This window comes from Narcine bancroftii, chromosome 8, assembly GCF_036971445.1.
Source record: "Narcine bancroftii isolate sNarBan1 chromosome 8, sNarBan1.hap1, whole genome shotgun sequence".
Taxonomy (NCBI): Eukaryota; Metazoa; Chordata; class Chondrichthyes; order Torpediniformes; family Narcinidae; genus Narcine; species Narcine bancroftii.
This window is the reverse complement of record NC_091476.1, coordinates 18,452,907-18,597,085: the sequence shown is the minus strand read 5'-3', so window position 1 is coordinate 18,597,085 and position 144,179 is coordinate 18,452,907. Positions and strand designations below refer to the sequence as shown.

Genomic DNA, 144,179 nt, shown 5'->3' with positions numbered 1-144,179 from the left:
ACAGTTTGGCGGGCAGCAACCTCCTTTGAAGAAGACCGCAGAGCCCACCTCACTGACAAAAGGCAAAGGAGGAAAAACCCAACACCCAACCCCAACCAACCAATTTTCCCTTGCAACCGCTGCAATCGTGTCTGCCTGTCCCGCATCGGACTTGTCAGCCACAAACGAGCCTGCAGCTAACGTGGACTTTTTACCCCCTCCATAAATCTTCGTCCGCGAAGCCAAGCCAAAGAAAAAGAAGCGAAGAATCAAATCTAGGACCCGTAGGCTATTATCCTGGGCAGAAATTTGTTATGTATCAAAATAACTAATATAGATATTTAATCACAACTGCCTGTAGAAGGAAATGAAGATTTGTGTTTGAGTGTGGAATAAGAAATGAAAGGGATAGCAGTGCAAAACCAAGCGAAGGAGATGATAGGACGTGAAGAAATGTGAAGCATGAAAATGAAATGAACCATCATCTGAAATCATTAACCTTGCTGTTGTGCATGAATGGTGGTGATCTGCTTAGTTAAATGGTGAGCTCCTTTTCCTCAAGTTTATCAGGAGCTTTGTTTGAAAATTGAGGATGAATGGACAAAGTTTGGATATAAGACTCAGTATTTGGTCACATAGTTCACTGGTTTGTAAGTGGACACAGCAAATTTTGTCCCATTCGTATTACGACAGTGGTCATTTTTTGAGTCAAGGATATGGATACATGTCATTTCATGAGCTGAGCAAATTAGGTAGTTGAAACTTTCAGTAGAGTGATGCAGTGTTAAAAGTACTACCCTTTGATCAAAATATGAGAAAATATCATTTGCTTGCTGAAATACATGTAAAGAATTCCATGAAAATTCTTCTCTACTCTAGCCAAGGTTGTCCCTAATATAATGGAGAGAAAAATTCTGTAATAAATCAAGGCTGTTGATGAAAGGTGACAAGATATTTTGATGGAAGTGTGTGTTGGATGTTTTAAATGGTTTCTTCTATTATTACCTGGTTCTGCTGCACTGGAATTTGGAACTGAACTACATGGCCTTTATAAATGTTAATGTTTGTCTACAATAATTCACATAATTAATGCAAACTGGCTGTTTTTATTGATACAGAACAGGGAAAGATAATCTGTTTAGTGAAATGAATTAAACAAAATGTTAATTGATGCTTAACATCCTTTTGAATTATACTTCAGAGATTATATATTTTCAAAATGTTCCAGTTCTGATGAAGGGTCATTGACCCCGAAATGTTGACTAATTTTCCCTCTCCCTACCTGGTGAGTTTTTTGATATTGTCTGTTTTATATACTTTATAGATCCTGAAAATCATTATTTTAAAGCAAAATACTGTACACTATCCTTTATCTGGACATCTAAAATCCAGAAAGCTCCAAAATCCAGCAAGTGGGGAGAGAGACAGCAGCGCGAGTCAGGGGGGGGGGGGGCGAGGGGGAGAGACCGGCAGTGCGAGTTGGGGAGAGAGACCGGCAGCGTGACTCGGGTGGGCGGTCGAGAGACCGGCAGCGCGAGTCGGGCGGGCGAGGGGGCGGGGAGACGATAGCGTGACTGGAATTGGGTGGGGTGGATACAGCAGCACAATTCGGGTGGGTTTAAATCTGGCTTTCCGAAATCCAGAAAAATCCAAAATTCAGAGCACACTGTCCCCCAAGGGTTCCGGATAAAGGATTGTGTACCTGTAGTACATATTACTGAAAATCTACAATAAAAAAAAGATAATACAGGAAAAACTCATCAGGTCCTGAAGCATCCACAGAGAGAGAAGCTGAGCTCACATTTTAGGCTAATGGGATTTTTGGAAAAAAAATGGGGAAAAAGTTAGATGTTAATATGTTTTTAAGTGAAGAGATATAGATGAAGGAAGTTGAGCATGGGGTGTGAGGATTGTATATGTAGAGATTGATGAAAGGGATAGTGTTGTAAAAAGGATGACAGAAGATAAAAAGCAAGGTCTAGAGAAGTTATAAATGGGAGCAGTTAAGTCATTCTCTGAAAGTTTTGAACTCAGGTGCAGGGTCTGAAATAGATTGGGGTAGGTTCCTGCTGCTGAATTCTGCCTTTTTACTGTACAAGGAATGCATGGCTCTGGATTAATTGTTTAATTAAATAAGGAGCCAGCATACTGTTAGTGACATCGCGATTCTGTCGATTTCCAGTGTGTGTAACTGACGTAGAAGTCATTGTATGGCTCAAAGTCCTACACTGCCTGAGTCATGCAGAAAGTGAGCAGGCATGATATGGGCAACCAAGTAGAAGCAAATTTTCATCCACTTTGTAGTGCTGACAATAAACAGAGCAGCATAACCATATTTCATTCTCATTAGAATCTTAGCTAAAAGATTAGATAGCAAAGCATTTGTAGCTGGAGAATACAAAAATAGATTTCAAAGGTCAAGTTTAACCACCCTTTTAAAATTCTTTGCAAAAGTAGTCAAAATCAACAATAAAAGGCAGAGTTTTACATGTGCTGTTTGTATATGTTATGACTCTTTTCAGTGAAATGCTACAGAGGGGACTAATAACAAAGGTCAGATTCCTCCATGGATTAAATAAAGATAGAAATCTGAAAATCAAGAAGGGAAGTTGCTGAGACTGACAATCTGTAGAGAGTGGTGTTCTGGTCTTTAGGAGGTGCAAGATGGGACAACGGTTAATTGTCTTATGCATGAAATATTTGGACTCAGGAATGGAAATATATATCAAAGTAAGCAAAAATATCAAATTGAGGTAAAATAAGTGATGCAAATTCTTCCAGGTATGTAAAAAAAACATAAACAGGGCTGTACAAGAGCTGGATGAATGCACTTAACATTCAACAAAGAGATGATTGATTTTGGTAGAAAAAAACGAGGTAGACTTTTTTTTCCCCAGATGGAACATATGAAACTAAATGGGGCAGGGGTGCATAAAGTCAAACAGCACAGAAACAGGTCCTTCTGTCCACCATATTCTTCCTTGCCTGCCACCAAATACCTTAGCTATACTATAGCCCCATTTCCCAATTCTCATCCCCTAACCTTCTGAGCACTTCCGATAGCTGTAGGTGAGGTCCAATCGCTAATTTAAAATCTTGATCAATTCTCTGGTCTACAAAGAGAGATTAAAGCCCTCTGAAATTATGTAAATGGCCCAATTAAATTAATTCCACAGAACTTTGAAAATGAATTGGAGCTCTGATCTCCATATTATTAAATAGAATCTTGAAATTGTGACAAAAGTATGGATAACATTCACAACTATGCCATGCCGTAAGGATTGAGGAGATGCAAAAATCAGGAAAGATTGAAGAGGGTAGGTTTTTCTTTACTCTGAAAGGTTTGTTGAGCAATTTAAGATTAAATATTCAGTGTTGTGTATGTGGTAAAGCAAATTTCATTTCTGTGTGAGTGAGAACACTGAAATTTTTTTTAAAAGACCTGAAATTTTGCATAAATAACTTAGAAGAAATATCCTTTTGAACCTCTACCTCGTCAAAGATTGTGAAACAATATTGGGAAACATAATTTTAAAATGTAATATCATTTGTATAATTATGAATAATTATAATGCTTGAGTATGTTTAAAACATCACTGGAACAAATTAATACAACAGCCTTTGTGGTGTTTCTTTTCAGAGCCAGGCATAAATGTTCTTTTTAGGCTCAATATCCATCGATCATGATTAAAGTGGATGTAAGTAACTGATAGCTTAACAGGGATTGTAAGTGGAGAGGGATCTGGTAAAGTGTATGACCAAAAATTATACAGATCCTGAAACTCATCTGGAGCCAGAGATTGGGTTCCAGTCTTGTGTCGCTCTCCATGATAACTGCTGCTTTATATCAGACATTCACCTTCAGTAAAGCACAGTTTTCGCCAGCCAGACATTTACTGGTTCTTAGTCATCTGGTGACTTTACACTAAAGAAAACAAATCAGCAGCTGAAGCCCTAATAATATAATATTCTGACTGAGAATTTATAATAAGGTAAGATGTGCAGGGAGTGTCACTTATGAGACTTATAATGAGCTTGGTTGTGTAACATTCAGAATCCTTCAATGAAGCTTTATAATGAAGATACCATATGTTACAAAGAGTACTTTAATAGCATCATGTAATAAAGAAAGGATGTAAGAGCGAGATGAAAACCTTGTGGTGAATTGGGGCTGCAGAACTGAGAGCTTTTTTAAGGTGTATGTACAAACATCAAATATTGATTTCTGGGTGAGTATCATGGGTGTGGGGAGAATGAGATCAATATATGATATTGTTGTTCATTATCCAGGCCAAACTAGCATTTGTGGGATGGCTTGACTTCAGAATTTTACTCACTGATTATAACCATATATCAATTACAACACAGAAACAGGCCAGTTGGGCCATTTTAGTCCATGCCAATACTTTTTCCTATCTAGTCTCATTGACCCTCACCCAGCCCATAACCCTTCACATCTCTCTCGTCCATATACCTATCTAACTTTTCCTTAAATATTAAAATTGAACCCGCATCTATCACTTTGGCTGGAGGCTCATCCCACACTCCTACCACCCTCTGATGAAGAAATCCCCCTCATGTTTCCCCTAAACTTTTCCCCCTTCAATCTCAATCCATGTCCTCTTGTTTGAATCTCCCCTACTCTCAAAGGAAAAACCTTATCCACATTTACTCTATCTGTCTCCCTTCTAATTTTAATACCACTATCCAATTATCCCTCAATTTTGTATGCTCCAGGGAATAAAGTCCCAGCCTGTTCAATTTTTCCCTGTAACTCTAAAGCCCAGGCAACATTCTTTTAAATTTGGTGACCCAAACTGCACACAATATTCAAATTTGACCTCACCAATGCCTTTTACCACTTTAACATGACATCCCAACTCCTGTATTCAATACTCTGATTTATGAAGGTCAAAATACCAAATGCTTTCTTCACCACATGTGACTCAACTTTCAGGGAATTATATACCATGACTCCTAAATCCCTTTGTTCTACTCCACTCCTCAATTGTCTACCATTTAACATGTATGACCTTTATTGATTAGTCCTACCAAAATGTAGTACCTCACATTTATCGGTATTAAACTCCATCTGCCATCTTATATCCCACTATATGCTTTGATAACCTTCTTCACTGTCCACAACACCACTAATCTTAGTATCATCTGAATATTTACTAATCCAATTTACCACCCTATCATCTAGATCATTAATATATATGACAAACAACAGTGGACTCAGTACCGATCCCTGAGGCATTGCACTAATCACCGGGCTCCAATTTTACAAACAATTTTCCATCACTTCTCTGTGGCATCTCCCATCCAACCATTGTTGAATCCATTTCACTACTTCAACATTAATACATAATGATTGAACCTTCCTAAATAACCTCTTATGCGAAACCTTGCCAAAAGCTTTACTAAAGTCCGCATAAACAACATCCACAACATTCCCCTCGTCAACCTTCTTAGTAACCTCCTCAGAAAACTCTATAAGATTTGTTAAACATGATCTACCACGTACAAAACCATGCTGACTACTTCAAATCAATCCCTGTCTTTCCCAGTAATTGAATATACCATCTCCAAGTACACTTTCCATTAATTTACCCACCACCAACATCAGACACACAGGCCTAGAACCAGCAGAGCAACCTGAGCTACCCTCCAATCCTCTAGCATGTCCCTCGAGGCCAGTGACATTTTAAATATTTCTGTCAGAGCCCCAACTAACCTCCCTGAGGGTCCTAGGGAATAGCTTGTCAGGACCCAGAGATTTATCCACCTTGATTCTCTTTAAAATAGCCAATACTACTTTCTCATTAATCTGTATATTATTCATGACCACACTACCAGACTTCCTTACTTCACCTGGCTCAAAAATCATTTAAAATTTCCTCCATCTCTTTTGACTTCACACATGGCCCTAAACCTCTGATCTTCAAGGGGCCCAATTTTCTCACTCACTATTTTACTTTTCATGTACCTATAGATTTATTGGATTCATTTTTACCTTGTCTTCCAAAGCAGCCTCCATGCCTTTTTAAGATGCTGGATGATGAATCCTTTGAGAAGTTAGAGGAAGATTTTTAGGCTGCTCCTGTGAGTTGTTTTTGAAATAAAGCTAGTGAAAACCCCTGCTGCCATCAATAACAATGTGACTATCAAAAATGTGGTGCACCAGGCATGGGATGGAGTCACCTGTTACCAGGCATGGAGAACTGATGTTGGCCACCAAGCTTGAAGAGGTATCACTGGGTATCAGGCTTGGAGCTGGTATTTCATAGATGGTGAGGCCCAGGATTTGATTCTCCAGACCTGGACAGTGCAGGAGGCAATTCCAGTGGGAAGACGGTAGGGAAAGTGATGAAGGATATTGATGGATGAAGAACACAATAAGCGACTGTCAGACACAGTAGATAGTTTGCTGACAAGGTCTAATGAGTAACTTCAGCTGCATCTAAATAAATGAATGGTTTCAATAGAGGATAAGAATATATCGATACAAGAATCTGAACACTTAAGAAAATAATGAAGAGTCTCTTCATGATAAGGAATTAGAAAATGCAAACCACCTTCTTTCAACGACAAAGCTTAAAGGAGCCACTGCACCATCAGAAGAGGAACTGGCAGCTACATTGCCCACTGAAGCAGCTGTGGCCAAGATTGTGAGGTCTGGAATGAAGCTTACAGAGGTGTATAATGGATATGTTGAAGCCCAAGATTAATTGCTATTGGCAAAAAAGGAAAATAAGCGAGTGAATAAATATTTGAATGAAATTGTAGAATGGAGATGCAAGCTCTGCTTCTGAAGCGTCAGCATGAAGAATACGAACGTGTGAAAGAATCTGTGGCAAATCTCTCCGCTAAATTAGAAGATGCGCAAGGAAATCATATTTTACATGAAGATGGTTAGTTCTGCTGACATAAGCAGTTCCTCTGAAGTGATTTCTCAGCATCTGTTAACCTATTGTAATGTTGAGGAACTGCAACAGCAAAATCAACAGCTACTGGTGACTGTTCATGAACTTGCTGATAAACAGGAACCTCTTCACAGATTTCTGAACCTCAGCTGAATCTTGCGGATGCCCTGAATGAACTTGAATGACTTCGTGAAGCCAGAAGTCATCAAATGCAACTGGTGGAAAGAGACTGATCACAGAATGTCGATACTTTTGCAATATAGACATAGTATTGTGTTTTTTTTAAATTTTTTTAAAGGGGAAAGATGTGTTATTATGCGTGCAGATAAGAACTACATCGCCCAGCATGCAATGCGTGCATTTATGTAGAAATCGGATGGGGGTCGTCGCTGGAAGTTGGTTGATGTAACTAAAAGAAAATAAAGTCAGTTCAGGGTTAAACACACATGAAGTTGTTCTTCATGAAAGAACAAGCATAACAGTTTCAAGAGAGCTTTTTTCACATTATTCTCTCTGGAGGAATATAACCTTTTGTGACATGTAGTGTCATTCTAGAGTATAGCAATACATTTGCTAATTGATGTCCCATTGTGAAATTTGAATACCCTCAATATACTCGTTTCTTTGTGATTCTTAGTATTTGACAATGGAGGATAGGAGGAAATAAGAAAATTAATGTGTTCAAATTACAATTTTGTTTCATGAAAGTGCCCAAACTGAAATGAATGAGACTTATCTTTTGCTGGCCGTCATATGAGAAAATGGATCTCAGTTCTTCAATGGTGCACTCTTTTGTACTACAGGATCTGGAATGTTTCACCTTGATCTATATTGAGTGATTATTTATGAATGCTAAGAAGTTATCAAACCCTTCTCAAAATAACCAGTGTGTTTACTCTGGAAAGTTCTCTGCTTGGCTGGCTTCATTATCTTGAAAGATAATATACAGATGACCCTTACATTATGGATGATTGGGTTTCAGAAATTAATCCAAATGTTATTAAATAATCTCCACTCAAAAGGGTGAGTAACAGAATAAAACTTAATCATATGGAATATATATGAGAAAAATGAAATACAAAAGAACAAACAAATTTTGTCTATTTTCATTCTTTCCTAGTTTCACTTCTTGTTGGAAATGCAAATAAATGTGTCTTGCTGTGAGTCATGTCATTAAACAATTTTACCAATATTTGATATACCTATCATCATCGTCTTCAGTTTGTTTTGTTTTTGGTCCAGATTACAGCATCTGCCGTTATTTGTGTTGCCAAGCACTTCTGGCCACTTAAAAAATTTGCTTTGGAATCTGATAAGGCAATCTTTTAAGTGCACTCTTGCCACGAACAAGCACTGCAATACTGTCATTGCTATTGAGAGGTAGAACTTCATGCTACTTATAACAAGGCATTCAATGGGAAATAGTTCCTTGTGTTTTTGAAATTTGCAATAGGGACAATTTTCTAGGAATGCCATCAGTCTGTATTGTGGGGGTTACCTGTACTTCTCCAAAAGTTCTATGAGATCGTTATGTACAGGTATGCACCACTTAACGTCTGTTCAGGTAATGACCTACTGCATATACATCTGTGGTCCCATAATTATTCAGTGACCACGAGCAAGTCCACAGCAATTTAGAAAAAGTGATCGCTAGCTATAGGAAATTGTTAACTGATCTGACTGACCAGCTCTCTCTCCCCACAGCCCTGTATCAGTCCCAACTAATCCCACTGCCCTGCGCTCTCCCCACAAACCTGTATCAGTCCCCACAACGGTCCCACTCTCTCCCCACAGCCCTGCATCATTCCCCACACTGATTCCATTGCCCCGCTTTCTGCCCACAGCCCCATGTCGGTCCCCACCCTGATCCCTACTTACAAATAAAAAGTTTACAGGTACACTACAGTATCCCATATAGCTTTGCTAAGTATATAATATGGTGTTCACCAATGTCCACGTTGCTTAACACCCAATTTCACAAAACATATTATGGATGTTAAGCAGCATGTAATCTTAACAAATCCACCAAATTCCTGGCTCTTGTCTTCATGCTTACAACCACAGAATATTTAGTTCTGAACTTCTTCGAAAAATTCTCTTCAAAAGATACTTGATATGACAACTCTGCATTCCATTTTCCACGACTTTGTTCAATCAATAGTTAATAACTTTGATCACAATCTGGATTTATCTCTTCACTTGGATACTTAACCGATTCATTGCATTCAGAATTTCTTTCATATGTTTGGTTTAGAATAATAATATTCTATGCCTTCTTGGCCATCTCCATTGTTGGAATCATATGCAGTAAAACCCCTGTTATCTGGAATACAAGCACCTGCAGCCTCAGGCAACTGGCAAAATAATTGTGGAAAATAAATAAGTAAAAAAAAAATGGAAGTTTAAAATTGGCATGCCTTGCCATTAGTTTGCCAATCATACAACATGCAAATTCAAGCAACCAGAAAAGTCATTTATCAGGCATCTACCAATTACCATTGGTGCCGCATACTAGTGGTTTTATTGTATCTGAATTCTTCTTTCTTTCTTCTTTGGCTTGGCTTCGCGGATGAAGATTTATGGAGGGGTAATGTCCACGTCAGCTGCAGGCTCGTTTGTGGCTGACAAGTCTGATGCGGGACAGGCAGGCACGGTTGAGGCGGTTGCAAGGGAAAATTGGTGGGTTGGGGTTGGGTGTTGGGTTTTTCCTCCTTTGTCTTTTGTCAGTGAGGTGGGCTCTGCGGTCTTCTTCAAAGGAGGTTGCTGCCCACCAAACTGTGAGGCGCCAAGATGCACGGTTTGAGGCGATATCAGCCCACTGGCGACGGTCAATGGGGCAGGCACCAAGAGCTTTCTTTAGGCAGTCCTTGTAATTCTTCTATGGTAACATTAACACCATATCTTCAACAGCATTTTTGTGTTTTTTTACTTATCTATTTAACCATGAAATCATATTGAGATTTTAAAAAATGAATTATCTTAGCATTGGATTTTTGGTATGCTAATTGCTGTGGTTGATTTCAGACCGACAATTGCTAATAAAAGTAAGAGGTCTGTAATCAATGTGAAAGGGTATCCCAGAAGGAAATGTTTAATTGTCTTTTACTCAAAGACAATTCCCAATGCCTCTTGATAAATTTGTGAGTACTTTTATAAACTTTTTGTCAATGTTCATGTTGTGAATTCTGTTTTATATTCCTTGATCATTATTCATTACATGATTTTCGCTACAATTTCCAAACCAGAAGCATCACTCACATGTTGTAACATTTCTGTTATATTGTTGGAAACTAACAAAATGTACAAAAGTCTCATTTCCCAATCTCATCTTATATAAGTCGTATGCCATTTTCTGTTCTTTGCTCCAATTTGAGTTTTCATTTCTCTTCAGTAACTGATGTAATGGTATCAGTATTGTAAAAGCTGTCAGAAATCTATCAAACAATGCATAGGCCTGATCTATGTACTGCAATGTTTTCATGTTTCTTTCACTTCACATTTGTTTCTACTTTTTTTTGACTGATTATAATCAATTTGCATCTATTTTCACTCTAAGATAAACATCTTGTTACTTTACAAATGCATATTTGTATCTTTCGAGCATTATCATCAATGTTCATGCAGCAGTCTGAATGCATTCAAGATTTGAAGTTCTTTTCCATAATATTGTGAATATTACTCATGTGGAAAACATGGGCAATAATGTGTACCTTGTTAAGTTTTGCCCATTTTAACTTTGAAAGACTTTCAATAATGATGTCACATCATAAAGAAGTTTTGTTTCAGAGTAAAACTTGCATTCAAACAAGGGATCCAGTTTAGTAAAAAATTTGGCTCCTGCCAATGTGGCATCTGAAACTGATTGGTTTAAATCAGCTTGAAATTATTACCAATTTCAACAATCTTTTCTGATTTTTATATGACTAGAATTGGTGTTGCCCAATCACCACTTTGTCTTGATCAGAACTCCACTTTATTCAAATTGATCAATTTTTGTTTTCTTTTGTTTTGTCTCTCTATATATGAGATGTACCTGGCTTGGAATATTTTTGTTAAACAAGGAAATCTGCCGACACTGTGATTGTCATTTACATAAAGTTGCTGCAGAGACTCCAGCAAGATGTGTAGTGTTCTTTGTGAAGCAAAGATAAACATGTACAGGTATAATCTATGTTTTGGACCTGAGCCTTTATGAAGGTATGAGCAAAAAGCAGGCAGGTAGCTGAATAAAATGGTGGAGGGTGGGTTCTATCACCTCAATTTTTATTCTATGGTGCCCTCCCACCCATATCCACCTCTTGCCTATGGGCTGGGTTCCTCACCCTGACCCTCCCTCACCATTTTATTCAGGTGCCAGTCTGTTTTTTGCTCATATAGCGATGAAGGAATCAGGCCTGAATCATTGGTTATGTATCTTTATGTTTGTTACGTTGATATGGGTTAGTATGGTTATGGATAAATACATCTTTAAAAGAGATAGATTGTCGGGGTTTAGTATAGGTCACTTCACAGACATCTTATTTAAAATGCAAGAGCTTTCCTGAAGCTAGACATTGAGGCTCCGGTTGAATTTTGCAGTGACAATGGAACTGCCTTGGAAAGATCTTCATAAGGAGGTGCAAATGGAACAAAGTCCAGGCTCAAGTACTAATAAGATCTTCCAAAGATTGGGTTTGGAGCCTTGGGAGAAATCATTTGGTTTTTACAAGCAGAGAGAGGAAAAAAACAAACAGGATTCTTCTCTCAGAGAAAGAGAGAGCGAGAGAGAGGGAGAGAAAGAAGTCAGTTCTACAGTAGCAGTTGAGGCTGCAAATTGGTAAGCTGGCAGGCTTGTTGAAAGACCCCATTTGAAGATGGGTTGTGAGTTTTGAGTTCATCCTGTTCAAAACCCTTGTTGTCCTTACAAGAGGAAATGGCTGACTAGAGTGTTTTTTTCTTGAAATAAGGGAAACGAGAGGAACTCTGTGGTGACCAAGAAAAATAAGTTATTTGGAAAACCCATGATGGGTCAAATTTCTTCGGCATAACACTGAAGTGACTGATCGGAGGAAATCAGTTTGTGTGTGTCCAACAAGCAAGAAATATCTCTCTGAAACCAACAAGAACCTTCCTGAGCGGTAACCATTTAACTTTAAGCACCAGAGCCTGGTGAAGATTCCGAAATGTTGAATTCTGTGCACAGTATAAGAATTACCTGATACTGGTGAACTTGGTGAAGGGAGAGTGAATGGTCAGACTGTGAAACAAAGAACTTTCCTGAACATATGCACATTACATACACAAGCACTTAGAATTAGAAGGGGGTTAAGTTAGATTAAGTTAAGTTGATAGTAATAAGTTAAAATTTGATTCTTTTTTTTAATGTTTAAAGAAAATTAAATGCGACTTTTGTTTACATAACCATTGTCTTAGTGAATTCTATTGGTGCTGGGTTTTGGGGTCCTCTGGGCTCGTAACAACTTAAAGAACTTTGTGTGACTTGCTGAGTTTAGAAACTTGGAATATTTCTGCATGATTTCGAAATGAATCTCCAAACTTAATCTTGAAACATGCATGCAGAATGTTCTTTCTAGTCTAGCTTTATTTTTTAAAAGTAATAATTGCCCATCAATATTGGTAGATTAGCAAAATTAAATATAAGAAGTGTACTTATATTTGTGGCTATTGTAATTTGTTGAGCATTTCATCTAGCCTAATAGCTTCAATACTTTGTCTGACTCTATTTTCATCTGTGCTGTATTTTTTTTAGGTTTACTTAGCAGAACAGGCTTAAATTCATGCCATTACCAATCTGTGATTGAATAATATGCTGCTGTATCAATAAACTTAACTTTTAACCATATAGTTCTCTGTATGGTTAAATAAGTTATTTCACTTTCTGAAATTTTTTTGGTGGTAACATAAATATTATATAAGCCTAATCAATTTTTTTAAATCACTGGTTTCTATATAATGTAGAATTTCTCCTTTATTTTTTACTGTAACATCTTCATATTACCGAGGTTGCTTTTTGAATTTACTTGGCTTTAACTGTTGAAACACTGTGCTGTTTATAATTGACATTAAGTGCCGCGGTTTGCTTCCATTACATTAACAACAACGTTTGCACCAGGTTCACACACATGCTTCAGAAACTGCTTTGGCATTCTAGCTCTCATTATTCCTTCATACTGTAGTTACTTGTCACCTTTGTTGACCTCACCAAAGCCTTCGACACCGTGAGCAGGAAAGGGCTTTGGCAAATACTAGAGTGCATCGGATGTCCCCCAAAGTTCCTCAACATGATTATCCAACTGTACGAAAACCAACAAGGTCGGGTCAGATACAGCAATGAGCTCTCTGAACCCTTCTCCATTAACAATGGCGTGAAGCAAGGCTGTGTTCTCGCACCAACCCTCTTTCCAATCTTCTTCAGCATGATGCTGAACAAAGCCATGAAAGACCCCAACAATGAAGACGCTGTTTACATCCGGTACCGCACGGATGGCAGTCTCTTCAATCTGAGGCGCCTGCAAGCTCACACCAAGACACAAGAGAAACTTGTCCGTGAACTACTCTTTGCAGACGATGCTGCTTTAGTTGCCCATTCAGAGCCAGCTCTTCAGCGCTTGACGTCCTGCTTTGCGGAAACTGCCAAAATGTTTGGCCTGGAAGTCAGCCTGAAGAAAACTGAGGTCCTCCATCAGCCAGCTCCCCACCATGACTACCAGCCCCCCCACATCTCCATCGGGCACTCAAAACTCAAAACGGTCAACCAGTTTACCTATCTCTGCTGCACCATTTCATCAGATGCAAGGATCGACAATGAGATAGACAACAGACTCGCCAAGGCAAATAGTGCCTTTGGAAGACTACACAAAAGAGTCTGGAAAAACAACCAACTGAAAAACCTCACAAAGATAAGCGTATACAGAGCCGTTGTCATACCCACACTCCTGTTCGGCTCCGAATCATGGGTCTTCTACCGGCATCACCTGCGGCTCCTAGAACGCTTCCACCAGCGTTGTCTCCGCTCCATCCTCAACATCCATTGGAGCGCTTTCAACCCTAACGTCGAAGTACTCGAGATGGCAGAGGTCGACAGCATCGAGTCCACGCTGCTGAAGATCCAGCTGCGCTGGGTGGGTCACGTCTCCAGAATGGAGGACCATCGCCTTCCCAAGATCGTGTTATATGGTGAGCTCTCCACTGGCCACCGTGACAGAGGTGCACCAAAGAAAAGGTACAAGGACTGCCTAAAGAAATCTCTTGGTGCCTGCCACATTGACCACCGCCAGTGGGCTGATATCGCCTCAAACCGTGCATCTTGGCACCTCACAGTTTGGCGGGCAGCAACCTCCTTTGAAGAAGAGCGCAGAGCCCACCTCAGTGACAAAAGGCAAAGGAGGAAAAACCCAACACCCAGCCCCAACCAACCAATTTTCCCCTGCAGCCGCTGCAACCGTGTCTGCCTGTCCCGCATCGGACTTGTCAGCCACAAACGAGCCTGCAGCTGACGTGGACTTTTACCCCCTCCATAAATCTTCATCCGCGAAGCGAAGCCAAAGAAGACCAGGAAATGTTTATCAGATTTTGATAATATCATTTCCACAGAAGACACCATTTCATGTACAATTTTGACTGAATTCAGTGAACCAACATGTCACAGACGAACTTGTCACATGAGTCATGCTCTAAGTACGTGCCAAAGTTACAGTGTTGAGAAAGGACCTTGAGTGAAACAAATTACTTGGTGGCCCAAATGTCATGACTTCTAATTTCTTGTGCCAGATTTGTAGCTCTCCATAATTTCTGATGGCTTAGAATTGAAATGATTATGCAATATTTGAATAATTCCCTTCTTTCTTTGAAATACTTTCTTTCAAAATCCATTTCATTCAGATACTTATTTATGTTCATGTTTCAAAATCCATTTCATTTAGAAGAATTAATATTCTCCTACTTAAAATAATTTTCCGCAAGCAAATTCACCAGCTTTTTCCACAAAGTTTGTGGTTCTGAAAAAAATTCCACGTGTTCAACACGTAAACTCAAATGCAATTGCACGAATTTGAAGAAATTAGGGCTTCCAGTTTAAATAACTTAGTCTGAACAGCCATTTTATTCTCTTCATTTGATGTAATCCCCCCCCCCCCCAATATCGTCACACATGAATATGGAGTTTTCCTATCTTTTTGTGCCTGTACAATTCACTGGCCACCACCTTGTGACATAAACTACATTCAATTCTCTCAGCAAAGAATATCTCTATAAATTTTGTGCTCCTGAAACCATCACGAGTTTTCTTATCCCAATTACTAATTTTGGTGGTCAAAATTTACCTTTCCTCTTTTCTGTGAAAGTATCTCATCCAAAATATTCACAAGAGCCATGCTCTTTGCATTTTTTTGTGGCGAGTTTTAGCTGGTATTCAGTTCTGTGCCTCATAGCCAGATTGCAGATGGATTTACCTGTTTGGCACAAAACCTGTTCTTATTATTGCTTTAAGGTAACTCCATTACCGTTTAAAGAATGTGTATGCACACTTAAATTGTGGGCGATTCAAGAAATGTTGAGGATCAGAATGAGACACGGAGAGTTACAAGAACATGAATGTTTTGTTCATTTGTTTATATATAGTGCAAATACCTTACACATTTTCATTTGAGGACAAAGGTCCTTGCAAGGACCAACATTAGCTCTCCCTCATGCCATTTATGGAAACAACTGTTTGCTTCTCACCTTAGTATGAAACATTAAGCGTCCTACCCAAGGATTTCTACACTGAATCTGAAAGTGTGCTAGAATTCACTTACACCTTATGTGGTGCTGTGTCACAGAGCAACTGAAGCTTGCGGTTTATCTTGCAGAGTGAGACTATTTCCAGGGGAGCTAGCCACACTTACACAACACACATTTGCATTTCTCCCTATCTTTGTGGACTGCCTGTTTTTATCTTCACTCATGGGTCCCTTTAGGCTTGTATTTCTGCATGTGCCACTGCATGCATCCACCTTAGATCTGTTTGGCTTGGGCTGATTTTCGTCTGTCTGTTTTATATATTTAATCCACTTTCATATAATCTACAATCTGAACAACAGGACAATTCTTCCAAAATTTCACACAAGGTTGTATTAGCACACAATGGAATTGGTCATACATTTCCACCTTAAAAGATAAATGGCGTATGTTCAAAGTTTTCCACTCACACTACTGAAATGAACATAGCAAAATAGTCATCATTTAGGTTCAGCTTCCATTCACATTATGCTGTGAAACACATGGTTTCCTTATGATAGCCTCTGTCTCTACCGGAATATCAGTTAATATTCTCCGTAGAATAAAGCATTTCTGTAATTCTCCTCAAGTGAAGCTCCAGGGACCAAGACACCCACACGTACTAAATGTTTATCATGAGGCAAAATGAAAAAAGAAACTAAAACTATCTTTTATTTTGAGGACAAAGCAAAAAAAAAGCAGCAATGAACTATTTAAGATAATTATTTCCTTTAGCCTCATGAAGATCACAGGTTGAATTATGTTAAAATCTTTCTAAAAACTTACTTAGTTGGTTTGCCTTGCGGTATTGATGAATATTGCTTATTCTTTCTTATGAAATGTTTACTTGATATCGATTTTGCAGATGGAGTTTTGCTGTCATCACTCTTTCTAATGACAGGAAAAGTGCCGTGGGAGCTTTATGATGTAATGGATAAAGTATTAACTTTTCATCTTAAAGACCTGGGCTTAAACCAGTTCAGGATTGATTTGATCACAGGAAGTAAAAACAGGAGGTGGGCATTTGGCCCCTGAAGCAAGCTGTCAATTAATTTAACTCTGGCTCATCCACAGTTGTGCCCATTTTCTGACCCAACATTCATACATTTTGATTCATTTAATTAAACAAATAGAGACACAGCACAGTTACAGGCCCTTCCAACCAATGAGGTTGGAAATACATTGGACCTTTTGGTATTTTATTGAGTGTTATTCAAGCCATTTTCAGTTCATTGGAATTTTGTTTTTCCTTCAATATGAATGTAAATAATGTATATATTTTACAAAATATTTTCAACCTATTATATCATGGTTGAGGTTCATATTCACCTTGGAGAAACAACTTAAATGTTAAAAAAAATAACATACATAGGCATACTGCAGCAAGTTTTCATATTGCGTTGGAAGAATTGTATTGAGAAAACAGAATCTGCAGCTTCTCACATTGTATTCCTTCATTTGGCATGGATGTTTTACAGATCTTCGGTACCTCATGATCACTCATTGCTGGACATTCAAGTACACAAAAAAAAAGTTTGAGAGGAAGTTTTGTTTTATATAAACACCTTTAATTCTTTTATCTTGCTGGACATTTTGCGGATGAGGAACATAAACTGAATGGGTTGGCAGTAAATGTAAGGAAAAACAAAATCAATTTCAATTTCTTCCTTTCCATTTACTCAGTCTTTCTGATTCATGCGTTTGTTTCATAGTTCTCTCAACTAATTTTATAGATAACCCCAAACCCCATTCCAACAAACTCCTCGATGGGGAGCGACCTAATAACTTGCAGCAATCAACGTAGAATAAGCTACACCTAGCCATGGACACAATATATCGAGTGTCTGTAAGTAAGGAGATTACTGGGACATTGCCAAAGATCATTGCATCATCACCAGTGATGGGAGAGGTCCTGGAGGACTGGAGAATTGTTCGTGTTGTATCTCTGTTCATAATGTATCATTAGCCATTTTAGAATGCACAAGATAGAACCAAGTCTCTGTCAATCCTGAGGGAAAGGAAAAGGAAGAAGGAAAAAAATCTAGCTACCTCGGTGCAGAGACTTGAGACGACTTGTCTGAATGATAAAGTCAAGGTAGTGACAAATATCAATCTAAGTTTGAAACAGTGGCTCTTCTTCCAAGCAAGGAAGTGGTTTACAATGACACCAAACGCCAATGGACAAAGGCACTGCAAACCTTAATTCCATGTTTGCTACCTGGTTGTTTCTTGGAGTTACAAGCGTCCAGTTTTATTTTTCTTCTTCTTTTATTTGTTTTAATGAACATACAACCAGAACAACTATACTTTGGGTCTGCAAATTTGTGTACATTTTTTAAACCTGAATTTTCCAGTAGGCTTTCCAGAATATTTCACCATGGTAACCATGGCAGTTCACACCCCAGATCCATCCATGTCTGTTTTCATTTACCAAGTTTAAATTCTTCAATGCAGTTCAGGGATTGAACCAAATCCTTTAGGTGTGACGTAGCCAGTAATAGCTGGCTACATTGTATACATTGAGATACATTTGTATCTCCATTTTATTAAATAACAAAGTAATTAATTACAATGTAAATTCACAATGCAGAGGAACTGAAAGAAACAAAAGATTATAATAACAATATTTATAATGATAAGACTTAACTATAATTTTAAGGAACACACACACATGGACATGCCTTTTTCAAAATAAAATTCTTTATTTTATGAAGGGGAGGGGCTCAAAGTCCCTTCGTGAATTGAATTGTGAATCCTTCTCAAGGAAATTCTGAGAAAACCCTGGGTGGCAAATTGGTAAACCTGCAGCAAACTGCTCAAAAGGAATAGAATATTTTGAAATGATTGGTTTCCATTCCTGGCATATCTAATTGGATGAGTAAAGAAGAGAAAGTTCTTCAGTGGGAATATTCCATACCTTAAAAGAATGATTTGGGAGACTGACCTCTGATTTGTTTTGGAATTCCTTTAGACCAGTGGTTTTCAAACTGCCCCCCTAAACGCACATTCCACCTTAAGCAATCCCTATGCTATAAGTGCTCTGTGATGAGTGAGGGAAGGTTGAGAATCACTGCTCTCGACCCAATTGTTACTGAAATATTTTGCTCGAGAAAAATTGTCATTGGGCCTATTTCCTTTAGAATTAAGAAACTGTGCATATAACAAGTCAATTGGTTACGATTAAAACAGAGGTTTTCAAACATTTTCTTTCCACCTACATACCGCCTTAAGCAATCCCTAATCACAGAGCACTTATGGCATAGGGATTGCACAAGGTGGAATGTGAGTTTAGGGGGCTGTTTGAAAGCCAGTGCTTTCGACTTTCTCGTTTGTCCTGGCATGAAAGGCTAATTTTGCTGGTTTAACACACTGGCTATCATTATTAAGGCCTGCACACTGGAAATTATTCTTGGTTTGATTTGTAGTTTATCATTACTTATGTGACATATTGGGTTTAATTACATTTGCCTGACAACCTTTCTTGCCCTGTTTGTTTTGAGTGGCCTCGCCTTGTCTTCTGTGTTTGATGCGCAGGTTGGGCTGGCTTGTGATCTTCCAGGAATTGGCTGACTGATCTCTTTGTTGGTCTGGCATGGCTTGCAAGAGTTTGGCCAAGCTGCTGTCTTTTCATTGGACTGGCTAGCCTGGCTGATGTTAATATTGGCAAATCCAACCTGCTGCTTTTGGTTGGATTTGTCCAGTCTAATCAGACGTGCTGTCACTTTCTTTAAAATGAATGCAGTAGTTATTTTGTTTAATGCTCCATTTTGGCATATCATTGGCTTTGGAACAATAAACATTGAAAAATTGATCAGTGTAATTATCATTAATAACCACTTAAAGAGCTGTCTATAGATTGTTTCACATGCTGGGTGTTTTTGAGGGGGAGGGAGAATGCAGGAGGAAGAGTGAACGAGTAGAGTGCACGGAAACATGTCGGATTAGAGACAAGCGTGCTCATTTTTTTCCCCACATTTATTTGTACTCCTTGTGCACACTCGTCGTGTCTCTCTGTTTTAGGCTTCACTTTATTCTCACAAATATTGCCAAACTGTTGAACTAATGAACATTACCTCCATATGAATCATATCGTTTATAAATCATCTCTTCAGGCTCTTACCCACTGCTCGCTCCATTTTTCACCTTTGCGTGTCTCATTCCCTCCTCACCCTTCCTCACTTTTTTTTTTCTCATTTGCTGTTACCAATAAGACTTTAACCTGATGCAAAATAAGATTTTGTCAATTTATAAAACAGGCCGAAGATGTACAAAGTTCAAAAATATTGCAAACCAAATTCTTCAAGCCCGTGTTCTGAAGGAGAGGAAATAATCAGAATGTAATGAAGTAATTATGAAAATCATGGCATTGCTCTGATAATTTCCCACAATGAGCTGCTTCATTAGTCTCCCGTGTCTGCAGCCATTTAGCATGAAGCAGTGGGGGAGCTGATTAATACGCCAAGCAATCTCTCCTCTCAAATGCAGTATTCAATGAAAAAAAAGTTTCTCTTTTTTATAAATAGAACAGTGACATTTGAAATAATCATATCAGTTACATACACCAGCAAAAATGAAAGTTTCTGTTCATTAAAATTAATCTCCCTGAAGTCCATTCAGAACTTATCTAAATACCCTACTTTTGTTCTTCAGAAAAAAAATTAACTCCTTCAATCTTCTCAAATTTAAGCAGATAATTATTTCAGTGTTTTGTATGAGATTCAAGTAGTGAGATTACAAAGGACAGAGGGAGAGATGAGAGTTTTTCTATAGCATTGTAATGGCAACCTTAGAAAATAATTTGCATTCAACAAAATCCCAGAAACAACAGTAAGATCAATAACCAAATATCTGTTGTTTTGTTGATCCTGTTAAGTGATAAATGTTGACAAGGACTCAAAATAATCCACTTACTCTTTTCTGAAGAATGCCTGAGGATATTTTGGAACCACTTGAGATCAGTTGTCATTGGGATAAAAACTTTGACCACCTCCACTATCCTGTTTGGACCACAAGGCCTCATGCTCAAAGACTCTGCAACCCCTACTATCCAACTGAAATAGTGAAGTTAAACACATGGAGTAGAATAATTTCATAAAATTACAACAGATTGTTTTTAGCAATTGGAAGGTGCCATTGACAGTTTGGATTGATTTTGTACCTTCTCTGTAATAATTTTTTTGGACTGGTTTGTTATTTTTACTTGGAGCAGCCTGGTCCAGTGTCTTACTTTTGTTGGCAAGGCGTGGCTTGTTTGAAGAAGATTTCAGATCCGTCAATTTTCTCAACTTTCACTTTGTCTCTTAACACTTTCAACTTCTAAATTGACAGATCAATGCCTAGTAGCATTATCCCTTCAGATTCAGAGATCATGGGATCAATCACAATGTCAGATTTAAAAGGGCTACCTTACCGATAGAGGTGCTATCTTTTGTACGAAATATTAAACTAAAATTATCTCAATTAATCAGGGCAACAAAGAACAGCCAACAGATATTGCATTGTGATTGGGTGCAGATGCTTCCACTCTGGAGAGTATTTACTCAATAGTGTGTGCAAAAACCCTTGGTAAGTTGATGTCAAACTTCACTGTAGTCCCTGACATCTAATGGCAAGTTTTCCAATTCACAAAACACTTGATTGTGCATACCAGGGGTAAAACGCAGAATTCTGTGGACAACGTGGTTGAAGTAAAAACACATAATGCTGGAGAGATTCAGCAGCTCAAACAGTGTCCTTTATTTAGCAGAGGTTTACCAATCACCTCCATTGTGATAGATCCCAAGATCTCTGAATCCGAAGGGAAAATGCTACTACTAAGACTTACATTTGTCTGTCATTTTAAGAGAACGATGAGAAAATGGATGGATCTTAAATCTTCTACAGAGGTTGTCTCATGAAAGTGCTCAACAAAGCCTTCTGCAGCAAAACTAGTGGGCCCATGTCCTCTTCTATGCTGGACCATTTGCTTCTTTTGCCACCTATCCTGACTGCAGACACCGTGATTGTAGTTTAATACACAAAAGTGCTAGAGAAACTCAGTAGGTCATACAGCATTCTTTATGGCAACAATATGTAACCAACATTTTGGGCCTGGGCCCTTTGTCAAAATATGAGCAAACTGCAGGCCGGCATCTGAAGTAAACAGTGGGGGTGGTGCAGGGGGAGGAGCACAGGTCCACAGGCAAGAGGCCAAGAGTGGATATGTGAGGGAGGACAGAAGAGAAAGAAAGCTGGGAAGTGATCGCTGGAGGTGAAAGGTCTCTCAATGAAAAGGGAAGGGGTGGGGAGCTGGAGGAAAAGAGAGAAAATGGGAGAGAGAGCGAGAGGTATCAGAAACTATTGATGTTAATGCCATTTGGTTGGAGAGTGTGAAGACATGTTCTTCCTACATTTTGTGGGTGGCCTTGATTTGGCCTTGATTTGGCAGTGCATGGGCCCATGAACAGATGTCAGTGTGGGAGTAGGTCACGGAATTAAAATGGTTGGTGTTGCTTCACTTGAAAGAATTGTTTGGGGCCATGAATTGTGGGTGAGGGAGGACATGTGAGCATATATAACATTTTCTGCAGTCACATGGGTACATACCAAGAGGGTGCAGTGGGAAGGGGTGAATTGATGAGGGGTCATGGAGGGAGTTGTCTCTGTGAAGGTCAGTGAGGGGAGGAGAGGGGAAGATGTGTCTGGTGGTGGGTGACATCAACTAGTAGGTAATGGAAATTGCAGAGGATAACATGTTTGATGCGTAAGCTGATGGGGTGGTAGGTGAGGACAAGGGGAATCCTGACCTTGGTCCTTTAACCATCTGTAGACTGAAAGTCAGAGGAGATTATGGAATGAAGGGGAAGGAAGATGAAAAGTGATTACAAAGAAAGGTAAGTACTATTGGAACACTTAAAAGACTTAGATTGATGAATGAATAGGAAAATAAAATAGAGGAATATGGGCCAAAAAGAGGACAAACTTGATAGGCATGGAGAAATTGAGCCAAGCGGCCTACTTCAGCAAAACTCTATAAATAAACCACCATCTTCGATTGGTTGAACCCTGCTGGTCTCTGTGGGTGCAGGAATCATTATTCCAATCTAGAGCTTTATGCAATGCAGGAGTACCTGTCATTTGCTTTCTCAATCATAATCTACCTTGTACTGCAGGAATGAGGTACATTAATGAGTATCTTGCCACATGTATGATGTAGTTAGCATGAAAGAATAATCTGTAAAAGCTGTCAGTTGTGTGTGTTAAGCTAGCAATCAAATACGCTCAGGGTGAGACTAGCAAACACCAGAGGATATCTGTACAAGGTGAGGGAGGAAAGTTTAGAGGAGGTATCTGGGGTGAGTTTTTTTTTTACACAGAAAGTAGTGGGTGCCTGGAATGCATTTTGGTGGACATTTAAAAGACTCTTAAGCACATGATCCAAGAAACATAGAGAGCTATGGGTTTAGTTTGTTGACTGGGTTTATTTAGGTCTTCACAACACCGTGGACCAAAGGGCCTATGCTGTGCTGTAAAGTTCTATGTTCTGTGGTTAAAATGAAACAAGAAAATCAATTGTTAATTTTGTCTCTGATATGAAGGATATTTCTATGTTTAAGGCAGCCATTCTCAACCTATTTTTGGCTATGGACCCCTTTGTCTTTTTCTTTTTAAAATATTTGTATTAATTTCAATAACAATAAATTTGTACAGTACAATTATGGAATGTGCCATGGAAAAAATAAGATAATTAAAAACCCTGCAAACACAATCAGACAAATGAATTCCAAAGCACAGCCATAATAAAGAAAGGACATAATAAATTTAAATTTAGCAAAACCCCTAAATTATAGTTATATTTAAAATATAGTAATCAATGAAAAAAGAAAAAAAGGGGAAGAAACCCTTGAACCAAAACCCGTTCCATTTGACAAGGTTAGAAAAAAAACCTCGCAAGTGGATATCAAGTGGTAACAACTCGGAAACTGACAACATAACATCGAGGTTTAGAACAGTCTTAAAACTTTAATATGTAATAGTCCATAAAAGGGACCCATGCCTTTGAAAAATTAATATTTGAATATTTAATGGCATATCTAATTTTTTCTAAGCTTGAACAAGACATAATATAATTTAACCATGGGAGGTGGAGTGCTGTCTTTCCATTTGATCAATATTGCACGTCTGGCTATCAACGAAGTCAAAGTTAAAATTTGGCTTTGAGCTGAAGTCAGTGAAACATCATCATCAGATATTCCAAACACGGGAATTAAAGGAGAAGGTTTCAATTTAACCTTAAGAATCACCAATAGTTTGTGAAAAATACCTTTCCAAAATTTTTATAGACGAGGGCAAAACCAAAACACGTGAACCAAGGAAGCTTCCACAATTTTACATTTGTCATATAGAGGATGTAGATCTGAATAAAAACAAGCTAATTTAGCTTGAGATAAAGGTACTCTATGGACCAGTTTAAATTGCAATAAACAATGTTGTGCACAAAGGGAAGTAGAATCAATCAAATTACAAATGATGTACCAAAACTCGTCAGAAAATGAAAGATTCCAATCCTGTTCCCAATTGCTCTGGTCTCTTGCGGGCTCTGCTAAAAATTATGGCTCTTCTCTGTGATTCAGTCAAGTTGAGTTCATTTCTTCCACTTCTATCAACTATGGGCAAACAGACAAATAGGAAATCATTCTTAATGAATATGTAGGAAAGTCAAAAATGAACATGCATATCTCAGAAAAAATTAAAATTATTGGAGTGCAATGGTTTGTACACACTATGAGCCATTAGGGAACTGTAAGCATAAACACGAGGATGTGAAAACTTAATAAATTTAATTCTTGTAAAATGAACATTTTACTTGAGATTGATATTCCTGTACAAGATTTTTGATGTCAGGCTCCAACTGGATTGTGATTGTTGAAGGTTACCTCTCATGATATCCAGTCTGTTCCTGCATTTGGTTCAGGAAGCTACGTTGATGAATTCACATTCAACTAAGTATGTTAAGGGAAAGGCAATGAAAGATATTTTGGCCTGTTCCCATAGTTTCCTATCTGTTTGGCAGATCACACTTAATCCAAAAATCTTTTTAAATTGACTGAACTTGCGGCATGCAATTATATCTCTGAGGATCAATGAAACTCTCTTGAATTTCTGCATTAACATTGTTCCTCAAATGGATCTAAAAGCCAATAGATATATTGAGGGTTAACAGGTCATTAAATCTCTCCTGCAGATCTGTGTGTAATTGCTATAGGTGTTTCACGTAAACAGTAATGTCATCATCCTTCAGTGCCTCTGTGTTCTTGTTCAGATTTGGAAATTGTAAAAATTCCCGATGTCTGATGTTGCTCCAATAGACTTGGAGCTCTTTAAGGAAATAAACAATGGCTTCCTAACTATCAATGAGGTTTATTGTGTTTACCATGAAAGGTCTTTTTCAATAAATTGAGTTTGTCAAAGATATTAGCCAGATAAAATATGTCTGCCTTTGTATCGATGAGTTTTTCTCCATGCTCATATTATAAGAAAGAAAGGAAACAATCATGTCCCAGAGTGCAACAAAACAATGAAGACAATTTCCTTTGAGAAGCCACCTCACCTCGGTTTGCAGCAGCAGTGTCTGGAAATGGTCATCATTTTCTTCACATGGCTGCCAGAATAGACAGTCTTGAAGGGGATTTTATAAAGTAAAGCATTTAAAAAGTCATCCTAAGTTTTTAGCCACTAACCTGCTCCCTAAAAATGATGCCCTGAACGTTAAGGACTGAAGGTGCATCGTTTTTCCGGCATGTGATTAAACCCTCACAGGCGACTATGTTCTCGAATAGAATACTGTTCTCGTTTAAATAATTCTTAACTTATTTGAAAATCAGTCCCTTAGTATCTATTTTAATCCTTTTGGAAAGCAACATAGCTTCTCTCAGCTCATTTCCATGCCTGAATCTGGCAAAAGCCCCGAGAAAACCACTGCTCTCTTGCACAGTGGATTTGTCTAATTGTAAAGAGAATTTCTTGGATTGTAATGAAATGACTCATTGTTTTTCACTGTCCCTTGCCATCTCATCAATTCTTCTAGAAGGAGCGGAATTACTCAAAGGAATTGCCTGAATAGTTTGATTGGCATTTAAGTTCATGATGTCAGATATTATTACAGACAATGGAAAAAAAATAAGTAACTCAGCGACATTATGAGCATTTCCACTTTTAACAATCAATTCACTTATTTTGTATGATGCAAAAGACCCTTTTAATTTCTGTGACATGCAGTGAAGGGGAGGGCATTGAGGAATGTAGAGGGACAGAGGGATCTTGGAGTAACGGATCATCGTTCTTTGAAGGTGGATTCTCATGTAGATAGCGCGGCTTTTGGTATGCTTGCCTTTATAAATCAAAGCATAGAATATAAGAGTTGGGAGGTGATGTTGCGACTGTTCAAGGCATTGGTGAGGCCAAGTTTGGAATATTGTGTGCAGATCTGGTCCCCAAATTATAGGAAGGATATCAATAAGGTAGAGAGGGTGCAGAGAAGATTTACTAAAATGTTACTACAATTATTACAGTATTTAGAATACAAAGAAAGATTGAGTAGGCTGGGTCTTTATTCATTGGAGTGTAGAAGGTTGAGGGGGGGATTTGATAGAGATATGTAAAATTATGAGGGGATGGATAGATAGAGTAGATATGGATAGGCTCTTCCCCTTGAGGGTAGGTGAGTTTGGAATGAGGGGTCTTAAGATAAGGGTTAGGGGAAAGAACTTTAGAAGTAACATAAGAGGAAGCTTCTTCACTCAGAGAGTGGTGGCTGAGTGGAATGACCTTCCGGAATAGGTGGTTGTAGCAGGGTAAATTTTGTCATTTAAGAGAGGGTTGGATGAGTACATGGATTTGAGGGGACTGGTGGGTTATGGAGAGTGACCTGGTAGGTGGGACTAGAGGAGTTCACTTAAATCGGTGTGGACTAGAGGGGCCATAATGGTCTGTTTCCATACTGTAATTGTTACATGGTTATATCGGTGTGATAGTACAGACCTATCACCAATGTATATAGTTACAGTATCTAGAGTGTAATGACTGTGCTTACAGCGATTGGCTGAGAGCTTAGCCATGCTTACTGCCTGGGCCTTAAAGGGTTGTGTCCCTAGCCAGGTCGGATCATTCTGGACTGGTCGACCACCTGTGAAGAGCTCCTGTCTTTTGCTAATAAAAGCCTTGGTTTGGATCAACAAGTCTTTGGTTCTTTCGACGAGCTCTACAATCAGTTTGAGCAATGGCCTTCACTCGAGTTTTGAAACAATCCAAGGGTTAATCTTTGTGAAAATCTGCAGATGCTGTGAAAACAGAAATACCGGAGGAAGTCAGCAGGTCATGCATCATCCAGAGGAGCTAAACCTACATAATTGACATTTCGGGCTTGAGCCCTTTTTCGTGATACCTTGAACAAGGGCCCAGGCTTGAAATGTTGGTTATATATCCTTATCTAATATGAATGACGCGAGACCTGCTGAGTTTCTCCAGCATTTCTGTGTTTTCACTACAATCAGAACCCTTGAAGATAATTCATGGAAAACCAATGCTTAAACAAAGGTTTATCTTTCTTCTCATTTTGTACAGTCTCTAAATGTTCTTTCAGCATTCTTAGAATCATGCTTTCATTTGAAAATATATTTGAAAAACACAGAGGCAAAGAAAGGTTTTGCAGAGATGTAATGAAGCCATATGATTAGTAACCCACCAAATATTGCTGACATTTTTGCTGACAAACTCATGGGTAAAATTATTTCTGAAAGTAACAAAAATGAACTACTACAAAGTGAAAGTACTTACAAGGGATAGATCAAAAGTTAGCTTAAATTTTATGGAAAATGATGAACAATATATTCCTTCTTCAATGAAAGTTAGCACAAGGAGACATACTTTCACCACCCATCACAAAAATTGAAGCAAGAGAAATATGGAGCAAAACTTTTTGACCTCCATGCTCATTTCTTGGAATTGAAGTAAATACAGGTACACAATCCTTTATCCAGAACCCTTGGGGGACAGTGTGTTCCGAATTTTGGATTTTTCTTATTTTGGAAAGCCAGATTTAAGCCCACCCGAATTGTGCTGCCTATCCACCCCCAGCCCCTTCCAATTACACTGCCGGTCTTCCCCCCTTGCCTGCTTGACTGTGTGGTCTCTCACTCTTGCCCACCCGACTCGTGCTGCCAACTCTCTCTCCACTTGCCGGATTTTGGAGCTTTCTGGATTTTAGATGTCCGGATAAAGGATTGTGTACCTGTAGAACAAAAGAGGAAAACTATGTGGGAGGCAATTCATAGCCAAAGCTGGTTCCATGTCAATCAAACATAATCATGTCAAAACAAGGAACTCCCTGAAAAGATTATTAATTTTCTGCATATATCTAGGCCATTCTAGGCTGTGTCCAAATGACTGCAACCTTGAAAAAAATCTCAAGTTGCTTGGCACATGTACAACAAAGTCTAGCAGCAAAGTCCTTTCCTTCCCCCAAAATTGTTTAATCTGTTTAGTTTCCATGCTCCCCTATACACCTTGGACCCCTTACTGAGAATTTCAGTCCATACTCCACCTTAAAAGTGCTGTGGCCTGAATAGCCCCATTGAGAATAGCTGATATAGAGGCACTTACTTTTTGCAATTATTTGCCTGTCCTCTTTGGAATGATTTGCTGGGAGTCCCTTGCATTTTAAGCAAAGAAAATTATTCTAATATCCTTCCTTGCTTCTTCCAATTATATTTTTATCCAGTTGCACTAGGGTCACATGGCACAATAAATTCAATATTTGAGTCAATTGTTATAGTGGAATTCACCTGAAGAAGATGTTGTCCAGAAAAAGGCCAGATTTGTGCATGGCTATGCATCTCAATAGTCTAGTAGTTTATTGTGTAGAAGGCCCAAAACACACAATCCACCCCCCACCACCACCACCCCCACCCCTCCCCATAAAAGCCTTTTGTCCTTCATTTCATGTCTTTACCTAGTGGATAATTAAGATCTTCCTGACAGCAGGATGGGTAAGAGTGCAGTTGACATTTCACTTATACTTTGAGACCAGTACTGTTCATGCCTTCACATGCAGCAAAATTTCATGCAAATGATGCCAATCCGATGATGACTAGGGTCAAACATATGGTGGGCCTGGATCAAATATCCAGGAGCATACTTCCATTGTGTTCAGCTCTCAGGCTTTTAATCAAATTTTCTCATTAAGGCAGAAAATGCCTGCATTTGATGGTGTTTGTAGCTGTTACTTCATAATACAAGAGAACATCAAGATCCATGATCAATTTGCAAATGGATCACTCACTTTTAACCATTTAGATGAATTCTAAAATAAAGACATGCGCGTGTGCTACATTGTGCCACACGGAAGACGTGATCCTTCTTACTTGACGTGTGACATAAATTTATAAGTGCTCACATGACTACCCAATATCATAAGCTATTTCCCTTTGCCTTATTATAATAAAAGTTAAATTTCTCATGAAGAAGCACTGTTCAATGGTGCCAGGGCATGGCCTCCAGTATTGTACACCTATCTCCAAACTGGAGTTCCATGTTACTGTGGATTAGTGGTTTTCAAACTTTTTCTTTCCATTCCCATACCACCTTAAGTGTTCCCTATGCAATAGGTGCTCTGTGATTAGTAAGGAATTACTTAAGGTGATATGGAGGGGAAAGAAAGAGTTTGAAAACCACTGTTTTAACCTAATTGACTCATTATGTGCACGGTTTCATAACTCCAAAGGAAATGGATCAATGACAATTTTTCTCAAGCAAAATGTTTCAGTAACAAATAGGTCTAGATCAGTGGTCATTGGTTCTCAACCATTTTTTTCCCCCGCTCACTTATCATTTTACTAACCACAGAGCACCTCTAGCATAGGGATTACTTAAAGGGGCATTGAGTAGTAAGAAAAAGTTTGAAACCACTGCCGTAGATCATTATATTAGCCATGAATGAAGGGCCAGAGGATTGGAGTGTAGCTCATGTTGTTCCTTTGTTTAAAAAAGGCTCCAAAGGTAAACCAGGAAATTGCAGGTCTGTAAGCCTGACGTCAGCAGCAGGTAAATTATTGGAGGGTGTTCTGAGAGATCAGATATACAAGTATTTGGACAGCCAAGGGCTGATTAAGAATAGCCAGGATGGATTTTGGAGACGATACCAAGCAAGTAGATGAAGGAAAGGCTGTAGATGTTGCCAACATGGACTTTAGTCATGCCTTTGACAAGGTCCCACATGGGAGGTTAGTTCAGAAGGTTCAGACACTAGGTATCCATGGAAAGGTTGTAAAATGGATTCAAAATTGGCTGAATGCAGGAAGACAGAGAGTGGAAGTGGATGATTGCTTCTCAGACTGGAGGTTTGTGATTAATGGTGTGCCTCAGGGACCATTGTTGTTTGTTTTCTATATCAATGATCTGGATGATAATGTGGTAAATTAGATCAGCAAGATTTGAAGCGTTGAGGACAGTGAGGAAGGCTTTCAAAGTTTGCAGAGGGATCTGGACCAGCTGTAAAAATGGGCCAGTGAATGGCAGATAGAATTTAATGCAAACAAGTGTGAGGTGATGCAAACCAAGGTAGGACACTGAGGAGTGTGGAGGAGCAAAGGGATGTGGGAATACAGATACATAATTCCCTGAAAGTGATGTCACAGGTAGACAGGGTTGTAAAGAAAGCTCTTGGCATCTTGGCCTGCATAAATCAAAGTAATGAAAATAGAAGTTGGGATGTTATGGTGAGGTTGTATAGGATATTGGTGAGGCAAAATTTGGAGTATTGTGTGCAGTTCTGGTCGCCTAACTACAGGAAGGATATTAGTGAGTTTGAAAGAGAAGATTTATTATGATATTTCTGGGTCTTCAGGAGTTGAGTTACAGGGAGAGTTTAAACAGGTTAGGACTTTATTCCTTGGAGCTTGGAGGAATGAGGGAAGATTTGATAGAGATTTACAAAATTATGAGGGGTATAGGCAGAATAAATGTGAGTAGGCTTTTTCCACTTAGATTGGAAGAGATAAATACAAGAGGACATGGCTTTTGGGTGAAAGGGAAAGGTTTAGGGGGAACATTGGGGAAACCTTTTCACTCAGAGAGTGGTGGGAGTGTGGAATGAACTGCTATCTGATGTGGTAAATGTGGGCCCAATCTTAAGAATAAATTGGATATTTACATGGATGGGAAAGGTCTGGAGGTTTATGGACTGGGTACAGACCAATAGAACTAGCAGAATAATGTTTTGGCATAGATTAGAGGGGCTGAATAGTCTGTTTTCTGTGTTCTTTGGTTCTATTTATCTAAAACTGGACATAAATTGGAACCTTAAGAAAACTGTATAGTATGAAATATGCAGTTCCAATTTCTGGGTAATTTTGTATGTCCAGAGGAACTGGCCACTAAAGATAGTGTAGATTGTGGCAACTAGGTGAAAATTAAGTGCAATTAAGTGCAAGAGAAGCAGACTAACTCTGTGCCCTTCTCTTGGTATTGCCTGTTGAGTCACATTTCTCTTATGGGTGGTCTTGACATCCACTTGTTGAACTCAAAGATAATCCCAAGATTAGCAAATGACTTTAATAGGTTTCATTCAATCATGAACTCGTGTCGCCCTCAGTTTAAATCAGCCTACAACAGTGTTGTCACATTTTCTTGTTGAACTGCAATTTGCTTTCAGCTCTGAGTGTAATATATATTGAATGTATAATGAACTTTTCACAGAGAAAGGGGAGGGGCATTATTTGCTGTTCCTTCTGCTGATATAGAACAGAACAGTCTGCAAACAAGTAAAATTGAGGAAATCATTCTGGAATGTCACCATTGCCTGCTGTCCGCCAATGACTGTGAGGCCCTTGGTCTCTGTGCTTTGAATAATCTTCAGCACATACCCAGACTAAGTCTGATTAGTAGTCATGCTTTGTGTTTGCATTGATAATTTCTGGGTGAAATTGAGAAATTATGATTCATAATGAATCATGACACAGGAGGGGTGGCATGGTTGGGGTAGCGATTAGCGCAATGCCTTTACGGAACTAGCAGTCGGGACCAGGGTTCGAATCCTGTGCTGTCTGTAAGGAGTCTGTACGTTTTCCCCGTGTCTGCATGGGTTTTCTCCAGGGGCTCTGGTTTCCTCCCACCTTTTGAAATGTACCAGGGGTGTAGGTTAATTGGGTGGTAAGAACTTGTGGGCTGAAATGGCCTGTTACTGTGCTGTATGTCTAAATTTATATTAAAAAAATAACCGTGACAGTGAAGTCCTGTCAATGTCCTACTACATGCATTTTCTCTCTCTCTCGTACACATTTCAACGTGTTACAAGTTAGATTGGAGCACAAAATCCCAGAAAATGAATGTCTTTTAACAAAAACACCATGCATCACGTTCACATTTTTAGGGTCACTGTATTAACAGTAAAATATTTCACAACCTTCTGCATATACTGCTCATACACCACCTAATGTCTTTAGAATATTTCCATATGAGGAAGGAGTTCTTGCTGCAGCACTTAATTGTTGAGCAAATCATTCAATGACTGCCTCAGTGCTGAGTGGCGCTTTTTGAATGGAAACTCGGGTAGGGTCAAGGATCTTGGTGCGAGAGACATGGAAATGCACTTAAGGGAAGACGCAATTCTCAAAAAGTTTTCAGAGACACAATTTTACCCAAAATCCTTTGAGGAGTGATGTCTGCACAGGTTCAGCTTCTCCAAACTCTCATTGCTGCCAGCTGACATTCTGCAGTTCAACCCCCACCCAACCATAATCTTGATCCTGGATGGCTCCACTTGCAGGGATCGAGCTCATGGTAACTTTCAACTTCCTAGCCTCAACTTCTCTCAAGGTGACTGCCGCAGACTTCTGGTATACATCAGTTTTCTGCTTACTGCTTTTCTCGAGACGTCTCCCAGGCCATTTACGTACGGAGGAATGACTTTGTGTAATCAGATTTCAGTGAGAAGCAGCTGGCATTGCATCCCCAGGAATTTGCTATCATTGCTGGCTTCACCAGTGTTCAGCTGCATTAGATACTAATAATGTGGCCTCCTTTGCATTGGGGAAAATCTAATGCAGACTGGGTAACTATATTGTGGAGTACTTGGTCTCAGTCCACGCGGACCTATTGTATGCAACTTTAATTCTCAAACCCTCTTCGATTCTGACCTGTGTGTCTGTGCCATCCTCCACCGCTCAACAAAAACTGCACAAATGTCCTGGCACTTTGCAATCTTCTGGAATGAACATTGCATTTTCTAACTTCAGGTAAACTGCTGAATTGTTATTTACCATTCTTTATGCTGAAATACTTTTCCCACCTTGTTTTAATAAAAGGTCTTCATAATGGTTTCACACCTCACTTCCTTCTCTCAGTTCTGTTTTGAAAACTAACCTCCCCTCTCTTCTCCAGTTCTGAGGAAGGGTTTCTGACCCAAAACATTCAGTGATTCCTCTGTCCAGGGATGCTAGTTAATTCATTTAATTTTTCCAGATTCCAGCATTTACAGTTTATTTTCAAAAAAAACTTTTTTTTTCTCTTGGGAACTCACATGATGGCTCCACTCTCAGGCAATCTGCTTTGCCAAACATGTTGAGCAGATGGCGCTGCTTCGAAAGCTGGATCTTAAGGGGAGCCCATTGCTTCCATTTCTGACACCTGAGCGCTCCCACTTCTGTAGATAAGGTATTGCTAGTCATTGTCGGATTAAGGTACTGCGGGGCCTATAGCATTTATTTTAAAGGGGCCCCCTAAATTGTGCCGGCTGGGGCATGCACAGTGAAGGGGCAGTGTGACCACAGAGCATGAAGTTCCAGCTGGCACATGCATAATGAGGGAGAAGTGACTGCGGTGCTACTCCACTCCCTGGTTTCTGGTGCTGACCCTACATGTCCGGTTTGGTGAGTTTGAAATGGTCTTAATTATTCTTAATAAAATGATGCTAGCTTTCTCAGATCACTATATATTCAGTGGTGTATCTAGGGAAGAGAGCGCCTATGGCAAACACTGAAATTGCTCCCCCTTCCCCCCGTAAACTTATTCACACATTTTCTTAAAACAAAACTTGCATATGGCAATGGCTGGCTCAACGCAGGATCGATGGCCATCTTCTTTATCCATAGTCCCCCACGCAGCTGGAACCGGTCTGTGTTTCCCTGGCGGTGACAAAGCAGTTCCAGCTGCAAGGGGGATTATGGGTAAAGAGACGACCATTGCTCCCGCATCGATCCGTCACCGCAAGCTACTGGGGTGGCCCCGAAGCGGCCCGATCAGTTGCCGGAGCGGTGCTCCAGTGAATTCCGGCAGCACTGCACCCCTGCTGCCACGTCGGGAGTTAAATGGTGGTGGGGTGACAGATGGCTGGGGCTAGGAGTGAGGCGGTTGGTGAGGCGAGGTCATTGGTGCCCCCTACCCCCTTTAAGGTTGGAAATTTTAACCTATTTTCACCTTTAATTGGGTTATTTATATAGACTATCGGTCTATATAACCACACCATAACCACACCATAGTACATAAACGCAGAAGCCCTTGTAAATCGGGGCCTGTAGCTGTAGAGCTCGTCGAAAGAACCAAAGACTTGTTGATCCAAACCAAGGCTTTTATTAGCAAAAGACCGGAGCTCTTCACAGGTGGCCGACCAGTCTGGAATGATCCGACCTGGCTAGGGACACAACCCTTTAAGGCCCAGTCAATAGGTGTGGCTTAGCTCTCAGCCAATCGCTGTAAGCACAGTCTAGATACAGTAACTATATACACTATGTACATTGGTGATAGATCTGTCCTATCACAGTAGCATATGCTTCTTTCACTACTATGTTAATCCGCTCCTATTGCTAGTGATATCCATGCTATGTCCAGGACAGATTGGGAATCCGGTCATCTTTCCAAACTTGTCTGTATTAGTCAATGGATGCATTGTAGAACGATTGTAGATATTTCATTGTGCTTTATTAAATGCCCCATAAGATGCTCAGAAGAAAAAAAAGCCCAATCCTGAGCAAGATTACCTAGGAGATACAAGATGATACTCAACAGGAGGATAATAAAGGCCTTGAGGGGAACATTGCACCACAATCATTTGATTTGATTAACCTCATTCAGTACAAGTGGGAACATCTGAGTATGGAGAGAGGAGTACACTGGTTGTGTGTGGTACATCTCACCCTCTCATGCAGGGAACTATTCTGCAAATCATCTGTCTTTATGCAGAAGAGCTTTATGCTCACGTGCAGGATCTCTTCATTTCTCATGTGCCTGTTTCTGTGTCGTAGTCTTCTACATCATTAGATTATCACCCTTATCGTCTCCCTCCAGTCTTCATTTTTTCCTGGCCTAGGTTGTCATATTGAATAAAGATAGGGTCAGGTGGAGGGGGAACATATGGGGTGCACCCAAGTCAACTTAGTGGAAATGCAGTAGCACACATAGTAATAGGAATATTAGGTGTTGATTAACAATGAATCGACTCTACTTCTCACAGATTTGATCCTTATGAAGGAATTGACATGAAACAACCTTTTGATTCTTGTTTGAAACTGCTTTATGGAAGTGAAAGTTTGGAGCATGGTTAAGGTGAATGGTGACAGTATTTTTCCCATGGTAGGGGAGTCACAAAGATAAGCGTATACAGAGCCGTTGTCATACCCACACTCCTGTTCGGCTCCGAATCATGGGTCTTCTACCGGCACCACCTACGGCTCCTAGAACGCTTCCACCAGCGTTGTCTCCGCTCCATCCTCAACATCCATTGGAGCGCTTTCATCCCTAACGTCGAAGTACTCGAGATGGCAGAGGTCGACAGCATCGAGTCCACGCTGCTGAAGATCCAGCTGCGCTGGATGGGTCACATCTCCAGAATGGAGGACCATCGCCTTCCCAAGATCGTGTTATATGGCAAGCTCTCCACTGGCCACCGTGACAGAGGTGCACCAAAGAAAAGGTACAAGGACTGCCTAAAGAAATCTCTTGGTGCCTGCCACATTGACCACCGCCAGTGGGCTGATAACGCCTCAAACCGTGCATCTTGGCACCTCACAGTTTGGCGGGCAGCAACCTCCTTTGAAGAAGACCGCAGAGCCCACCTCACTGACAAAAGGCAAAGGAGGAAAAACCCAACACCCAACCCCAACCAACCAATTTTCCCCTGCAACCGCTGCAACCGTGTCTGCCTGTCCCGCATCGGACTTGTCAGCCACAAACGAGCCTGCAGCTGACGTGGACTTTTACCCCCTCCATAAATCTTCGTCCGCGAAGCCAAGCCAAAGAAAGAAAAGGGGAGTCTACCATAAGAGGGCCTGGACTCTCTGAAAGGGGATCTTTTGTACACAGAAGGTGGTGTTTATATGAGTGAGGTGCGAGAGGAAGTGGTAAAGATGGCCTGAAGGGCCAGTTTTCATGCTTTATGGCTCTATAACTCTATAGGTCTTTTTATAGTGCAAGCTGCACTAAAGCTGACTCAATGGAAAAAAAGGTGTATTTATCTCTTTATGGAGAAGGCCTATAAGGCTGATCCAGCATTGCCTTCGTAGAGCAGTGTTCGGAACCATCTTTCAGAGCTGAGGGAGGCGGGGCGAGTGATGCAATAGCGCCACCCGTCGCCGTGACATCATCCATATGTGCTGGCAAGTGAAAAATTAATATTGGCATTCCTTCCCACCCAAACCTTACCTATCACTGATATGAACAGTGTAATGATGTGATGGATATAAGTATCTGTAAACACTGAGCGATCTAAAATTTGCACTCCTGGATCGCGGGCTGACGACGTCATTGTGACGTCATCTGCCCGCCCCTTTGCAGCGGATTTGCCGTCATGAAGGAAGTGGAGAGAGTCGCTCCACCTCTAGGCAGATCGAAGTTCACCTCTTGAATCTGCCCTTGGAGCTTCTATGAAGAGAATACCTGCCTTTACATTCACTTTACGGTTCTAAAATGGCCAAGGAAGAGTATGAAGTGAGCAAATACAAGATAAAATATGTGATCTGCCTAAGGAAGGAGATTAATTAGGGTGGGAATTGGAGAATTATACGTGGTTGAAAATCTATTCCAACAATATGATTGGTCTATGATGTCACTTAGTTAATAAGAATAAATCAAAGCTCATTGGAGTTATGGCATATAACAGACACTTTAATGATACTGATAAATGAATAGAGTTGAATGGCTCAGGGAGCCAGCTATTGCAGTTAAGGTAAGCACAGTGTTTAACAGGGTTACCTTGTGGTCAGTTTATTCTGCAGTGTGGTCACTCTTTCAACGTTACTCTTTCATATTGGTGATAGGAACAAATAAGTTTTCCAGAGCTAACTCTGTTACCCTGCTCATCCTCATAAACTACAGAGAACAGAGTGTATAAAATATTTCCTAGCTATTCTGTCGGAGTCTGATTATTTTAAAGATTTCCCAGCCTGGAAGTCCTGATTTTGATGCTTCTGTACCTTCTTCCCAATGGTACTGGGTCAGTGATGCTCCGTGCTGGATGAAAAAGATCATCGTGAGCTAGTGGAGTTGTTCTAGTGAACCGGTGCGGACTCGAAAGGCCGACATGGCCTGTTTCAACTCCGTAAATGGTTATATGGTTATTTACATTGCACGTGAAATGCAATGCTAATTGAAGGAAAGATACCATCTCTTTAAAAAAAAAGAACTATTGAGAGGTCAGTAATGTTAAGTAGTTTTTTAGTAAACTAGCTTCCTCTGGTCAAAAATTCCTCCATAAGGCGTTTTGGATTTGTTGATCCTGCAGAAAGAAAGAAACTGACGGGGGTGGGGGGTGGGGTGAAGGCGGAAATGGGTGGAGAAAAGACTATTAACTTTGGTGCAAGGCTACAGCTTGGAGTGATGGATTCGGCCAGCCAAGGCAAATAAATAAATCATATTTTAAACTAATTTACCCAGGGAAATATTCAGACAAAATGGGGGAAGAAAAGGGTTTGTGATGGATCCCTCTGAGCCTGGCTCAGTTTGTTAGTTCCATTTTGTATATAATTATTTCACATGGTGCTTTATCCTTGTGTATTAATTCATTTCTAGTTGGCCACAAGCCAAACTGAGCCTCAAGTCTGCATGGCAATGGATTCACACTGTGGATAGTCCATCTATTGAAGAGACTGTCTGAAAATTTCAGAAATAAAAGGGAGCAGTGTGTGTTTCTGAAAGAAGTCTGGTTATTAAGGCTTTCAATTAATTTTCATCAGTAACAGACCAAATTTCAGACCATATACCATGACCTGCTTCACAGTACCATATTCTGCTCAAATTCAGCTTGAGTTTGGTGTAGGTTCAGAGTGCCATGAAGTTCAGGGTGGCAGAATAGCATAGCAATTAGCGCAACATTGTTACAGCGCCAGCAGTCGGGACCGGGGTTCAAATCCCATGCTGTCTGTAGGAACTTTGAACATTCTTCCCGTGTTTGCGTGGGTTTTCCCCGGGGACTCCAGTTTCCTCCCTCCTTTCAAAAACGAATCGGTGGTTGTAAGTCAATTGGGTGTAATTTGGCGGCACGGGCTCATGGGCTGAAAGGGCTCGTTACTGTGCTGTATGTCTAAATTTTTTTAAAAAATGATGGACTGATTCCTCTCTGAAAATGAAGACTAAAATCAAATGCACCCTCTTGGTAGCAGATGGCAAAATCAGGCATTTACTTGCAGCAGAAATATGTTTAGAAATGTGTCACTTTTTGGTTAGGTAACAAAATTAATAGCACACAACTGGCATTCCTCTAATCTAATGAGGATGATTTATAAAGTCCAATAAATAAAAGGTAGGAAAGGAGAGAAATTGCCTGCTGTCCCTAAGAAAGTGTCTCGAGTGCTTTTTGAAAGAAGTGGACAGTTTATATATTGAAGGCTGCCAAAAAAAATAGCTACAGGCAGTTAAATATTTTGGTGACAAGTTAGGGGAAAAGGGAGAGAAAAAAAACTAGCACTGACTCTAGTGACTGGGTGAAATAATTAAAAGTGACAAATAGTAAGAACATAAAATGTGAGCAATCAAAAAAACTTGGAAGGAGATCAAAATAAACACAAGAGTGCTTAAAACATATTAGGAGAAAGATAGTAGCCAGGAACAAGATAGGTCTTAAAAAATTCTAATAATGATAATACAGAAAGTTTCTGATTATCCAAAATGCTTGGGACTGGACATTTTTCAGTTAACCAGATTTTTTGCATACCTGAGAACTTGCTTTAAGTAGCCCAGGAGCATCTGCAGAATACTTGTATCACCATGAAAAAGCAACAGAAGGTTTTTCAACCATGAAATAATGTTTAATTCTTACTTAAAAAAAAACATGATCTCTGCTTACAAAATAAGATTAAATGCATAAATTTAAAAGATTAACAAAAAAATTTTGGATAGCTGAGAAGTTTGGTTAAGTGTTTTTCGGATAATCGAAAATGTACTGTAATGCAAGTGAAAATATGGAAATGGCAAGCAGACTAAATTATGATTTCACTCCACTTTTACAGTGGAGGAAGAGGATGACGTCCCAAGAAAACAAAGGTTGAATTAGGCCTGGTGTCTCGCCAGATTAACATTAAATAAATAAAAGCAACAAAAAAAAAACAATGGGCTCGATGTTTCCAACAGAATTGACAACTATCAGCTGTTCACTTCTGAGGAAGTCTTGGAGCTTGCAGTCATACCAGATGTCTGAAAGAAGGGGAAAGCCAGTGGGATCACCCTCTGCATCTGGAATTATTTAAATACTGATGCCTGGAATCGAAGATGATAAGTCCAGGCCCTGGGCTTCGTTTACAATGATCTGACCCAATGGGATTAAAGAATGACAACTCTTCAGGTCCATATGGTGTTTACCTCAGAGGTTTCATGAAGGAATTGCAGATGTCCTAATTTTCCAAGCTTCTCTTGATTTAAGAATTGTTCATGCTCTTTAACCTGATTGGTTTTATCAAGTGATAAATTAGTGGATAGGGAAATGGTCAGATTTATACACACACACACACACACACACACACACACACACACACACACACACACACACACACACACACACACACACACACACACACACACACCTGATTATTTGAAATAGATTCTCAGAAATCCTCATTTATCTGAAAATTTTGCAGGAGCCTCCCAAAATATCAGATAAAGATGATTTTTGTAAGCAATCAAAAATCCTCATTGATCCACAGCTTGAAAAAAAAATTTACACACAGCATGCTCATGTGCATGTCTGAGTCACCATTTTGATTACAAAAGCACATTTGAGGGTTTTGTAATGGCAAAGAGGTCTGCAGATAGCACTGTGATTGTGGGTGATTTATCTTACAGTACTTAGTTTAGGTTGTTTTTTAGTGATAATTAAATGTTATTTCATGTTTAAAAAGCCTTTCCTTGGTGCTTGTTGTTGGTTAAACACTGTTACAAATGAGTTGCTGTTGCTACTAGGCTGTTTTTTAAAAATGGCCAGATATCTAACAAAACTGTTAGTCCAACATGGGCACGTTCTGACCTCTTCAAATAATCATGGTCTGACTTCAAGACTGGCACAATATCACCAGAACTGATCATTAATACTCTATAGGATATATAAAAATAAATGTATGTGTATATAAAATATTATATATGTAACTGTTGGCTCAATTTGAGGTTTGTGGAATTGATGGAAAATTATTCTCCTTACTGCTTGAGGCAGGGAGTAAAGAAAATGGAAAAATATATGGCAAAAGGATAGCAGTATTGGCAATAGTGAAGCCATTCACTTTGAGCTAAAAAAAACCAAGAAATAAATTGGCAACGTGGGCGTGGAAAAACTGAGGTTAATTTTAATTGATTGTTAAAAGTATTAAGAAAGATAAATCAAGGAGCCATCTAACACTTGGGCTACAGCAAGGCAAAGCTTTGATTGGACTATTCATTAAGTACTGGTTTCCACTGCTTCTTATGAAGAGAATATTTCATAAACTTCAGCTGTATTCCCTGTATTTGATTATTTTTTAAACTTACTGGTGTCTAGTTGGAGAGATAGGGAGAAGCTGGCATAGAAATGGGATTCTACTTATTTCTTATGTCTTGAACATCATTACATTTAGATTTAATGCTAGATTTGGACCCATTCAAAAGGAATTTGAAACTATCAGAAATACAATGTGAAAAAAATATCAGAATACTTTTCACCCAGGAACAAGCATTCAAGCAGAACTTCAGTGATTCCTGAACGGCCTTTGCCCTGGCCAGCATAACCCCCGGTGCTTTGCTGTGTAGCAATCAGCGTAGGAAGGATCGTACGCAGACATACATAGCCTGACTTCAAGACTGGCCCAATATCACCCAGAACCGATCAATTGCACCATCTCCTCCTGCTAAAGAAGAAAACGGAGCAGATGAACTAAAGCAATAATTGATTCAATTTCTAACTGCAAGTTTGATCAGCTCAGGGTCCAAGGAACATTGCTTAAAAATAAACAAAAGCATCAAAAAGATATTTGCAAAGGTGGTAGAAATTTGGAACTCTCTCCATTTGATATCAGTGTAAATGTTAAATTCAGAACTAAAATTGATAGGTATTTGTCATCTCAAGTTGTTGAGAGATAAAGTAGAGAGATGGGTATATTGAAATTAAATGTCAGATCTACCATAACTCCGCTGAATGTTAATACAGTCTCAAAGGGGTAAATTGTTGGTCTTCTTTCCATGTTACTGTGCTTTACTAATATGCAATAAATTAATGCAAACTTTGAAATATCTTTCTCATTAACTAGATTTTCACAGAATTATTTCTCCTCCTGCACTTGCTTTCTCTCAGTGACCTTTCTAATAGATCCATACTGCAGTGGGAGTCATAGCATGGTGATAAAGTAAACAGCAGGTCAGAAATGGTTCCTCTCAAATTTTGAATATTTAAAATATTGATGAGAATATTTCAGAGGGAGATATGCAGGAGCCCCTGAAATGACATTTTGTCTCATATTTTTTAATAGTATGAATAAAACAACATGAGAAACAGGTGCAAGGTTTGGGCAATTGGGCCACCAAGTCTGCTCCGTCATTCAATAATATCCCAACCTCAATACTACTTTACAGACTATTCATCATTGTCTGTTAAATTCCCCATTGAATATATGAAATTACCCCCTCCATAGTTTTCTGAGTAAAGAATTCCAAAGATTCACAACCCTCTCAGAGAAGATTTTGTTTTCTCAACTCTGGCTGAAATGAGTGAGGCTTGTTCTGAAACTATGCCACCTATTTCCAGATACACCCACTGGAAGAAGTATTCTCTTAACATCCTTTTAGTTATTCTCAGAATCCTACTATTTCAATGAGATCACCTCTCTTTCTTCTACATCTAATGAGCTAGGCCTAATCTCCTCATACAATCAACATCATCCCAAAAAAAAATCAACCCAATGAACCGTATCTGTATTGTCTCCTTTGCAGGTCCATCTTTAAAAATGATGATCCAAGTTATGTGCTAGGATCCAGATGCGGACTCTCCAGCAACCTGCGAAGTTGAATCAATACTTTCCTACTTTTACGTGGATTCCCCAGGTCTCTTTAAAATTTAATTTCATAGATATAATAATTTGCAATCTCTTGCTTGGAATCATGAATCAGAATTTCCCATTGACAAATGTTAGACGAACAGACCTGCTGTTTCTTGCTTTCTCCCTCCCTCTTTTCTTTAATAGTAGCATCATATTTGCAGTTTTCCTCTCCTCTGGAACCTCTCCAGAATGCAGCCGATAATGACAATGTGTTTATTGTTGTCTACATTTTATAATGTATGTCTTTTCTTTGGCTTGGCTTCGCGGACGAAGATTTATGGAGGGGGTATGCACTAAAGTAGTTATTACATGCACCTGAACAGGTACTTCATAAAGGAGAATAAAATAGTGTGCATTAAGTTAAATTAAAACATGATAATGAATACAAAAGATAGATAATTAAAATTCACAGTTAGAGTGAAAAGAAACTATAATTTTAATGAGGCAGACAGTCCTTTGGGTGTCAGAAGAGTCCATGATTAATGTTACAAGGGGAAGTTCAAGAACATGATAGCCATTGGAGAGAAACAATGCTTGAACAATGCTGGTCTTCAGGGTACTGTACTCTCTACCTGAAGCTAGGAGCAAGAAGAGGTTTTGTCCAAGATGATGTTGGCTGCCTTCTTGAACCAGCACCTCACGTAGATGTCTTCAGTTAATGGGAGGTTAAAGCATGATGAACATGTTTGGTAGATTACGACAAACACACCCACTTTCCCTGCAGCCACTTCCCTTAAGACTTTGAAATGCAGGCCATCGTACTGATCATCTTTTTATCTCATCCTAATGTTAGCTTTATGTCCCACTATTTGTCATCACAGTTAATGCTATATAATGGAAGATGTAACCCCAGGTTACCAATAACAAAGCAGCAAGTTAATGATATATTTGGGAACTCTTGTTGCCACCCTTTGACTGGTTCTTTGAATGCTGGGGTGCAAATTGTTCTGAATTAAATCGTGCCACATAAGATCAAAATATTATATTTGACTGCAGATCAAGTGGCATCATCCTGTTAAGCCCTTTACAAAATCTGAGTTCAATGGATGTTGTTGTTAATTTTACTTCAGTAACTAGTGGAGTGTCACTGCAATCAGAGCTGGAGCGATTACCTGGTCTATCCAAGAAGTGATCTCAGGTGTCATCAGGCACATGCTCCAGATTTAAATTGCTATGAGAAGAGATCTACTTCAGTCCCATAAGCATCATCCACTTGCAACACAAGAACAGCCAACCAGCTTCCATAACATCGTATATCAAAGACGCATTAGACTAGGAGAAAGAAAATTGCATTCATTCACATAGCGGAAATGCTTATTTTGTGGTTTGTTATTCATTGAGATTATAATTATATGGGGGAAAAAATGCATGCTTTTCCTTGATTATTCAGTAACATAATTAGGACTTGCATGTTCATGCTGAGTTAAAATATGATATGATTTTCTTGGATAGCTATTGGATTAAAGGACAGGACATTTTTAAGGAGCTAGGGCAAGGATGTAAGTATTAAACAGATGAAAACATTTTATAAATGTGTTCCCTGCTGCAGTCACTGAGGAGTTCTCTGATTCACAGTCCACTAGATGTTTTGCTCCATATTATTTGATTACACAACATGTAATCATAATAAATCAAGGATATTTGCGCAGTGGTAGAGCATAATTCAAAACTCCAAAAAGGGGCTAACTAAGAACTTGAAATTTGACAAATGTTACAAATATCCTGGTACTCTCTAATTGGTGAAAAACAATTTTGCTTTGATAGCACATCATAGTAATGTAAGTCACAAATAAGAAGTAGCAATAATGTGTTCCTTCCCATCTGCCCGAGACATTTTCATAGTGAGTTTTTTTTTGCAACATAATCATTTGTTCTAAACTGTGAAAAGCTAAGCTGATGAGATTAGAGTTCCAATCCTATACATTCTTTAGAAACTTAAGATTTGCATTAAAAAGATAACCTCTGTATGTTTTACAGAGTTTCCTTGAGGATGCAACAGAGCTGTTGAATGGAGGAAAGACCTGCACATAGAATCATGCAATCAGCATATTTTCAGTGCTTTGAGGAGCATCAAAGTGGGGCAACAGTATCATTTAGCCACAGCATCTATATTAATGTAGATGACACTTCTGGCCCCAGCAAGGCCACCTTCTCACATTGAACGATAGGTCCAATAATTAATTACACCGAACCACAAAGAGTTTGCTTTGCGGTAAATGTTTGAGTGCATTTTATAGATTTTAGGCTGCTGATCACAAAAATTATCTTAAAATATTAGTACCATTTTTTTCTTTAGATATAACCTATTTTGTGATTTTTTAAATGTCATATTTTAAGCTATTTTTGGTCAGTCCACACATACCTGGGGAGGCACTCAGTCCAGGTGCTCTGCAAATGTTGTCTTAGGCATGGACATACTTAGTCAGGATAGATGCACAGGCTATAAAAGAGGCTCACAGATATGGATGCTGTGCATTACATTGAAGATGCTCATGTTCTTCAGGCAATGGCAATAGTATTTATTTTCTTCAGTAAGATTTAATACAGCAGAAATGTCTCGTCAATTTTGCAACAGCTCCGCTACATTCTGTTACATTTTTGGAAGTATATGCTTAATGCTAAATTCAATAAAAGTTAATTTAATGTTTCTCCTTCTCCCTACGTAATGAAGCAAATCTGAAACTATCTTTGTTTTCAGCTTGAAGTAGTCTATCATAGTCCCCTGTCACCAATGGAGGAAGTTTCTGCCATTCTCATTGAAAATAAGCCACATTAGAATTTCAAACATTGAAGAATAAATATAGGTGACTTTAAAGTTTTGGAGGCACCCTTAAGATTACTAGCTTGTTCAGTTTGGTAACTGTGTGGTGGTCAATGGTTAAAAAAAAGTGTCAAAAATCATAGGAGCTGGCTGACATATAACCTTTATTAACACCTGCTCAACCCCTTAAATAGATCCTCTCTACGTACAGTATTATAATGAAACAATGGTGGATACTTGTTTGACATCTTCAGTAATAACATAAGGAACACACCCCAATGATATGAACAAAACTGAACAATGAAAAATTCTTCCAATAATTATGAGCAATTTTTGGAAAATCTATAATATTCAGGACAAAAAAAACATTAATAAATGAGGTTGTTTCTATTTCAAAAATCAGTTTGAGTTATTTGGTTGTTTTTCAATAACATTTGATTGGCTCTCTTTTAAAAAAAGGTATCAATTCAGGCTTTTAATTCACCACAACATCAGCTCTGATAAAGTTACATTGGATTTTATTCCATGAAAATTTTGAGACTACTTTTTTTTTATAATTCACCTACAACACTTGTTAACATATAACTTTTTTTGGCATGGAAACAGGCCATCTTGGTTCTTTTATTGTTTTATTTTGTATTTTCAAATTGAAATGAAAACATGAAATTCACATAAAAGAAACATAATCTTATCATTGGATGTTAATTTTGAGAAAGAAAAAATAAACCCTAACCCTTCCCTCTTCTGTCCACCCAGGGGGAAAAAAAAGGAGAGAAATAGACAATAGTATTGAAGTGAGTAAAGAAAAAGAGATGAAAAAAGAAAAGAAAAAGTTTCATTGGATTCATTAATCTCCTGCCAAAGGACAAATATCCTGACTTACCCAAAATCTCAGGTGGTTCCCAGATGCAGGGTACCGAGGGCGGAGGTGGCATCATTATGTATCTACACCAAGATTTTGAAGATATAGACTCCAAATATTTAGATAAACATTGTATATTTTTCCAAAGGTCATGTAATTTTCTCCAGGGGAATATGCTTGTATTTCCTGCCTTCCAATGAGTTATATCGAGATGGGAATCAGATTTCCAGGTCACTGCTGTACACTTCCTGGCCACCACCAATGCAATCTTTACAAATTTTAATTGGTGTTTCAATAGCCTCGTTTAAGGTTTTACATCTGTTATATTTCCCAAAATAAACAATTCCGGTATCTGTATAAATCAAATCTTAGTGATTTGTTCTCGAAGGTTTCCCAAATCTTCCCTAAAAGTCCTGCCTACTCCCCAGATATCTCACAGTAAATACAGCATTTAATCAGAGCACTTAGAAAGAGGAAGGAAGTGGGAAACAACACAAGAGAGTAAGGGAGAATGGGAAAACAAGAGTTGAGCTCTTGTTAAAATCTCATTCTTAAACTGCAGCGATGGGACAACTGCGAAATTAGAGAGTGCGTAAAACAGAACAAGCCAAAAAGATCCTGACTTGACACTTAATAGATAAACTCTGGAGTGCAAGTACAGTAGTCTTTCCAACTGATCTATGTGATATTTATGACCCACACATTCGTCTTTCCACTCTAATCACTTCTTCCCACCTAATCCCTGAATCCCTCAATTCTCTTGAAAAGCATCTTCAGTTTTGATTTAATTTTTGCCAGCATTTCTTTTTATTCTCCAGTCAACCATAACAGATATTGCCAATGCAACAAGCTTCACAAGCAGTAAAACGACACTGAGGGAACTGCACTCCCAGGCTAATGAAGTATGTCAGCTTCAGGCAGGCAGAACTATTTTATTTCTTTATTATTTAGCAGAATGAGTTCATTGTTTCCAGGCCATTGTGGCTGAGCTTTTCATTCCTCTGAGGAGAATTCTGATCATAGTCTGGGAACTTTCAATGTATTCTATCAATTAATGTCTATGCTACCTGTATGTATCTCTACATGAGTTGGTATGTGTGCATGTGAGTGGAGAGAGAATATAGAATTGGGGTTTTGTAGAGTTCCAACTTACCTTTGCCACACTAAAATTTTCCTCTGTGTTTAGAATAGTAACTTTCACAATGCAACTGGTTTGCCTATTACCATCCTGAACTTTACTCCCTCCTGCCAACTATCATTGTTACCTTCTGCTTTCAGAAATCTTAGGAAGCTTTGAACTCAAGAACAGCTGTACAATTCTAGGCCTTGATGGGGGAAGGGATGGTGAGCAATGCGGCCTTGGTGGCCTTTATTGGAGGAATGAAGATTGAGAAGCAATAATGAATTTTTTTTTAAATGAAAGGTGATTTAAATAAGCTAATCAACTGAACAATAAGCTCAGTGCAAGAAATACAAGTGCAATGTGCAAATGCTGCATTATTCCCTAAGGGCCACTTGACAGGTGCCTGTGGCTGGAGAGTGTGCGAGTGAGGAAATTGTAGAGAATTTAGGTAGTATATAGTGCAAAGGCAGCCTAATATTTTCATTCTTGTATTTAAACACAAGCCTCCAATCATCCCTCTTAAACTATCAGCATATTTTATCCAGATAATCTTCAACTTATGCCATAGGTGCTCTGAATTAGTAAAGGATTACTTAAGATGGTATGTGAGTGGAAAGAAAAAGTTTGAAACCGCTGTTTTAATCATAGCTAATTGACTCATTATGTGCATGGTTTCATAACTCCAAAGGAGATGAGCCAATGACAATTTTTGTCACGCAAAATGTTTCAGCAACAATTGGGTCTAGAGCAATGATTCTCAACCTTCCCTTCCCTCTCACATACCACCTTAATCAATCCCTTACTAATCAGAGCACTTATGGCATAGGGATTGCTTAAGGTGGAATGTAAGTTTAGGGGGGCTGTTTGAAAAGCATTGATTTAGAGCAATTATTTCCTCATGTTAGAAAAAGGCATGACAAACTCAGAGAGATGTTTAATGTGGTATTAATTTAGTTATTGATAAAATTAATATCAATTAAGGAAAAATGGCTTTTTTTCAGTGAATACTGGGAAGGAACGAAAGGCTTGGTTTCAATATCCAGACTGAGTCGTACAAACTGGGATTTGAGTGAACACGAAGCTGACTAACTGGGAATGAACTGGACGTTTAAGGACCCTTGATTCCTTTCACCAAGCTCCTGCCTAATGTTAAAATAGGGCCAAACATGGGCAGATGAAACTTGTGTGGGCGGAACATATTGGTCGGCACGGGAAAGTTGGGTGGAAGGGCCTGTTTCTATGCCCTCTTACTCTAAATCATTGAAGCTGCCTTTGTTTTATCTGCCTCTGAGTCCAATTTATGCAAAGTCCAGGGGAGTGCAATGTATGCAGAAGAAAGACCAGGAAATAGAAGTAATTGGTAAGTGGGACACAAAGTAAATTAGAAAGGATATAAAAACAATTAGAGAGCAGGTTGTAAAAAGAATTACAGAGTGAGGCATTGAAGGAATTAGAGAGGCACAGTTAGTTACAGAAAGGGACACATGTATTTTATTTCATTTGTGACACAGAGGAGATCAATTCACTAGATTTTTTGAAAATTACCTGACCAATAACAAATCTGTTGCTAAACAGCTGGAAAACATTTTTAAGATGAAACTTTATTGTAGACCTCTTTGGCTTTATTTCTGTTTCAACAGAAGTTCCCATCATAGCAATTTATCCTGATCCATGGAGATCACAGAAGAAATGAAATAATGTGTTTGACCCACATTTTGTTTATGTATTTAACCAAAAGAAAAAGAAAAGAGAGCATTTGATCTGATTCCTAGACATGCAATACACTGACATGACTGATGAGCTGGAGCCTGAGGTAGAGAAGGGAAGAAAGCATTAGATCCTGTTTAATTCTTTATGACACAGTTTCCAATGACATATCTTCAGAACAATGCAAATTTTCCTCCTTTACCTCTTGTTCCAAAATAAACAATTGGAAAGTTTCCTTCCACTTCTTCATTTTTCCCTCCCTTTTCTTAGAGTGTTGACTCAATAATGGAACATTATTCTGCAGGCATCACTCACCCACTGTTACTTTATTACAGTGGCCATTTTTCATGTACAAGCTTTGACAGTGAGTGCAAATTGACTATTCAGTCATGGAGAGCAGACCTGCAGTGTAACCCAATCTTGGGCTCACACACATTCTCCCAGCAAGGGTCCCAGGAAAATGAATTACTATGAATTTTCCTTTCAGTACATGCGCATAGTGCCTGAGCTTAATTGTGCCATGCCATCCACATGACTGAGAACAATATCACACAATGAGCTCGATTTTGGCTTTTGACTACTTCACTTACAATCTGGCAACAAAGAACCCTCCACCCCCCTTATTGATCACCCAGTCACTACCAGTGATTTTTCAGTATGGTCTCATATAACAGTAGTTCAGATACATAACTTGATGCATGTCACTGGCTTGGGACTTCATCATCAGGGCATCGCTGCCATGTTCACCATTTGTTCTCTGTTGTAAGTTAGTTATAAATCAGCCATTTCTTATATTAATGCTTTTCTTCAAGCACCAATATTCAAATCATTATAATTCAACTACCATAATTTTGAATAAAAAATGAAGTGCAAATGGGAGGAAGGTCATTGATAAAGCAGTTGAAGATGTCTGGATTTAGGATATTACCTTGAGGAACTCCTCCAACAATATCCTGAGTCTGGAATGAATGGCCTCCAACAACTAAAATAACCTTGATGGGAATCATTGGAAATATTCTCTCCTCTTTTTTACTAATTCGAATGGATTTCAATTTTATTATGGCTTTTTGATGCCACATATGTTGAAATTATACCCTGATGTCAAGCCTGTCAGTGTCCTTACCTTAGGTAACTTTGCTCTTTAGATAAAGATAACTGTGAGGTTTTATCATCTTCTTAACAGCCCTTGCTTTTCATTAGTTTTATTGGTTTCATCAAATAAATGTTACATAGGTACATGACAATAAAATAAAATATTAATAAATCTTATATAGTATGGTAGTTAAAAAAAGTTTAAAAAAATCTCTATACTAATTGTCTAATTATTCAATCCCCTCCCTTCAGAGGCTACTGGTTTAACACAAACAGTCCACTACTAATAACAGAAAAGAAGGTAAATAATGGGGTCAAAACCAGAAATGAATTAATCTTACAAGTTTTGAAAATAATTAAGAAAGGAACCCCATAAAGAAACAAAGTTAAGATTCATTTCAGTAGTGGAACATCTAATTTTTTCCAAAGTCAAACATGCCATCAAATCAGACAACCATTGAGTACGAGTGGGAGGGACAGTATCTTTCTATCATTAATATGGCCGTTCTAGTGATAAGGAAGGCAAGGGCAACCACATGGGATTGTTGGCCCACTTATTCCAAAGAGATCAAGAAAAGGATCTGGAGTCAAAGTAATATTAAGAACTAAAGACAAGGTACGAAATATCCCTTCCCAAAAATTGGATAGAGAAGGACATAACCAGAACATATGATACAGTGTTCCTTCTTAATTTACACATTTATCACATTTTGAAGAGAGATTAGAGTAAAATGTAGCCAATTGGACTTTGGAATAGTGGGCTGGGTGCACAACTTTAAACTGTAATAATGAATGTCTAGCACAAAGAGGATGAATGCACTTGCTTTAAGAAATTAGTTTCAGAAATTAACTTTAACATCTTGTTCCCATTGTTTTTTAATTCTGTCAAGGGAACTGACCCTAGAATTTGGAAGGAATTCATAAAGGCCAGATACCACCCTTCATGATTAGGTTTGAAATTATAAATCATCCCTATCATATGAGGTTTCAGGGAGCTTCAAAATTAAAGACTTCAAAAAGCTCCTAACCTGTAAATAATAACAAAAGTGACAACTAGGTATATAACATTTGATGAATAATTATTCAAGAGGCAAGATTTTGGTTAGTAAAAATATTTAAAAAGGATTGGATACCTAAATTTGACCAACGATGGTAAGCGATGGTAAAAAGAAGGAATTACCAAAAATAGGATTAATTAATAAGAATCTATGGTACCCAAAATGTTTCCTGAATTGAATTTAGATTCTTAATGTATGTCTAACAAAAAAATTATCAGTTAATTTGGAGGCCAAAAAAGGTAAAGGTGCTCTAAGTATCAAAAGAAGAGAATGCTTTTTGTTAATTTAATTTCTAAATTAATCCCATCTTGAAGCACCTACATTTTCCTTATGAAAAGTAATGTCAAGTATCTAATATTAGCTGCCAATAATAAAACCTAAACTTAGGTAATGCCAAGCCCCTGTTATTTTTAATATTTTGAAGGAAACTTTTTAAAGACAGGGGCACTTATTTTTCCATATAAAAGAATATATGATAGAATCCAATTAATCAAAAAAGGATTTGAGAACAAAAACAGGAACAACATGAAAGATATAAAAATTTAGAAAGGATATTCATCTTGATATTCATCTATATAAGATTTATTAATATTTTATTTTATTGTCATGTACCTATGTAACATTTATTTGATGAAACCAATAAAACTAATGAAAAGCAAGAGCTGTTAAATTAATGCTATCAAAAGAGGGGACCACTATGTGGATATGACCCATTAAAGTAAGAAAGTTTTCTTTAAACAAATTATTGAATTTCTTGGTAATAGTAATACCTAGATAGTTGAACTGATTTTTAGCTATTTTAGAAGGAATAGAGGAATCTAATGAGCAGCTCATTCCGCTGGGAAGCTGTTGAGATAAGGGACCATACCGGACTGCAAAGAGTTAATAGCTGCAGCAATCTTCAGCTCAGAGATGGGCTGCTCCAGCTTTAATTTATTGTAGGAATAGTCAAACTATCTAGGAATTGTTGTATAGAATTCCAGTCTTTGATCAAATCAGAGCTGTAAAACTGAGAGAAAATGTCATTTATTTCAACATTGACCACCGCCAGTGGGCTGATAACGCCTCAAACCGTGCATCTTGGCGCCTCACAGTTTGGCGGGCAGCAACCTCCTTTGAAGAAGACCGCAGAGCCCACCTCACTGACAAAAGGCAAAGGAGGAAAAACCCAACACCCAACCCCAACCCACCAATTTTCCCCTGCAACCGCTGCAATCGTGTCTGCCTGTCCCGCATCGGACTTGTCAGCCACAAACGAGCCTGCAGCTGACGTGGACTTTTTAACCCCCTCCATAAATCTTCGTCCGCGAAGCCAAGCCAAAGATTGTTAGTAATCTATGAATCTCACTAATAAGTTAATTAGCTGTATAATTTTTAATTTGGTGAGCTAAGAGTTTTCCTGCGTTTACTCCATGTGTGTAGAACTTAGATTTACCCTTTAAAGGTTGTGTCTGTGTAGGGTAAGTAAGAACCAAGTCATGTTTTGTTTTAAGTTTGACCCTTCTCTTAACAAACTCAAATTTCTGAGTTAATGCATATTATTGGTCAATACACTTCAGCTGATTGGCCAAATCATCTCTTTCAGAATTAGCCTTCTTTTTAACCTTGGCCATAAATGAAATTATTTGACCTGCAGTATAAGCTTTAAAAGCATCCAGAATTACTAAAACAGAAATATCCGAGAGGGTTTTTTACTAAAAAAAAAGGTGATTTGATAATACGTAATTTGTTGTTATTATTAGTACATTTTGATAATTTAGTTGATTACCCTTTCTGGGTGGAAACGGAACTGAATGTTTCTAAAAACTCATCTATGTTGGCTATTTTAGGTTCTTCTTTACCCTTTTCCTTTTTAAAATTAATGATAATCTGATAATGAGACATAGGTTGAGAATATAGGCACAATTTAGGACATTTTTTGGAAATCATAGTTTTTCTCTTGCCAGTCCTATTATACATAATCATCATTTTCAACCTTGTTAGACACAGGTTAGGTATAAAGTGGTACAGATTAGGTATAAAAAGTCTCAAGGATCTTTTTATTTGAGATCATTTTGGTTCTTTCAAACAATTGACAGCAAAATGTAAACTTCCTAGTAGACATCTTTTTAGACACTTAAAAATAAGACATTTTGTTCAGTCCAAACTTTCTGATTTTCCTTGAATTCCTGAAATAAAAGTTTAAGATTTATTTTTTGATTAGAAGTTTTCCCATGCTGGATTTATATCAATTATTTACAATAATTTGATGGACCTAAGAATAGTCTCAGTGACTAGGATCAAGAATGAATGGGAACAGGATTTGAATACTCTATTTCATTTTCAGATGAGGACTGGGACACCACTCTTAATTTGATTAATGAATCTTAATTTTGTCCACGACATTGTCTGTTACAATTTAAGGTGATGCATTGCATACACAAGTCTAAAATTAAATGATCTCATTTTTATTTAGATATTGATCCACTATGTGTTAAATGTAAATTATTTGAAGCTTCACTGATTATTATGTCTTTGGAGTGCCCCAAATTAAATAAATTTTGGGAACAAATTTTCCAACCATTATCATTGATTCTTGATATCAAATTAGAACCATGCCCCTTAATCAAGAAGAGGTTACATTCTTGACTTCAACCCAAAAAAAATTCTTGCTTTTACCTTGTTGATAGCCTGATGAGCAATTCTGATAAAATGGAAAGATATTTCTTCACCTACTCCTATGCAATGGATGCATGATACTATGTCTTACTTAAGTTCGGAGAAAATTAGATATAGCATTAAAGATGTCAAGGTTGAATTTGACAAGATGTGCGGCCCATTCATTGGTTCCTATCACAGCTTGAAGATTTAGTCGTGTGAATGCTCTGAGGATTCTCTGATGTCTGAGAGTCGAGATTCAATGAATATCTACTTATTATGTGCATGTTAACCTTGTTCAGTGGGAGGGGTAGGATTTGTGGGGGGGGGCATCTTTTTTCTTTTATTTAGTTCTAGAGAAAACCAGGCTATAGTAGACAATTAATAATGATCGTATTATAGAATAGGATGAAGATTTATAGTCCCTTATGGGATTCTTAATTCTATCTTATTATTTTCTGTTTAACATCATAACCCAAGGTTTGCCTGATAATTATGGTTTATATTTTCTATTGCAATTTATATATTTTATGTAAATACAGTGATTTGAATTGAATCATGTAATCAGTTAGAGATCATGCACAAAGGGTTTTTCTATTAAAATCAATTAAAAAAATTAAAAAGAAAAGATCCTTCATGAATTTCAAAAGATATGCATCTGATAATAAAAGGGTATTCAACTGCCACTGTTTAGTAATTCTAGGTAAATCCAGGTTGTTAATAGACAAAATCACTGGAGAGTGGTCAGAAATTAGTACTCTTTCGTAAGAACAGAAGTCAACAGAGGAAATGAATTGTTGGTCCATAAGAAAGTAATCAATACTTGAATATGTCTGGTGGACTTTAGGGAAAAAAATAATTCTTTATCAATAGAATGAAGAAATCTCCATACGTCAATAATCCCAGATTGTAACATAAAGTTATTTATATGTATAGTTGACTTATATAAATTAACAATTTTATGAGCTGGGCAGTCAAGTCCCAGGTCAAGCCAACAATTTAAGTTGCCATCTACTATCAAAGAGGACATATTGAAATCCAGTAAAAGAGAAAAGAGGCATTGAAAAAAATTGGTTCATCAATATTAGGGCCATATATGTTAACAAAGATGTAAATTTTATTATATGGTTTACCAGACAATATAAAATAAAATTATTAGTGTTGGCAATAACCTCATGTTTAATAAATGACACAGATTGAGCGATCAAGATTGAAATACTCCAAAAATGCTGGATGGTATTGCATTTCCTTTCAAAAGTTCAAAAATATCAAGGTATTGGGTAGACAAAAATGTGTTTCTTGTAAGAGAATAATCTCAGGTTGAAACTTTCTAGTATGAGAAATAAAAACCTTTTGCCATTTAACTGGAAGGTTCTACCCCACAATATTCCACAAGACCTCAATACCTTTGGCTATCAGAGAAATTTTTAAAAACAATGGCATGCCCAATAATACATAGCCTTTCAAAATATCCCATACTAAACTAACAACACCCCCTCCCCACTGTGAATCCCCACTGTGAATCCCCGCTGCTCATGGTAGCAGCTCACAGTCAAAACTATATCCCCCAAAACTTGCTGCTGGCAATGATCCCAGAATTATACATAAAAGATAAGAAAACTCGCATAGCTGAGAAACTGTTGTGTCTACTTAAAATAAAATATTAATATTCCCATGGATTCAGTAGTTAATTATTAACCAAAACATTAGTTACCACATCAGGGAAAAGTAGAACAAGAGGTAAACCTCTCTTTCTTTATAACAAGTATAAATAGTAATAAAAAGGGGAAGACTTAAAAGGACACATATACTTTCTACAAAATAAGACATTTCACAAAGGAATTGAAGGATAGAAAAAGAGTCAGTAAGTATACATTTTACTCATCCACTGAAACTGGAAGATTATGTTTCAGAAATTCAGCTGCAGCCTTAGGAGAAGGTGACCACTTAGTATTCTCTAATAAAGTGATTCTCAATCTAGTTGGGAAGAGCAACGATGGTTTTAAGCCAGCATTATAGAGCTGGAACGTGACTTCTTTTATATGTAGATCAATCTCTCATGACTTCAGGTGGATAGTTGTCCATGATCCTAAGGCTCTGTTTACGATATTTTAAAGTCCCTCTGCATCAAGGCTGTTCTTTGATCTGAAATAGTGTAGGCAGAGAATAATAAATTGAGCTTCATACCAGGAGCAGGTTTAAAGATGAACGATCGGTGCGCTCTGTCGACTTCAGGGAGAGTTGGTAACAGATCTTGTTCAAAAACCTTGCAGAGAAACTGAGTGAAGAATTTGTGAAGATTGTCCTGATTTGGTTCCATCTTCCAAGCCAATGATTCTCAAATTGTTTCTTCTGCTTCTTGCTTCCAAGTCCGTGACCTTCTTCAATAATAAATCATTAGACTTTTAAAAATTTTAGATTATCACATTGTACATCATCAGGCAGGGAATCATGAACTTCAACGGTTTTTTTCCAGTTCTTTGAGTCATGTTCCTTGAAGAAATCTCATAATTTGCCCAAATTTCCAGCAACCTGAGCAAGAGAGGCTTGCATATCTTTTGAGGCCTTTTTAAACTCTTTAACATCTTTACACAAGTCCTTAATGTATTTCATCATGGAGGCAAAATATTCTGAAGTAGAGGCTTCTTCTACCTTTCTACAAGCTTTAGTTCCATGAGTGGACGTTATATTGTAAAAATGTAAGATAAACTTGGAAAGGAGAAGAACTAAAACTAAGAAAGAACACCTTAAGGAAAGAGTAGATTAAGGAAGTAAGGCGTGGGAGCTGAAAAGGTTAGGACCATTATAAATGCGTGTCACCCTCTGCCTCCACCCCTCTGCTTCTCCCCTTCTGTTTCCACCCTTCTGGCTGCAGATTGTGGTAAAAGCATCAGCTTTGGCTTTTGTACTTTGCTGTTGAGATTTCTACCATCATTGACAGTATGGATGTTTATGGGGCTTTTGGTGTGTTTTGGTTGGTTAATTATACACCCCCATTAAGAAATGATCTGCTAGGAATGCACAGCTTTGATCTGACCCATTGGTAGTGGAAAGGAGACTCTTTCTTCTGGGTACCAGAAGTTTCACCGCTATTCAGGCAATCACATGGTGGTGGAAAGGGAGAATTATGGGACTCATGCAGTTAAACTAAATTCATCCAAATTTAATCATTCATAAAAGAGCAGCGAAGCTTTCTCTACATCTATTTGAATCCTGTTGATCAAGTAGGAAAGCTTTAAAATGTAACTATTTGAAACAATACGATGTAAGAATGTGATGTTGCATTAAAATGTCACATTTACATAGACTTTGTCTGACTAAGGCGCATAGCCATAACTCAAGCAGCAATACAGGCAAGGAAGGAAAATATGAAGCATAAATCTTTAGAAAGGGTGCTTGAAATCACATAAAAATCTGTTACACTTGTCAACCATTTGCTGATCCCCATCATTCACTTGTGCATGGCAGAAATAATAACATTGTAGAGAGGAAGATGTCAGTCAAAAGAACAGCTTTTGAAATGGCACTAGATATTAATGTTCGAGGTGCAGGGTGTTTCTGAAGTTGTTGATTGAAATAGAACTGGTGTGAGCAACCTCTCCTTCTTCATCTTCGTCACCATTGCCATGTCCCTTTGGAAAAGTGCTGCAGCAACAGGGACTTTGGGATTCTTATCTCCCTAAAGAAGTAAAACAAATCAGAGGGAAACTTTAAAGCATTTTTATGTTCATGGAAGATATTTGGGAAAACTATGTTTAAATGGAATCCATGAGCTTCATGAACCCTTTTCCTATTCTGCTATTATTCCAGTTAAAACCAGTGGAGGTGGGCAGATGTTTCATTCTACGCCAACTTGTTATATCCATGAAGATATATGTCACTAAGGACATCAGGACCAATCAAAAACCCCAGCATGTTCTAGAGTACCATTGGATGCTAAATGTCTGTAAAAGCCTCAGCTGAGATATTGCACATACAGATTTCCTATTCAACCATGGCAGTTGCACCATTCAAACCCACTGATCAACATCTCTAACTTATTTCCCTCTCTCTCTTGCAGGATAAAGTGGTGCAGGAATAGATCCAGCAGCAATAGTTTGTAGGGGTTTTGGTAAGAATTGTTATTTAGAGTAGTCAGCATCTGCCAAGCCATCCCTTGCAGTCTTCTCCAGACTGAAAAATCTTTGGAAAGTATCAACACTTGTGGTACTGTTGAGAACAACTGATAACGAACCAATTGGAGATATACGAGCACTCTAAATAACTTTGATCTGATTAATTCTCTCTGCACATTCTGCTAGGTGTGTTTCAGAATGAATGTTAGTTGGAGCCTGAGTTGCCAACTGTCCTGTATTGTACAGGACTTCCAATGACTGAATGGAAATCTATCTACACTCTACAATTAACCAATGACACGTTTACAATAGAGGCTGGGAATACCATGAAATGGTACAACTCAGTAACATGTGACATCAAAGTAAAATTTGCCCCGAAAACGTTGACAAGAATTTGATCAACCTTGTCCTCTACACTTTGCTGCTGAATACTCTATCATCAACAAGGATATGGACCTTCCTGGGGCTTTATTTTCCTATTAGTTGGTTAATTATCCCTCTCGACATGACAATAACTGGCAGGTCTGCAGAGTTTTAATTCGATCCATTGGTGGTGGACAGAAGGTATGCTTTTCTCTGAGAACCATGAGAATATATTCTCTTTCCATTTGGGGTTCAGTAAGTGTCCTGAAGCCAGAGCATGAATGGGTTTAATGTATTAACTCACAGATGGACAAAGGTGGACCTTTTTCGTGTGATCCTGGCGAACAGTCAGCTTGGTCCTTTTTAAAAAAAAAGCTGGCAGTATAAACAATTCTGACTAGCTTCTTAGGTTGGAAATTGAGGAGAGAATAGGTTTGGTTGAGAGGTGGCTGCTTGAACAACCCAACCCCAGTACTGCGAGAATAGCAGATTTTCACCTGTGGTAGTGAGGATGGGAACTGTTTCCTTCACTACAGCTGCCAGTGTTCAATTTCTGGTGCAACAACTGGATTATTGTAATGTTTGTATCATACTATTCTGGTTGGACAATAATAATGACAAGGAAGCTAAATTTGAAATACTTGTGCTTATAACCAAGTGGAAAATGCAACACAATTGGCACTAAAATAATGAATTAAAATGAAAATATAACTATTTCCTCTCCACTGCCTCAGCAGAATATCTGAATCATGGAATCATTTAGCATAGAAACCAACCTTTTGGCTCACTCTATCCAACTCCTAGCAAGTGCCTATCTCTACTAATCCTATTTCGTGTAACTTGGTCTGTAATTGACTATGTCTTGGTGGCTCACGTACATATCCAGTGACTTGTGAGATTACCTGCCTGTGATAGTACAGATTCTATCACCAATGTGTATTCTATCACCAGATAGAATTCTATCACCAGATTGTAGTGTAGGATGACTGTGATTGGCTGAGAGCGTAGCCACACCTACTGGCTGGTCTAAGGATTGCTCCAAGACAGACCAGGTCATTCTGGACTGGTCGACCTACTTGTGATACGCTCCAGTCTTTTAGTTAATAAAAGCCTTGGTTCGGATCAACAAGACTTTGGTTCTTTCGACGCGCTCTACACTGCCTTTATCACCTTCTAAGCCTTTCCGTGCCATTCTGTACAATTAATTGAGGAAGAGCTGAGTTACTATTGCCCTAACCTAATCAGCGATAGCAGGATAGCCTGAAATTTAGAAACTGGGCTTTGCTCATGAGATGTGTCCTTGGCAATAGAACTATGGAAGCAGCTGCCTTCTGTAGCTTCTAATTTCATTTTAGTTTTTCTCTGAAGTGTTGGTGAACATGGTCGCTTCAGCCAGTTGGGTTGTAGGGCTTTGGAATGTACAGCATGGTTTAACGATTGAAGCAGAGACCAGATGAAAAATTAATTATAGTTTAGATAGGTATTCAAAGGGAGCAAGAATAAAGGAGTGTGGGGCCGGGATTAAGCTCCACTGTTTACTTATGATAATGAATAATGATAAATACCAGCATGAACTTGTTGTCAACAATGCTCTGCTTTTGTGTATCAATTTACATAAAACTAAGCATAATCCTGACTTTACCCAACACCCATCCTCACATCCACAATGACATGCCAAAGTAGGGACCACCTCACCTGCACACACCAACAATGCAGGCCATTTTGAGATAAATGCAGTCATTCAATTGTCACTGAAAAATGGCAGCTCTGCCTTGCACGTTTGGATTCAACAGCTTACCACCCTTCCCTTTTATGTTTGTGTTTAAAGATCTACGTTAATTATTAATTGGGAACATATAGATAAGAGACAATAAAATGAACTGAATGGTGGCACTTACTGTTAAAAATAGTGCATATGACTTGTTTAATTATTGACTGCTAATTTTTTTTCAGGGAACTGAAAGATCCAACACAATTATTTGACTCAGTTTACTAAACTTTTTCAAAGAAAATCAAAAACTGTAGTGGAAACAACTCTTATCTTTAATTATCAAGCAAATATTTAGCAGGTTATCATTTTGAAAGGAAGTTAAGTTCTTTTCAGAAGTCTGGGAGATAAGGTAATATATTTTCCTTTGCAGCTTTGTCCCTTCCTCTCCTGACCAATGTTCAAGAGTAGCCCCTAAGTAACATAATCAAATAATTATTTATTTTAATTACAGGAACTTAAATAAAGAATATTGTTAAGTTTTTCAATCTTTGCACATCAACTTCCTTTCAAAAAGATGTATTTTGGAGAAAGATTATTGTGTGACTCCTGTGGTATTGTGGTATTTCACCAAATGTATGTCGGAGATCAGTGGTGGATTCTTTTCTTTTCTTTGGCTTGGCTTCGCGGACGAAGATTTATGGAGAGGTAAATGTCCACGTCAGCTGCAGGCTCGTTTGTGCCTGACAAGTCCGAAGCGGGACAGGCAGACACGGTTGCAGCGGTTGCAAGGGAAAATTGGTTGGTTGGGGTTGGGTGTTGGGTTTTTCCTCTTTTGTCTTTTGTCAGTGAGGTGGGCTCTGCGGTCTTCTTCAAAGGAGGTTGCTGCCCGCCGAACTATGAGGCGCCAAGATGCACGGTTTGAGGCGATATCAGCCCACTGGCGGTGGTCAATGGGGCAGGCACCAAGAGATTTCTTTAGGCAGTCCTTGTACCTCTTCTTTGGTGCACCTCTGTCACGGTGGCCAGTGGAGAGCTCACCATATAACACGATCTTGGGAAGACGATGGTCCTCCATTCTGGAGATGTGACCCACCCAGCGCAGTTGGATCTTCAGCAGCGTGGATTCGATGCTGTCGGCCTCTGCCATCTCGAGTACTTTGATGTTGGTGATGAAGTCGCTCCAATGAATGTTGAGGATAGAGCAGAGACAACGCTGATGGAAGCGTTCTAGGAGCCGTAGGTGATGCCGGTAGAGGACCCATGATTCGGAGCCGAACAGCAGTGTGGGTATGACAACGGCTCTGTATATGCTAATCTTTGTGAGGTTTTTCAGTTGATTGTTTTTCCAGACTCTTTTGTGTAGTCTTCCAAAGGCGCTGTTTGCCTTGGCGAGTCTGTTGTTTATCTCGTTGACGATCCTTGCATCCGATGAAATGGTGCAGCCGAGATAGGTAAACTGGTTGACCGTTTTGAGTTTTGTGTGCCCGATGGAGTGGCTGGTAGTCATGGTGGGGAGCTGGCTGATGGAGGACCTCAGTTTTCTTCAGGCTGACTTCCAGGCCAAACATTTTGGCAGTTTCTGCAAAACAGGATGTCAAGCGCTGAAGAGCTGGCTCTGAATGGAAACCCCTAGACTGATCTTTAGTAAGGCTCCCCCTGATCTTTATCCCCTGCCCCACCCTTCATTGAATAGAATAAAGTGACATCAAGTTTACAGTCAATCGTTTATATTTGTTATTATGCTGGGAGCTTGGTGATCCGCTCCTGCAGGGAGCACGATGTCCTCTCTCCTGCCAGGAGCCTGATATTCCCACTCCTGCCGGGCCCCCTCCCTTCCAGGCCCCTAATGGTTAATCTGCCTCTGGGGGAGACTCTCATATTCAGATTCAAACAGAAGTGGGAAATGGCAGGCATGAAGACACATTACAAGGTTGGTTTTTAGAGAGAAGGGACGTTTATTATTGCATAAAGGCTTGAGGGAAAAATTCCAGAGTAAAATGCCACGATGCCTCAAATGTCACAGACCCAAAATGGAAGACCTGGAAGCAGAAGCGACAGGGGAATGTGGTTCTGTTTTAGGGAAGGCCAAACTATATAGGATTTGTAAATAGACTGCATTCTAAAATTGTGCAGGCCAGCAATTTGGAGATAAAAGGAGAATGATACTTTGGGTCCTATGGGGCTGTTAATGAGGTCATTAGAGGATCAAACATGGACAATGGGGTGCAAGCACATGATATCACCATGATGTCTCTTGGTGTGGAGATTTTAATTTTGGCTCAGCTGGTGTTTAAACATAATACAAGAGCAAGTAAGCAATTGGAGCAAATCTAAGTAAACTGTTTGGAAAAGAAGCATGCAATTGCAAGGTTGGCTGATAGGAATTAAAAGGTCTTGGTGGAGAAGGAGTCAGATAATGGCATCCATGGTGCAAAATTTCTAGCTAGAACTGAGAAGAATGGCATTTATTTTGACAGATTATTGCTGAGGATTCAGGGTTGTCATGATGTTCTACTGTCAAGTAAAATGGTAACTCTTGTGTAATCAAGGATGACGATGAAGAGGTAAAGATAGGTTACCAACCATTTATAAGGCTTCAGTCATAGTATGAAAGAAATTATCAAAATTCACAGCACAGTGAGAGTGTACTTCATCTGCCACTCTTATTCTGGCCATTTGCAAGAGCAATCATATTTACCTTTCAGCTCAGTACATGATATTAATGTTTTCCCTGGAATTAAGTTGGGAATTAAGAGAATGCTGATGTGTTCATTGAGGAAACTAGTTTACAGTGCCAAGCTGTGCTCTGCAGAGGGCCATTGTCACATTTATATGAGGCTCCCTGGAAATAAAATTCTCATTTGATGAGACTCAAATGTAAGAATAATTGGCATGAGGAGTTAGGGCAGAAGCATGTACTTTACTTAGCAAACTACTTAAAAGATGACCTGTAACCAGAACAACACCATCAACCTTCAAAGAGTAAGTAAAGATTACTGCCTTGCCCATGGAGCAATCATATTGAAACAAACTATAACCTTTCAATTAAGACTCATGTGTATGACCCTTGCAGAACTTCATCCTGTTCTCTGTGCAAGCACTTTGCTTGAGTGATGCCAAAGTGTTTTGTTGCATACTGTTTCATACTGCAGTGTTGGTCCACTTGGCTTCTTGTGTGTGGCACGACCGAAGATTGAATTTAATTAATGGAACTGTGCAGCATTTCTGATCAAATTCTGCAGTTAAGTTTTAGATAAAATTCAACCACTTGATTTTAAGAGTATTGCTTTATCACAGAGATTTTCTTGACCACTCATCAGTAAAAAAAATAGTAACTAATTTTTTTTCCCTCCAAATACTAGTTCAACTTCAAGTTAAAGTTCAAATTTATTGTCAGAGTACATATGTACATAACATCACATGCAACCCTGAGATTCTTTTTCCAGGGGCTAGGCAGAATTTCTACTTATCGGTTGTGCAAAGTGTACTCAAGAAAGAGATACCTACAAAGTAGAGAGAAGTGTAAACCAAAAAATGTACAAACACTGACTACAATACAGAAAAAATAAATATTCAATAATAAATAATGTGCAAAGTACGAGTCCTTAAATGAGCCTCTGATTGAGTTTGTTTTTCAGGAGTCTGATGGTGGAGGGGTAGCAATGGTTCTTGAAACTGGAGGTATATGTCTTGTGGTACCTATACCTCTTTCTTGATGGCAGCAGTGAGAACAGAGCATGTCCTGGGAGGTGTGGATGCTCGATGATTGCTGCTGCTCTCCGACACCGCTGTTCCATGTAGATTTTCTCGATAGTGCAGAGAGTTTTCCCTGTGAGGTTCTGGGCTGTGTCCACTACCTTTTGCAGGGCTTTCCACTCAGAGGTATTGGGTCCTCCATACCAGGTCATGATCCAGGTGTTCAGCACACTTTCCATTACACATCTGTAGAAGTTTGACGTGTACCGATGTCATACCAAACCTCTACAAAGTTGTGAGGACGTGGTGGTGCTGACCTGCTTTCTTCACAATGAAATTAGTATTTTGGATCCAGGAAAGGTTCTCTGAGATAGTAGCTCTCAGGAATTTAAATGTACTCACCCTCTCCACCTCTGATCCCCCAATGATCACTGGATCATACACCTCTGGTTTTCCCTTCCTGAAGTCAACAATCAGCTCCTTGGTTTTGGTGGCATTGAGTGAGAGGTTGTTGTTAGTACACCATTCAACCAATTCTTCAGCCTCCCTCCTGCATGCTGACTCATTACCCATTTTCATATAGCCCACTAATATTGTATTATCAGGAAATTTGTGAATGGTATTGCTGTTGTACTGAGCACAAATTGGGGTGTGGAGGTGAGGAAATCTAAGATCCAATTACACAGTGGGGTATTGAGGCCCAAACCTTGGAGTTTGCTAATTCGTGCCAAATGCCAAACTGTAATCAATAAAGAACATCCTGATATGTGCATGTACTGCACTAGTTAAATCAGCTATCATATCACAGAATGGAAATAATTTTTATTCATGCCACATTTTAAGAGTGTAAAGCTCATTAAGGATCTTGAGTTGAAAACTAATCAATGTTATGTTTATATTATGGGTAAAGTGGATACATAACTCAAAACCTCAATCATGTGATGATTTTTTTTCTGTACAAGATCAAATGTATACATTTTCCATTTCATTTTATTTTGTATCTGATTTAAATGAAATGAAATCTTTAGCACTAGAGTTTTGATCCACGAGTCTTATTCTTGTGGAAGATGGAGTGTTAAAGTTATCTGTAGTAGCTTCTGCTTTCTCTTAATAATGTTGAATATGAAGGAGAGTTTTTTTCAGCTTCTATTGCATGAAAGAACATTCATCTCTTGCTAGCAATTTCTAAATTTCCACGTGTGACTGGACAAATACTACTTGCCCAATTGTGCAAAATAACAGCGTAAAATTTAATAATGCTGTGATGTAAATTTTAGACCAAGCATAGATTATTCTTGCCAGCATGAAGCCTAACCTACTGGGGTAAAGCCATGAACTGCCAATCTAAATGTAGTACTTTTTGCAGACTAACTTCAGGCCATGCCTTGACCACCACGATGGGGATATAAATAATGTTCTGTATTGTAGTCAGTGTTTGTACATTTTTTTGTTTACACTTCTCTCTACTTTGTAGGTATCTCTTTCCTGTTGATGTATTGCCCTTGCTGGTGTAAGGATTGTGCCCAGTTCAAGCTGGTGTTTGGTCAGTGTTGAATCCTATAACCTTGCACATTCAACCTTTATGCAATTTTAGTCCTTCCCAACTGCAACCCCTTCCACAGAGCTTCCTCTCTGTTTATTTCTCCCCATTCCTCTACTTCTGAGCTGGGTTAAAACCGATCGCATTGGTAACATCGGGGAGTTTTGAAGAAAGGCGGAGGCCAGAAACATTCATTCTGTTTCTCCTTCCACAGTTCTGCCTTCACACACTCATTATTTGCAGCGCTTCCAATTTCTATTACAGATGAGCTAATTAACAGTCAAATGAGACTTGAAATCCAAGAATATTTGAGGTTTTGAAGACAAATCTCTCTGTTTTGAATAATAAAAAAAAAGAAATTCCAGCATCTGAAAGAAATTCCAGAGAGAACCAAGGGCAATGACTGCTTGGCAGGTCACATACTTCTTGTACACTGGTACCGATGATTTGGTGTCTCAGTCGTACAATTTATTCACAAAGGGAAGCTAGATTTATGTAGTGAGCTATGTATAGTTCTACAGAGTGGCTCCAGTCAATGCTGTAAGCATGTTCTACTTTTTAATAATCTGGCACTAAACCTGATTGCTTCTCTGTGACTGAAAACTGGAGGTTTAGGAAGGAAATGAATCAGGGAGGGTCTCTGTTAGAAGCACTTAGTGGTGAACCCTGTGCCAACATTGTGATTGTGTTTATTTAGATAATTCCGGTGCCAATGAATCCGGAAAGGAATATTTATCCAGCAATTAGTTGGTGTTACATCTGCCAGATTGGTACATTTGCTAATACCCTTGTTACCTTATTAGATGGTTGTAGGTTTGAGATCTACACCAAAATCTAACTGATAATCTGGATTAATATTCTCCTACAGTACTTAAGGATTCAACTTTATTATTCAACATAACAAAATACATCCCTGCTTAGACTATATGCCTGTTTTCACCAATATTCCAACTTATTTGCAATTTCTACCACGTGATAAAATCCCTTTTTATTGTTCATATTCTTAAAGATTCCCACTCTGACCTCTGGACAGAATCCAATCTTTGAAGTTAAGTTTTACCTTGCGTCTGGTTTTTGCATAGTTCACAAGTGATTTAATTTAATTATCGAGCAGTAATGAAATTTCCAAAACCAGTTTTAATATGTTCATGACTGAATTGCAGCATTCCTTAAATAATCCTCACAGACACTTTTTATGGAAGTCTTGGATTTGCTTGGTCCAGCTTTTCTATTCCACCAATATGAATCACCTGTAGATTGAGGGTTCTAGCCTTTCAAATTGCAATAATATTTAATTTAAAAACATTCTAAATTTGTACTGCACCTACATTGATTAAATAATATCTATTTTACCAGTGGTTCAAGGTGAAATGTTTAAAGGGAGCATAGGGGAAACTTCTTCAAAAACATATGGGGTGTAAATTGGTGGAATGGACTTGTAGGGCTAAATTGACCTGTTACAGGACTATATGTCTAAATTTAAAAAAAAAATCTTCACAGAGGGTGGTGAGAGTGTGAAACGAGCTGCCAATTGATGAATGCAGGCTCGATTTTGACACTGAAGAAAAATTTGAATAGGTTAATGGATGGGAGATGTATGGAGGGCTATGGCCTAGGACTAGGCAAAATAATAGTTCAGCATAGATTATATGGGCACAATGCCCTGTTTCTGCTGTAGTGTTCTATGGTTCTCTGGTTCATCAATGTAGAGGTGATTAATATTAACTACATGTGTTCATCATGTATGCTGCAATTTTTTTTTTTTTTTTTAAATTTCCATGTCTATATTTCCATTATGGCTTAATTGATTCTTCATATATTTATTAAGCAATGGGTGTTGATGCTGCAAAATGTTTGTTCTTAGTCATCTTAAAGAGCTGTGGCTGACCTGGGGATTCCCATTCTGAGCAACAACCTCTGATGGTGTAACAGGAAATTTGGCATCCTGCTTCAAAGTTACATGAAAATGCCAAATGTATTTACAATAAGAAAACCCTGTACCGAACAGTTCTGTCAGCAGTGAACAATGAGAAGCTGCAGGGGCTCAACAGGACAGGAAGAGAAACGGTCAGTTAATGTTTCAGATCAGGGCCCTTTATCAAGACTCAGTCATCAAACATTGACTGACAATTTCTCTCCATGGACGCTGCCTGAGCCACTGAGTCCTTCCAGATTCTTTTTGTTCATTCAAAATTCCAGCATCTCCTTGTGTTCTTCTACTTCTCTAGGCAGCCTGCTTCTATTCATATCTATCACATCTGACATAAAACAATAATGCAGCTTGTGTTTAGTATATGCCTACTGCTTACCAGTTACTTGGTAGAATGAAGCACGTGTCAATAGCTATGTTCTGCAGCTGTAAGGCACAGGGAGCAACTGAAGTATGGATCAATACAAAAGAGGAAAGACTTGGGTGGAAAATGTGCAGAAATGAAGTTATTAATTATCCTTTCTTCCATTTAGAAGTGATTAAATGCTTTTTCAAATTTGCTTTAATTCCTTGGTTCTAACCAAAGATTTTGATGCTCCATCAGAAATCTAAATGCCTACAATACTCCTAAAACTTGTTCTCCCTGGGACAGACAGATTGTTTCATGAAACAACCAAACATATTGATCAAATAAGGCCCATTAACTTGTATCCATGGTAAAACTGAATGTGAACCATGAACAATAATTGTTCAGAAAACTGTCCAGATTTTGGTTGATTATTTTTATAGAATTCCTGCAGAAATCTCAATGACACTGAAGGTTGGTATTCAAGATGAGGTGGAGAATCCAACAGTGAATTTAGGGATTAAATCATTTGAGCATTTTTTTTTGTTGAGGTGCCACAAAGGCTATTAAGTCACACAAATGGGGACAGACTTCAGCAGATCCCATATATATATTCAGTGGGAAATGGATTGAAACTCCAGCACTCTGTACTAGATGTATCTTTCAGCCTTATTTGCCTTGGGGAGCTGCAGTGACCTTTGTCAGAATATCCCAATGGGAATTGAATGGGAATCCAATTAATGTCTTAACAGAACTTGGATCCTTATTCCTGGTAGCAAATTAGTAGCTCAGAAATTCTTTGGCATTAAACATTTAGTACACAACAGTGAGTTTACGTATATTTGCAAATTATATTAAGCACAATACCAAATTTACTGAGAGCAACTACTAGTACCTAGTTTCCTACATGGATTTCCAAGTGCCTACATCTTCCTTTCATGTTTAACTGAAGCAGGAATTGTCTTCATTCTGGTGTTGTGCCGGAGTGGGACCTATGAACTCCATGGATTTAATTTGTGGATGGTGTCAGGCATTTATTATAACCACGGGAAACAACTGTATATTTCTCATTTCCTCTGCATATCAAAGAGGAGCTGGGAAGAAAATTCTGATTTTGAAAGCATGTGGTGACCTGATAGAGTTAAATAAATAAATTGATGAATGGGATAGATAGGGTATGTATAAGGAGGAGTTTAATGGGGTGGGGGGATTCACACAGAGGTTGGCTGCAATCTAGAATGAGCTGCCTGAGGAGGCAATGGAGGCAGTTATGTTCACAACATAGAACAGAACAGTACAGTTCATCCCTCAATGCTGACCCATATCCTCCTTAAAAAAAGTACAAAACCCTTTCTACCTCATAACCTATTTTTCTTCCATTCATGTGCCTGCCTAAGTGTTTCTTAAATGCCCCTAATGTTCAGTCTTTACCACCATCCCTGGCAAGGTTTTCCAGGCACCCACAACGCTCTGTGAAAAAAAAACCCTGATATCTCCCTAAACTTCCCTTCCTTCATTTTGTACACATGTTCTCTGGTGTTTGCTTTTCCTGCCCTGGGAATCAAGCGTTGGTTGTTCACCCTATCTATACCCCTCTTAATCTTGTAGACCCAAGTCTCCTCTCATCCTTCTACACTCCAAAGAAAGTAGTCCCAGCTCTGCTAACCTTGCCTCATAATACATTTTCCAATTCTGGAAACGTCCTGGTAAATCTCCTCTGCATCCTCTCCATAGCTTCCATATCCTTCCTGTAATGAGGTGTCCAGAATTCAACATAACACTCGAAGTGTGGTCTTACCAGAGATTTGCAGAGTTGCAAATCCCTTATTAATAAAGCTCAGCATCCTATAGGCCTTCTTAACTTTCCTATCAACCTGTGTGGCAACCTTGAGGAATACATGGATTTGGACCCCAAGCAAGGCCAACATCAAGGGGAGGCATTTGTGGACATTGCCCCCACAAAGGAGGTATTATGACCTCCCACCTGCAGCAGTAGCATCACTCGTCTCCACGTGATATAAGCAGCGCACTTGTTTGTTACGTCGGAGGGAGGGGGGAAGTGTGACAGCAATGGCACATGGAAGAGATTCATGGTACGTAGGGAGGCACCACCACCATCACTCTCTCACCCACTGAGAAGACCAGATTGTGCCCTCCCCTGCAGTTACCCACCCTGATTTGACTTGTTCTGACGTTGACCCTGACCCCGCACACTTAAGTAACTGACCATTAACCCTCTACTCAACCTTCTGGTTTGTCCTTCCATGATGCATCACCTCACACTCATCAGATTTGAACTCTATCTGTCACTTCTCTGCTCAACTCTCCATCCTGTCTATATCCTCCTGTAACCTTCAACAACCTTCAACTCCATCTACAACTCCTCCAACCTTCATATAATTTGCAAACTTACTAATCCATATTTCTGCCTTTTCATCAAGGACATTTATAAAAACTACAGAGAGCAAGGGTCCCAGAGTAGATCCTTGCGGTACTCCACTAGTCACTGACCTCCAGGCAGAATACATACCTTCCACTACTACTCTCTGCTTTTTACCTGAAAGCCAATTTTTCATTCACACAGCCGAAGTGCAAGGACTTTCTGAACGAGTCTCTCATGGCAGACCTTGTCAAATGTCTTGCTAAATTTAGACCGCATCTACTGCACTACTTTCATCAATTAATTTTATTGCCTCCTCAGAAAACTCAATTAGGCTTGTGAGGCACGACCTTCCCTTCTCAAAGCCATACTGACTACCCTTGAGTAGACTGTACCTCTCCAAATGCTCATGGGTCCTATCCTTAAGAATCCTCTCCAATAGTTTGCACACACTGGCATAAGCCTCACTGGTCTATCATTTACAGGATTCTCCCTAATACCTTTTTTAAACAAGGGGACTACATTTGCCATTCTCCAATCCTCCGGCAATTCCCCTGTGGCCAAAGAGGACTCAAAGATCATTGGTACTGCTCCAGTTATCTCTTCCCTCACTTCCCACAGCAACCAGGGTATATTGCGTATGGCCCTGGGTACCTATCAATGTTGATGTTTTTAAGAAGATCCAACCCTTCCACTTCCTTAATCTCCACATTGTACAACACACAAGCCTATTCTGTTGTGACCTCATCCTGATCAAGGTACTTTTCTTTTGTGAATACTGATGCCAAGTATTCATTTAGGACCTCTCCAACCTTCTCCCCCTCCTTTATCCTTTAGTTGCCTCCACCTACATTCTTGTCAATCTTCTGTTTCTCCTTAATCCTACCTGCCAAGACCTTCTCATGCCCCCTCCTAAATCCTTTCTTAAGCTTCTCCCTGGCTACCATATGCTTCTCATGAACCATTCCTATTTCCTGCTTCCTATATCTAGTGCTACCTCTTGACTAGCTCCCTCAACTGCTTCGTCAACCATGGTTCCCTTTTCCTACCATTTTTTCCCAGTCCCAGAGGGACAAACCTAACCTGAACTCAACACAAGTGGTCCTTAAACTTCCTCCACATTAGTTATGTGCTTGCGCCCTTGAACATCTGTTTCCAATTTACTCTCGCTAGTTCCTGCCACATCCAATCACAATGAGCTCTTCCCCAATTAAACACTTTCCCATTTTATCTGCTTTTATCCTGATCCAAAGCTATGCTGAAGCTCAGGGAGTTGTGGTCACTTTCACTCAATGCTCCCCCACCGAGAGGTCTGCCATCTGGCCAGGTTCATTACCCAGAATTAGATCCAGTATGGCCTCGCCTCTCGTTGGCTGATCCACATACTGTGTCACGATTCCTTCTTGAACACACCTGACAAGTTCAGCCTTTTGCAGTCAGTAGGTGCCAGTCAATATTAGGAAAGTTGAAATCACCCATAACTACAACCCTGTATTTCCTGCACCATTTCAGAATCTGTCTGCTTATCTGCTCCTCAGTGTCCTGAGGGCTATTTGGAGGCCTATAGCCAACTCCTAGAACAGTGATAGCTCCCTTCTATTTCTGACCCACACATCCCATTTCAGTGGACATTCCCTCTGCAGCATCCTCCCTTTCTATACCCATGATTCTATCCCTGACCAGTGATGCTACTTTCCTACCTTACCTCCTATTCTATTCCTTTTAAAACATCTAAACCCTGGTACCTGCATAAGGCAATCCTGCCTTTTCTCCAGCCAATTCTCTGTAACGACCACAAAATTGTAGTTACATATACTGATCCATGCTCTTAAGTTCATCCTTTTTGTTCCTAATATTCGTAGCATTGAAATAGAACATTTCAACCCCGTTAACTGGCTACATTTATGCCTGTCCTTCCTCACAAACTCAGAGCACAGAGCATGATGCTTCTGACCTTCTGCACTCAAATTTTGGTTCCCATCCCCCTGCCAACCTAGTTTAAACCCTCCCCAACTGCTCTAGCAAACCTGCCCTTTTTGTACAGGCTCAGACCTTCCCTTGAAGAGATCCCAATGATCCACAAATCTGAACCCTGGACCAACACTTCAGCCCTGCATTCATCTGCCACAACTTCCTATTCCTACCCTCTCTGGCACGTTGCTCAAGTAGCATTCCTGAGATTACCACCCTTTTTAACTTCTTACCTAACTCCTTGTACTCCTTCTTCAGGACCTCATCAATACTTCTATCTATGTAATTGCCCCCCCCCCCCCCCCACGTGGACCATGACATCTGGCTGCTCACCCTCCCCTTCTGCTGTGAACTTGATCAGCGACATCCTTGATCCTAGCACCTGGGAGGCAATATACCATCCTGGAGCCTTGATCTTGCTCACAGACCTCCTATCCACTCTCCCAATTAACGAGGCCCCAGTTACCATAGCCCTCCTCTTCTTCTTCTTTCCCTTTTGAGCTGAGGGTCCAGCCTCTGTGTCAGAGACATGACCACCACAACATCCCTGGTAGATCATTTCCCCCCACCCCCAACAGTATCCAAAACACTTTACTTATTGTTGAGGGGAACGGCCACGGGGGTGCTCTGCACTGTCTACCTATTTCCTTTCTCTCTCCTAACAGTCATCCAGTTATCTGTCTCCTGACATTGAATGGTGACTATCTCCCTGAAGCTCCTCTGCATCACTACCTCTGCCTCCCAAATGATCTGGAGTTCATCCAGCTCCAGCTCCCTGACTCGATTCCAGGATCTCCAGCTGGATGCACCTTTTGAAAGAGTAGTCATCAGGGATAATTGTGCTGTCCCAGATTTCCCAAATGCTGCAATCGGAGCATTCCACTGCCCTAGATGCTTTCTCTATTAACTCTTCCTAATTTAAATACAAAGATCATACCTTATTGGAAACAAGCTTGTCCTAAGCTCACCAAAGCTTTGTGAGCTAAAACCTATAAGTCCCACTCCTACACTGGGCCGCTCTCCACTGGCCACTCTGCTTGGGCTACCCCTCTTTTTATTTGTCACTGCCCCTTATCTTTATTACTCCTCCCACCAATCACCATTCTATTTAACCCTTAACTTGCCTTCTGCTCCCTTTTTAAATGCTCTCACCTCAAGGTTGTTTTTGACTCACACAGCTCTCCCCGAGACCCTCACTCCTTATCTTCCATTTAAGAAACATCAATACAATCACTTGAATCTCCAAAGCAAAGAAAGTAACGAACTAAATTAGGGTTACTGTGAGCAATGTGGATAAGTGCAATGGTCAGCATGGACGTGATGGGTGGAAGGGCCTGTTTCAGTGCTGTATATCTCAGTGTCTGACTCTGGTGCCATGTGGTTTTCTTGTAGATGTTTATTACATAGAAATACTACATGTCATCAAGTGAATTGACTCACCTCTGTCCTTGCTTTTACATTCTCAAGACCAGAAACAAGATAATTTAATCCTCAGGCACACTTACTGTGAACACAATCTTCAGGCTCAGAGGGTGAATTTCAGATTGTGCTGACTAGTTAAAAAAAAAGGGCCTTACACTAAACAGCAATTATCCAGAAATTTCTTATTAATTTACCACATCTATTCATTTGAAAAAAATTTAATGCTTTCTCTCTCCAACTGCATGGCTATCTATTTGCACTGTTATTTCTCCTTCAATTTACTCATGCTTAGTTAAGGACAACTTGCATTTTTACATTCTTTTATTTTAATTTTTATTTTTCACACTATGAACCATATTAACCAAAATACACACAAACATTTCCCTCTTGAATATACACAGTGTCATTTTCTCCCCTTTTTCCCCCCTCCCTCCTTCCCACCCCCTCCCCACCCACTAAATGTTCAACATATATAATACAATAAACCCATTAAACAATGTCATCATACAATGAAAATAAACAAGAAAATTATGTCATCTACTTTTACACACTGGATCATTTCATTTCGTCTTCTTCTCATTCTGTCATTTTAGGGGTTGGAGGCCGCTGTAGGCCCTCTCTGTTGTGTTCCATGTACGGTTCCCAAATTTGTTTGAATACTGTGACGTTATTTCTTAAATTATATGTTTTTTTTTCCAATAGAATACATTTATTCGTTTCTATGTACCATTGCTGTACTCTCAGGCTCTCTTCTGATTTCCAGGTTGACATTATACATTTTTTTTGCAACAGCTCAGGCTATCATAATAAATCTTTTTTGTGCTTCATTCAAATCGAGGCCTAATTCTTTACTTCTTATATAACTTAGAAGAAAGATCTCTGGAGTTTTTGGTATGTTGCATTTTGTGATTTTATTTAATACCTGATTTAGATCTTTCCAAAACCTTTCCACTTTCTCACATGCCCAAATTGCATGTACTGTTGTTCCCGTTTCCTTCTTAGAGAGAAAACATCTATCTGAGACTGTTGGGTCCCATTTATTTAACTTTTGGGGCGTAATATGTAGCCTGTGTAACCAATTATATTGCATCATGCGTAACCTTGTGTTTATTGTATTTCTCATAGTTCTGGAGCATAGCTTTTCCCATTTTTCATTTTTTATCTTTATGTTTAGATTCTTGATGTCAAACTGACTTTTGCTTTTCTAAAGGTTCGAAGTTATATTCTCCATTCCACTGTAGACTCGGGGAAATTTCTTCAAAATGTTCACATTTTCAGGTGGGAGAGAGAGTGAAACTTGTTTCTGAGAGGCATCTGAATAATTGTTTTCCTTATTTATCCATCCATCCATCTATCTATCCATTGACCCACCCATCCATCTATCTATACGTCATTTTATTTATCTTTCTATTTATTTATTTGCAACATGGTAGAAGCTGATTCTGCCCATTTAAAACCACGCCACTCAATTATCCTGCAACCCTGTATGTTTTGGAAGGTGTGAGGAGCCCCCCCAGAGAAAACGCACACAGACATGGGAACAACATATTAACTCCTTACAGACCTCACCGTATTTTAAACTGGGTCACTGGTGCTATAATAGTATTGTGTTAACCGCTCCAATAACTGTGAATGAGGAAAAGCAAGGACAAATTCAATGTAGCTCATAAGACTTACAAATTTATACATATTTAGAGAAGGCCCAAGCGAATTCAGACAGTTCACACTCCAGTCATCATCTGCACTCACCTGCTGTCCCTCCCATCCCCAAACTGGGATCTGCTTGTGGACTATTCCAACATTGACATCTATCTGTGGAAGTTTGCCCAGGTATGTCCAAGGGTATTGCAGCTTCTCTAGTGAAATTATCCCCTCAATGATGTTGGTTGGGCTTAGACTCAGTGACAATGAAAGAACAGCAACATATTTCCAGATCAGGATGATGTGCATCCTGGAGACGAGTCTACATATGGTGGTCCACATGCTCCTGAAGCCTTTGTTTTTGTTGGTGATAGAATTTGCATATTTTAAAGTAACTTATGCGAGTTGTCACTTACCAATAGCTCTTATGATATGGGCATGGATTGGCTCTTTATTCTAAGGAAGTATAAGTGAAATTAAACTTTGAAGTCATCAGCAAACAGTCCCACCTCTGTCCTTTTGGAGGAAGGAAAGTCATGGAGGAAGTAACTGAAGAGTATTCAACCAAGGAACTGCCCTAGGGAAATCCTGCAGTTAAGCCTGCGAGATTCATCTCCAACCATCCAAGTGTTTTCCACTTTGCAGACGTTAATGGCTGTTTCGCCAGGACACCTCGTGTCACACCAAGTCCAAATGGAAAGCTGATGTGAAGCGATGTCTCTAACCTCAACTCTTCAATCAAAACACAAATGTGGTACTAGTGATCAAGTTATTTAAGAGTAAATTAATAATGCTATCTCCGGCACTTTCTATCAGTTTACTGATGACTGAGATTCTTTCTGTAAATAATTAGGGAGCATTTTTTCAGTGTATTCTAGTGAAGTCAAAGTGACTTTGATACTGAAAATAATGATAATAAGTGGATTGTCATTCACCATGTACAATGTGCATATGCACCAAAATTCTTAACTTGCTGCAATCGGATGCTTTATAATTAAAAAAAACTGAAATAATATACAATAAATGACTACAGAAAGAGATAATAAATATAAAAGATAGATAGATAATAAATATTCACAGATGCATTAGTGCAAGAATAAAAGTGACATTTCAATAAGAGACAGGTCTTTTTGTAGTGCCAGGTTAGTTTATGATTAGGGTAATAAGTAGACTGTTGAAAAGTCTGATAGCTGTTGGGGAAAAAAAATACTATTCTTGAACCGAGAGGTTTTTGTATCTCCTTCCTGAAGGTAGGAGAGGGAAGAGGTTGTGATCTGGGTAATGAGGGGAGGGTCTTTTATGATGTTGGTTGCCTTCTTGAGTTGTTACGTCACATAGATATCTACAATTGATAGCTGATCTGAACCAGTAATGGTCTTGGCCACGTTTGCTCTCTTCTGCAGAACTCCGTATTCCTGGCATTGAAATTGCCAACTGAGGCCATGATGCAACCACTTTCCACATTGCACCTGTAGAAGTTTTATGGAGTATTTGCCTGTGACTTCTTAGAAAGTAGAGGTTTGGCATGCTTTCTTAATGGTTGCCTCAATGTGTTGCCTCAGTGAGACCTCCCAAGAATGTAGGTACTAACCCTCTCCATCTCTGTCCCATCAATGTGGACAGGTGCATGTTTCCTTGGCCTTACCTTTCTGAAATCCACAATAACTCCTTGGTCTTGTTGACATTTAGAGCGAGATTAATTTTCAGGCCCCACCTAACCAGATTCTCAATATCCATCTTGTATTCTGACTCATTATTTTCCATTATTCGGCCAGCAATGGTGGTGTTGTCAATAAATTCATAGATTGCATTGAAGTCAAATTTGTCCCCTCAATAATGATTGTATCAAGGATAGAGCAGGGAACTAGTGAAGAGCAGATGATTTGCACTTTTTGAGGTCTTCAATGAGAAAGTCAAGGATCCAGATGCATAAAAACAAAAAGAATCTCAGATTCTTTAGTCTGATCTTTTAAGTTTTGCAGGTGTTATAGTGTTGAACACTGAGCTAGATCTAGATGTGTAACAATGGTGTAACAATGGTGTATGGTCACAACATGATAGAAAAAGGCGTTAAAATGGAAATGATTGAACCCAGGGAAGAGAATGTTACATCCATTGCTTTTAGTAAATCATATGAAATTATTAATGCTCCTAGAATCTGCCTCTAGATATCTGATATGGTGATGATGTAATTTTCACTGGTGGACACCATCACCCATTTTCCATGGATGCCATTTTGAGAATCTGTAGTATTCAATGCAAAATTAAATACTGAACCAAGAGACGGGAGTACTTTGTCCCCTATCCCTTTCTTCATGTTAGCTGTGTCTGGGGTATTAGCAACGACCACATTTTAAAGAAACTTTCAGCTTAAACTTTTCATGTATTTCTTCTTAATTTTAACTTTTCATTATTGTAAAATAATTTACAGCTATCTAATGGATTTTAACTGAATTTATTAGTTTCTGTTTTTTTAAAATAATGATTTTTTTAATTATCTAAATCTATTTGGATTTATTTTGGACATTTCTAAATATCAAACTAGCACCAGAGGACTTTAACATCACCAAACTGTCAGAGACCATGAGGAGAGGACTGAGACAGAGCCTTTATCTTCACTACCTGAGGCCTAAAGAGCACACATGGGTCAACCCATTTTGCAGAAGCCATAGAATGGAGGGCTCCAACAAAGCCTATGGCATGGTGCCTTTCTTGCTAAGAGGGCCACAGAGGACTAAGCACAGGAAACAAAATGACCCATTAATGGTGGGGGAGGGGGGAAATAATCATGGAAGCTCAACATGGCAGGAAGATATTATCACAGCTCTTCATGGTTGCTTCTGATTAGGAAATCCAAGGTACTTATATTATCTAGCTTGGAAAGACATTATGGAAGATATCTGCAAGATTGAAGAGACTTGATTTAAAATAAAAGTCATATCTAAGTGATGTAAAGTAGATCACCAGGGATATAAAGAGTTGCATATTTTGAAATTCTACAACAAAGGAGGTGGTATAATTTCAGCATCGTGGGAATGTGTAGCGATGTGACACAATACTGAAATAATATTTCACAGGGAATGCTGTTTCAAAGGGCAACTCATGTGTTTTCAGCTTTGCTGACTCACAGCTGAGTGCCATGTCAATCATTCTTCTGGTATTTCTCAGTAATGTTGTCAATTAAGAATTGGATTGAAAATATCTCAGATTCATTTCACATAGGTTCTTACAACCAGAGAGAATTAGAGGGACTCACCCTATTTTTCTATTCTGAGTTAAAACTCTGGCAGGACCGTGTCTGAACTCACTCTGCTAGCTGGACAGCCCAGCAAGCCTCCACTCCATCTTGCCTAATAATCCTTATCAAGCCTGCAGGCCTCTAAGTGGATTAAAGCAGATGCAGAGTCTGAATGTCCAGATTAATGTTTGCAACTATACAGTGAATAAGGATTCATGAGGATTTGGGAACAGAGGATAAAAATGAACTACCATTACCATGGTAACCATGCAAACCTAGTACCATGAATAAGTCTATATACATTAGGTAGAACTTGAAAGAGAAATGGTCACACTGAGGGTCACATTTCCTTCACCAGTCTAGCGGTTATGCCAATATGTGATCTTCGTTTATAGAATAGAATTTTCTTGATAAAACCTCCTTTTGCAGTGACATTAAAACATTATAGAAAAATGTTAAAATATCTACTTATTTGAAGTAGTTTTATTTTTAAAATGGTCTGAATGTCAGAGGTATCCAGCAGCGTTTGAAGGTCCTTGCAACTTTGGCTGGCAGACAGTAAGAGTGTTGATGCTTTGCTTGTTTTAAAGTGGTAACAGGGGTTTCTTTCCACCAGTTTTGCCAGCTCTCGTGTTTCTTTCTAGAGTCTAGGATGCTTTGGGCTGGAAAAATACATCCTCTGCAGGCAGATCAGATGAGACCGGGTGTGGGGTGATCCAGATAGTGAGAGCAGGTATCTGGCCCATCCCAGCAAGATCTGACTTGATATACAGGTCAAAGGATCATTAAGAAAATAGTCTAGAATAATGACGAAACCTCTATGGCATATGAGCGGGAGAGATTGCTCAAAGATGTGATGTGCACTAAAATATATTGTAGCAAAATTTTGAAACATCAGTTTCTGATGTAAAGGGCCAAATTCTGTAGAGTTCGGTGATGCACGGCTGCAGCAGGAAGCAGACACAAAACTCGAGAAAGACTGTACAACAGGCTTTATTCAGTTAAAAGTCTCTACAACAGTGGTAGTTGCACTGGTAACTCCAGAGTGACTGCTCGGGAGGGGCCAGCTCAGGATTATATCCTGGGCGGTTGATTGACAGCCAGCTGGGTGGAATTAGGTCTATTCAGGTTGGCTGATTGACAGTCGGCCAGGTGTGATCTGTCCTCCGGTTATCTTCTTGCAGGTACAGAGATCGCCCCCTGCAGTAGGCTAGTGGTGTGTCACCACATTCACCCTCTTCTTTAAAATTGTCCCAGGTGAGGGGGGGGGGGGGGTTCAGCAACATTCTTAGGTGGGAAATGTGTAGTTACAGGTTTAGACGGTCTGGCGGCCGGCGGAGTCTTTGTGACCATCTCAGGGTTGGCTCCTGGTCAAAGGTCAGCGAGGATGTGCTGGGAGGCCTAGACGGGGCGGCTAGGGCGGGTGGTGGGGTGGTTGGCGTGGCACAGCGTGGTGGGGTGGTCGGGACTGACTGGATCAGCAGTCGTCACCCGCGGCGCAGGTATGCAATGACTGTTCGTGATGGAGAAGACACATCAGGCCGACTTGGTCCTGGGGCAGTGGAAGCTGCTGTGTCGAGGTAGGTGCTCCCACTGAGGCTAGATCTCTGGTTGAGACAGTATCTTCCCAGCCATTTGGGGTACCTGATGTAGGTGTAGTTGTGATTGGCATGTAGGAGGAACACCTGCTCGATCAGGGGGGGGTCGGCCTTGTGGGCCCGTGCATGTTTACGCAGGAGCACCCGTCCCAGAGACATGAGCCATGCTGGGAGGGAGATTCCAGTCGCCAATTTTCTGGGGTATGAAAAATGGAGGATCTCGTTGGTAGCTGTGCACGTGAGTGACCTGATGGCGTGGAGCGCCTTGGAGAGGGCATCCTGGCAGTAGTCCACGGACAGGTCTTTTGACTTAAGGGCTAGGAGTACTGCCTTCCAGATCACCCTGTTTTCGCGCTCCACCTGCCCATTGCCCCTCGGGTTGTAACTAGTCATGTGACTAGTTCCAATGCCCCTTGCTCTCATGTACTGGCGCAGCTCCTCACTCATGAAGCTGGACCCCTGGTCGCTGTGGATGAACGCAGAGTAGTCGAACAGAGTGAAGAACTGTATCAGTGCCCTGATGACGATGGCTGTGGAGGTGTCTGGGCATGGGATGGCGAAGGGAAAATGGGAGTACTCGTCTATCACTGTGAGGAAGTAGACTTTCCGGTTTGTGGAAGGCAGGGGGCCCTTGAAGTCAATACTGAGGTGTTCAAAGGGCCGAGTGGCCTTCGTGGCATGGGCTTGGGGTGGGCGGAAGAAGCAGGGCTTGCATTCCGCACAGACCTGGCATGCCTCGGTCATGGTCCGGACTTCCTGGACGGTGTATGGGAGGCTCCAGGACTTGATGAAATGATAGAGGTGTTTGATGCCTGGATGGCAGAGGGATTCGTGCAGTGCCTGCAGTTGGTGGGTCTGGGCCGAAGCGCAGCTTCGGGATAGGGCGTCGGGGGAGTTGTTGAACTTCCCTGGTTGGTACTGGACGTCGTAGCTAAATGTTGCTAGCTTGACTCTCCAGCACAAGATCTTGTTATTTTTGATCTTGCCTTTGTGCGTGTTGCTGAACATGAACGCCACTGCACACTGGTCAGTGAGAAGGGTGAATCTCCTGCCTCCCAGGTAGTGATGCCAGTGGCGAACTGCTTCCACAATAGCTTAGGCCTCCTTTTCAATGACGGAGTGCCTGAGCTTGAGAAGAAGGCAACGGGTCTCCCCTCCTGGTTGAGGATGGTAGCAAGGGCCACATCTGAGGCACCGCACTCCACCTGGAATGTGGAGTTCTCGTCCACTGCATGCATCGTGGCATCTGCAATGTCCTCCTTGATGCAGGTAAAGGCTGCCTGCGTCTCGGGTGGGAGGGGAAAGGTGGTGGCCTGGGCCAGTGGGCGGACCTTGTCTGAGAAGTGGGGAACCCACTGGGAATAATAAGAAAAGAGGCTAAGGCACCTGCAGAGGAGGGATAGCTCCATTAATGAGCTCATGCACTCTGGATCGGGGCTGATGACACCATGTGCCATGATGTACCTAAGGATGGTGAGACAGGTGGTGCTGAACACACACCTCCTTGTTATAAGTGAGGTTCAGCTCCTCGGCCGTCTGGATAAATCTCTCCATGTTGGCATTGTGGTCCTGCTGGTCATGGCCACAGATGGTGACATTGTCCAGATATGGGAAGGTCACTCTCAACTTGTGCCGGTATACCATGCGGTCCATTTTGCGCTGGAAGACAGAGACCCCATTAGTGACCCTGAACAGAACCCAGTGGAACTGGTAAAGATGCCTGTCTGCCTCGAAGGCGGTGTAGGGCTTATCCTGTGCATGGATCAGGAGCTGATGATAGGCTGACTTCAGGTCGATTGTGGAGAAGACCCTGTAGCAGGCTTTCTCATTGACCATGTCAGCTATCCTGGGTAAGGGGTAGGCATCCAGCTGGGTGTACCGGTTAATGGTCTGACTGTAGTCTATGACTTGCTGCCCCCTTTGACCACCAGGACTTGGGCTCTCCATGGGCTGGTTCTAGGTTCTATGATGCCCTCCGCCAAGAGCCGCTTTACCTCCGCTTCAATGAATTTTCTATCAGCTGCGCAACAGCGCCTGCTTCTGGCTGATATCTGTTTGCAGTCTGGCGTGAGGTAGGAGAAGAGGGCGGGAGGCATGATGTGCAGTGTGGAGAGGCCGCAGGTGGGCTGCGGCTGGTCGGACGGCACGCTGTGAAGTGTGAGCATGGTTTGGGGCTCACCGAAGGTGAGGGTGATGCTTTTTAGGTGCCACTGGAAATCTAAGCCAAGAGGACCAGGACACAGAGTTTGGACACCACCAGGAGTCTGAACCTGTTGTATGTCTTCCCCCCCACCCCCCACTCCCCCACAGTCAGGTCAACGGAGCAGTGCCCGAGAGTTTTTATGGAGCGGTCCTGGGTGGTGAAAGCAATAGCAAAAAGTTTGTAGGGTATACTTTAAGTCTGAACGTTCGGGCCACATTCGGGTGCATGAAGCTCTCGGTGCTGCCACTGTCGAATAGGCATTTTGTTACCTGACCGTTAATAGCAACGTCCATCATGGAGCGCCCGAGGCCATCTGGGATGTCCCTCTTTAGTGTAGTGGCCGCTAGGACCATCTCGTGATCCGAGTTGCTGCTTCCCGATGGTTGAGGCGAGTGGCAGCCAGTGGCGTCCTTCACCGGTGTGGAGTTCGTCGATGGAGGTGAGTGGTGGTCAGTGGCATCCGCAGGTGTGTTGGGAGGGCGGTCTGGTCGGTGCCCGTGTTGACCACGTTGTCGACCTCGTATTCGCCTTGTTCTGGGTGGGAGGTAGGGTTGTGTGTTGCGTCGGGCCGATAGGCCCAAGATGGCGGCGGTGCTTTGCCAATGCAAGATGGTGATACCCCGTGGGTGGGCGTGGCAGCGGCATGGCTGGCTCTACCCATCGGTCGTGGTGACTGCTCGGGGGGAGGTGACATCATCATGCTCTGCATCGGCGGATGTGACATCATCTGTGGCGGTGGAAGTGATGTCTTTGCTGGCCTTGGCTGAGTCTTTGGGAAGGCCGGTGCTCGTGATGAGCACGCAGTGGTAATACCAGTCGGGGCCGGAAGTAGCGCTGGCGAGGAGGGCAGAAGTTGCTAGGTGAGTTATGGCGGCGCCCAGCCCTCGGACGTGGCGGCTTCCCAGGGGGTAGCAAGGTGATCATAGAGGGCCGCTGAGCTGCCGGAGGGCCTCGAGAGGCATACTTTTGCATAGTGGCCTTTCTTGCCACATCGTGAACAGAATTAGTTTCTTGCCAGGCAGTTTTGGTGCGCACGTTGATCTGACCCACACCGGGACCCACAGTACTTACATGAGCACAGGGCGCCTGTGGCTGCGATGTGTTCTCCTACCAGCGGTTCCTGAGTCATGGCTGCTGTCTGGGCTGTCCATGCGGAGGCTTGGAGGGGGAAGTCGGGAGTCAAAGGCGTCGGCGTGGAGAGCTACAGCCCCCAAGGAGCGGACTACCTCTATAGTTCAGGCCGGGAGTAGATATCGTCTTCTAGTAATTTCTGGCGGGCGGCTCTCAAGCACAGACCTCGAACACAGGCATCTCTGACCAATCTCTTGACTTCCTTTTCGTTCACCCCAGTCTCTGCCAGGCACAGACGAGCTAGCTCACACAGGGCTCCAAGGTAGGCTTCAGCTGTCTCATCCGGCTGCTGGACCCGAATGCTCAGGAGGTATCTGGTGTAGCCCACGTTCATTGGGGGCTTGTACATAGCCTCCAGGGTAGCCATCGCTTCCGGGTACTCTGTGCAGCCTTTGAGGGCCTGGAAGGGACGGGGACCCAACTTCGTGCAGAGCACCATGAATTTCTTATGATGCGTGTTTATCACGACGGAGTGGGCCTGGATGACTGCCTCGACCGCGTGCTCCAGATTTCGAAATGTACTTGGACTTCCGGGTGGCGAGGGTCGATCTCTAGGCTCCCGATGATTAGGAGCTTTTCCATAGCAGGTCTCAAATTTTAACTAAATAAATTGTGATGCACGGCTGCAGCAGTAAACAGACACAAAACTCGAGAAAGTCTGTACAACGGGCTTTATTCAGTTAAAAGTGTCTGCTACAGTGGAAGCTGCACTGGTAACTCTGGAGTGACTGCTCGGGAGGGGCCAGCTCAGAATTATATCCCGGTCGGTTGATTGACAGCCGGCCGGGTGGAGTTAGGTCTATTCAGGTCGACTGATTGACAGCCGGCCAGGTACGGTCTGGCCTCTGGATATGTTCCTGCAGGTACAGAGATCGCCCCTTGCAGTAGGCTAGTGGTGTATCATCACAAGTTCCCATCATGCAATAGCCAGTCTGGTAATACTGAGGCTCTAAAGGACCAAATAGAATGTTTAACTATTATAGTAGTTTATTTTTTTATGTTAAAACAGAACCTTTGGGAATGTGGCTTTACAAACACAGATCAAAAGAAAAGAACATTATTGGCACAGGAAATAAATCCTCTGCTTGATGACGTTAATACTTTCTAACTCAGTATCCAGTAAAAGTAATGACATCCCCAAGATTTATGAAAGCAACAGGTCCTTCTCAATGTTCAGTTGGAATGCACGTGTTGATATACATGCTTGGCTGTGAGTTTGTCTACAAATTTAGCCTATATACACTGTGTACTATACCTTGTCATGCCTTAGGAGCGGTTTATATTATCTCTTGGAGTCTTTTTTTTTAAAAACTATTCCTTCTTACAACTTGGCCAATGTTAAAGGGAAGAAGTAAAAGAGGTAATGGGAAGAGAAAGAGAGGGAAAGGGATGATGGAATGGAGTGAAAGATGTTTCCTGTTGCAGATTTCTTTTGACAAAGCTATCTGGCTATGTCTCAGAACAATCCATCACTTCCATTTTCCTCTGTACTTCTCCTAACATCATCATTCTCCTACCACTGGCAGGCACGATGGGTAAATGTAGTGCCCAATTAATCTATTAACCAGACATCTTTGGGGTATTGGAAGAAATTATAAGACTCTGGAGAAACACATTCAAAGATATGAAGATGGAGGAGGAGATGAGGTGAACCTTGACCTCCTTCAGGCATGGAGTGTTGATTTTGCTTGACAGATGTGCCTGGATTGATGCAGACTGCATCTGGGAACTATTGCACTTTGCTTTCACTCTTTATCTCCTCCCTTTTTTCTCTTCTCACTGTACTTACACTCCTTCCCATACCTCACATCCCATCCCTCTGACCAGTCACCATTTTACTCCCTCTTATCTGCATATCCTCTTTCAAAGTAATTTATTTCTATCCAGCCCCATCCCTGTCTCTCTGTTTATCATTCCCTCTTCTTCAAATGCCTTCTCTCGGCATCTCACCATCTCTTCCTCTCACCCACAGTGTTTTCCATGTGTAGTATTTAGAAATGTTGATATTCCATTATTGTACTAGAATGTAATAAACATTGCAATAAACATTTTGTATATTTAAAACATTAATAGCAATTACTTTTTAAACATTTGAGATCCTTAAGTGTAATGTTGAAAATGTTGGTAATGTTGTTTTACAGTATGTTGTTATGTCCTTAAGTTAATGCGAACTGATAAAATTACTTTCCTCCAGATTTTGATTAATAAACTGGTTGAAATTTTGTTGTGTTTCCATATTATCCATTTTGAATCAAGTGTTTTGCAATATTATTATATTTTAAAATTTCTTTTACAATCTTAGTTAAATTTGGAAGTATCCCTTGGAGACTTGGAGAGTAGTTGGTCTCAAAATCTAAATGAAGCACCTATTGACAAGCCCTTTCAACTTATATCAGAGGATTCTATAATCATGAAAATGTATAACAGTCAAGGAGACCATTCAGCCCATTTAGCTAGCATAAACAGCTGCCCAGACTAATTTCAGATTCAGTTCTTAGTTCAAACTCTGAGGGTTCTGTTTCACCACATTCAGAGCATAAATTCCATTGCTACCTGAAGGACTTTCCTTCACATCAACAACCTTCTAATCGTGCTCCTCATTATTGACTGCTCAGCTAAAGGAAGAAGGTCTTTATTTACCCTAGTTCCAGTACACCATGATTAAATCTTCCCTCATACTTCTTTGATGCAAACCTCTCTTTCTCTCTCCTCACTGCTAAAATTTTCCTGCCTCATGAAAATTCTATGTCCTTTATTTCAAGCTATCATTTCCTTTAAGAATAGACAATATGCACCTGTTACTTAGCACTTCTCAGTATCTCTGCTGTTTGCCTCTTCAAATGCAACAAACTCATGCTTTTATGGATTGGCTTTACTTCTGCTTGGTTCCTTGATATTTCCCTGCAGTGTACAGCTTTCTTTCTTAAAAGTAACTCCAACTCATTTTTGAGGTGGGTACTAACTTCTGAACCTCAGCTTCTATGTTTATTGAAAACATGATCCAGAGTAAAGCTCCTAAGACTTTGCCTTGCAGAACTTCACTGCAAACAGCCTGCCTGCCACTAAACTAGGGATCAATATTTATCTTTTGTTTTCTACTATTAAGCCAACTTTATTTTAACTTTCAATTTCCAGAGATCCAATCCCATGGGCTTTTACTTTTCTAATGTTAAGATTCATTCTTTATATCAAATACCCTTTCACAGTTCGTGTGAATAGTCTTCAACCTGAAATGTTAGGCGTGTTTGTTTCTCTATAGATGCTGCCTGACCCACTGAGTGTTTCCAGCATTTTCTTCTTTAAATTCAAAATTCCAGTATCTGCAGCTATGATAATTTCTATCTCCTTTTCTAATCAGTCTGCCAATACAGGAATGTGTTAAATGTTTTGTCAAATTCCTTGCATGTTGGAAGAAATTCAACACCTCATTATTCCTCCTTGATACAACCAACTTAGTTGGGCATGACCTTTTGTCTTCGAATCCCTAAATTGACCGAAGGTCTAAGATAGCAAAGGCATCACCAGTTCACCACTGTCCCACACTACAGTGACTTGGAAATATTTTATTGTTTGTTTATCTGCAACTTCTTACGTAGCAGTGCTGTTGGTAATGTCATTACTGGGATTAATGGTGTACAAAGTGGCTCAGCACCATATTCTCAAAGGAAATTAAAGATGGGCATGAAATTCTGGTCCTTATTGAAACACACACAAATGAAGAAAATGTTTTGTCAGTTTTAAAGAACCTTATTAGTTTGATCAATTTCTGTTCAAGGTTTTTAAGTGCATCTTGACGAGTGGGCTTTGCATTTTGCCTTTTAGAGTCTCTGTGGCCATTCCAACCTTTGCCACACTGCAAAACAAATTGAACTTTAAACTTTTCTGCCACTGGCATCCTGAAAAGTAGAGCGATTCATGAGCAGTTATCAGGCTTTGGGAAGCAAATCCTGAGGCCTCAAGGGCAGACTGCAATGATCGGCAATTGACAGCAAAATGCTGACATAGGCCTTTACACTGGATAAATGAACGTGGCCGGTGTAAATCTGAGAGCCCGATACATTGTGTACCTAGTCCCACAGTTCAACATGATTGTGAAGAAGTGGAATATTGTTATTGACATGGAATTCAAGAACACTAATCACTGGCAGTTCAAGTCAAGACAAGTTTATTATCAGCCGATTACACAAGTACAAACCAATGAAACAATGTTCCCTGGTCCTCAGTGCAAAACGCCCAGACACACAAGCACACATAACACGCTTACAGAAATAATACATATGTAGGACAAGTATTCATATGTACAAATAAATAAATAAATACATTTTGTTTCATGAATATGAGAGTGTTAGATGATTAGTGTGAGCACTTCCTTTGGCCTTCCCACTGCCTGTGGGAAGAAGCTATTCTGCAGCCTGATGGTGTGGACTCTGATACTCATGTATCGGCTTCCCAATGGGAGCAGCTGAAAAATGGTGTGTGCAGGATGGAAGTTATCATCAATGATTTTGCGCCACTCTTCAGACAACAATCCCGGTAGATCATATCAATGGTGGCTGAGAGACTCCAGTGATACTTTGCCACATTATGGTCCTGTGGACCTCTCTGCTACAACCATACCACACTGTGATGCAGCCAGCCAGGATGGTCTCAATAGAGCTCCTGTCAAAAGTTGACATATGGGTGGCCAGTAGCCTTGCCCGCTTCAGTCTTCTCAGGAAGTGCTCTGGCATTTCTCTTCCAAGCCACTGACAAATGGAAGTATGTTTTAGCTTCTCAGCTAACTTCTATTTCATTTGAAAAGAGTACATTTTTTTGCCGGATAGCCGAGACAAAAATCAGATTAAATAGAGGTTTTTGAAAACCCCATTTTTCATGTTCTTTCCAGTCCCATGGGGTGAAGGATGATTTGCATCTAGTTTAGTTTTTTGGGTTGTGAGGAGGTTGAGGACCCCAATCTCCATGGGTGGAGCAGTTTGATAGGGTTGGGTAGTGGAGTAGAGAATGGAGTGTGGGTGTGAAGGATGCTCTTCATAATCTTATATTTCTCCATCAAGTCAGCTCTCATCCTTTGTTGCTCCAAAGTGAAAAGCCATAACTCTATAATCCTTGCATCATAAGACATCCTCAGAAATCTCCTATGCACCCTCTCTAAAGCATCTACATCCTTCCTGTAATGAAGTGACCAGAGCTGAACATAATACTTCAAGTGTGCTCTCACCAAATTTTATAGAGCTGCAGCATTACCTCACGACTCTTGAACTTAATCCCCTTACTGATGAAGGCTAGCACACCATATGCCTTCTTAACCACCATATCAACTTGCGCTATAACCATGAAGGGATTTATGGACCTGGATCCTAAGTCTCCCTGTTCCTGCACATTGTTAAGAATCCCGCCATTAACCATCTACACTGCTCTCAGGTTTGACTGGCCAAAGTGATTCATTTCACACTTGTCCAGATTGAACACTATCTATTACTTCTTTACCCAACTCTGCATCACTTCTATATCCTGTTCTAACCTACTACAACCTTCTACACTATCCACAACACCTCCAACCTTTGGATCATCTGCAAACTTACTGACCTACCCCTCCACTTCATCCAAGTCATTTATAAAGATCATAAAGAGCAGAGATCCCAGAACAGATCCAGTGGAGCACTGCCAGTCACCGATCTCCAGGTAGAATATGTTCCATTTACTACTACCCACTGCTTTCTGCAGGAAAGCCAGTTCTGAATCCTTGGAACCCGTTCTCATGAGTCACAAAGTATTAAAGGTCATTCTAAGCTTGTAGGTGGTCTTTGGACTAAAACACGTTTAAATATGTTTCCCCTTAAAGTGTAAATAATCAATTTGATAGTTTGTCAACCTTATTGATGAATAACATGCCTATTCTTTGTAAAGCTTTTAATCTCTCAGTTTAGCACGTGCAATGAAGAAGTTGTTGATGTAAGAAAGCACAGGAAAGATAGCTTCACTAAGCTTAAATGCAAAGAAATTATTCTACTTTTGTTGAATAAGATGATCCAGTGAGGTGGAGTGATTTGCATGTTTATTATTTTTATGTGATTGCAAGTTGTATTTATGGAAATGCTGTTCTGCTTTGTGACAGAAAAAAACGAGCAGAAAATTATACCTAGTTCTCACTTCATTACTTCATAACTTCCTATGTCTTTGGAGAAAAATGCTTTGCAAAGCATGACTGTCCAGTCTAAATCACAAGGGGATGCTATTGTTACATTCCTGGATAATACTATTATATATAAAGGTCAATGTGCTCATTTTATTTAAAATTAAAATGCTTAGACTGGCTAAGTGGGTGTCTTAGGTCACTGAATCTGTGTCAGTAACTCTCAGTGTTGAATGAATTAGATCACAATAGATTTTAAAAGTTTTTAGCTGACTTGGAGTGAGCAAGACGATAAAAAGCATTCGGTAGATAGTGCTCGAAAAGCATGCATTTGAGTAATAGAATGGGATGAAAAGGAACAAATACATTTCTTTATGGTTTCGTTGAATGAAACATGGTCTGTTCTCTTCTCACAAAATTACAATCAGATGGGGACTAAAAAACCTCAGGAACAGCGAAATGCAAGAGTAATGCTTTCAAAATGAGTTGGGTAATGACTGCCTGGGAGACATTCTATGCAAACCTTAGTATAATTGTCTGTGGGTTAGGAACTCCATATGATTTCACCACCAACAGAATGTTCCAATATCAAATAAGGGTGAAGACGATTTTTGCTGTCAGACACTAGTTCTGAGCTCGCTCTCTCTCTCTCTCTCTCTCTCTCTCTCTCTCTCTCTCTCTCTCTCTCTCTCTCCCCGTCTCTCTCTTAATTACAGTATAAAATGTTTGTTTTAGGACCTCTTCCTGCAGCTGCAGAACCCAGGATTTAGGAAATGAGGGTGGAGGCTGAGGTCATTTCCAATAACAAGCCTGATACAGGAATGTGAAGACAAAAGCTTTCAGTAAGTCAAACAGATTGCTCAGGGATGGGAGTGTTGCCAAAAATATCAAGCCTTACTTTTTTGTGAGGCTACATTTTTTTTACTGTGTATTAATGTTTACAGTCTAATTTTAGAGCATCTCTAATGCAGTGGGAAAGGGCACCCATTCAAAGGAAGGTCAATTGAAGTGATTAGGTCAGATGGAAAGAAGTTGCGTAGTGACAAGTGTTAAGCTAAATTACAACCTTTAACACCAGCAAAGTTTTGAGAAGGAATAGTTTAAAATATCTTCTGCACTTCCTGAATGAGCAAACTATATTTTGCCTTCTGCTTGTTTATTATTATGATTGAGTTAAATAAAGAATCAGAATGAGGTGGCTTAGTGGCACAGCTGATAGAGGTACTGCCTCACAGCTCCTGGGATGCAGGTTCAATCCTGACCTCAAGTTCTCACTGTATGAAGTTTGTCTGCTCTCTCTGTAACTGTTTGTGTTTCCACTGTTTCTGCTTTCTTCCCTATCCCAAAGATATGAGGATTGGTTATTTGGCCACTGCAAACTGCCCCTAATGTGTAGGTGAATGGTGGAATAAGGAGGAAGTTATTATGACTGTGAGGAGAATAAATTAAGATCAGTATAAATGAATGTTTAATGATTAGTACAATCTCAGTGGGTTCTACATTGTATGACTCAATGATTCAATGAGAATAACTTACTATAATGGATCTGTGTTAATACTGATATTTAGGTTAATGTTAAGCTATATTTCCGATCAATATGTCTTAGATAATGTAGTAGATTTGGAACAGGGTTACACACACCCATACAATACATTCAGAAGTGATGTCATCTTTTGGAGTCGTGACGTCTGCAAGCCAGAATTATGAAGGGCATATGATTTACAAGAAACTGGAACTGGCAACTGTTAATGGTCACATGGTTTCAAGGAAATGAAATAATCTCATTGATGATGTTATGTCACATGATTTTTAGGAAAATGTTGTCAATTACAGACATTTTGAGCCAGTTCAGAAGTTAAGACCCCATGGAACACTCAGGAGTTGGACCCTAGTGAAAGATAGGGTTGAACTCCTAATAAAAGGGGAATAAAGAAATAAGTGGATTTCGAAAGGGAGACTGCTTTCCGATTGCTTTTCTTTTCAAAATAAAGAGCAGACCCATTGTGGGAGAAAAACTCTGTGACTCTTAAGAAGATCAGAAGAAGACTGAAGATACACTTGACATACTGGAAAGACAGGACTATTGTATTATCTTCATTATAGGAGAGACACAACATAAGTAGCTTTTAAATAAGTAAGACAACTTCCAACTGTTCTTTTAAGAGACGAGAGGCAGCCCCATTTGTTCCCAGAAAATGGTTACTCCTGTTTAAGAAATAACTCATCATGAAGATCACAGTTCCGCAACCTGAGCAAGAAAGGGGGAAACTTGTGAAAACATTCATGAAGAATATCTCTCTGAAAGACAGCTCATCAAGAGACTTGTGAGTTTAAAGAGATCTGAAAGTATAATGTTTAAAAATGCTTCACAATTACTTCTAAACTGCAATTTAAAAGGATCCTGAAATCAACAAGATTTTCAAAACTGATCTTTAACATTGAATTTTTCAGAATTAAGCATAAACTGTAATGGTTTTGGACTTTAACATTCACACGTTTACATTTGCAAATAGTAGGGTTGAGTTTAGAGATAAATTAGAAATGTATTAACAATTTAATAAAATCTAGTATCTTGAACTTACCATTATTTGATGGTGAATTTTCCATTGCTGTTTCATTGTTAGTACTAATAAGGTTTTATTAGTTCATAGCACTTATGAGTATTGCCATCTTTTTATACAAGTCAAGAACCCTGTATCCAAAGTTCCAATATCTTAAAAAAATTTAAAAAACAATTTTTTTTTTAACGCCAACATGACATCACAAGTTGAAAAAAATTCACCACCTGACATATCCATGTGGGGCTCTGATGCTCAGTTGGCACCAGTTTGGTAACAACAGAGCTCTGTGGTACAAAACAAAATCTTTGCTTCTAGCGGGAAGATGCCAAATGGGTCCAAGTGTTCAGCATCGGCTGCAGCTGGAGTCGGCGATGACGACTTCATTCTCTACATCGGGTATGGTGCTGTCCATGTCAAAGAAGCTGGCTTAGGCTCCCAGGCAGGAGTGGGTACCCTTTGGCTCCAGGCAGGAGCGGGGACTGTAGTCGGGACCGGCAGTGCGGTGGGGAGGTGTCAGTGACCGGCAGTGGTGGTGGGGAAGAGTTGGGACCAGCGGTGGGGAGGAGTCGGGGGGTCAGCAGTGGGGATGAGGAGGTGTCGGGACTGGCAGCAGTGGGGAGGTGTCGGAGATTAGCGCAGCAAAAGACAAAAACTTTTGTTTATGAGGCAGGCGACATTGGAGGAAACATTCGAAAAAGTCATCGAGGAGAATGTTTAATGTTTGGTGCTGCATTTATCTAGATCTAGATTTTTTGGTAAGTACTAAACACTTTTTCATGGGAATTTTCCACTTGTGGTATCATGTCGGCGCTCAAAAAGCCTGTTGTTGTTTAACTGCTGCTACAGGTATTCTGCTTCGTTCCATTGTTTCGAAAACCAATAAAACCCCAAAAACTGAAAAATGTCTGGTCCCAAGTGTTTCGGATAAAGGATTCTGTACCTGATATGTTTTTTCTTTCAAAAACACATTAGCTATAGCAGAGAGATCATAACTCCTTCTTATCCCTCAGACCCTTCGGATTTGTAAACTGTGGGTAGTGGAAGCAAACGTCTCTTATTTCAGTTCATTACTACAGTCAGAGAAACATGGCTTTTCTCTATCAAGTATGTGGGAAGTGGAACTTAGGCAGATAGTGATATAGTCGGAAAACAGTGATGATTGAGATACTGTCAATTGTTTTCATACATGCAGGAACCAGCTGAATTAAGAGGTTAACTTACAGTAGGGAGCTGCATATAGTGTTGGGCAGATCGGTCTAACAGCCAAGACAAGGAGTATGAAAAGCAAGTGCCATGTCACTTGAGGAGGTCAAGATGACATCTTAGTTCAACTACAGAGGGCTCAAGTAAAGACTTTTAAGGTTTGGCTTATCATGTCCCGAGTTTAATCTGGACGTGTGAGTTGTTGCACTTTGGGAGGTAAACTGTAACAGAAAAGTATACAGTTAATGGCAGGATTTTTAAAAAAATGAATAAACTGAGAGAACTGGTGGTTTAAATCTATAGTTTCTTTAAAGAGATCAGAGAAGTAGATAGCTTTGTAAAGAAGGCAAATGGAATTCAAAAGTAAGGAAGTCTTGGTGCAGCTATATAAAACTTCGGTTCAGTCGGACTTCAAATATTCTGTGCAATTCTGGGCGCCCCATTACAAGAAAGATATCTTTTCTTCTTTCTTTGGCTTGGCTTCGCGGATGAAGATTTATGGAGGGGTATGTCCACGTGTTGGTGACTGACAAGTCCGATGTGGGACAGGCAGGCACGGTTGCAGCAGTTGCAAGGGAAAATTGGTTGGTTGGGGTTGGGTGTTGGGTTTTTCCTTGTTTGTCTTTTGTCAGTGAGGTGGGCTCTGCGGTCTTCTTCAAAGGAGGTTGCTGCCTGCCGAACTGTGAGGTGCCAAGATGCACGGTTGGAGGTGATATCAGCCCACTGGCGGTGGTCAATGTGGCAGGCACCAAGAGATTTCTTTAAGCAGTCCTTGTACCTCTTCTTTGGTGCACCTCTGTCTCGGTGGCTAGTGGAGAGCTCACCATAGAACACGATCTTGGGAAGGCGATGGTCCTCCATTCTGGAGACTTGACCCACCCAGCGCAGTTGGGTCTTCAGCAGCATAGATTCGATGCTTGCGGACTCTGCTATCTCGAGTACTTCGATGTCGTGCATGATGCTGAAACAAGCCATGAAAGACATCAACAATGAAGACGGAGTTTACATCCGGTACCGCACGAATGGCAGTCTCTTTAATCTAAGGCACCTGCAAGCTCACACCAAGACACAAGAGCAACTTGTCCGTGAACTACTCTTTGCAGACGATGCCGCTTTAGTTGCCCATTCAGAGCCAGCTCTCCAGCGCATGACGTCCTGTTTTACAGAAACTGCCAAAATGTTTGGCCTGGAAGTCAGCCTGAAGAAAACTGAGGTCCTCCATCAGCCAGCTCCCCACCATGACCACAAGAAGGATATGGAGGCTTTGGAAAGTCAAAGAAGAGGCAGTGCCAGATTAACTACCACCTGGGCCCTAGGCTGAGCAGTCCCCACTTGATCTTGCCCGGATTCCCCACAGCCGTTGAATAGAATAAAGTGAAATTGTTCAATTTATTAGCCTTTGGGCATGATGCCCTCATATATTCTAAATTTATATGCCATGTATGTGCTGGAAATACTCCTGTTGGTGTTTGTTTGGAGGAGGGGAGGAAAAACTTCATGAAAATTGGTGTTCCAGTGGTTGTGGCAGGGCCTCTTATTTTTGGGCCCCTAGGCTTCAGCCTACTCAGCCTAATGGTTAATCTGCCACTGAGAAGAGGTTTACAGAAGAGTTTTGCCTGGATTAGAGGGTGTTAAGGGTTAGGGGGCAAAACTTTAGGAGTAATATAAGAGGATGCTTCTTCACTCAAGAGAGTGGTGGCTAAGTGGAATGATCTATCATAAGAAGTAGTTGCGGCAGGGTCAATTCTGTCATTTAAGAGGAGGCTGGATGAGTACATGGATGATAGGAGATTGGAGGGTTATGGGCATGGGAGTGGGTAGGTGGAACTAGTGGAGTTTCACGTAAATCAGTGCAGACTAGAAGGGCCAACATGGCCTGTTTCTGTACTGTAAATTGTTATATGGTTATATGATATGTTATGGGGAGAAGATAGACAATATTTTTCACAGGAGTCAGAGAATGAGGAGAGACCTGATAGATGTTTATAAAATTATGAGAGGTATTGGTAGAGTTGACAGTCAGAATCTTTTACTCCCAGAGTGAAGATGTTACAAGCTAGAGGACATGTGTTTAAGATGATGGTGTGGATATTAAGGGAGATGTGGAAGGCAATTTTGTTTAATATACACAGTGTGATAGATGCCTGGAGTAGGCTGTCAGTAGATGTTGTGAAAGTAGCATCGAAGAGGGCTTTGGATAGATACCTGAATGTGCAGTTAATAGAGAGGTATGAGTACATCTTGTTCAAACAGCAGAGTTTTAGTTTTATTTGGAATATTGTTCAGCGCAGGTACATCTGCCCAAAGGCCTGTTCCTGTGGTAGACTGGTCTTACCACAGAAGACTGATAGATAAGCATAACGTGGTGCCAGAAAGCTGATGCTAATTGCTAATCAAGATGGAAGAGTTCAGTGCCAACATATCATATCTATACTTCTGTGTCCTCTGGGTGTGTACATGTTAACACTCAGAGGATTCTGGACATCTTCCCTGGCATGCACATCTGCAGGCCATTTCGGTAATATTCAATGCTGCTTATACTGTTATGTGCACATAAGGAGAAACAGGATTTAAAAAGAATCTGAAGCCTATTTCTCTATATACACCTGGAAAGCTCCCAATTGGCAATGTGACCCGAGTCCAATTAGATTCACTTTCACATATTTACTTACCTGGCTTGAAAGGTAAATGGTTACCACTCAGGAAAGTTCTTGTCAGTTTTCAGAGAGAGATTCATTGTACACTGACACCCACAACTGATTCCTTTTTTAATCAGCCACTTCAGTGTCTTGCCGAAGAAACTTGCCCCATCAGGGTGCTCCAGAGGATAACCTCTTTCTTTCAGGTTACCACAAAGTTCCTTTTTGTTTCCCTTATTTCAAGTGAAACATTAGATAGAGAGTCCTCTCCTCTTGCATGAACCACAAGGGCTTTGGCCAGGCTGAACTAAGCACTCACAACCCGTCCTCCAAATGGGGTTTTCCACAAGCTTGCCAGCTTGTCCTGTTCCAGTCCCAGTTGCTGCTGCTGACTGTAAAACTATAGAACTGATATCTCCTTCTCTCTCTCTTTCTCTCTCTCTCTCTGAGAAAAAGCCTGTTTGATTCTTTCTGCTTGCAAAACCACGTGTCCTGCCTAGAACAGCAAGTTCCACTCCAGACAGAATGCGGCTTTGACAAGTTATTTCATCTGTTGCTTTTTGTAAACAACAATCTATTAGTGAAATCTCTTGGGCACTCTCCAAAGATTTTGGAAAGACTGTTGGTCCTGGCTTGTCTACCATGAGCAGTATTTTAAATAAGATCCATTTTAAAGTGTTTGTATGTGACCTACACTAAAAACCCTGCCCCAATTTATCCCCTCAAAACTTATCTATAATCCGTCACAGTTGTCACTGCACAATTTTAGAGTTGGTTTCTGATCAACTGCCAACTAGCATAAGGAGGAGGCATTAGAAATGTGCACTCACTAGTTTTCATTGAAATTGGCACCTGCATTACCAAAATAACTGGCATTTCATGATCCTGTTTCATGGCCTCATTTTTTAAAATGTTATTTTCATGAAAAAGTAAAAGTGATTTTTAGAGAAATCAAACACTTTTCGTGAGAGATTGAAGGGAGTCACAAAATATTGAGGCACAAATATATCTGGAACAATAACAACACTTTACAGACAATTGCACTTGATCAAGTGGCCACAACTATAGGAAACATGAGACGTAATTCTTCATTATCACTGAACTTCGCTGCAAGTGCAAGAGATAAAATGTGGAGGTACCAAAGTGAGAGTGGGATGTAGAATTAAAGGATGGGCTCTTCAAAACCTCTTTAAATGCTCACCTACACAATATAGTGTTGAAATCTGAAGCCCCACATTGACTTAAATCTTCAATAATTACTTTTTCATTTGATGGACAAAATTGTGAATAATTGCAATTTAAACAACTGAACTACCCAGCCCTGCATCTTACAATCTGCTTCTAGGGCCAAGGATTACCAATAATCATTTCTGCTTCTTCTTGAAAAGAATAAAAGGTCCACCCAGCAGGAATTGATGGATTTTATGTTTCACTGGGTGCTGCCACTCGAGCTTCCTTCTTGAGTTGTGTCTAGTTTTATTTGTTTTTGTTGAGAATAAACAAAATTAAATGCTGTTGGCTTTATTTGTCCATCATCTGCAAAACAAGTGATGATAATGCTTATACTATAACTAGAAGCAATATGGCAAACTACTCACTGTGTCTTCATGCACTCAGACAAACTTGGGGCTAAAACTGTACTTACATTGATCAAATCCTTCTTGTTGAGTTTCAATCTATTTCTCATTCCTCTTTGGAAGTCCGTTCAATGGTGTCGACATCATCACTAAACCAGGCAACAACCTAAAATAATCATTCCCAAAAAAGACCATAAATCAGCGACATTCTCTGCTTATTTTTCTCTTAAGATAACATCAATCTAGACTTTCAAAGTTTCAGCTCATTACCATCTACTCTCAGACTGAGGCAACCCATCTCTGTCTGTACAAAGCTGCTCTTAAATGATTTTAATTTTACACTGTGATGGTGGGGAACACCAATGCTTCTTTTGCACTAATAAGATTATTTTGGTTGTGCAGAAATGAGTGAAAATAAAGATCAAATGTGGATGGAAAGAGTGCAGGAGGCTCAGCAACTCGCTAACAGCCTGACGTACATAGATTCTATAGTATTGCCAAAGCAACAGAGGGCCCAAACACCAAAGGCACATCTCACCGACAGCCAAGATGGGAGGTGAATGGATCAAAGACACAGAAGCAGTCAACAGCCATGGGAAACTATGCTCAGAAACAATTCTTTCCTTGACATGTGGCCGTGTCTGAATTCTACAGAAAAATATTTGCTCCAGCTTTATTGCTATTCCTGGCCAAAAAGAAGATGTAAAGTCTATATTCTTACTCTAACAAGACCATGGGTGCAGACAGTGCCTCAAGGTATTACAGTGGCACACCAAGGAGAGCCATGCCTCATAACTCTATGACTGGCTTCAATCCTGCCCTTGGATGCTGTTTATGTGGAGTTTTCATGTTCCTCTGTGAATGTGTTTCCTCTGGATGTTTAGGGCTCTTCTCACATCCCAAAGATGTGTGAGTTGGTTGAATAATTTGCCACTGCAAATTGCCCTTAGTGTACAGGGGTGTGGTAGAATTTGGTGGGGATGTATAGATTATAAAATTGCATTCATCTAGAAGTAATGTAAGTTGGTGGTTGGCATTAACGCAGACTTAGTGGACTGAAGGGTCTGGTTTCTATGCTGCTTATTCTCCACGACCCTGACTCCATTACTCTAAGCTGAAGTCCTAAAGCTCAGCAGTGAGCTTGATTTACAAATGCAGGATATCACGTAAGTGAAGAAGAGGATATACTAGAGAATATCAGAAGTGCTGTAATTTGACCAACTTCAAGATGGGAACCAAGTCCAAGAATGAAAGCTACAGAGGATTCTCCCTGCTGGCTTCCACTGGGAAAGTCAATGCCAGGCTCCTTGTCATCTGCCCCTTCTCAATGGCTGAAGGAGTTCTCCCTGAATTGTAGAGTGGTTTCTGTCCACTGAGAAGTATAATGGGCATGATTTTCACCACGTAACTATTCAAGGAGCAATGCTTGGGAACCACCAGTCATTACACAGGGCTTTACAAAAACAGTGACTACATCAACAAAAAGGGATTGTGGAATACAATTAAATCCATTTTTGCACTTAGGTTGCATTAGAATCAGATCTTTTATTGGTTGTATTTTGTTGAGATTTACAAATACTTGCTATATAACTAATCTTCTGATCTGCCGAGCACTTGGAGTTTGTGTTTGTGGATGGGGGGCAAAGTGGATGGACGGGGAGTGGGTGAAGAGCAAAGGATCATTAAACAGGTTTCAGGGATGGCTGACTTGCGGTTTGAGGATTGCTTGAATAGATTATTAGAAGAAAGTGAGGATATCTCATTTGAACTTACAAAAGTTTTAAACTACTTGACAGGTTGAATACAGGGAATATGTTTTCTCTGGTGGAGGTGTCCATGTTGAGGAGGTACAGTTTGAGAAAGTGGAATAAACCATTTAGGACTGAGATGAGGGAATTTGTCTTCACTCAGAGGGTGCTAAAAACTTATAGAGATTTCTGCTCTGGAGAGTGGTGAAGGCTTGGATGTTGAGGACATTCAAAACAGAGCTCAATGGATTCATGAATGTTAAAGGGATCAAGGGATTTGGGAAATAGTGCAGAAAAATAGTAGTGAGGTAGAAGATCAGCCACTGTTTAAATAAAAAGCACAAGAAGCTCAAATAAATAGATGACTTGTTCCTGATCCTTTTCCTTATTTTCATTTGTTCTTAAAATCATCTACACTTTTGCCCAATTTCTGAAGTTTATAGTTCCCTACTGTTTCTAAAGGCTGTTTTAAAGTACTGTTCCAACTTTGATATTATCTCTTAAAACAAGAAGCTACAAAGGGAGTGAGTTTGGATATGCATCAGAGGTGTGCAAGATTACTTTCATTCTCTCTCTTTGTGTATTCCAAATTCTAAAACTGTAGAAGGTTACTGGCCAAAATAAAGTTTCCATTCTCTTTCTATAAAACGTCAAAGATTCCCAAGCCTGATTGCACGCAGGCAGACTGCCTTCTTACTTAACCTGCCCCTTTCGTTTCCTTTCCCAACCTAACATGCCATTGTACTCTGAAGTGTTGTTCCTTAAGCACAGTCTTCTACCATGTTGCCGACCAACAGTGCCTGTCTTGCTTTAATTTCACTATTAAATCAATTGAAATGCATGAAGGGCAATTACTTTTGTGTACACTTCAATTCTCTTTTAATGTTATGTTACCAGTACAAATCCACATTACAGTTGTCTATTCTACTGCCTGAGGCCAGTTCTGTTTCATGACCGCAGAGTTCTGTCAGATTCTCACAATAACTTCAAAAGAACAGTGATCCTTAGGGGTGCCAAACAGTTTTTATGCCTGAATTATTTTCTTGCCAAACCACTCTAATATTGAAGAATATCCAATAGATTCAATTGTTATTAATTCAAGGCTGGACTTTGAACAAAGTTGGGAGAGTTGATAGCTTCCTGCTATTGTACTAACTGGAGAGTACCAGGAATATCAGGTCAATAATGTGTAACTCTGGTTTAACAGCAAGGCACATCATGAGGTGGTGCCTATATACACACATGACAACACCACATCCTGTGATTAAATTTTATTCTTTGTATCACACGTAAATGTGCTACTCTGGAGAACATGTCAGCAGTTTCCCTTTCCCTTTCATTTGCTAAAGTTGTTGCAGCTTCAACCACTCTTGTTCAAACAGCGACAACAAAGTTCAAATTTCTAAACTGCTGTTGCCTCTGCTGACCTGATAATGTCAGAGAGAACCTTTCATCAAGGCAAAATGAAACCAAATGATTGAAAAACAAACACAAGAATTGACAAGATGGATAGGGAGAATTATTTTACTGGACACCAGGAGTAACAAGAACAAAGCAGGTGATTACAATCTCAAGGCTCCAGGAGCTGAAATAGCACAAGAGAAAATAACTTCTTCATGTGGGTCATCAAATTCACTTCGTCCTGTGAATCAATTCCTAATTTAGCAAAAGTAGTGGAATATGGATCAGGGAAAAGGACATAATGTATATTGTTTTGATTAAATCAAGGGCGGACTCACACATTAGAGCAAGAAGAAATGATGAATGGAATTTTACTATTCATGCTTTTGACATCTTGGTTATGCCACATATTCTTGCCTTTGACCATCAAGTGAATTTATAAAATAATCTTTGTGTTTGATGAAAATACTATTGATATAACATATCGTGCATGCAAATAAAATAGAAATAATTTGAACTGTGAATCTTCATACATAATGTGAGGGTTTTGGTCCTTGATTTTACACATTCTGTGAGAGATGACAAGGGAGTAGAGGATACAGTGGTTCTCAACCTTTTTCTTTCCACTCACATACCACTTTAAGTATTCCCTATGCTATAGGTGCTCGGTGGGATTGCTTAAGGAGGTATGTGGGTGGAAAGAAAAAGTTTGAAAACCACTGTTTTAATCGTGCCTAATTGACTCATTATGTTCATGGTTTCATAACTCCAAAGGAAATGGGCCAATGACAATTTTTTTAAGCAAAATATTTCAGTAACAATTGGGTCTAGAGCAGTGATTCTCACTCTTCCCTTCCCATTCACATGCCACCTTAAGCAATCCCTTACTAATTACAGAGCACTTTCGGCATAGGGATTACTTAAAGTGGTATGTGAGTGGAAAAAAAAAGGTTGACAACCACTGATCTAGAGACATGAGTCAATCCCAAATGGTGAAATTAAACACAATTAATCCAAATAAATCTTTAATTAAAAAATCCGAGAATCAGTTATTCATAACTATGAAACCAATTGTTTATCTTAATAGAATCCTTTAGTCATATAACTCAGCTGAACTAGTTCCATTTGCCTGCAGTTGGCTCATATCCCCCCAAACCTTTCCTATCCATGTACCTGTCCAAATATCTTTTAAATGTTGTAACTGAATCTACATTTACCACCTCCTGTGACCACATACCCATTGCCATCTGTGCATATAAGTTATCCCTCAGGTCCCCTTCAAATCTTCCCCTCACCTAAATCTATACCCTCTAGAGTCTTCTCCCCTTGGAAAAAGACTGACCATTCACCTTATTTATATACATTATGATTTCATATATATCTGTAAGGTCACCCTCAGCCTTCCACACACCAGGAGAAAAAACCCCAGCCAGTATCGCTTTAATCCCTCATGTTATTCACCAACATCTTTTCAGGAACAACTCTTCCATTCATAGCTATTTATGACGCCAGACCCACATCTGGATGAATAACTCATAATCTTGTTAAGCAAGTCAATCAGTTGTGTTAAACTACAACAGAAATCAAAATTACTTAAGGCAATTCACCCTATATTAATTCAGGATCTTGGCCTGACAATAGCATATCAGGTGAAATGAACCTGAAAAATCCACCTCACCTGCATCTTGGGAGTTGTACGAATATTGAGAACTTTACATAGCTAGTAGAGCAGCTTAACACAAACAGAGTGCTCAAGATGTCCAGCAATATTAATAAACAGCCAGCCTTTACTGAGAGTGAGTTCTACCAGGCCCATTTATACTGTGGATTGTAGAGGGACATGTGACCTCTCCGTCTGGAACCTGGTGGGAGTGTGGATTGTGGAGGGCTGTGTCCTCTCTGGCTGGAATGTGGATTGTGGAGGGTCACGTGATCTCTCCATCTGGCACCTAGTTGGAAGTTGCATCACCTGCCAATCAAGGTTAGGATTCTGCCCATCCATTAGTGCACACCTGACCACTTGCTCTTTTGATCATGTAGTGACTCCCTGGGCTGGATCTTCCAGCTTACTGAACTATAAAGTCTACCACATGCAGTAGCTCTTCCTCTTTTGTTCTTTGGCCTTGAGACGAATCCAGCTATGGACAACGCTGGAGGATTCATTGGTGCACTACAGAGGGATTGAGGCTGTTTTATACTCTTGTAGTTGTAGATTGCTTCTGAGCAGTGCTCACGTTAGACAGCAGGTAGCATATTGTAGACCTTGGTTGTGATAACCCTGTATAAATAGTTGCTAGTATTGGTAGTATTAGTCAGATGTGAATGGGTTGTACTGTGTTGTGTGATTGAGAATACTTGTGTGTGTTATCCCTGTGGCGATCCCCTTACATGTTTTTAAATATAGATTATTTCTGCATTCAGCCTGCGTCCATTCCTGCTATTATTTGAACCCACCGAACTTTTCTCTTCCCACACACCATTTTACACAAAGTCTTATTATAACCTTGGTTCAATCATCAGTTGAATTCTTGAGGCAAGCTGAGGATGACTGCCCTTGACAAGAAGGTAGTATTTGGTGACTATATCATCAGTTGAATTCTTGAGGCAAGCTGAGGATGACTGCCCTTGACAAGAAGGTAGTATTTGGTGACTATAGCAATTACATTGTCTGTATAAAATTGGAAACTATATTAGTCGGGGTAAGAACGACATTGGCTGGACCACATCTATTCAAAAGGATGATTTTTGTGGTTGTTGGAATCTGAACTCCTCAGTCAAGGAATTTGCTACAAATATTCTCTTACTACAATTTGCTACAAATCATTTTACATGGCTTAATTAGTGACCGAGAGTTGCATAGTGTTCCATTTCATTCACCAAGTCCGAATATAAAGAAGTTGTTCACACTTATGTGCGTCAAGTCCTGAACTCCATTCAGGCTCAGCTGAGAAGTGACAAATTACACAAAAGGCATACAAATGTCAGACATTGGTCAGATTTTCAGATTTTAGATTTATTTTCAGAGAACATGCATGACATCGCATACAACCCTGTATCATCAATGATTTTGCATGCCCTCTTCAGACAACGATCTCGGTAGTTCACGTCGATAGGAAGGTGGGGTGGGAGAATCCAAGTGATCCTCCCTGCCACTCTTATGGTCTTGTAGATTGACTTCTGATCCATTTCTCTGCAGCAACTGAACCACACTGTGATGCAGCCACCTAGGTTGCTCTCTTTAGAGCTCCTATAGAAGGTTGACATAATGGTGGCCTGTGGCCTTGCCTGTTTCAATCTTTTCAGGAAGTACAGTCATTGTTGTACCTTCCCGACTACTGAGGAGTGTCCGCAATAAGTCACTAGTTAAGTGAAGTCCAAGGAACTTGGTTCTTTACATGAGCAAACCAAAATGTACACAAATAACTTTAATAATATCTGGAATGTGTAATTTAATCACTTGAATTGTTTGATTACAAATTTAAAACGATGAATCATGGGGGAAAATCAAAGAAAAAAATGTATTTGTCCCAAACATTATGGAGCGCCCTGTATTTTTGTGCTATGAACTCAAATATTTTGGATACACTTGTCACTGTCCTGCAAGGATCCAGAGACTGATCATTGAGGACAGGGATGAATATGACAACCAGTGATAACAATATCCACCAACTCCACAGGCAGGGCATGATTTGACATGATACCTTGATGCTTTTGAGATAGCAGTGTTCAAGAATGACAAGTAAATGAACCTCTGCTTGTGGATTCCATTTCATGGGTACCATCTTGTGATTGGTTTCATGTCAGCTGGCCACCTGTCCCCTGGTCCCTGCTCTGCTCCTCCACTGTCCGGTGGATAAACACTATTCTCTGACTTGCAAACTGAAGCTAGTGCTCCTGATCTCGGTTTTCTTCTGTGATCCAATGTAAAGTGACACAGTCAATAACCATCTCAATGGAGTGAAGCCAACCTCCAGAATATACAAACTAACTTCCAAAATACAAAAGATAAACTTGGTCAAAATACCATAAGCAATCCTTTTCATGTCACATCATTTTATTGTCAGGTTTCCTTTTTGTGTCTTCAGTTGTCGCTCTGCGTTCATTTTGTTTTCACAGTTGAATTTTCAAAAGTTGGGGAAAAAGTATTGAAGTTAAATGAGTACTGAAATGTCAGAGTAATTGGGTGATGAATGAATGCTAATTGGCAATCCGTTTCTCCCTTAATAGTTGAGAGGAGGCAATCTAACAGAATATGGATATTGGTGAGTTGAAGGGAGCAAAATGTTGTAAACTTAGTTGGCTTAGAAACCCCCCAAACCTTCACCAGCACCCAAAGCCATTGAAACATTTTGTTTAAGATTTTGACTTTGATTTTGTTTCCTGCATTGAATGGAGGTGGAATATAGGTTAATTGAGGTGGTCAGTCTTCATAAAACGGTAAAGATTTCTTTTGATCTAGAGCAGTGGTTTCCAAACTTTTTCTTTCCACTCACATCCACTTTAAGTAATCCCTTACTAATCATAGAGAACCTATGGCGTAGGGATTACTTTAGGTGGTATGTGAGTGGAAAGCAGAAGTTTGAAAACCTCTGATGTGGAGATAAGGAGATTTATGAAAATCTTTTCCTTTATGCTGATGTCAGTGAAGCTCAAGGTAAAGGAAATATTACACTATCTTTTAACAACCAACTTCTTCAACTTGGTAGCAGAGTTTTTTTTTGCCTCCTTGTTTCTCTTTTAACATTTTTACACTGAAACAGCTCAATTATTCAAAAAAAAATGAGCATACTTACCTCTGGTGTGTTCTGATGTGGTCATTTACACAGGCGCACTTTTACACAGCCTTCCTATTTGTTGGAGGGTGAATGTGGGTGGACCCGCCAACAGATGTGGTGGATGTCGACTCGGTGGCACAACGTGCGTCCAACGCACATCGTCACCCCATGGACGCCACCAAAAGATACTCAGGAAAGAAGAGGTATGTCTCCCCATTTTCAGTCCATTGCTAAGGTGGGAGCTATTTTGCTTAGTTTTATGTGATCAAACCATTGTCCTGCATCTCCTGCATGCCTTCATGACGCGGAGATGTAAGTTGTGCACGTACAATGAACACATTCAGTTGCCATCACGAGCTGAACGCGTCAGGAGTGCGTCACCGGGAATGTCATATTGATTAGGCCTGTTTCTTATGGAGTGGCTGCAGTCAATTTAGTCTGCAATCGCTCTGTAAAAATGTGTAGGGGTACCAGTGGAAAAATTATGGGATGGACATTCACATAATAAATTCCGTCTCAACATGTTTACACTGCCACTGGAGCAGAAAATTTCCTAAAATGTTCTACTCTTCAGCAGCTGTGTAAAAGTGCCTTTTGGTCATCTTTCTTTTATTTATCTAGCAGTCCCAGGGTGTGCCACAGGTTAAAATGAAATGTGCCTCATTTGTATTCATTCATTCAACACAAAATTAAATCAATGCAACCTCTGGCTAATGATGCATGCAATCCCATTACAATGTACTGAGAGAAAAGAGTTGACATTCCAGCAGCCAGAAATGCAACAAGAAACTTCTGATCTGCACTTAAATGCAGCCATGCCCAGATGCAAGGTTAATTTTAACTCTTAACAGAAGCACATTATTCTTGATCTTGACATAGTCTGAAACCAGCATGGAGTTCAGAACTGAAAGCTTGACAGAAGGTGAGAGGAGCTATCTTCCACATCAAGGAAGCAGTGAAGTAACCATGGCACCAAAAGGCTCAGCAAAATCTGAGTTAATACAGAAACTTTACAGTAACTGTATTCATCCTTCCATACAAAAAAAAGATTATAATAGTTGTAGAGAAAAATGGCAGCTGCACCAGAGCCTGCTGCTGGTGTGGACCTGGGAAGAGTGGAGAGAGGAGTCACAGTGCTCTTGCGCAGGGTTTTACCACCCAGTCCAACTACCAACGGCTCGTTACAGGTTTTAAAGGAGCCAACAATGGTTTATTTTAAAATACCGCTACTGTGGGGTCTGGGCCCAAGATGGTGGTGCCTGTGTTTAGCTGCATCCTCGAGGGGTTGCAGACTCCGGGCAAGCAGAGGACTGGACGGAGGGCATCAGAAAAAAGTGAGACCAACCCCTGTTTGAAAAGGAGAAGCAGAAAAGATGACTCATGGACAGTGAACACTGCTGCAGACCAGTGAGGGGCTCTGCAGCTGAAGAACACACAGGCAACTCGAGGCATGGAACTCATGGAGGCTGCAGGCTGTTGGCAACTGCTATGAAAGGACTCAGACCAGGGAGTGGATGGCTGGAGACTGGCTGAAAGAGAACCAGGTATCAGAACCGGGATGCCTGAGGGTAGCGAGGGTGATGAAGGCTTCCTGATCATGTCAGTTCAGATCTGGACTCGGGATGCCGATGGTTTGGACTGGAGTCTGTGGGACTGTGGAGTCTGTGGGAGTGCTGGAGGTGAAATGACGGACACCCAGTGACTCTGAGGTGACTCTCTTTTGCTTCTCTTTCTCTTTCTCTGACTGTAAGAAGTGCCTGTCAATTTCTGCTGATAGCGACTAAATCAAATTTTGTTTAATATTACACCTGTTTTATTGCATGAAAATAAAGGAATCTTGAATCTTCAAAGTCATTTATCACAGTCCTGGGCTGTCATTAGAAGGACTTGCTCATGTCCCAACCATCCTCAATTCCTTTATGGCTGGCAATGAAGCAATATTGAGCTCCTCTTGCAAAATCTTTGATAATGTCAGCTGCTATTGACTGAAAAATATCACACAAGTAGCAATTTGCACGGCCCATTAATTAAGGATAATTCGACTTCACTTAGTTTTCACCAGCTCTACCATTGTTGATATTTCTCTCAACATCGTCTGGGAGATCACTAATGGTGAAATAATGAATAGGATTAAGTATATCACCTGAATGATTACAGGAGAATGGAGATGCTGGAATCTAGAACAAAAAGTACAAACTGTTGGAGGAAGTGAGCAGGGCAGGCAACATCCATGGAGAATGATGGACAGATGCCATTCCGGGTCAAGCTTCACAAGTCAGGTGACTGAGGTGAATTACTTAGCCTCTGACCATTTTAAACAATCTCAGAATAGCCAAATGTAGACAGTGACAAGAGAAGGATTGTGACATGTTAAATGTCCTAATCCCCTGAATTTCTCAACCATTGATGAGGTTCAAGCCCAGTGCACAATAGGTTCATGGCTGCCCATTCCCCATAACTCTTAGTTCACCCTATTATTCAATAATCTCTCTGCATCTTAAATACATTTAATGTGGCAGTCTCTGCTGCTTCAATGGCAGAAAATTCCACATTCACTACTCTTATTTTTGAGTTTTGCTCTATAATATTGGTCCTGCAGTCTCAATACCAATTGATCCCTCCAGGAATCTGACTATATGTGACATCTATATGGCCAAAAGGGCACATATACCAACATACCGTATATGCCAGTATATAAGATGGCTCCATATAAGAGAACCTCCCCCCCCCCCCAAATTTCTACTTAAAAAGTAGGTTTTGAGCTATACTCACTGTATAAGACTACCCCAAGTCTGGCACTTACTGCTGACCAGTGGAGTGATACTGCTAGGCACATTTAATTTACTAATTTACAATTTTTTCAAAGCTAATTACCCAGTAAAGGTTTTTAATTTATTAACTTATTTTTAAAATAAACTACAGTCAGCTCCTTTATGGCTGCTTAAAGCCTATACAGAGCCGACAGCGGTCAGACTGGGTGGATGGGTACCACAAGGTACTGCTGAGACTTCGCTATTAAGGTTTGGAATTTATACTTGGTGTAAAAGACAGTTCCAGATTTTGGGGTGACATTTTTAACATTCAAGGACCGCCTTATACAGTAGCATAAATGGTACTTATGTTTCTGCATTCATTGGTATTATTCCAGACCCACTGAGAAAATTATCCAGTTATTCACCTCAATGCTCCACTCTTCAACCACCACAAATCTCTACTACTGCCCCAAATAGAAGATTGTTTGGAAATTGAAATTTATACATGACTAATCTGAAAACCTGAAACTAACCTAAATGCCTAGGATTTCTGCAAAGGATACTGCTCGATTTTTCTTAGTTTCTCTAACTCACTATAAAAGGTTAAGGCTGACTACTTCAATCATTGGACATGACAGTTTGCATCCCGGACCTGAGGTAAAATTGGGGCGGCACAGTTAGTGTAGCGGTTAGCACAAAGCTGTTACAGCGCCAGTGATCGGGACTGGGGTTTGAATACTGTGCTGTCTGTAAGGAGATTGTACATTCTCCCTGTGTCTGTGTGGGTTTTCCATGGTGGGGGGCTCCGGTTTCCTCCCACCCTTCAAAATATACTGGGGTTGTCATTCAATTGGGTGTAACTGGGCGGCATGGGCTCATAAGCTGAAAGGGTCTTTTACTGTGCTGTTTGTCTCTATTTTTTTTGATGGAGTTAAAGTGAATTTTGGCTATTATTGCCAAAAATTCCCTAAAACAAAAAAATAAACTTGAGTACCTGCAATAATAATTTAAAAAATGCACTCAAGAGAGTGTAGATTGCTATGTTCCAGATGAAAGCCATAGAAATTAGCCCAGACAGTGTTATATTTAAAATAATATTTTAATTATTAATTAACGATAATTTAACACCATATATAATTTATCTAAATGTATCTACTCAACTCCCAACAATGCACAAATATAGTTATGTGTGTGTGGAATACCCCATACCACTACAGCTCAAGGCACCATTCTCGAAAGACAGTTCAAAATTCAGTTTCATAAATTCAGTGTTGACATGTAGGCTTGAAATTGATGCAAATAAGTTCACAATGTAGGTGGGAGAGATCAGGCTTTAGACAGAATGTTGTAAACTCACAAAATCCTTGTTGAGGCTTCCAGCTCAATGTTCTTTCCAGATGAGTGACAACCAAAACTCCCTTCTTCTTTGGCATAGGGGACTCTCACAGAGCTTCCAGAACCTTTTCTGAAGGTCAACCGTTCACAGTGATTTTCACTTTTTGGTCACGGAGTGGTATTTTCATTTCCCTATAACACAGAGAAGTCAGACAAATTGTCTCTAATCACACATGAGGCCACTTCAGTATTCTTATTACTTTCAAGATCTCTGCACCAGAGCACTGCTTCCTTAAAATGGCTCCTTCAGAAGTGGTTTTGCCTTTGTCATGATGGGATTCATTTAGTCCCCTTTTGCTACAATGGGATTCAACAAGTCCCCTCCAAAGTGACCTTTCCTTTTAACTCTCAAAACCACTTTCGCACAGAATAATTCAACAAGTTGTTGCTCTTGTGCTACTCCCTTAAAAATGGCCCCTACTCATTCCCCTATAACATGGAGAAAACTCACAAATTGTCTATTATCGCATGAGGCTACTTTAACACTGGATCCCTTCAAAAGATGCTCCTTCCTTAAAATGGCCCCTAAGCAAAACCGTGCGCTGTGTCTTCAACACACTGGTCACTTGGACTCTGCAACTGTGTTCTAGGGACACTGCCTTGCTTCTCTTCAACAGTATTCAATTTGAGGACATGCTGTCCTCCGCTGTCAGCTCACAGTCACTCTCCCATATCTTGATTTGTTCTCTTAAAGTGACAGTCCCATTCTAATAAAAATGAACTGAAATGGGAGCACATAATAAGATTCTCTAATGTGGAGCAAGAAACAAATTGCTGGAGGCACTTTGTGAGCCAAGTAGCATCTGTGGAAGCAAAGGGAGGATTGATGTTTTGTGTAGAAATCCTGCTTTGAAATCCAGATTATAGAAAAGTCATCCATTGTAAAAACTCTTTCCTCATCCAAAGATCTACCACGATGTAAACGATGTAATATAAATGTAAAGTCGCCATTTCATCGGATGCAAGGATCGGCAACGAGATAGACAACAGACTCGCCAAGGCAAATAGCGTCTTTGGAAGACTACACAAAGAGTCTGGAAAAACAACCAATTGATAAACCTCACAAAGATTAGCATATACAGAGCCGTTGTCATACCCACACTCCTGTTCGGCTCTGAATCATGGGTCCTCTACCGGCATCACCTACGGCTCCTAGAACACTTCCACCAGCATTGTCTCCGCTCCATCCTCAACATTCATTGGAGCGACTTCATCCCTAACATCGAAGTACTCGAGATGGCAGAGGCCGACAGCATCGAGTCCACGCTGCTGAAGATCCAGCTGCGCTGGGTAGGTCACGTCTCCAGAATGGAGGACCATCGCCTTCCCAAGATCGTGTTATGTGGCGAACTCTCCACTGGCCACCATGACAGAGGTGCACCAAAGAAGAGGTACAAGGACTGCCTAAAGAAATCTCTTGGTGTCTGCCACATTGACCACCGCCAGTGGGCTGATATTGCCTCAAACCGTGCATCTTGGCGCCTCACAGTTTGGCGGGCAGCTACCTCCTTTGAAGAAGACCTCAGAGCCCACCTCACTGACAAAAGACAAAGGAGGAAAAACCCAACACCCAACCCCAACCAACCAATTTTCCCCTGCAACCGCTGCAACCATGTCTGCCTATCCCGCATCGGACTTGTCAGCCACAAACGAGCCTGCAGCTGATGTGGACATTTACCCCCTCCATAAATCTTCGTCTGCGAAGCCAAGCCAAAGATTGTTTGAAAATGTAGAAGCTAAGTAAATCAATGACAAGAAATAGCACAACACATTAATACAAATAAATCCCTGCCAGGTATGAACTGTAAACTGCTGTTGGAATTTCTGTCGTACATAATTAAAGTCACTGAGAATGGTCAGTTAATATGAAGAAAGGAATTGTTGAGGAAGAAACTTGCTTTACTTTTGTGTGACACGCCCAATGGCAATCACTATTGTATACATTTATTCTCAGGAAATGTTCTGGCCTAAATCTGTCCATTCGAGGAGAGATTCCTCTTGAGGTTAATTTATCAGTTAAGATTATTTCGTTCCTTGTTCCCAATTCAATTTGGATGACCTTTCTCAAACTTTTTTGGACCAAGGACCTTTCACAAATATAATTTTGTCAGAAGAAAGCTCTTATCCAAGATGGCTCATGAAATTGATGTGTCACTGTTTCCCATTTCTACTTTCATTGTATCGTAAACAACTGCAAACAAAATAAAGAATCAAAAGCATGGAATAAATAACATCCCCATGGACTATAGAAATATACAATCTTAGTAGAACTAAATTATCATGCCAAATTCCTCATCTAAACCTTTTCCCTGCCTACTTCCAGTAGGAAAGCTAAAGCAGAAAAATGGTGGTCAGTTTCAGGTATCATTATGGGAGACTCATTCCTTTGTCTAGAAGGCAAACTTCTATAGTGTAAGGTTACCAATGACATATAATCAAGTCAACTTTGCTCGTCCATAAAGCATGGCCCAAAACTATTTTGAATTTGGAATTGCCAAATATTCTAATTAGTTGCAACTAAATTTACCACATTGATAAGGAACCTTTGCCAGAGGGTGACATATTCTTCAGAATTAAAATTTATTGTCATGAACGAGTCATGAAATTTGGTGTTTTGCGACAGCCTCAAGGTGCAAACATTCATATTATAACCATCTTACAACATTACTGTAAATAAAAAAATAATAGTGTACATAAAGTAAGGCCGTGTCTTTGTTTCATTCATTATTTAGGAATCTGATGGCAGTGCGGAAGAAGCTGTCTTTGTGCCATTGAGTGCTCGTCTTTAGGCTACTGTACTTCTTTCCCAATGGTAGCAGAGTGGAGAGGGCATGGCCTGGGTGGTGGGGGTCTTTGAGGATAGAGGCTGCTTTTTGAAGACACCGCAACATGTAGATGTCCTCGATGGAATAAAGTCTGGTGCCTGTGATGTCGCAGGCTGAGTTAACACTCCTCTGGAGTTTATTCTTGTCCTGAGAGTTGGTGCCCCTATACCAGCCAGTGATGCAATCAGCCAGAATGTTCTCCATGGAACACCTGTAGAAGCTTTTGAGAGTTTTCGGTGAAATATCAAATCTTCTCAGACCCATCACAAAGTATAGTCACTAGTGAGCCTTCTTTGTGATTGCATCAATGTGGAGGCTCCAGGACAGATCCTCAGAAATGTTGGCAGCCAGGAATTTGAAGTTCTTGACCCTCTCAACTACTGGGCCCTCGATAAGGACCTGGTCATGTTCCCTTGACTTCCTCCTAAAGACCACAATCATCTCTTTGGTTTTGCTAACATTGTGCGCAAGGTTGTTCTCATTACATCATTCAGTGAGCTGTCCTATCTCCCTTCTGTAGCTTCTTCATTGAGCTTATGATTCTGCTGACAACAGTGGTGTTGTCGGCTAACGTGATAGGTTTTGAATTGTGCCTGGTCACACAATCATGGATGTAAAATGAGTAGAGCAGTGGGCTAAGCACACATCCTTGGGGTGTGCCTGTGTCGATAATCAGTGAGGAGGAGATGTTGTTTCCAATTGGTACCGACTGTGGGCTTCCGATGAGAAAGTCAAGGATCCTTTTGCAGAGTGGGGTACAGAGGCCTAGAGTTTATAGCTTCTTGACCACTATTGAAGGCCAAGCTATAGTTGATGAAGAGCAGCCATATGTATGAATTGCTGTTTTCGAAGTGATCCAGAGCTAAGTGGAGAGCCAGTGATACTGCTTTTGCTGTGGAGCAATTGTGACGATAGACGAATTGCAGTGGGTCAAGATCTTTGCTTAATTCTGGCCGTGACCAGCTTCTCAAAGTATTTCATCGCAGTAGAAGTTAGTGCTACTGAGCGGTAGTCATTGAGGCAGCCCACACTACTCTTCTTGGGTACCGGATGATTGATGCCCTTTTGAAGCAGGTGGGAACCTCTGACTGCTGCAATGAGAGGTTGAAAATGTCCATGAACACTCCGGCTAGTTGGTTGCCGCAGATTTTCAGCACCCCGTCAGGTACACCGTCAGGGCCTGACGCCTCTGTGTAAATATACATTTTTTGCAGTAAACAGTCTATTTACACAGATATTGTCTGTGAATGCTCATAAACTGTACATTCTCTCCCACAGAAGGGACTCAAATTTAGAGGTATGCAAATAATGGACCCCAGCTGTGGCTATGCTGACTGCTGCAAAAATAACAGAAAAATATATAATAATGATGCAATTTAACTTCCTTCAGTGGCCAAGAACATAATGACAAGGGAATGAGTAACATAGGCAGATGTGAACTTTCGTGGCCTCATAAGCTGGAACGATTCTTTTATCTATATAGATTTAGTGTACGTAATACATACATCTATAATGTTGATTTGTGCATAAGGGCACTGTTTTAAATTGATTGAAGGCTCCAAATTTGGCAGAAACAAAGTGGCCAATGGACGCTGAAAAGGCTGCCTGACTTCCTCCACCATTTTGGTGTGTTTTTACTGCAATCACAGTGTCTGCGGCCATTAGTGTTTCACTCCGAAACTGGAAAGTGTCGTCATTTCAATAGAATGGATAAGTGGGCTGCAGGTAAAATAAAATGAGATGGAAAATATCTTGAAGGAATAAAAATGCATACTTTACTAAATGGAAAAACTGCAAAGATCAGACAAAAGTCCAAGGTTTCGATTCATAATTTAAAAAATGGGGAACCAAATAATAATACAGTACACATACTGTGTGTGATCCTGGGATTTTCCTTTATGGAGTTCCGAATCAAGGGGGAGGTTGCATTTAGGAGTTAAGTAGAGTTTCCATCTTGTGGGACGCATTTGGACAGATTTCACAGGCATCAAACATTTAGGTGGGGTTCATGGTGATGGATTTACAAAAAAGATGGTAGGCTGGGAAAACATTCCAGCTCTTTCTGGATATAAGAAAGCCTTTAAACGTCCTGAATCTGTTGGATTTGGTTGCTCCAACTTTGCAAGATTTCCCCGAGTCCTGACAAGCATTACATGGTATTTAATTGCCAAAAGCTGACACTTTAATTATAGACCTGGCTCTTGAGAGCATCTTACATGATGGGTGGCAGGGATACATTCTAAATTGATGTAGAGTTGAGGTCAAATGACAGCTTTTTGCTTATTAGATTAAAACTGTGGTTTCATGTGAATACAGTCAAGGATTTAACAAATATGGATTAACAGAGAGACCAAGGAGTTAAAATATGTTTACCCCCCCCCCCAAAAAAACTAAATGCAGATAGGAAAGACTAAATAAACAGACCAATAGCACTTTTCTTTATTAAAAAAGGCATATCATCAGTAATAAAGAACACTAATTGGTCCTCAGTGCAGATGTATCCTTCGAAAGTCTATCAAAAAAAGGCCATTGAAGTCAAGAGGAGATACAGCATAGATTTATTAGTTTGGTATGAGGACTAAGAAACATTAATAACTTGGAGTAATGAGATCTTAGTTAATAGAGCAGTGGCAGCAAAGCAGAGATTTAAAAGTGAGATTTCTTTGCCTTGAGTGATTAGAGAAGAAATATTTCACCTATGCTGTAATTTTGTTGCAGTTCCATGGTTTGCATTTTCATAAGGTATAGGCAATTCACCACCCTTCTTTCAAATTACATACAATTTAGGAACAAGAGTAACCCCTTTGCCTCTCAAGCCTGATCAGTCACTCAATAGAATCATGGGTTATCTGACTGCAATCTCAACTCCACAATCTTTTCATCCACTTACCCAGCAAGTATCTGCCTATCAATGTCTTTTTTTCTCTCTAGTGCACTTAATTTGTTGGAAGGTTGCAAGAAGTGAAGCTTTCACTGCATCTGTACATTGTACACTACTTAGGTATATGACAATAAATTCTTGTTCATTCAAATATTCTGTTCTCATTGCCCTTGAAGGATGGAAGCTCCAAAAACGAATGACCCTCTGAGGGTTTCAAATGGATGATCCATTATTTTTAAATAGTGTTCTTTATTTTGAAATTCTCCAAACAAGAGGAAACACTCCACATCCATCCTCTCAAGATCTAATATTTTTAATTCAAATTGTATCTTATTCTTCTAAATTCCAGTAGATAGAAGCCTAGCTTATACAGTTTTTCTCACCAAACGACTACTTTGAACTGTTTCCAATGCAGTAGCATCTTTTGTTATAAATAAAGAGACCAATGCTTTACTCAATAGTCCAGATGTGATTTCACCAATGTCCAACATAACTGAAGCATAATTTGACTTGCAGTAGAACAGCAGCAACCTGTTAGCTTTCACATTGCATGTGTCGTTGCAACCTAGCCCTTAGACAAATCATCTTGGAGCACCTTAATCTCTCACCATTTAGAGAATAGATGGACAAATTCATATTTTCATACATTACACTGCACGCCTTAGGGATTATGCTCATTTATCATTTTGATCTTTCAACTTTGGATGCTGGTCTTCAATCTAGCTTAAACAGAGGAGTAAATGGCTCTTCACTCTCTTCTGCCTGGCGGATTGGAAGTAAAATAAGTTGCTTCAAAAGATGTCGTCATTGGGTCCGCTCTGCAGAATCAAGCTGCCAAAAATGCAACTTTAGCTCTAAAATGTTGCTAACTTGGCAGGCTCATGCAACATGGGTGGCAGATTGAAGGTTACTGGGCACAAAACTTGAGCCAAAATGTCTACTGAGGCGTGTTCATGAGATTGTTCAGGGGGGCTCTAACCTGAACTTCATTTCTGAAACCACGTTGAGAAACGAGACAAGTATTATTTTGTTAATTTCTCACTTGGCAAATTTCCCTCTTCAAGTAAATCCAACATGGAGAAAGACATCTAAATATTGCAACCTTGTTTTCCTTGTGTAAAAAAAAAACTCAGTCCTGGGATAAGAAGAAAATGAGAACTGTGCTTTGGAAAAATGAGCTTGGTACCAATTTGCACAGTTTGGTTTCTGTTTACTCTCCCAGTGTGCTTCCATCCCAGTGCTGGCTTCATGTTGGGGAGACTTTTAAGTAGAAACTTGCAGCTGAAACAATCACTTTTGTACCACACAGAGATTTCAATCCACTTTTCCTGGCCTTGTAAACATCAGGGGAAATAAAAGGAAGAGTCCTTCTCTTTCTCAACTAAACAATTAGTTAAACCTCTCTTCAAGCTGGCACTTTGCCATTGAACGTTAACCCTTGGGAACACCTGTGAAGTGTTTTAATAAATGTGTGTCTTTTGAATTTTCTTTTATATTATTTCTTTTTCTTAAACACAATTTTGCAACATCTTGCCTAAATCTAGACCAGATAGATGCAGACATTTTTATTCATCGCTTAATTTTCAGTTCATAATGCAACAATGTAATTCTAATACACGCATGCCTCAATATCAGCTTCTGGGATTTTAATATAAACTGAGATGAGCGGTGAGAGGCAATGGGCAATCATTTTCTGACTACCTGATGAAGGGTTTTGATCATGACTGTGCAGTTTTCAGCGCTATGGGAAGCCATCCTGATGGAGGCAGCTTTTTTTTAAGCTACATCCTGATGGTGGAGCTGCTTATTAATTTTGCAGAATATACAATGGATATCTGTGTCCATATCTCTGTTCTTATTTTTAATTAAAGTATTTAACTTAATGAGCACTTAACCCCTTATGGAGAAATCAGTTCCTTGGTTAGATCCTCCTTTCCCTTCTGCTTATTTATTGTAATATTTCCTTGTTATTTTATGTTCACTCTACATTTTACGTTCTTCTATTATCTGAAGTCAAGCAAACATTTCCAACAAGGCCTAGAATTATCAAGCTGGGTCACTGGCTACTCCATCCCGCTGGTTTCCCTACATTCCTTCAGCTGGGTTTTTGCGTGGATTTTACAGAAAAGAAAGATGATTTATCATCCTCCAATGCATGGTCCATGAGCCTCTGCTGAGTAGGAGTTAGTTTAATAATGCTGAATTGATGGTTGATGTGAACACATTGTTTTGTACAGGATGGTATTACCGAAAGAAAAGATTGCTTAAAATAATGGAAACCAGGGATATTGACACCAAAATCATATTCATTGGATTTACCAGTATGATTCCTGGGCTAAATGATTGTTATGTTATGTGGACAGACATTTGCACACAGTTGAAAGTGTGACCATTTCTAGTAGCCTACATCAAGTTTGTAAGTGTTGATTATCTTCCGTGGATTATCAGGCTTTGGCTCACCTAATTTGGGCCTGCAGCCACATCTTCAAGAAGAGGGCCTGGCTTTACCTATTTTAACATGTGCAGATGTCTATGCAGTTGCGATACTTTGTGGCCTCCAATCCGAAATTCATCCAAAAATACTGTGAGGGAACCAATGAGACCAACTGCACAACTTGTGAGAAAAAAAAGAGGAAGGGGTTGAGGGAGAAGCATGCATTTGCTTAAGTTTAACCATGTCTTTTTTTTAATCTGACCCACTATTTTTGACTGTCCACAAGGTTATCATGTGTAAAATAAAGTCATAGATATTGGATCCATAATTAGAAATGAGTGAATTATGAAGAACTTCGGAAAGTACTATGTTACAACATAGTGATTTTCTCATTCTAGTGAAACCACCTTCCCACTGAAGTGAAACCCAATTTTAAGTGTAACCAACTGGAAGGTGATTCAAAATGTAAATGTTGTGACATATTAAAATGGTATCAAACAGCGTACACAGGAACCAGAGAGGAGAGGGAGTAAAGCTTAATTAGAAGACCCTGTTCCACTGGCATCCCTGTTAATTGGCTGTGCAGTGACCCAGGATAGGAATCCCTTTGTGCCATTTCCACTGGGCTACCCTTAACAGGGACACAACTCATCCCCTGGGATTGGAATGCTCTACCTTCAACTGGAAACAGGAGACTTTCTGCTATCCCTTTTCCACTGGTTTTATCAGCAAATGCCAGGGATATGAGTAGGGGTCGAGGTGGTTAATCCCCGGCGTGAAATGACATCATATGATGATGGCGTGCTGACAGTTTTCTATTTCCACTGGTCCCTGTCCCAGTTAATTCCTGGGAGAAGGTGCCAGTGGAAAAGGGGTTTCAGTTTGTTCAACCCATGAGGGAAGACAGGAGAGTGAAACTCAGAGGAAACCTGCATTTCAACTGTTAATGGGTAACAGAACTTTACACTATGAAGTCCTCCCAGTCAGCTGACAAGCTAGGCAGGGAAGTGTGATCTGGCTCATCAGGCCATCAGTGGACTTACCCCCAAGAGAGTTGTGAATATAGACAGTCGGGAGGAGGGGAGGCAAGATGTAAGAAAAATTTTGATTGTACCAATTTAAAGGGAGAACAATGCCTGAAGGGTGGAGCTCTTGCAATGAAGAGAAGTATTTGAGGGACCAGGATAATGATAACGAGTTTTTTTTCATATACATTGTACAATGTGCATATGTTCCAGAATCCTTAGATGCTGCAGCCAAACAGATATTGGTTAAAAAAAACAGTACACTTAATTGAACTAAAAAAGATAATAAATATAGAAGATAGATTTGTAATAAATATTCATAGTAATCCAAGGGTAAAGGAATGTGACTGCAATACTGCAGACAGTTGTTTTGTGGTGTCAGAGCAGACCCTGATAAGTGGAACAGGGGGAAGTTCAAGAGCCTCATAGCTGTTGGTAAGAAACTGTTCTTGCACCCAGAGGTACTGACTTCCAGGTATCCATACCTTTAGGTAGCAGTGACAAGAGGCAGTGATGAGGGTGATGGGGGTCCTTTATGATGTTGGCTGCTTTCTTAAAGCAGTGCCTCATCTAGATGACTGCATTGATGTGAGGTTGTAAGGGATGGCCCTCTGCGACTTGCTAACCACTTTTAAGATACTTTCCCACTTTTAATATGTGCTTTAAAGTTCATTTCAAAGACTCTTAAAACAGGAAATGCAAAGTACTTTCTTTAATTGATGTCAAATATTTGAAATAAGATGAATATTCTAGTTAGATAAGTATCAGTTAATAGAAATGTTTGTTTGCAATGACTCCAATTCCTTGTGATTGAAATCACAAATGCACTCACAATTTAATTTTATTTTATTTATTAGTTTTCAAAATTATCCTGCTGAGTAAGAGCATGGAAGAGTATTACAGCCACAGATGAGCACATGGGAGGCATTAAAGGGAAGATCTCTGTCAGAGTTGAAACAATATCTCACCTCACATCAGTAATTTATTTGTGAGTTTCATCTAAAATGCAGTCTTTTTTAATATTAAATGATTAATTATGATCTACTACACTTAAAAGTATTGTCAAAGTTCTTTGTTAAGCTAATAAATTCCCATCCACCATGTAGTTCAATGCAATTAGAAAAGTGCAACTAATCTTCCAGCATCAGTAGTAACACTGTTCACTGTGTGGTAGTGAGTGTCTGTTCCTAGCATCAACATAAACTTGGCTCAAACCAGGATCACAAAGCCTGCTTTACCCAACGGCCACCTACACAGCTTCAAACCATCAAAGAGAAAATAAATTGTCAATCATGCTCTTACAAAGGCTTCTTTATATCAGCAGTGGCCAGTTGGCAGAAGGCCCACCATGCATCTGGAGTCCACCACAGCCATGTGTTGTCTGAGTCCCCAAAGCTGATGACATATGCAAAACCAGACACTGAGCTCTGAAAGCACTGTCCATCCTCAAAACATATCTTGCTACATCATAGCTTAAATTTGAAAGGATTTTGGATTCTGGGATAAAATTCAAGATGGGATATAGCTTTTACAACACTCCACGTAAAGGAAGTTGGCTACTCTCAGGATGGGATTATTATAATGTTAACATCTTGTTTTGCAGAAGATTTAATTTGTATTTTATGAAAAACTGAAATGTCAAATAGACCAGAAAATGATAAACTTTCCAAGTAGATCAATCAGCATTTGAAAAAAAGAAAAGGCCATCACAGTTTGCTTCAGAAATCCTCCCTGGAACCCAATCTTTAAACAGGGCCAACCCAAAATTGAAAACAAAACTTGTTTAAAATTTAGACAGCCTGGTAAAAGGCCCTTTGGGCCCATGAGTCTATGCCGCCCAATTACACCCAACTGACCTACATCCACGGTATATTTCTGAAGGGTAGGAGGAAACCGGAGCACCTGGAAGAATCACACGTGGACATGGGGAGAAGATACAAACTCCTCATAGACAGTGCTGGGTTCAAACCTCAGTCCTGACTGCTGGCATTGTAACAGTATTGCGCTCACCGCTATGCCACCCTTTTCCTTTTTACAACCTGAAAAAAACCTACTGGAGGAACTCAATAGGTTGAGAAGCATCAGTGGGAGAAAAAGGATGGTCAACATTTCTCCATTTTCCTTTTTACATTTTGATTGAGCAGCTGAAGAGTCGCTTCATTTTTGTTTTCATCTCAGCTCCCGGCTATTTGTGTTCTATATTTAGTTTTGCAATCTTTTCATGACAGCCTAGATTCATTCGTCGAATTTGTTCATAATTTCTAATCAATACTCTTTGTAATTCCATACGGTTTAATGAGAGTTCCTGACAATTTTTGTGTGATAGATTTGTTTCTGTCGTACATAAAATGTAATTGAATCATGTGCATAATACCGAACACAAAGAGGTTATTCAGCCCAAGAAATCTGTGTTGATAGTTATGCTCTACTCAACCGTCATTCAGTCTATACATAATTTCCATCAGCATTTTTCACTACTTTTGCTCAAATGCTGACACAGCCTCCCCGTAAATATTTATCTACCACACTGAATTCCTTATTTAATTTTATGGTGCCATTCATATATAAAAGTCAACCCTCTTTTCAAGAGACAAAGAAAATAACCTCTTATTGTTTGATGTCATCTTTGTGAATCTATTTCTAAGCATTCATCAGTTCTTGTTTTACATTATAATAGTGTTTCACCAAATACTCCAAATGTGGTCTAACCAAGGTTTGATACAAGATTAGCATAATGTCACTGTTTTTCAAATCTATCCCTTTGAAATAAACCCTTGGATTTTTTTTTAAATGGCCCTATTAACCTGTGCCTCTGCTTCTAGATATTTGTGTATTTGTACTCTCAGATCTCTTTTTCTTCTCCCTTATTTCTCTTAACAAAATGTCATATTGCTTAACTGATATTTATTCAAATTCATGTGCCATTTATATAGCCTGTCTTCAAGTTTAGCAATGTTTCCTTCTGAATTCTTCTGCAGAATTCTTCTTCTGTTCCTCTGTATTTTTTTTAACCACTCTCCCCTCAATTCAGTGGCTGTCACAAATTAAAAATTGGTAGCATAAAATCTGCTGAAGAAAATCAGCAGGTTGAGCGGCATCAGTTGCAGAAAACAAAAGGACAGGCTTGACATTTCAGGTCGAACCTTTCATTGTGACAGAGAATGCAAAGGAGAAACAGCCAGAATAATGAGGGCAGGCTGGGTTTCCACAAAGGCCAGTAAAATTTTTCTTTTGATTCACAGCCTGATCCTTATGGATTTTCTACCTTCTCTTCCTTCAGACTTCTGATTTGAACAGCCTAAATATCTTTCCTGGTACTTGTCCATTATGCCTCTAGGTTTTGATTTTAATTGATAGTTTATGCTCGAGCCATGAAAATCCACAAGAATAAGTGTCCTGCTTTACTTATGTCTATTTTCTCTGATAACTCTTCGAAGTGTCAGATGATTTTGGATAAGTCTCCTTTTGTTTTTTTATGTATTTTTGTTTTTTTTTACCACCACCGAATGGTTGAAATACCCTATACGTTCTTAAATGTAGATATAATATTGGCTGTCTGCCAGTCTCCTGTCAATATACCCTCATCAAATAAAATGTTAGACATACATTGTTTCACTTTTTATTCATCCTCTGTTCTTAAATACCGAATCAGTTATTATAGCCTCTTATTCTCTTTGAAATAAATTCATTTCTTTTCACGTGTCTTTTGTTTCTAGGCATTTTTGTAATTCCAATTTCAGATGCCAGGTTATTTAACTTTATCAGTTACCCTGCTAAATACAGAAGTGAGGTGATAATTTAATATTTCTACCTGATTTCCAAAGTTGCCTGTGATTTTATGCCATGGTTTTATTCAGAATTCTTTCGCCTAATCTTTGTTAAGCATGTTTTGTTGTTAACACTTTCTGTTAGATATCATTTTGGATCCAGAAAAAAAAAATCCTCCTTAATGGACTTTTTAAATATTTGGTTAGAAAACAGCTTATGATTAAAATTAATTACACAATTAATTTTAGGTAATTTGAGTTCATCTAAGATTATAAACCTGTATTTTTCTTTTTCGCCTGATTTGTTTGCATAGTTCTTTATCAATTCTTTTCCAATATCAGTTGGTCTGTAAACTACTATTCGCATGGTTGATCCTTTATTATCTTTGATTTCAGTCTACGTACGTTCTATTTCCAAATTTTTTTCCTACTGCCATTTCCAGTTATCTCAGATTGCAGTAACTCTATTGCTCTTTTCCCCTCTCAGTTTTTTACATTTATGTCAAGAAGCTATGTTTAATTTCCATTTCGTACCTTTGGACTGCAAGCTGCCTAACAAAGGCTCAAGATCTAGTTGCTATCTGTCAGTAGTGATGAAATGCCATAATATAAAAATATTTACATGCAACAACCACAGCAAATATTCCTCCCACCAAGTGTTTACAGAGCTTTGTAAGATAGTTGAAATTATGTACATCCTATACTATTTTTGTAGTATAACCATAGTTCAACATGGATTTCAAAAAAGCAAATAATGATTAAATTACAAAATTCATGACCTAATGGAGTGAAGTAAGTGAGTTCAACTAAGTTCACATCCACTCAACCTGGTTCAGGTGGAACATAAATGTTGTGATAGAATTCAACATCTGGCCAATGTTAACCATGCTGTTGCCTGCCTTATCACTTGAACAAGAGATCAAATTTGTAAGCCAGGTCATGTTAAAAATACAGTACCTCTTAAAGGGGATGTTCATTGTGGCTGCAACAGTTGACTAAGACATACAACACAAACTCCTCATCTTTCTCATGCTGATGAAAGTTAAGATGTAGAGAGATGCCCTGGCCTCTAGTTGGCAAGGAAAGTGGAATCAAGGGAAGGAGCCTGTTGTATCTAATCCCACGAACATGAATGTAGTTTGATAAGCAGGTCAAAATTCTCACATCATTAGGTCGGTGAATGCAATTTCAAATGCCTTGTCCCACCAATTGCAATGCCAGAAGTAACCGTAACTTCTTGTCATTACCTTCAAAGATGTATTATCAATTCAAAACCGAAGCACAACTATAGAGGGAAATTACAGGAAAGATGGCCAAAAGATTGATCAAATAAATCAGTTTTAATGAGATTCTTAAGGGCATAAAGAAGTTAGAAATCTGGTAAAATTCAGTGAGATGTTTACAGAGCTTATGAGCATTGCAACTGAATAAATCCTCCCCCACCCTCCACCAGTCCTCAAGCAAGAGGCCAAAGCTGGAATAATGCAGATATCTTGAATGGCTTTCAGGCTGGAGAAGATTCCAGAAAGTTGAGGCAATGGAGGGGTAGCAAGACAAAGCTTTGCTTTACTGAATCCTAATATAGGTCACCAAGGTCTCTGGTGTGATGCATGAACAGGTCTTTTACAAGTTAGAAAATGGTTGGCAGAAGTTTGGATGATTTCCATTTTGCAAGTCATAAAACAAAGGAGGCCAATTTGGAATGCGTAGGAACAGTAAAGTGCAGAATTCTCAAAGCATGAATTATGTTTTATCAACTGATGAATTGAGGAAGGAGTGGAGAGAGTTGATTTCACAGAGGTGAAAATAGGCAGTCTCAGCTTAGGAGCGGTGAGAGAGAGAGAGAGAGAATGAGTGAGTCACTGACTTATGGCAGAGTTTAAAAAAAACAATGGCCTTAGACCTCTCGAGATTTTATTGAAGGAAATTTCTGCCTTTTTACTTTGATCGTGAAGAAAGTCTGTCAAATTAGAGATGATGGAAAAGTGCAAAGTGTTAATGCTGAGGTGGAGCTGACTATTATCATTTTACAAGATAGACAGTGTTTTCAGATTATATTGCTGAAGTTGACCTAAAGACAATAAAGAGGAATGGATACTTGGAATTTTCCAGAAGGAATAATGTGGACAACATGAGGAACGTGTTTACAATCTCTGATTACATTTGAATGGATAAGAATGGAATTGGACAAGTGTACTTCCATCCAATTACCAAAAAACAGTCTCGATAAAGGATTTTGATCTGAAGTGCCAATGTTTCCTTTTCCTGCACAGATACAGCCTGACCAGGCTGATGGAGGACCTCAGTTTTCTTCAGGCTGACTTCCAGGCCAAACATTTTGGCAGTTTCCGCAAAGCAGGACGTCAAGCGCTGAAGAGCTGGCTCTGAATGGGCAACTAAAGCGGCATCGTCTGCAAAGAGTAGTTCACGGACAAGTTTCTCTTGTGTCTTGGTGTGAGCTTGCAGGCGCCTCAGATTGAAGAGACTGCCATCCGTGCGGTACCGGATGTAAACAGCGTCTTCATTGTTGGGGTCTTTCATGGCTTGGTTCAGCATCATGCTGAAGAAGATTGAAAAGAGGGTTGGTGCGAGAACATAGCCTTGCTTCACGCCATTGTTAATGGAGAAGGATTCAGAGAGCTCATTGCTGTATCTGACCCGACCTTGTTGGTTTTCGTGCAGTTGGATAATCATGTTGAGGAACTTTGGGGGACATCCGATGCGCTCTAGTATTTGCCAAAGCCCTTTCCTGCTCACGGTGTCGAAGGCTTTGGTGAGGTCAACAAAGCTCCCCACCATGACTACCAGCCCCCCCACATCTCCATCGGGCACACAAAACTCAAAACGGTCAACCAGTTTACCTATCTCGGCTGCACCATTTCATCAGATGCAAGGATCGACAATGAGATAGACAACAGACTCGCCAAGGCAAATAGCGCCTTTGGAAGACTACACAAAAGAGTCTGGAAAAACAACCAACTGAAAAACCTCACAAAGATTAGGGTATACAGAGCCGTTGTCATACCACACTCCTGTTCGGCTCCGAATCATGGGTCCTCTACTGGCATCACCTACGGCTCCTAGAACGCTTCCACCAGCGTTGTCTCTGCTCCATCAACATTCATTGGAGCGACTTCATCTCCAACATCGAAGTACTCGAGATGGCAGAGGCCGACAGCATCGAATCCACGCTGCTGAAGATCCAACTGTGCTGGGTAGGTCACGTCTCCAGAATGAAGGACCATCGCCTTCCCAAGATCGTGTTATATGGCGAGCTCTCCACTGGCCACCGTGACAGAGGTGCACCAAAGAGGTACAAGGACTGCCTAAAGAAATCTCTTGGTGCCTGCCACATTGACCACCGCCAGTAGGCTGATATCGCCTCAAACCGTGCATCTTGGCGCCTCACAGTTAGGCGGGCAGCAACCTCCTTTGAAGAAGACCGCAGAGCCCACCTCACTGACAAAAGGCAAAGGAGGAAAAACCCAACACCCAACCCCAACCAACCAATATTCCCCTGCAACCGCTGCAACCGTGTCTGCCTGTCCCGCATCGGACTTGTCAGCCACAAACGAGCCTGCAGCTGACGTGGACTTTTTACCCCCTCCATAAATCTTCGTCCGCGAAGCCAAGCCAAAGAAGAAAAAAAGAAAAAAACAGCTTGACCAATTGAGTTCTTCAATTTTTTTTTCACTTTCAGTCTTTTGTCTACCACCAGCCATGGTGTGGAGACTGGAGGAGGACCAGTGCTGACAATAAAGTGCTTGAGAATTACTCACTCCATATTACAATCACATAAATTATCACTAGTGACTTGCATGAGAGTCATTTTAGCAATGTGACGGGCAAACCCTGAACCAAGGGCCCATTATGTGATGGGCACAAGTTTGGGGGGGCTTTTAATTAATGCAAGTAATTTGAAGAAAAAAAGTTGGTTGGAAGGAAGGGAATAGTTTTCAAGGACAGGTTTCAAAGTAAATCAGAGAATTGTGAGTTGAGGAGACGTTTGCTGAGATGATCAAATAAAGGGTTGTAATAGTTTAAAAATTATCTCAGTGGCAACTAAATCCATGATGTTAAAGGTGGAAGAGATGATTTTTAAATTTAAAATTAGACATAAAGCACAGTAACAGGCCCTTCTAGCCCATGAGAAATTGCTGCCCAAATTCACCAATCAGCCTACAAATCCCATTCAACTTTTGGGACCAGGAAGAAACCGGAAGAACTAGAGGAAACACACGCAGACACGGGGAGGACATATAGTCCAAACCGGATTCGAACGCAGGTCACTTGCACTGTAATCACTTTGCATTGACTGCTAATGCTATTTGGTGCTGCCCAGGAAGATATTGGTGGTGGTTGAGTGGTGTGTTGGGAAGTATTTAAACAATTTTTCCAAGACTTCCCCATGCAGTGCACCAATCACCTACCACAATTACTGTCAATCAGAACTTGTATTTTCACCCATCAGTCAAAAGGGCTTGTATTTTCAGAATGAAACTGACAACTCCATTTATGCCCTTGTGGATTTATCCATTGTGGAACATCTGATGGCAGAGGTCTCAGATTTAATTGCACCACAAGAAGGTAGTATCCAACGTATGGGTCAAGAGTGAAAGCTCAAATTGCTCCCATCTTAGGTGTGAAACCTCATGTCACTGCATTACTGCAATCCAACAATTTATTAGGCTGGTCAGTGCACCATCTTGGGGAAGAGTATGGGACCCTGTTATGTACAATTATCTTTGCTCACAAATATGCCATTGTGATCCTATAACAGCCCCTTCACCATGACCTTCAGGAGCCAGCCTAGATTCTATTATAAGCTGTGAAGGAGCAACCTAATGCAGACCTTTAGAGGTCTGAGGCTGAAAGATTATACGGACCCTCCTTTCGTGAAAAGCCTGCAATCTTCCATCTGAACAGTGGAACATCACTGCTTGAGGGCATGTACACAGAGAATGCAAGAGGCATTTTTTTAGTCTTAGCCTGGGATCACATATGTCTTCACGCTAATATTTGGCTTATAATATTCCCTTCGTGACGGGATTCTGATGGTCACCTGCAGGGGAAATTACTACATAGAATGCTAATGAATAGACAGGCAGGATTATATTGTCTCACACGTGTCAGCCGAGGACAGCTTGATTGAAATGAGCGAACTAGGTTTCCTCTTCTGTTCTTCTGTTTTTCACTCTACTTTTTTCTTATCCTGCAGCTCTGCAGCTGGTGGCAGGGGCTTATTCCCTAAAAATGGTGAGATTGTGCTGCATATGTCATGATTCTTGAGAATCAGCACGTTGAGTATGGTAAGGCTGCTGTTAAGGCAGAAGAATCACAGATTCATCCTGGCAGTGGTCTATTCGATCCATTTCCCTAGAACAGGGTACTTATTATGCAAATGATAATTATATGTGGGTGGGCTGCATAAGTGCATTAAAGAACCATGTGATTGGCAAAGGGACTTCAGCTTTTTTTTTAACCAGTGTGACTCAAAGTAGATAGCAATGTAGACTGCTGCAAGATGAAAGCTTTGTGAATGCTTTTCGTGTGCACCCTGGCTGCACACTGGGAATCTCTTTGATTCACCTCTATACCCATTTCTTCTTGCCATGAAGGCAAAGCAAATCATTTGCCTTCTTTTTTTATTATTATTTAAATACACGAGGTAACATTTCTTTTCCAAAAAGTTTGCTTCCTGAAAAGAAATTGGGGATTGTGATAAACAACTTCAAACTGAATATAAAGAAAAATTTCAGATTTTCTGTATCACGTAGGAAGTTGGAGAAATATTAAATTGACTTTTATTGAATTTAATATGTTTGATCGCATAATGATGCTGGCATGTTGCATTAGTTCAACTGACTTAAAAATGTTTTGTCACAGATTTTATTTTGTACTCAGCATCTGTTGCCTCTCGTGACAGTGTCAATCTATAGTCGGCCAGCATCAATGAATTTCAGTTGCCCTGATACCACTTTTCCATGGTCACAATGTCTTAGTGAAACCTTTCACCACATTGGTCACTGACTGCACCAAGATCAGCAGGGAAGGAGTCCAAGTGCGAATGCAGAAAATGAATTTTCAATGACATGTTTCACTGCATGGTTTTGTATACTTGAAGTAGATTTAAAATATGACAGGAAATCACAAACGTAGGTTATATCTAAAACAAGGAATATTGTAAGGTCTTGTTCATGATTAGCAGCCCAAAATCCATAAAAGTGTTTAGGAAGCAAAATCTTCATTGCCCAGTGATGTTATAGAATCTTCCTGTTTGACTGAGGTGGATAATTTCACATTTATCCATCGAATCCCATAATTGACATTTTTTTCCACTTGATCAATATCTGAGTCATCTTGAAGCCTTCTCACAATTTGTGATCCCATCTAGTTTAACCTCATAAGCAAAAACAAAATGGCGTGCTCTCAGAGCTGCTGTAATGCTGGTGTGGACCCACAGAGAACGGGGAGCAGAGGGCTCTCCCGCAGGGTCCAACCTCCCAGTCCAACAACAGTTGGCTCTGTACAGGGTTTAACCTGCCTGTAAAATTGAGCCAACGGTCGTTTTATTTAAAATCCCATGACTGTGGGGTCTGCGCCTGAGATGGCAGCTCCTATGGTCGGCAGCAGCCACAAGGGATTGCAGACTGGGGAAGCATAAGGCTGGCAAAGGGTACCATACAACAGGGAGACCACCCCCTTATCTGAGAAGAAGCAGAGGAGACTGCCCACGGAAGAGTGACCACGGCGGCGGACCAGTGAGAGGCTCTGCAGCTGAAGAATACACAGGTGGCGGGCTGTTGGCGACTCAAGGCTATGAACCCATGCAGGCTGCGAGCTGCTGGAAGCTGCAGTCAAGGGATTTGCGTCCGGCTGCGGACTGCTGAGGCGGTACCAGGATGAGAGAGGGTGCTAAAGGCGCTGAAGGGTTCCTAATCCTATCGGAGGTTCGGATCTGCAGCTCGGGTCGCCAACGATTTGGACTGGGTTCTGTGCGGCTGCGGAGGCTGCGGACGTGCTGGAGGCGAATCTACGGACATTCAGTGTCTCCGAGGGGAATTCTTTTTGCTTCTCTTTCTCTGACTTCAAGAGGTGCTTCAGGCAATTTCTGCCGATGGCGAATCTGTCTGCCTTACAGCAGACAAAGGCAATTTTGTGACACTTTTTATTAGAAGACAATATCTTGAATCTTGAGTAGGTAGACCTTGCCCAATGACGCAGATGTTCCCCACGTTTCACCTTGTAGAGACATAGCAGACAGACCTTCCAACTTCCCTATCTTTCCCCTTCCAGCAACCTGTCCTTGATTGCCCATCATCCTTATCATGTAGCGCTCTAAGACAACAGCTCATTTGTTGGGGAGCAAATGCGTTCTGCATATTTATAAAAGAAAACAAACTACAACACTTAGGCATACTCATTGCCAGTTCAAAGTGATCTTGAAGCATGAAATGCTTACTGAGTCGTAGTGAATGTAATAATTAGTGTAATCGGAAGGATTGTCCTTTTTACAGTTGAACCCACATTCATCTCAGTAAAATACAAGTCATTGGCTGGGTTATGAAATGCTGAAGTGGGAACAATGGCATCAAATCAGCATTGTCTATTACAATTTGCACACCCAGCAGCGTTTCTGGATCAACATTCAGGTCTTACCACATTGAGATCAACTTAGCACCCGCAGCTTATCAGAAAAAAATGTGCTATAGCTTTGGTTTGTGACCCTAGTACAGTAAAACCCCTGTTATCCGGAGTTCAAGCAACCGGCAAATCGCGGAAAATAAATTGGTTAAAAAATATGTACGTTTAAAATTGGTGCACCTCACCACTCATGCAACATGCAATCTCAAGCAACCAAAAAATTTCACTTACCCGGCATCTACCAATCCCCATGGGTGCCAGATACCGGAGGGGGTGTTTTCTTGCATCTTGTTTATGGCTGGGATGCAGGATGAGTTTCAAAGTGTTCTGAGCCAAAGGGCCTAGAAACCCAAAGGTCTATTCATTTGATGATATCAATTTAATTAGCACCTACTTGTGAAATGCGCACAGCATTCTCCATCGTTTCTGCAAAGTTCACTGAATATGAATTCTTCAGTCTTTCAAATAAGATCTGTTTTAAAATTATGTATGTATGTAACCTACTCTATTTTTACCAATATTGATCGCAATAATATCCCAATAATTCTCCCAATATTTATCTGCATTACAAAAGAGACTATTCAATTTTCACGCCAGACTCGTCAGACTAGAAGGCGAGTGGAATCACTAGAATTTAAAGCTAAAACTATATAGCAATGAGAAAAGGCCACGAGGATTTCAAAACATTAATGATTTTTACCTTGTCTTTCCACATTCTTTATATGCCCGGCAGCATTATGATTTACAAATTACATCATCTCTTACTCCATAACCAAACCTCGCTTCTAATCCTACTGTAAAAATCATTTAAGCCATTTGAAATTTAAATAATCCAAATAACCATACAATTATTGACAGATGCTATTAAAATTAAGAAACATTTAATTCGAGAATTAATATAATAATTATGGATTTTGTTGGCCTGTCCTGTAAAAAGAATCACTGCCCATGACACACCCTTAACCCTTGTCATTTGATCCCTCTGCAGGTGGTCAATCTCACTGGCCTGATCGCCGCAGTGAGCAGACCTGTGCTTTTATTGGGCCACCAGCAGTGCAATGACGAATCCATGCCCCTGATAGACTTTGGTAGTTGACAAAAAGTTCCTAGATTTGCGACCACAGAAATGTTTTAATGATTATTAGCCGGGTTTTGAAAACTATTACAATTAAAATAAACAGTTAAAATCATTACACATTCTAAAGGAAATTTAGTTAAAATGCAAATAGTCAAAAGCATTGAACTAATGCGAAACAATTTAATATAAGATGCAGGACCTAAGAGCTAATCACCACTTTCCATCTGTAGTCAAGTGGTGTTGTTAAGTGACACATCTGGGATCTATCCCTTCAACAGAGTATGTATGGAATTCTGGTATTTCAAATTAAATATTTTTGGTCCTATTCAGTCAATATTGTAGCATTAACAATCCTTAAAATCAGATAATACTTGGTAGTATACTAATTCCAAAATGGTTTCAGCGATCCATCCAGTGACTAATGCTCTCTCCTGATTTACAGTCGGAAGTGACAAAATGGGCTATGCTCCCTGGAGTTCAGTAGCATGTGGCATTCTATTTGAGACATATGATACTTCCCAGGTTAGACAGAGGAGGTTTAGTGGGGACATTCTTCGATGCTGGAATCTAGAATCTAGGTTATTATCTCAGGATAACAGGTCAAAACATTGTTATTGGGCTCAAAGATCACAGGATAGTTGGCATTGGGAAAATGTCACTAGGATACACTGCTTCTCTTTGAAGCTGACAGCTTATTTGAGAGTCCTAGATGGGCCTTGGGAGAAGGATCTTTCGTGTATTTAACCATAGCATGTCTAATTCTTGGCTCAGGCAACAAATGCAAAACATTCCATTACATGAATACTGCATCAGTCATTTTGATGAGTAACTTTTTAAGTGACAAAGAAGATGCTGATTTTTTTTAAGAAAGGGTTTCCTGCCATTAATTTGAGACACAAGTGCTTTGTTCCTTTGAGGCAGATGGTTATGGTGCACTGTCAAGCTGATATCGATAACTGTCTTTCATTCTCACCTCTCAGAATTTGTGTATTTTATGTTGAAAATTGCAAATTGTTTGTCTGATCTGTCAGAAAGATTGCCTGCTACAGCAACAACTGTTTAGTCTGTCAACAACATTCATAACCATATGTTATGTTATTCATTTTAGATGAAATATTTATTTCAGAGACAGCCTGGAGAAGTAGGCTCAAATATTTAAAAAAACCTCAAATAATACAAATTTCACATTTTAGAACATGCATATAGAGCAAAATATCTACATAACTAATGTTATGCAATCATCTGTACAATATTGGCAAGAACCTACTTATTCTAAAAATATTCCAGGTCCAGATATGTTTAATGCATAAATTTTTGCTCTCATATTTAGGAGGTTCTTCCAGCACTTTAGTTGAAATCCTAGACCAATACAAGAGCAAGGTAATAACGCAGAGAATGTAAAGCTTTAAAAATCTGAGTTTTATTGATGTTCCCTTGAACTTTTCTCCCTTGCATTCTATTCACTCAGTTGGTGGAAATATCACCCCCCTGAGTAAGCAGATTATGGATTTAATACTCAAATAAAAATTATCTCTTACATCATGGGTGTTTCTGTTTCTTCATTCTAACTTGGCATTATTGTCTTGAAGTGCACGGAGTGTGGTCTATGGCACAGTTATATCAAGCCTTGACATAACTTCAGGGATAGCTGTGTGGTGATTGATGATTGAAATCTAGGCACACCACCAAAATCAAAAGCAACAACAATTTTCACAACACTTTTAACTTAGTAAAGATTCTATAAAGCGAATATAGCACCAATTGCCATTGAGAAATACATTAGAGCAGGTGAGAGAGATTTTAAGAAGCTTGTTAAAAGAAGAGGATGAGTGGAAAGATATAACCTGGGAGTTGAATTGCCCTGATGCTAGGCAACTAATGGCATGGTTGACAATCATCAAATGAATTAAACTGGGAATATGCTAGGATTATGAGCTCACGTTCATTTAGGGTGACTGTCACTTTAAGGGATAATACAAGCTGCAAATATTCTCAGTTGTGGTGAGACTGTATGACACCATCAAGCACTGCTTATAAACAAAGTTGATACTTGAGAAAGAAAGAACAATGGTTGTTTTTCCAGGAAAACAGATGGTGAGTAGGACACTTACAGAGAGTCATGTGAATGGGACACTTAAAGAAACAGGATTTCATTATTGACCACCAACCATCATGGAGGTGCATCCCCGATCCAAACACTGGCACCTCCTGGACTACATCCTGGTGCGAGAAAGAGACAAACGAGATGTGCTCCACGCCAGGGTCATGCCCAGCGCGGAATGCCACATTGACCACCAGCTGGTTCGCTGCAAGCTCAACCTTCACTTCAAGCCAAAGTCCAGGAACAGTAAAGCCCCCAGAAAGAGGTTCAATGTTGGAAACTTGCAGTCAGACGAAGTGAGAGGAAACTCCCAGGCAAACCTCAAAGCAAAGCTCGAGGATACAATCGGCCTCACGGACTCGTCCCCTGAAACCCTCTGGGATCAGCTGAAGACTGCCATACTGCAATCCACTGAAGAAGTACTGGGCTTCTCCTCCAGGAAAAAAATGGACTGGTTCGACGAAAACAACCAGGAAATCCAGGAGCTGCTGGCAAAGAAGCGAGCTGCCCACCAGGCTCACTTTGCAAAGCCGTCCTGGCCAGAGAAGAAATGATGGAGGTGGAGTAACTCTGTGTGAAATGGACAATTTGGGTGATTCTCCCTGCCAGGGGAATTATTGAACCACTGTAACCAAAGGAAAGGTCACTTTGATTAACCCGTATTTGAGTAAAGGAAAAGGCAGAACTACTGCATCAAATCGTGACCAAGATGAAGAACATTTTGACTGACCTGTACCTGGGTTTTGGAAGCATTGTGAAAGTCACTCCTTTCATTTCCCCATGCAAGAAAAGGGGAGTTGTGACAACCAATTGTCTGAAAGGAATTTCTCAGCTAGAAACTCGACAAGGATTTGTAAGTTTTCAGCAATCCCCCTCCCTGCTCTCCCCACTCTTTCATTCTGATGCTCACTGTTCACCGGAATTTTCTCCTACTTTGATGAAGAGCTCAAGCCCAAAATGTCAGCTATGCATCTTGGCTACCTAAAGGACACTGTTCAGCTTGCTGAGTTCCTCCACCATTTTGTGTTTTAACCCATATTTTTTCATATGTTGCTGGTTTCCTCCTCACACAATCTTTTCAGGTGTACTATAGAATATTAATTCATTTAACTATTGCCTCTGTGAAGGAGGAAGTTCAGATTTCCAGTTTTATAGGATACACTTTTTCCCAGCTCTGGCCACAAGTAATATAAAATATTTTTTAATTGTGGTTCACATTAAGACCTTGTATTAATAAATTTAACATTAAAAATGGAATTGCAGTTCTCTAAAAAAAATTACATGTTGGCAATTTTAGGATCTCTTTTACCATTTTCCTTTTCCAAATTAACACATAATCCATTAGGTTGAGAATTTGGGCTCAATTTAGGAAATTCTTCAGAATCAACAGTTTTTCACTGACCAACCAACTAGCTCGAGACATTTTCAATCTCCCATTGCCACAGTCGGAGGTTCCCATTTGTTTCAAAAGGGCATAAATCATCCCAGTGCCCAAGAAGAGAAGAGGGAGCTGCCTCAAAGAGCATCTCCTAGTAACACCAACATCTACTGTAATGAAATGCTTTGAGTGGTTGGTCATTGCCAGAATTAACACATACCTACGTAAAGGACTGGACTCACTCACCATCGTTCCACAGCAGAAGGAATATCACTGGTACTCCACTCAGCAATACAAATACCAGGCTGCTTTTTAGCGACTACAGCTCGACTTTCAACACCATCATTCCCTCAGTGCTGGTCAACAAGCTCCAATCTGGGTCGCTCTACCCTGTATACAACTGGATCCTTGACTTCCTCATTAGAAGACCAGTCAGTACAAATCAAAAACACCATCTGTTCCTCATTGGTGATCAAAAGGAGCATTTCATGGATGCCCACTGCTCCACTTACTATACACCTATGACTGCCTACAAATGTCATCTACAAATTTGATGATGACGCCATGTCATTGGCAGAACCGCAGATGGGAATGTGGAAACATGGAGGAGGGAGATAGATGTGCAGGACAAGAAAAAAAAACTATAAGAATTGTTAACTCAGCCAATGCCATCACAGGCATCAGTCTCCACTCCATTAAGGACATCTACAAGAGGCAGTGACTTTAGAAAGCAGCCTCTATTCTCAAGGGACCTCACAACCCAGACCATGCCCTCTTCACACTGCTACTATCGGGAAGGAGGTACAGCAGCCTGAAGATGTATACCCAGCAGTACGAGGACTGCTTCTTCCCCTCTGCCATCAGATTTTTGAATGGCGAATGAACCACAGACACTCCCTCACTTTTACTTATTTTTGTATTTTTTTTAAGTATAATTTTATAGCAATGTTTGCCCTGTAACGCTGCCACAAAGCAACAAGTTTCGTGACATGTTCATCACAACAAATTCTGATTCTGATTGCCTCCAATCTCCTCACACTTTCATTCATTCTTCTCCAGACTGATCATTCCACCATTTTCTACTCTGCAATGTTCTAAACATAATTCCCCCTGCCTTCTTTCAGCACTTCCCTCATCCATAACCTGTTGACCAGGAATTTCAACACAAGAGTGAGATACGGGTATTGTGAAGGGAAGCCCTTTTGCATTTATCATGGAAGTTAACTCAAAGACGGAGAACAAGATTCGCTTTAAGAGTTTATTAAGAATGATATCTTTAAGAGTCTGCAAGCATCTTTCACTGCCATCAGAACTCTAAATTCCAAGCATTTATTTTTATAGAAAGACAAAGAAGCTTTTTCAGAAATTGATTGCATCTTTAATTGAAAACTTTGGAAACTATATCTAGACCTTGACTACAGATTTTTTTTATTAAAGCTTAGCTTTGTCCATTTGTTTTAAAGAAAACCCTCATCATTAACTGCTATTAACATCCTTGAGTACAGTCAAGGCTATAACTTAGCTTCTGAGCAATATGTCTCGCTGAACACAATTAGTCCCGTTCAGGCACTGTATTAAAACAGGCTGTTTACCACTAGGTTAAAGTTAACATTGCTGCATGAAATTGCTTCCACAGCATTACCACGTTAGGTTGGTTCTCCTGTGCTTATCACTAGAGCAGAACTTGTGGCTTCTGCAGAGATGTTCTCTTGGATCTGCAGAAGGCAGAATTTACTCAATGTGCAGAATAACTTTGTCCATTCCAAAGTACCATTGAACATTGTTTATTGGGTTCTGCATTTGCCTAATTGATGGCCATCTATTTCTTCATTACTACACATACTGCGCTTGACTGACTAACCAGCTATGAGTGGAATGCCTCGGATGTCCTGATGAGATGCAATGAGGCATGAATGCAGTTTGGTTCTTTTATTTTCCTTATATTGTTATTGGGCAAAATTGCTTAAAGTTAGGCTCAAAATCTAGATTATATAATTATTTGAAAAACTGGGTAAAACTTCCTATCAAACTTCACTCATGATATATGATATAAGATGAGAGTTCATTGTCATACACGTTAGGACAATGCACTGATGCACCAAAATTCTTTCTTACTGCAGCCACACAGGTACATAATATACACCAACAGCAATAGTATAAATTAAATAACCACAATATGCTATGAGACAAAAACAAATAATAAATATACTTAGATAGATTTATAGTTGCAGGTAATGTGAAGTGATGTTTCAATAGTGCAGATAGATCCTTTGGTGGTCCTGGAGTTGCTTATGGTAAGGGGTTGGGTAATATGAGGAGGTTCAAGAACTTGATAGCTGTTGGAACAAAAGTTGCTCTTGAAACCAGAGGTGCTGGTCTGCAGGCCTGAAGGTAGCAATGAAAAGGGGTTGTGCTCAGAGTGATGGGTGGGCTTTAAGTTGTCGGCTGCCTTCTTGATGCAGCACCTCACAATAGTGTTTTCCGTGATCGAGGGATTAGTGTCTGTGATGGACTTGCCTAGTTTTGCCATTTTCTGCAGCCTTCTGTGCTCTTGGGTATTCAGTACAGCTGTAGAAGGTTGACCTTATGCAACGACATACCATATTCCCTCAGACTTCTATCAATGTGGAGGGATCTCTGAACGTTCTTCATGGTTGCCACTGTCTGTTGTATGTCTGTTATTGGCTTGTTATTTGAGATTTTCTAAATATGTTTAAAATTTTCTTCCCAGTTTAAAAAGAAACTTTGTAGGCTTACATTAATCTCTAATAGACCAAATTTCTGAACATCTTTTATACAGTGTATAATGTGTTAATATAGTTCCCGTTAACTGCAAGTTTACTTTAATGAAATGACAGTAAGGAATTCCTCTTTCAGCTGTTCCCAATTGATTGTACAGTTGATCAGTGGAGATACACCTGTATGGTTGTCAATATGGAAACTGTGTTAACCTCATGGATCTTAGCACAGATTTCAGGTTGCTAGATATCTTACCTGAATGACCAGTGTTTTCTCTTCACATTGCTGAATAATCACATAGCCTTTTGTCAGAGTTGCAGGAATAACTCATCTGGAACTGAATCTCACAGAAATAAACAGGACAGGAATGTATGTCTCTGTCGATGTAATGTAACAAAGTGTCTACATTGAAAACTGGCTCATCTCACACTTTATTTTAAATACAGAAATTTCTATGTCTGTGTACAGACTGTGTGAGCATCTCTAAACTGCCAAAAACTAGGCTGGAGAACGACCTCATAAAGCAAATTTGCTTTGAGAAGGTGTTAATGACATTGATATTGGTAATGGTTGACTCAGTAACTGCCTCATGAACATATTCAATGTGGCGACCATTTTCTTGGTAGACCATGGATGGTGTTTTCACATGCAGGGCTCCCATTCCAGTCAGGGCAAGCTCTTCAAAAGAATCAAGATGCCAGAAAATTTCAAACCCATGTTTGGGATCTGGAAGAGCCATACTTTCTCCTCTTTTCTCATCTAACAGATAATGGTCTGCAGGATTTTAACCAGCTGGCCTCTCTGAGGTTAAACATTTTTATGGCCTGCAGGCCAAAAATTGAAACAGCCTTATGAAATTTTGACATGAGCTTTGACCTCAACCCCATTAAAATCAACTTGGTGTAAAAATCAACCCCCTTTATTTATCTTGTTAGTTGAATTATTTTCCTCAGTGTCTTCAATCATTTATCTCGCCATACAATCTAGTCTTGATCCATTTCATTTATGCATATTTGCATCTGCTTCTATTTATCTCTGACAATTTATCAACATCTGTCACTTTCAAATGTCATTGTTTCTAAGTATATCCTTTATTATTCGTTTGCTCTATTTCAATATATCTGTAGCACAAATATCTCTGTTCTCTGCTTTTATCTTTGTCCATGGTTTCCACTCACTCACTTTATCTCTCTGGGTAGAGAACTTACTCCAATGTTCTCCTTTGTGGTGTGTGCAGTGCACATAACCTGGGCTTCCTGTGGGCCAGATATCTGTCAGTCCTGAGCCTGTTCCACATTAAGATCTAAAAACATTGATCTTACTAATGATCAGAACCATGATGGGCCTCACTAAACATTAAATGTAGAGTTACATGTAGAAGCTGATGGACAGAAGCAGTCAGGCGTGGAGAGATTAAATAAAAATCTAACCAGTAGTTCCTTAGCAAGCATAAATGTTCATATTTTTAAAATGGATAAGAAAAAATTGGTTTTAAGCTATCCACAATTAAGAACATGAGAATGTTTAGTACAGTCATTGGGAATCAAATGCTAATCCTTTCATTCATCCATTTTCTATAACATCTCGCTGTACAGTCTGGTCTTGATCCATTTCATTTATGCCCATTTTTACATTGCTTCTATTTATCTCTGACAATTTATCAACATCTGTCACTTTCACACATTTCTCATGGCTATATGGTTAGCAAAGCAGTTAGTGCAACACTGTTTCAGCACCAGTGGTTGGAACTGGGGTTCAAATCCTGCGCTGTCTGTAAGGAGTTTATATGTTCTCCCCATATCTGCGTGGGTTTCCTATGGGTGCTTCAGTTCCCTCCCACCATTCAAAACATACCAGGGGGTGGGGGGGAGATTGTAAATTGGGTGCATTTGGGCATCACGGGCTCATGAGTCAAATCGACTTTTGACCATGATGTATGACTAAATTTAAATAACATCTCTCTGAATCCACTTGCCTAACAACATATCCAAGAGTTTCAAATTTACTTTACTATCTACTGCAATTGCTTTGTCCAATAATTTATTCAACAATCTTACTCTTATAATTGTGTTTCTTCCATTGACCATCCTTAGTCATGCACAAAATCAAAACATTTATAAAGAGGTCCACAATCACGTGAAAAGTTAATATTTAAAAATGAAATATAAAATAAAACTTTTATTTAAGAGAAAGTCTGAGGTGTGTTAGTTTTCAATGAAAGACTGATTTAGTAATTTAAGTAAAAAGTTTATTAAACTTGTGAACATTTACTGGGCAGTACAAGGATGCACCAGGTCAGTGACACCCCCCCACACAAGTCCAAAGTGCCCAGTTCAATCCTGCTCTCACGTGCTATCTGTAAGGAGTTTTCACATTCTCCTCAAAGCTGAAGGAATAGTGAGTTTTGGGATGGGCTTTTAAAGCTTGAGGACAATATAGAGAAAGCAGGTACAGGTAGTCCTTGACTTCCAACCTATGCGAGTACTGTGCACCCGCATGTAAGACCAATTTTTAAAAAAAATCTTTATTAAAACTACTGTATAAGTATATATTTTGCATTAAAAGTACAGGATACAGTGGTCCCCGCTCCCGGCACCAGCCTGAAGTCCCCACTCCCTGTTCCCCACAGCAACTCGAGGTTCCCTTTTCCCAGTGGCAGCATGAGGTCCCCATTCCCCGTGGCAGCTTGAGGTCCCCGTTCCCTGCGGGTAATGAAAATTAAGTAATCTACATTTTTTATTTTTACTAGTAATGTTCTCTCTCTATATATTAGCCATGCAACTTTGGAAATGTTTGGGGTTTGAATTATAAAATTATTTTTATTATTTTGGGGTTTTTTCTTCTCTTTTCTACTTTGAATTAATAGAGTAGCATAACATTTAAAAAAATCTGTTATAGTGAGTTTGCCTACCTTGTTACAATTGTATCATAGTTATGTATCAGTCTCTATTTCTATATTTATTCTTATATAAAAATCTAATAAAAGTATTGAATAAGAAAATTCTTTTGTAATTTCCAATTACTCTTAAAGGCCAGAAATAAGGCCACTTAATACTGATGATGAGGCATTGTGCAGTGCATAATGGAGGACATATATAAACAATGTGTTTCTATCAGTACATTGGGGCAGGACAAGGCTTTCCTTTTTTACATGCAATAGGGAACCTCAACAAAAAAAAAGCAATCATTTATTTCTTCCATGTATATGAAGGACTGAGTGAAAAAGGAACTTCTTGATGCTACCTTAACTCCCCCTCTCAATTGTTGCTTCTCAATGTTCCCATGACCCAATGTCCTCAACTCTACTGTCTACACTTCCTGGTCTTGAGACCTCTCACTTCCAAGCTCAACTATCATGGGATCCTGCTGTTCACACCTCAGCCCCTCCTCCCATCACATCAAGCATTGATTTCCTTCCCCAGAGGCACTGTTGCCAAATCCTCCCTCATTCTCCCAGAAATGACCACTGACTGAGAGATTATCCATGGGTCTCTGAAGCACTGTTGCAGCTCAGTTCTCCCCCATTCACTCTCTGAGCTCTTTGTGCACATCTGATCCTAATTGAATATCCCAGGGTCAAAGACTTATCTGCTTGGACTTCTTTCCGCTGCCATTTCAGTACAATTCTACTTAAATTATGTGCACAAAAATGGCTCGAGCTAAATTTTTACTGACTCTTCTTAACACTTTGCATGGCCTGCTTTTGATTTATATCAACCAGAAATGAACAGCTACAATATTATCGCTTCCCATAAATCCTTGCAGCATGACCTCCTGCAAAATTTTAAAAATAGTTTTTTCTTCTTCTCCTGTTTCAGTCTACTCAGGGATCTCTGATGGGAATCAGATTCCCCACAGATGACACATCATCATTATGAGGTCCTTCATGTGACCCTCAGCACCTTCAGCCACAAATTTCTCATCTACTTGGTCTCTCTCCTCCCACTCCGCACACAGCTGGGGCCTGCTGCCGCAGAGAAAAGAGCGGTGCTCTGCTCACTGAAACAATAAATATCAGATCAGGCAAAGATATACTTCCATTTGTTGGTCCTTGAGGGACAGCTTTTAAAAGGGTAGTATCGAAAATTAAATCTCAGCATCTTCTCCTTCACAAATGCCAACTGACTCACAGATGTCATTGTGGGTATAAGGTATTCTGCTTCTGTCCGGATAAAGATTGGTCTTTTTATAACAGACAACAATCAATTGCTATACGAGCCTCGGTGAAAGAAACTGTAAGCAAGATTCTTTTCTCCCTTCTATTTTCCTCTTTTGCTTTTCAAAAGACTCTGATTTGAACAGAGATATGACTTAAAAGGCATTAAGGACACAGAGGATTCACTTTTGTGCTGGAAACAAAAAGTCTGATTTCCTCTGGCAGATAGGTGAATGATTTGGTTCCTAGATTTAAAAAAATAGGTAAAAGTCCTTCAAGAGAAACATGGCCTGCTGCTCCATCCCAATCCCATATTCCTCCTCTCTCCTCATACACTCTGATTGTCTTTTATCATTTTAAATCTATCATTTTAAGAAGAAGAAAACAGAGGACCAGAAATAGGCCATTCAGTCCATCAAGTCTGCCCAAGCCAATCAGGTTCCCACTCAGCCCCACTGCCTGGCCTTCTCCCCATAACCTTTAATACCCTAGCAAGAACTTATCCATCTCTTCTTTAAATGAAACCAATGACTTGGTCCCCACATCTGCCTGTGGCAACTAATTACACAGAAATTCCTCTGCAAGGACTACCCTTCAATACTGAAGTTGTGCCCTCTTGTCCTACCTGAGGAACAAACCTTCTACATCTACTCTGTCCATGCCTTTCAACACTCAAAATGTTTCAATGAGATTCTCCCTCATTCTCCTAAATTCCTACGAGTACAGGCCTAGAGCCATCAAACATCCCTCAAATGATATCTCTTTCATTCCCAGAACCATTCTTATGAACCTCCTCTGAACCCTCTCCAATGTCATCACATCCTTTCTTAAGGTGCTCAGTGACATGTCCTACATCATCCCCTGTGATCAAGAACTCCACAGTTTACCACCGTTTAAATGAAGAAATTTATTCTCATCTCATATCAAAATGTCGCACAGTATATCCTGGGCTTGTGAATCCTCATTCAAGACCTCCCCTCCAGGGGAAACATTCTCCCTTCATCCAATCTGTCAAGTTTCGCTCAGAATTCTGCATGATCAGCAAAAAAGTTCATCACACTTAAAAGATAACTGGAAGAGCACTTCCTGCAGGAGAGTGAGGCTAACTCAGTCATGATGGGTCAAATGCACTTCCTGTTTGCTGCATATTTCTTTGGTTCTATGATCTTTAACCTTTATGGTGAGCACCTGCAGACTCTCGCTGATCCCTTGTTTCATTCAATGATTGCTTTGCTCAACTACTCTCCTTTCTCTATGTATCTTAATATTGGTCTATCTCTTTTTCTCAAGGTCTGACCAAATGTCTTTAACTTCAATCATTAACTTACTCTATATTTCGGCGTATGAGTTGAGTCGTTAAACCCTCAAAAATCAATCAAAAAATGGAGTTTAACTTATACACCAGATATACTTATGAGACCTTAAATTCAGGTCAAAAACTGTTTTACGCTGATTTGGCGTACGTCGACCCTGGAATCTCCAATTTGGTGAAATAGTTGACCCTGGAAGCACCTCCCCACCACCAGTGCTGGGCTGGGTGCTGCCATTCCCTGACACCTCCCCATCGCTGGGTGCTGCCATAATCTACCCTTCTCCTTGGGAGAATGAAGTCACTGCTCCTCCTCTGGAGCAGGAGTGGCGACCTCATTCCCCCGAGGTTCCCGCTCCCGCCGGGAGAATGAAATCTCCGCTCCTGCCACATAGGTCCGAGGGTCCCACTCCCACCAGGAGAACGAAGTTCCTGCTCCTGCTGGGAGAACGATGTCACCATGATGGAATAGGTGGATGTTTTTTCTTACTGATTCTTTTCATTTGCTTACGGTAGCTTACAGCTTTGTTACTTAGCGATTGGGGTGTTTTTTTAAAAATTGGGTTGTTGCTGGAAGGCCTGGACAGCCAGAAAATGGGGGTCGACTTGTGCGCTGGATATACCAAAAGACCTTTAAAATGAGGCTAAATATACAGTAGTTTCTCTCTCTAGAGTACTGCATCATTTCCACTATTTTTGTTTACTTTCAGGTTTCTAGCATCTGTAGCGTTTTGCTTTTACATCTCCTGCTCTTATGAATTCTGCAGTAATTTCCTTATTAAAGTCGATTTTACTTAATTTGACATTGATGTATAATTCTATTGATCTACCCATTGGCTCCACAGAACAAATAATCCTAAACTTTCTTTTAATCCTGTGCCATGTTACTTGTTTTACCTCCATCACATTTTATCTTGTGCTTATGCCAACTCAGGAGGCAGACATTCAGCCTTGATGTTCCACTCCACCTCTCTTTATTTCATACACCCCTGCAATTCATTCTCTTTCACATGCCCGTCAAAACTTATTTGATTGTTTTTGCCATTAACCCACGTGCTAAAGGATGATTGGTAGTAGCTGATTGATGTGCCAGTGTGACTGTGAGACATGGAAGGAAACTAGAGCACCTGGATTCTGAAAATTCCTCTCAGATTGCCTCTGAGGTCCAGGTCAAACCTGCGTCCATGTAACAATGAGGCAGCAGCATTAACTGCTCTGCCAACATTGAGCGAAGATGGGCTGTGAATCACAGTTCAACAATCGGACACAGGAAGGCATCTGCATAGTTTAAAGTTCAGATTTATTGCCAGAGAACTTACATGACATCAGATACAACCCTGAGGTTCTTTTTTCTGAAAGACAGGCAGAATTTCCATTTATTGGTAGTGGTAAAATAAACTATACTCAAGAAAAATACGTATACAAATGAGAGAAATGTAAACAAAGAAAGAAATGGAAACAAACTGACTGTGCCATACAGAAAATAGATATTCATTAATTAATAATGTGCAAATTAAGAGTCCTTAAATGAGTCTCTGATGGAGGAAGGATAGCAGTTGTTCCTGAACCTGGTGGTACATGTCTTGTGGCACCAACACCTTTTTCCTGAAGGCAGCAGCCAGAATAGAGCATGTGCTGGGTGGTGCAGATCCTCGATGATTGCTGCTTCTCTCTGACAGCAGAGTTCCATGTAGATTTTCTCGATAGTGACAAGAGTTTTGCCTTTGATGTACTGGGCTGTGTCCACTGCCTTTTGCAGGGCTTTCCACTCAGCGGTATTGGTGACCCCATTCCAGGCTATGATGCAGCCAGTAAACTGCGCATCTGTAAAGTTTGCCAAGGTTTCTGATGTCACTCCAAAACTCTGTAAACTCCTGAGGAAGAAGAGACGCTGACTTGCTCTCTTCACGATGACATTAGGGTGTTGGATGCAGGGAAGGTCCTCAAATGTTGC

General features: G+C 40.0%; 1 long non-coding RNA gene across 1 annotated transcript; it reads right to left on the bottom strand.

The window, feature by feature from the left end:
• Window positions 1–24,004: 24,004 nt before the first annotated feature.
• Window positions 24,005–108,989, bottom strand: LOC138741676 (uncharacterized). The gene is made up of 3 exons (XR_011343657.1): window positions 108,851–108,989; window positions 96,885–96,982; window positions 24,005–24,307 (listed from the first exon to the last, which is right to left on the bottom strand). It is a non-coding gene; the product is annotated as an uncharacterized lncRNA (long non-coding RNA).
• Window positions 108,990–144,179: the final 35,190 nt, after the last annotated feature.